Raw genomic sequence first — 111,049 nt, 5'->3', positions numbered from 1 at the left:
TCGTGAAACCGCAAATTAGTCGGTGTCCGTAAAAAATGCGGTTTTCTCCGATTGGGCAGTTTTGGTCCTAAATTTCAACATTTTACGTCTATTTAAATTGGGTTTTTTGGGTCAAAAAATATAATCTTTTCCATACTTTGTAGGCCTAATTTTTAAGCTTATTTTGAAACCTTTTGAGTCCAAACATTTTAACTTTACAAATTTAAGCAAATAAACTCACAACCCAAATAAGCAAATTTAAATCCGAGTAAATAAAGTTAAAATATAGTTACAACCCAAAAGAAAAATGCAATGCAAATTTAATTAAAGTTACAATCCAAACGAAAAATGCAATGCAAATTTAAAGTTACAACCCAAATGAAAAACGCAATGCAAATTTAATTAAAGTTACAATCCAAAAGAAAAATGCAATGCAAATTTAATTAAAGTTATAAAACATAGAGAACTCAAATGTTGGTGGTAAGTGGATTTGAAGGACTCGGTTGTATATGGCCACCATCTACAAATAAAACAACACAAGTTCAGTAAAAAAAATTCAAAAATTTGCATAAAAACCAGCTGACCTTTTAAGCATGTGCACAATTACCACCTGAACTTTTAATTTTTACTATTAACCACTCGAACTCTATAGAGTGTAGCGATGTACCACCTCTGTCTAACTCCATTTAACTTTACGTTAAATTTAAGGGCATTTTTGTCAATTCTATTTAACTAAAAACACATAAGAAAAATTAAAACTAACATAATTATATGTATATATATAACTTAACCTAATTATCCCACAACTTCCCCACCCTTCCAATTCTCCCCCAGTGCCCAGTAGATCCCTCCCCCACTCTCTCTCCATCGAATAAAAATAATAATTTAAAAAAAAAAAAGATTTGGAGATCCTAATGTTTGGAATTTGTTTTGGCAATTCCAGCTTATTACAATTAATTCTTGGCATTTTGGGATATCTAGTAAGACTAGTATATGGCAGCAGGAAGCCAACTAATTCATTCCCAAAGGCTCATAATAAAACTTAAAAGTTCATATGGTAATTCCGCACTGACCTAAAAGTTCAGGTGGTATTTATGAAATTTCCCAAAAAACATTATAAGAAGCATAAAGAACGTGAAAATAATAAACTAAAAGTTGTAACATGTTCCATTTCCTTGTAGAATTCAATCTCATCATCCGTGAGTTCCTTATAAAATGAAAATTCTTCCGCCCTAAACCAATCACAAGTACACACTAATGTCTCTACCATTTTAGGATGTGTAGGGGGACTTTTTCTTCCTGCAGCTAATGGGTGGCAATGCAAAGGCGTACTAAGAGATTGCCCCCTTTTTGTTTAGGTTGAAAATTAAGCCCCAAAATACCTCAGAAAGGCAGTAAAAACCTTAGGAGATATTTTGGATAATCTTCCTGCTTGAGGACAATGGTGACTTGCAGATAGTTTTGGCATAACTACAGGATGGTCTTTTAGGCTCGGCATGGTGGCATGGCATGGGAGCAAAACCAACATGAGTTTAGCATTAAGAGATTAGGCAGTTATGAGAAAGAAAGTGTTTAAGTAGGAATGAGGTGTTTTGTGAGGAATTTGACTAGGAAAGAGGAAAAAGAAAGCGAGTTCTTCAGCATTGAAGAAAAACAAATTAGAGAAGAAGATGCGGGTCACGAGTTTGTTGAGTTTTGCAAGTTAGAGAGAAGCTTGCTCTCTGGGGTTGTGGGTTGTCTCTGTTGGAGTAAGGAAGGCTGATTTATAGTGAAATCACCATTTTCAAAACCTGTAATGCTTCTACTTATTTTGGCTAAGTTTTTCTTCCTTTCTCTCCTCTTTCTCTGACTTCTCTTTCTTGGCAAGATTGTTCAATCTGTTACATGAATTGAAGTTTGGGGCTCAACATCCTCCTTTCACATGGTGTCACGATGGGAGCTTCCACTCTTGGTTTGCTGTTTTTCTTCTTTCCTTTCCTCTTCCTTGGCTGAATCGATGAAGGAAAAGAAGTGAAAATATATCTTTGTCAAGGGTGCTTTACAGAGTGCGAGCGACATTCCTTGGTTCTTTAGGCGTCTACGGCTTGGAACTTCCCGCTGACTTTGTGATGGAGTGCGCAACCTCTTCACATGTTCTCTTGTCTTTTCAAAAAGTGAAGCTCTTGTGGGTTATTAGGTTTTTAAGGGCCAAGATAGCTTTCTAAACAAATGGGCTTTTTGTGAAACATTGGGCCTCTTGATTGGGGTTTTTTTAGTTGGGTTATTTCTTGGTTATGTTATTTTGCTTGGGCCTTTGAGCCTTTTCTCTTGTGCTTACAGTATGTTTGGGCCTAGAAATGGGTTTGATCTACGAGGCTCCCAAACAACAGGATTTCCATTTACTTGTCGATGGCCTCATGTTGATTTATTCTAGTCCATACACAGCCCTCAAAGCAAGCCAGGGCAAGGGTGGCTTGGGCAGAAGCATGGCGCATGGTTGGGTGTGTAATAATGATTTCCTACGCGGCATGGCATGTGCGCGGCATGGCGCCATCGCTTCTGGCATGCTTTCAATTATTATGCTGGCGGAATAATTAGCATGGATTACAAGAATGTCATTTTATAATCTTAATCTCGATTCCTAACATGACGAATTATTTATTTGGCATGGCGTGTGGTGTGACTAGCATATGATGAGCCTTCGTGTACTCAGATATGTGACTTTTCTTAATATAGTATTATATTGAAAACTTATTTGGGCCAACCATTGACTTTTGGCCTCAACATTAGCCCCCTTGATTAGTGGGGCCATGAATGTGTATTGAAATGGTCCGAATAATCAATTTTCTGCCTAAAATAAATTGCAGTGGCATGGCATGGCATGAGTTGGGTGGCTCAAGGATGACTTGATTAGGGTCTACGAAATTCTGTGGGTCTTTTAGGGAAGGTTGGAGGTCATAATGGTCCGCTTAAACCAATCCTTCTTAAACACCAAGGGTGTTGCCTTGAAAGAACTTTCCTAGACACTGTAATTTTGGAGGTCATTTACTAGAGTTACCAAGAGTTGACCTATTTTGTGGCATGATATAGAAGAAAATGCTTGATGGATTAGCCCAAGATAACTACTTACCTTGCGTGATTTATTTGCTTGAGTGACTAGAGAGGCTTGATTTTGCATGATTGTGGTTTGCAAGAGTTGCATTGACTTGTGTATCTAATATTAGTTATGTATGCTTGATTTTGGGCTTGTATGCTTGGATGCTTGGCATTGGCATGTATTGGGAGGATATTTGAAATAAAGCAGTCTTGCTTAGAGTGTTTGAAATAGGGCATGTCTTTGGAAGGATGTTTGAAAACATGGCGGTGCCGGAAGATATTTGAAAGCAGGGACAGTCTGGAATGGGCGAATAACTTGACCCAAAAAATCAGATTTGTATTTGTAAAGAACTTCTTCTTCCTACAGGCAAAATGACGAGATTTGTCATAATTATTCTAGCGGTTATTTGCGTTTCCAATGCCAAACGCCTTCTTCCTTTCTTTTTATTTTCTTTCTTCTCTTCCCTTTCTTGCACTGATCCAACTTCTTCCTACTACTTTTTTTCTTTCGTTTCTTGTTCCCCCAGCACAAAACTGAGTGAGAGAGTAAGATCAAGTGGAAAACATCTGCCTCCAGCCGCTGGGAAAAGAGCCCAAGTCGATTTCAACCCCTTCAGCCCTTCTCCCTTCGAAGAAGCCCTTCTGCAGTTGCTAGAAGGGACCTTTTTGTGCGGGTTTTCCTCTATGATTCTCAATTTCGCTCCCTTCTTGGTATATTCAAAGTCACCTGTTGGATTTTAGCAAGGTATTTCTCTTGGATTTATTGAGGAATTTGTTGGATTCCCGTCATCCATGAATATTGCCCTTTGTTTTGGTTGTCAAGCATCAAACCCTCTTTTGACCTATTTTGTTATTGCAGCAACGTGAGTGCTTACAACGTGGGTGCTAGCAAGGAAGGGCTCGCACTAATCTTCTGGGATTCCATTTTCTTTGATTTGCTCGAGTTGCTGGAAGGGTGCCAATTTCCGTGTGAACAAAACTGTTGGTATGGGTTTCTACCTTTTCCTCTTCTTACTTTAATCTTGCTCTGACCTCTTTTTTGTATATAAAAAGGCTGAACTTGGCATGATTTGCTTTATTTTCTGATTTTCTCTAATTCTCTTCTTTCTTCTTCTTCTTCAAGACCCAAACCCGTGGGTATTGTGCATCAGTACATAAGTCGTATTTTGGAAGCTCGGATCAGAAAACTTCCTCTATCAAAGTTGTTCATCTGCTCGAGTACTATAGCCAGTAAAATTTGCAGAATTTTTTGAATTTTTCTGATACCTCAAAGCTGGTTTGCAACTTCTGAATTCATCCATGGCTGGTGAGTTTTTGCAGATTTTTCTTCTGCATGTGTATTTAACTTATGATAACTGTATGATTGCGCTTGTTTCACAAAATTTGCTTGAAATTATGTTGTCTATAACATATCCAAAATTGAGGATCATCCACCCATTCTAGTGCTCTACCTCCATTTTCTAAAGCATGTTCATGAGTTGATGTTGATGCCTTTGTTGCATGCTTGTCTTCTATGCTTGAATGCTTGAGTTCCTCTGTATTTTCCAGAATTTGTGAACTAGAAATCGAATTCTAAGGTTGAGCTTTTGATTTAGGATTCTAGCTTGGTGATAAACAAGAGTTATACAAGCTCACTTGGGTATGCATGCCAAGTGTTTGTCAAAATATCTCAAAGTAGCTTGCTGGCTGCTTTTTGAACTTTTGAAATGTTTCTTTTCGAATCTGAGTTGGAGCTTTTGAGACATAAAAATGGACTTCTCAATGGTTATGTTGGAATTGGTCTTGCATCACTTGAAGAAAAAATGAATTTTCGGTGGAATTTCAAAGTAAGGGTTAAGGTGCTGGAGCTGTACAGTTTCTGCTGTGTGGGCTGTCTTAGAAATCTGTTTGACATGCTTCCCTAGCTTGAAATGCAACGAAATTTTGGGAAAATGAAGCTTGATATGTCTAGTTCTAATCTGGAAAGTCTGGGATTTGTTGGTTGTAAGCTTGATTTATAGTGATTTTCTAAAGGTGGGATGTTCTAGCTAGGATGGTTGGAAAGCTTGTGTATAAGTTTTGCTTGGCATGCTGCTTTTTGTTGAGAATTTGGCATGTCCTTTTTGTTGGCATTGAGTGCTGATCTGAGTATTGCTAGAGCATGTTCTTGAGCAATATTGTTGTGACAGCATGATGTTGAAAGGTATTGTCATAAGAGCATGAGTTCTTCAATTTGCTTGAAATGCCCGAATTGCTTGGAATGCTTGAATGGAATGAAATTTCTTGGCATGTGGATTGGTTTCAAGCCTTGTGAATTTTGTTAAATGCTTGATACATGAGTTTGCTTGCATTATGAGAAAATTATGCTTCTGGCGCCTCCATTTGTGTATGAGTACCTTTCCGGCTTCTGATTTTGGCTAAAGTATTCTTTTGTTTAGAAACTCCAAAGCATGAGAAAGCATGAGAAATATAATTTTCTAGGATTTTGATAGCATGAAAGTGAGTTTTGGTCCCTTGTCACTTGTCTTTAAAAAAATATGTTTCAATAGCGATTATGCTTCCTGGTGTTCTCGCTTACAAGTTCCTTCCAAAGACTGATCCACCAACGACTCCTTATTTCTTTTCAAGCTTGATTGAGAGATTCCACAGCATGAGAAATGCCATCTTCTTACTAATTTGCAAGGAATTTGGTAGCATGAAGGTGAGTTTTGGTTGCTTGCACCTTGACTTGTGATATGAAGGCTTTGGAAGATTTGAACCGGGAATGTTTGAAATTAGGTATGTATGGAAGGATGTTTGAAATAGGTAGGTGATAAAAATTTTTGCTTATGGAGTAGGTGCTAGAAGAATGTAACTTGGCTTGTTTCAAAAAGGGGAAATAGAAAACTGTTTCTCACCATAATGCAAGATTATCTAGGCTTGTTGTAATCAAAGAGATGATTTATACTGTGTGGCAAAAAAGGTAGATGGGTTTGCTTGTTTGGATGGCATGGTGTACTTCCTTGAATTTGCTTGGCATGAAGCCCTCAAGTCAGCTTGTTGAGGTCAGCAATTGGTTGCAGAGTTGGGTTATATTCTCTTTGGCTTACTCAGGGTCGAGAAACAAAGTAGAGGCCTGCTTGTAAATTTTTTTTTAATTTTTTTTTTTAATTTTTTTGTAAACTTGCGCCAAAGAAGATCTTTGAAGAAGTAGATCAAGATGAGAAGGAAGAGGGCTAATAGTTGTCGGAAGAGATTCATACAAATTTGTTTTCCTCCAGATAAGTAACAATGCTTGCTTTCTCCAAGAGGAAAACTTAATTTTTCAATAAATTTTCTTGTCTCTCTCTTTGCTTAGCATGAAGCCCCCAAGCCATTTGGAGTTTGCATGTGCTATTTGCTATGATGGATTCTTTAAGCCCCATAAGCCTTTCGCAAGATGTTTTATCCGGTGCTTTAAATTTTCAGAGTGCAATTGCATGAATAAAGCTTGTGATTTTTCAGAGTTGTCGATAGCCATGAGAAGAAGTTCTTGCAAGTATTAGTTGCCGAAGTATCCATCTTCAGAAAGACCAATTCTTAAGTATGCCTGAAAATAATGATGGTGCCAAAGTTTGCGCAGAAAAACATGTGGATAATTGCAATGATGGGTCAGCTGGTTGCATAAATAATGAGATCAACAATGGTGCTGAAGGAGATGGTAACGTGAAATAGAAGATACGATATTCTTTTAGCACCAACTACCCTTCTCCCGGCACCAACTACCCTTCTTCCAGCACCAACCTCCTTCTTTCTTGGTGCATTTGAGGTCGCCCTTGAGGTGATTGACAAGGTATGCCCTTTCCTCTTGCAATTTTTGAATCTATCGAGGGGCTTGTTGGGTTCTTCATGCCCATGGGCTTTGCTCGCTCACTGGAATCTCAAGTCCTTCTTTTTAACTCTGTAGGAATATATATATAGACTGATATCTTGGCCTAGGCTTGTTTTTCGCATGCTTGAATAAATTTGGACTTTTCTCCCATGTTGTGGAAATAGAAATTGACAAAGTGCATGCTCTGCAATGCTTGAATCATTTTGCATTTTGAGGGAGAATTTGCTTGTCATGGGAATTGCTTGAAAATTTCGCTTGCCATGGATAAATTGTATGCTGCTTGGGTATTTGCTTAAGTGTTTTGGCTCGAGCTTGACTTGCCCGCATGATATTTTGCGGTGCAAGGTTTCTTGACCCGCTTTTTGTTGTTGAACTATATGCATCAGCGCATGCTTGTAATCGCATGATTAATGCATAGGATTAGAGGCTATTGAAAGCTTTGAGAAAAGCACCATTGGTTTCTTTTTTTTTATGAGCTTAGAATTTGGTCATGGGTAATCTGCTATTTTTTTGGCTTTATAGGATAGATATAAACATGTGTATGATGGAACCGTAAGGATGCGTGTAACTCGGGAGGTATTTGCTTGTGAAAAAGGTTACTATGAGGTAAATAGTGCTCACTGTAGCACTTACTTTGTGAAAAAGGGTCTGCTGGAATGATTGATTGAGCATGGAATGGGAAATTTGCTTATCATGAGCTCGAGTAATAGATTGCATGATGCTTCAAAAATATTTTTTTTGTTTATGCATTTCGCTTGGCATGAGATAGCTTGCTTTTCTTGGCTTGTAAAGTTCATATGGCTTGCATGCTAGTGTGAGATTGCTTGCTTTTAATACGTAGAACTAGCTTTATGCTTTGCCGTTTTTTCAGCGTATTCTTTGTTGGCAATTCTTGCAGGGATTCATCGCTTGTCAAGATCTGCCATGGCATCCACTAACCCGTCATCAATTATTAGTGGCCACCTTTATTCAACGGATGATAAATTGAAGAGGGGAAGGCCCCTCCATTGCTCAAGAATGCTTGTGAAGATGTTGCAGTAGGCGAAGAGCCAGTGTCGTCTTGCTGCGTTTGTATCATTATGGTTCGGGAAATTCCTCCTCTGTGACTTTTCCCAAGATTGTCTGCATGCGCAGGTGTTCCTCTTGGCTTTAGCAATAGCGCATGGCGGCATGATTCCCATAGCCCCTATGTTCTTGGGACATCCGATGCAGGGGTAGACAATGCCCTGGCCTCCCTTCTAGCAGTGGTCGCTCATACTCATCCTTCTTTCTCGGAACATCCAACATGGTCGCCAAGATCGCCCCACCTTCCAACAACAAGACGCTTCCTATTCATCCTCTTCTCGGATGCGATATACCACGGCTGCCGCTCTGCATCTTCCAACGTGCTACATTCTACTTCTCCTCTTCGAACATCCAACATAGCTGCCGCACTACTCGCACCTTCCGCAAGTACGCTTCTCTTACTCAACCTCCTTTCGAACATGCGACATAGCTGCCGGCCACGCTTGCATCTTCCAAATATGGTCGCCCCTTTATTTCATGGGTTGTTTTTTGGCTTGGGGTCACTTGGCCATGCACACCTTCCATCTTTCTTGATACCATAGGATGTACTAATCTAAAGATGTGTAACCTTGTTTTTGCGACATTGTACTTTTAGATAATCTAACGCTATGTCATTATGACTTTGTAATGTACTAACCATCCGAACTTGCATTAATTTCTGAATGCTTGAGGCATGTTGTAATTGCACATCTTATATGTATATTGCTTGGTTGGGAGAACTTGCTCTTGTGAACTTCTTGAAATTTTTCGACGAGTTGGCAAGCCTTAAAAACAAGGTATATGCTGCCCAAAATTTTGACAGGACCTTTAAGCTAAATCTTCGATGCATTGCTCTTTAAAACTTTTGCAAGGCTTGTCTACTCATTTGGCCTAAAATGCACCCTCTTTCCGTGCCTTAAAAAGGGTCAGGCCACCGTATGCATGATTTCCACGAAGGCTCCTGTAAGAATTGCCGGATGTTGTGAAGTTTTTTGAGCATTCCGATTGGGAGTCAACGGTTTCGTTATTCCAGCGCCTCAAAATACACTTTTACTGCTCGTTTCTTTGTAATAGCTTGACTTTGCATACCCCACATCGTTTTGCTTAGGCTTGATGCTTGTTTCAGCTCAGGACCCCATCTAAGTGGCTTTGCTTGGTATAGTCACTGCTAAGAGGCTTAGCCTTTTAATGAAAAGTTTGTTTGTCTATTTTTTTTTTTTTATCAAAGAACATGTTTTGTAAAACAGAATAAGGTAAAAGCAAGGAAGAATTCTAGAGGCTTTTCCTCTTCCAAAATACTCCATTCTTATTGCAAATATCGTCTTACACCTCGGCATGCTATAATGGTGGTGCATTTTAAAAAAGTTGTGAAAGCATAGGGTGAAAATACATAAGGAGTTCATTTTTGAAATAAATTTGAAAAGCCAAAAACAAAATGATAGGTGCAAAAGCAATTCAGCAATAATAAGACCTTAAGCCACTTTGCATTGATGAATACTCCAATCAAATCAAGCCCCCAAATATGAAAGGGCCCAAGGTTGTGCATGACTTGCAATAGCATGAAAGCTTGTGGCTTAGGTTGGTATGTATTTGGCATGTGTTGTACTAGGATGCCATGCTCTGTAGAGATATTTAATAGAGCCACAGTTGCTGCTTTGCTTGCCTGCAGCTCATAACCCAACTAATCAAAGAGTGATTTGCAGCTCCTAACCCATTGTACTTTCTTCAACCTCTGTGAAGTTATGAGAGGTTACAACAGCTGCTTCTTGATAATCTTGATGACCAAATGAAGCCTCCGAGTGGCTTTCTTCCAGCATGTCCAATGTGAATACTTCGCTGCTGGAACCATTCTCCCATCAATTAGCAAGTAGCCATGGGGTGTTATAGCTTTCAGATTTTGAATATTTGCCAGTTGGCCTTCCTCATATTTTCAAGGTTCCTACATAGCTCCGGTGGCTTTGGGTCATTCTTCACAGTGTGGCAATACGCCGTCGTCGAGCAAGTCATCAAAGCACGAATGACAGAGCTATCTACTTTCCCTTCGCTTGGCAAGGGTCCTTGTCAACTTGCCTCTTAGAGTTTTGTCATGTATCTCTGCGTAAGATCTTCCTTAGAGTATGGCAAGCAGTGGTGGATGTTGCAGGTAGAAGAATGGATGAATATAGGAAAATACGCTTCCAGCACCCCTTTTCTTGAAAGCTTGACATCGCTTCAAAAATTCTAATTACTTGGTAAAATAAACTTCATCTTGACAGCATTTAGGTTCTTCCAAAGCAGATTATCATAGCACTACCTTCACAATATTTTCCTTTCATTTGCCATGAATTGAGATGTTTTCCTTCTTGAGTAAAGCATAGTGCTTGGATTTCTTGACTAAGGCTCGGGGCTTGATGATGCTTGATTATGGAATTGTGGCAATTGAGACATCCCGATAGCCTTTTGGTTTTGACTCCTAAACTTGGTCATTGGAATGGTCAAGGCTTAGAAAGTGCTTGAGGCGTTGGAGCATATCAGTTATGGCAACTTAGGTATTGTTTGTTGCAGCTGTTGTGAACATGTTTTAGGAACCAAAAGCTTGGACTTGGCTATTGAAGCTTGAGCTTTGTATGTGGTCACTGCAGCAAATGTGTTGGGTTACAACAACAAGTGATGGCGAACTTGGAGGTCATAGTAACATAATTGGGATTTCAATGAGATTTTTGGTCTGGGAATAGTGGTTTTGGTAATAATGGATTTTTAAGCTCCTTTGGGGTTTTGGAATCACTGCCGTGGTGATTGCAATGAATTCCTTCCTCAGCCCCCAAGTGCACCATAATCATCAAAAAAGGATTTGATGGGCATAGGCTACAAAAACTCTTGCAACATGGCCTTCTTAGTATTTGTTTGGGTTATTGCATGGCATGATGAACTTGGGATATCCCTTTGTTGCAACGGTGACAGTTTGGCATGATTCGGTGGTAGCATGTGCTTCTGGCAGCGTGACTCTTCCAGCAGTGGTGTTTGGATTTTGACTGGCTCTGTTCTTCTTCCACCCTTCCAGCGGCTCTTTTAGTGGTGCTTGAACCTCTATAACTGGAAGTATAGAGAGAGATTTGTCTAAGGAATATATGATAATGGCAGTGTGTTGAGATGTTGGGTAGGAAACATGAGAGCATTTGTTTTCTTGTTTGTTGTTTGGAGGCTTGGGTCCCTTGCACATGACCGATATAATGCTGCATGACCAAAGCATAAAAATAATATAAGCATTGTAGCTTGCAAATGACTAACATAATTGACATAAGCATGCTGGGCAGGTATGATTTTAGTACTGAGCATGCATAGTTGGCATCTACATTGCAATGTGTAACTTGGATTGATTAACACAAAGGTGGATCGATACGAAATGATAAGAAGTAAGATAAGTGAATAAAGTGCGTGGAATAAGGCCCTGAGAAATTTTGTCTGGAGATGCAAAATTGAAAGGTGGTTTAATACATAACAAGAAAATGATGCAAGCTGGTGCACCATATGAATAACAACTAATCAATCAATCTTTTTTTTTTTGGACTTGAATGCACATGCTTTTGTCTATGCTTGAGATTGTTCAATGAAACATAAATTTTATGGATATCTTAAAACAACAAACAAATATATATACTATATTGAGATCAACAAGGCATGATAATAAAAATCTTATCTTGGTGAAGCCATTCGCAGAGATGAGGCTGAGAGCATTGAGCAAGTGTTCCTTCTCCCTCTCTCACCGTGTTTTCACAACTCTAGAGAGGTGAGGGCTGCTATGAAGGTGATTTACGGTGATGGCCAGACTTGCTAATGATGTATCATGGCGGAGAGGTGAACGCGCAGAGTTAGCCTCAACAATTGACTACGGTGGTCAGCGGCTTGCACGTTGGTCTGAAGCCCCCAGTCCTCTTACAAGATCTTGTTTTGCTTGAGAATGGAGATCTAAGACACAAGCAAAGGGAGCATGTGAGTAATCTATATTATGTTTGTTCTACAAAGTAGATAGCCAACGAAAGGAAAAAGAAAAAGAAAGAGGGAATGCTCTTATCTCTTTATTTCCTCCGGTTTATCGCTTCTGGTCTTCTTCTTTGGAGGCATTGGTGCAGATAGTGGCTTAATCCCCAGCAGAGTCGCCAATTTATGTAGGGGACTTTTTCTTCCTGCAGCTAATGGGCTGAGCGCTGCAAAAGGCAGACTAAGGAGATTGCCCCTTTGTTTAGGTTCGAAAATTAAGCCCCAAAATACCTCGAAAGGGCAGCAAAACCTTAGGAGATATTTTGGATAATCTTCACCAACGAGAATAATGGTGACTTGCAGATAGTTTTGGCATGCTTACAGATGGTCTTTTTAGCTCAGCATGAGTGGCATGTGGCATGGGAGCAAAACCAACATGAGTTTAGCATTAAGAGAGAGATTAGGCTTGGTTTATGAGAAAAGAAAGTGTTTAAGTAAGGAATGAGGTGTTTTGTGAGGAATTTGACTAGGGAAAGAGGAAAAAGAAAGGCAGAGTTCTTCTGGCAGCTGTAAAAACAAATTGGAGAAGAAGATGAACAAAGTGCACGAGTTTGTTAAGTTTTTGCAAGTTAGAGAGAAAGCTTGCTCTCTGCAGGTTGTGGGTTGTCTCTGTTGGGTAGGGGAAGGCTCAATTTATAGCTGCTGGAAATCACCATTTTTCAAGAAACCCTAATGGCTTCTACTTATTTTGGCTAAGTTTTTTCTTCCTTTCTCCTCCTCTTCTCTGACTTCTCTTTCTTGGCAAAGATTGCTTCTTCTATTTACATGAATTCAGGGGATTTAGGGGCTCAACATCCTCCTTTCCCGAAGCTGTGCAGTGGGAGCTTCCACTCTTGGTTTGCTGTTTTTTCTTCTTTCCTTTCCTCTTCCTTGGCTGAATCTGATGAAGGAAAAGAAGTGAAAATATATGCTGGTCCAAGGGGTGCTTTTGACAGTGCAGCCAAGCATTCCTTGGTTCTTTGGCGTCTCGCTTGGAACTTGTTCCCAGAGCTTTGCTTGATGAGTCTACCAACCTCTTCACATGTTCTCTGTCTTTTCAAAAAAGCTGAAGCTCTTGTGGGCTATTTTGGGTTTTTCTAAGGGCCAAGATGGCTTTCTAAGCAAATGGGCTTTTTGTGAAACATTGGGCCTCTTGATTGGGGTTTTTTTTTTGTTGGGTTATTTCTTGGTTATGTTATTTTGCTTGGGCCTTTGGGCTGCTTTTCTCTCTTGTGCTTACCCATATGTTTGGGCCTAAGAAATGGGTTTGAGTCTTGAGGCTCCCAAGCAACCCGAGACTTTCCATTTTTCTGGCCCATCAATGGGCCTCATGTTGATTTATTACCGTCCATACCACAACCCACTCAAGCAAGCCCCGGGCATTCGAGTGGCTTGGGCCCACTTAGGCTTGTAGCATGGTTAGGTGTGTAATAATGATTTCCTACTTGGTATGGCATGTCGCTTGGCATGGCATATCGCTTAGCATGCTTTCAATTATTATGCCTGACGGAATAATTAGCATGGATTTGCAAAGATAATGCATTTTATAATCTTAATCTCGATTCCTAACATGACGAATTATTTATTTGGTATGGCGCGTGGGGTGTGACTCGCATATGACGAGCCTTCGTGTACTCAGATATGTGACTTTTCTTAATATAGTAGTCTATTGGACCGAAAACTTATTTGGGCCCAACCGTTGACTTTTTTGGGCCTCAACAGGATGCAATTAGCTTCTAAAAGAATCCACAATCCTTTTGCCTAGGCTAAGAGCATCTCACTAGCAATCGTAGAACTTGGAATTCCAAAGATATCCTTGGCAACTTGTGAAATAATTGGATAACTTGTTTGGCTCCCTTTCCACCAATTCAAGATATTGAATTGTTTGTTCAAGGGGCTCTCAAAAGGATCTGCTAAGTACTTATCCACTTCATTGGATATCTCAACGGATTGCTCATCCTTCCTTCTTTGCACAAGTTGTTGCATTAGTTGAAATGTGGCATCAACATCCTCACCAATTTGTGCAAACTCATCCTCATCAATTTGGTTCACAACACCATCTCCAACCCCTTCATGCTCATTATACAAATCATTCAAACACTTTACAACCTCATTAACAATCTCATCTTGCTTTCTAGCATCCGCCCCAAGATTGCCAAAGCTTATTTGGAGCATTTGAAGCTTCGTCATTGGGTATAGCACATTGCCCAAAAATATAAGCTTATTCACAACCTCAAAGCTCCTCCAATATTTGTCAAATTTCAACTTCATTGAATATGCTACCCGTTGCATAGTAGGATTTCTAAGATCCTTCATTTTCGTTTCTATTAGAACTTGTAACCCAACCAATTCTAGGAAAATTATTATGGATGTACAAGTTTTGGTGCACTAAACTTCAATGTAACATCATAAAACTTTTTGAGAAAATGCACAAAAGCTAATGCCTTCTCCTAATCATCATTATTTGGAGGTCCCACTCTCTTAACCATCACTTTCTTAACCTTCTCTTCCTCTAGAAAGTAAGCTTGAAACTCTTCACAATCATAGGACATCCTCTTAAAGACTTTCCTTGAATGCACAGCTTCAAGCTCTTTGTAGATTGCATTCCACCTTGTAGGCACATTTGCCATCTTATCCATCCTACATGCAATGGCAAACCCTCTAAACTTTTCCAATCTCACCAAAGAAGAGTGAATAAACTTCACACAATTTCTTATACCCTCAATTGAGGCACTAAGCTCCTTCAACCCATTCTTAACAATTAAGTTAAGAATGTGGCAAGCACATCTCAAGTGAAAGTACTTCTCATCCAACATTAAGTATTCATTGCCTTTAGGCTTTGTGCCATGTACTCAACTACCCCATCATTGGCGGAAGCATTATCAATAGTAATTGTGAACACCTTGTGTATACCCCCAATCCGTCAAACATACATCTAGGATTTTCCCTATGTCAATGCCCTTGTGACTAGTGATCTTCGTGAAGCTAATTATTCTTTTATGCAAGTTTCAATCACTATCCATAAAGTGAACTATCACAACCATGTAATTTATGTTTTGGATCGATGTCCAAGTATCGGTTGTAATACTAACTCTTTGCTCATTATCTTTGCCTTTTCAAACATGTATAACTCCCACACCCCCTCGGCAACCTTCTTCTTACTTGGTACCTTCAACTGAAGTTGCACCTTATACATCATTTCCTTAAAACCCGAGCCCTCAACGACTCTAAAAGGATGCTCATCCTTAATGATGAACCTCACAATCTTTAACTCACTCTTTTTTTTTAATTAAATGTGTGAGGGACCAATCCACTACCCATTGTATCCGAAGTCAAGGTAGGTTGATTTGCATCACCTTGTTGATATAGAGGAGAGAGCTTGCATCTCCTCTCTCTGTGAGTTTTCAAACCCATTGTCCCATTTTTTCTAGGGTCCACGGGCATCTCCAATTTGCAATCATTGCAAACCCCTATAACTTCTCTACCTGATTACCATCATTCTTTATTTGTTTTGTGCAATGTAACCACACCTTCAATTTTTGGGTTTTCCTCCTATCTCCCACAATAATCCCCTTGTGTGTGGGATGTTGTGTTTGAGTTGGAGGTTGTGTTTCGGGTGTTTCGGTTTGTGTTTGGGGATTAGAGGTATTAGATGTGTTAGAGTGGCTAGACTCCATCTATTAAACACAACACAACAAGAACAACATAGAAGTATATTAATATATTAAAACATAATCAAATTAAAACACAAAACAACAAATTAAACTAAAAAAACAGAAACCAAATCAATTGAAAATCATAATTTCCAATTCGGAGCCCTAATCCCTCAAAATTAGCCTAAACAATGTAAACATAATCAAATTAAAGGTCGAAAGCAAAATCAATTCAATTGAACTATTTAATTAACCCTAAACAACCTAAATTCCGTCAAATTAAACTCAAAAATAGCCCAACGTAATCAAATTATACTTTATAAACAGAATCTATTCAATTCACATTTTAAAACATATCCAATCAAATCACATTAACCCTAAACCCTCAATACCGATCAATTCACAATTTTATTAACCCTAAAACATATCCTAAACATAATTAACAAATTATTTATTAACATAATGAACAAAACATAATTGCTAGATTAAACTCTAAGTCAAAGTTCAAAGTTTCAAAGTTCAATTTCAGAAATTGGGTAAAAAGTTTACCTGAAGAGGAGGAGATAACAATGCAGAGACGATGATGAGCAATAGAGAGAGGCGGTGAGGTTGATGAGTGTCCCTCCGAAAAGAAGAGACGACACATAGAAAGACTGAGATGAGAGACTAGAGAGAGACTGAGACGAGGCGGTGAGGTGGACTAAGAGACTGAGAGCGGCGACGATGATGAGTGATTGAGAGAGGCGGTGACGTTGCCTGAGAGAAAGAGAGAGGCGACATTAGTTGACTGAGAGAGAGGCGAGTCGTGGTGTTTTTGTGAAGGGTTTGAGAGAGATAAATGAGATCGACGAGTTGAGAGAGAGAGAGAGAGAGATGAGATGTGCGAGTGATTGATCTAACGGCTAGGATTGATCGAAACTAAGAAATCCTAGTTCTTAGATTCATCTAATAGCTGTTAGTGAATATAAAATATTTATAAATATTTAATTACACTATTTGCGGTATACCGCAAAATTGAGATTTTCATAATCTCATTGACACAGTACGGTCGGTTCAAAAAAACAAAAAATTGCGGTCGATTTTGCTGCAGTGACGGTTTGATTGCAGTGAATAGTCGGTCGATAATCTGCGGTTTTGCGGTATATCGGTCTAAAATGTCAGCCCTAGAGAGGAGAGGAGAGGAGAGGGAGAAGAACAATGGCTTCCTCCACGTCAAAGTGAAAACGGCGCTAAGAGTGTTTTCAGGAAGAGAGAGGGCTTAGGATTTTGTTTTCCTCTCCATTGGTAACAAGGTGAGATGTTTTCTAAAATAAAAAAAATAGGGAAGGTGAGACATGGAAGATGGGATGAGAGTGAATTACTTGAAACAATAAGAAAATTAAAGCACAAGTAATAATCAATTGAAAGTATATTATTTTTAGCTTTTAAGGTAAATATTAAAAAATTGTATTCATTTTTTTTACTCTTGATGCTGGTAAAATTTGTGCAAAATGTTCTGAATGAATTCCTATTTACCAAAGTTACTTTTGTGGATAATGTTTCTCAATTAGTAAATAAGATCCCAAAGAAAATGAAAAAGGACAAAAAATAAAATAGCGTAGGATACAGATTACATTCGAGAAGGTTACGGAAAGCGTGTAAGTGCTGGAGTGTTCGGTGAGAGCGTGGGAACAATTTTAAATACGTGTCCGATTCGGTAAATTCCCATCCCAAATCAAAATCAAAGCAAAGCGAAGCAACGCGGTGGTGGATTTTGATCCCTCTGCAGCGGAGGCAGACGAAGGAGGAGACAAAAACTGAGAAATTGAGAGAGAAGACAGAGATGGCTGCGAACCCTCAACTGTTCCCTAATGGCATGCCTGTTCCTTTTGTGAACGAGATGTTCGTTCTCGCCAGAGACGGCGTCGAGTTTGAGGTCGATAAGATTCCTGGGTTCGTTCTCACTTCTCATTTCCCTTCTCCTCAATCATCTTCATCATCATTCAATTTGCCATATTCTCTTAAAAGTTTGATTTAATTGATGCCTCTCTTTCTCTTTGAACCATGGCCTTGCGCTTTAATTTGATTTTGCCAACACTAATTCATTCATTCATTCATTCATTCATTCTGCTCTTTCAGTACCCAATTTGAATAAATAAAAATTATGGGGTATTGATTTGAAATTTGATTGAATGTATGCCCAAAATCGTAGCTTGATTGATTTGTGTTGGGAGGGTGCAAGAATAAAAATGAGTAAATTGTTAATTTAATCCCATTTCCTGTTCTATTGGAGTGGGAAGATAGCAGTGTAGCAATTGCATAATTTGGTGTTGAATTGTGTATTGCCTTCGACTTTCAGATCTGATGGTGGTCGACTTAAAGCAAAGGGGACAATCTACTTGTCAAATATACGCATGGTCTTTGTTTCAAACAAGCCTGTTGGAAACTTTATTGCTTTTGATATGCCCCTGGTATGTGATACTTAGTTGTACCTCAACATTGCTTTCCTTCCATCGTTATTTTGCTTTATCTTTGAGAGGTTCACTTGTAACTGAGTCAACTCGCAAAGTTTCTTTGCACCTAATGATTCTTCTGTAACCCTTTTTGTGTGATTGTGGGGTTTCCATGACTTGTGGTTTTGATTTCCTGCAAAGTGAATGTATCTTGACCAAAGCTTCTGACTTTTATTTTGACGCCAAAATATGTTAGCAAAGGAAGTTTTAACATTTATTGTTCTCTGGTGTAAGTCTCTGGACTTTTGTTCTTATTTTAATTGTGATTTTAACTGTGGAAGGTGGTCTCAAGAAGAGATTGGGATATTTTTCCTACGATAGATTTAGCATGTACACATGGGAAATGTTCAGGTTAAAAAAAAAATAGATTTTAGGTTAAGATTAGAGTATTGTGAGCTACATTCAGACTTTGTTTATGTCAAATACTTGTATTTGATGTTACTTCTGAGTTCTTCTTTCCCTTTTATTATAAGTGTGATTTAGATGAACTTTAATATATGTTACTTTGGGCTATTTCACATAGTTTGTAAAATCCTTGATACGATCTTATGATTGGATCTCAAGTGCTCTCTTGTGGATCTTAGGTAGGATCCTGATTTTGAAAACCCGGCATCTAACTTCCATTATCTAACAAAGAGTAATTCAAAATTATAATAAATTTAATCAACCTTTTATGTCACAATTTTGTCACAAACCTACAGCCAGCCATGATCCACCACTACAGCAATCCTAATTTTCCCAGTGAATCACTTTTATCCCACAGCAGTAATTTGCCACTATTTCTAACGACCGTTGGATATTATCCTATCCAACAGTTGCTGGGTTTCAGGTGCTCACTGGTTCCTAATTCTAGGGGCTCAGGTGAATGCTGTTATTATTATGTGTAAGGCTAAAAAGTGCCGTGTCTGTGATGATCGGCTTGCTTGTTTGAAGTTTGTAAGGATTCTTTTGTCTTGGTGCAGTTTTGGCACAAATTTGATGTCTTTTGCTGTCGCTCTTTTATATCCATTTATTTGCATCTCACTGACCTTTGTGTTGATTCATTCTTCAGCTTTATGTCCATGGTGAAAAGTTCAATCAACCAATTTTTTTCTGCAACAACATTTCTGGTCAAGTGGAGCCTGTAAGTATATCGGTTAGAGGATTTCAATTATTGTACATAAACCCATTTATGATTTTGGAGATCTTATTTTTCTTGATGACTAATTTAGGTAGTTCCAGAAAATCAGCATGGGGCTCTTTATTCCACTCACTCATTCAAGATTTTGTTCAAAGAAGGGGGTTGTGGAACGTTTGTTCCACTGTTTTTCAACTTGATCTCCTCAGTGAGACAATATAATCAACATCAACACCCCAATGCAGGACCACAGCCTCATGTTGATCCTTTACAGGCAGCGCAAACTCCTGTTGATGAGATGATGAGACATGCGTAAGTGACATATCTTGCACATAATTGCCATGTGTGCTTGTAGTCAAATGGATTTAGAGAAGGATCGCTGGTTAAACTATGATTTTTTATTTTGCAGGTATGTCGATCCTAATGATCCAACAAGGATCTTCTTGCAGCAGCCTACTCCAGAGTCTCAGCTGAGGCGGCGCACATACCAGTCACAGCCCGCAGGACAGTAAATGTAGTTTTAATTATAAATAAACGTAAATGTTATAAGAACCTCCAAAAGCGTGTGTAACTGAATTATAGAAGTCTGTTTCTACTTGTATATTCACTGAGATGTCTATTTACTCTTTTATTGTGAAGAAGAATCCGTTGAATCTTTCACTGTGGATGGATTACATTTTGGCCTTGAATATGTGATTCAGAATATGGTGCAAGCCATACATGGCATGGCACGATTTTATGCTTCACAAGTGTAAAATATACAATTTTCAAAGCCTCAACCATTCAATTAGGAAGACAGACGCAGGGAGCTCCTTTTGAGCCACAACTGGTATGCAGTCATGTAGAAAGAGTCGTAGCCCTTGGGAGTCTCATGCCAAACAAAATGCCTACGGACTTTACACAAATTATGGTACATGCTCATGTACTTTCGTCTTGTTATCGACAACAATGTCCTCTTCAACAAGGCAACATCGCCATTGTTGACAATAACTGAAAACTTGCTCCAGTCCAATACATTGGCAAATGGAAGCTCGTAGTGGTTGGAAATTATAACAGGAATGCACCCATAATGTATGGCATCGCTCACTCTGGCAGTGTTGACCTCATAGCCTTTAACATGGAGGCAATACTTGCTCCTCCTAAACCCCTCCTCATAAGGGTAAGATGGTTGACTTGGGAATATATCCATGTATGTGTCATTGCCCCATAAATCTACCAGCTGCTGCCGGATATTAGAGTTTTGAATTCGCCCTGCAAAGTACACAAGCTTATCCCTGCATCCGGAAAAATATCACACATTATGTTATGTTGTTAAACTGCGAATCTAGGCAATCCAAAAATAAAATATATCAACTAGAATGTTGGATTACAAATACAAATCTCAATTGAGGAAAGTGCGTGATTTAAGGGTTACCTGGCATGTGGGGGGTTGAGGGCATGCTGAGGAGGACGAGGCCAAACTTGGGGCAAGGCAACATCTTTGTGGGTAACATAGAATCTTTGGAAGTAGCTGGAGGAGCAAGTGAGCTGAATGGCATTGTTGCGCAACCCAAAATGTTTGGAGGAGGCCTCTCGACAAACAGAGTGACAGCAGGCATAGAAATGGTCAGAGCCTAGAGAGGCATTCCAGAAGGGCAAATCTTGGCTGATGCTGGTGGTGTATCGGGCAACAAAATCTGCAATGGACGGCTCAGAATGGACACGTGGGTCATTTCTGAGGAGATTGACTGAGAAGGGTAGGAAGAAGAGATGGGCTTTTTCTGGGTTGGTGGTGATGAGGGAGCTGCTAAGCAGAGACAGCTTGAACATGTGCTCGCTGAAGTAGTTTCCGAGTATTGGGTCGAATGGGTTTGGGTGGGGAAGGAAAATGGAAGCAGAGGAAGCAAAAGAAGAAGAAGCAGAATTGGTGGGATAAACATAAATCTTGAAGCTTTGGATCATGTCTTCAAAGTCAGCAGCAAAGAGCTGCCAGTTGTGGTAAGGACCTGAATCTACAGGAAGAGTGATGTGTGGTGTGGGAGGAGAAGCTGAGAGACGACCCAAATTGGAAGGGCTGCCTTGTTCTTCTGACGAATGGAGGAGAAAGATGGCCAACCATGAAGCTGAAGAGACTGCCAGCAGCAGCAGCACGGTCAGGAGCAGCCGGCGTTTGAGTTTAGGCATTTTGTTCAGAAATAAGCACACAGGCTTCATCTTTGGCTCTCGTCTGTCGATCCAGACTTTCTGCTAGCATAGAGAAGCTCGCTGACTGGTCACAAACCGACGATACATAATGCAAAGGATTATTAAAAAAACATAAAATCCACCTTTGTAAAATTACAAAGGGTAAACTACAATAAACCCTCAAGTCTATAGGTCATTTTTACGAGACATACTCGATTTTGGGGACATTTATGAAGACATATTCAACGTCACTAAAACCTATAATTTGCCCTTTCCGTTAATCAAATTAGTGAGTCTGTTAAATGATGATCTATCAAAAGTAGGACCCTTTTTTTTTATGACATGGACTTCCACGTGGTCTAAAAATTAATAAAAAAAATTATTTTACTGTTTAAATTATTTATTATTGTTAAATTAATTCAAATTTTAAACAGCAAAATTAAAATATAAAAATAAAAATTTGGCAAAAATCAAAAGAAAAAAAAATTTATCTTCGTCTGTTTCTCTTCCCAACCTCAACCCCCTCCCTCCGTGCACACCGCCTTCAAAGCCATCACCACCGACCTCGTTGTCGTTGTATAGAACCGAGGGCAAGATCTCCGTCTTCATCAACTGCCTCTCCCCTTCCCACCTCCCCTAACACCAAAACCCAGCAGCCCCCACCCCTTACCCACCACCTCACCTCTGGGTCCAAGTTCTGGGAAGGGTAGAGACGGAATCGAGACCTTGAGCTCCTTTCTCCTCCGTTGACATACAAAGATTCTTGAATTTTTGGCTAAAAAGAAGTTCATATGCAAGAGTACTAAACTGGCATACAAAGATTGTTTTCTCCAAACAGAAAGATCTTAAAATAAAAACAACAAACCAGCAACAATTTCACAAAAAGAGAGAGAGAGAGAGAGAGAGAGAGTGTACAGCCAATAATTTCACAAACGAGCAAATGTTTTCTCCAAACTAGCTAATAAAATACTTCAGCCATTATAAATTCATAAAAATTAAATATTTTATAAAGAAAAACTTAAGAACAGGAACAGAGAGAGAGAGAGAGAGAGAGAGAGAGATGGCCCTTGAACGTAGAGAGGGCTTCCAGAATCCTCCCAGGACCTGCAAAGTCGGTCTTGCACAGAATCTTCCTCGAAGAATCTGAAGATGATGAAGATGATGACTTACCAAGGCATCCTCCAAGGATCTCGTGAAGGGGTCTTTGTCTATTGAACAATCTTTCAGAATCTACAGATGAACCCATTTGATTCAGAGTCAAGAATCACAGCCTGCAATCCAGTTCAGATCTCTTAGACCCAAAAAGGATGTGGCTTTTAGTCTGAGAATTTAGGTTTGTGCTGGAAATGCATCACCGCCATTCTCAATTTCTCATCTTCCGATCTATGAGGGGCGAGACGGAAGCGAGAGGGCTGATCGATTTTGTACAAGGTCGTGGTGAGGTTGGCGCAGTTGATGAGGACGGAGATCTTACCCTTGGTTCTATACAACGACAATAAGGTCGGTGGCGATGGCTTTGAAGGCGGTGTGCACGAAGGAAGGGTGGGTTGGTGGGGTGTGGGAAGAGAAAAAGACGAAGATAAATTTTTTCTTTTCATTTTTGCCAAATTTTTATTTTTATTTTTAATTTTGCTTTTAAAAATTTGAATTAGTTTAACAACAATAAATAATTCAAACAATTAATTAATTTTTTATTAATTTTTGGTCCACGTGGAAGTCCACATCATCAAAAAAATGGGTCCCACTTTTGACAAATCATCATGTAACGGACTCACTAACATTTTAGCTAATAGAGGGGGCAAATTGTAGATTTTCTGCGATGTTGAGTATGTACTCATAAATGTCCCCAAAATCGGGTATGCACTCGTAAATGACCCTATAGGTTGAGGGGTTTACTGTAGTTTGTCCAATTACAAAACAGGGCATTCATTTGTTTTTAATTGACACCTTCAAAGATTTGGTTTACACATGAATTTATTAACTTAAATATGAATCTCTATTAACTGAAATCTACAATATTGAAATCCTAATAAATACATTTCTATGTGAAATTATTCAACCATTTTTTAGTATTTCGTTGAGCAACCCAAAGTTGGCATACAATATAGAGGAAAGAAAGCAAATTTTGATACACGAAAATAAGAATATACTACAATAAGAATTTTGGGCATGTTTACGTATCAATAATGGGTATGGGAGGAAAGGGAATGATTTCCATTCCTGACTTTCCCTGCGTTTACTTGCAATCAGGATTGAAAAAATAAGTGAGTCCTACCTCAAAATCCATAATCACATACCCTCAAAATTAGGTATCATATTAATAAGGGAGAAGTAGTCGATACGATTCCCATTCCTATTTTCTCTTATTAACTTCCAAAAATACTCTTACCACTTTACCATAATTACAAAACACCTCAAATCCTTAAAAAAAATAAAAACTCATACCAAGAAGTTCCAAGACGCTCCAACTTCTTTTTCACGTTAGCATTGCAAACACAACCTCCTAGAAGCAACAGCAACGCCTTATGCTATGAAAGTCATTCTATCTATCTATCTATCTATCTTCTTCTTCTTCTTCTTCTTCTTCTTTTATCTTCTGTCTTCACATTCATCACAAAACAAAGTACGGTCATGGATAAAGACTTTTGTGGAGATTATATATTACTTTTTTGGTAGTATGAAGATTATGTATTTAATTGTATGAAGATTATGTATGTTATTATTATTTGATTGTTTACTAGTTACGTAAGTGAAATATATATATTTATTGGAGTTTATTTTTTCGTTTGAAATTGGCTCCTATATTGGATATTATAGTGAATCTCCCTAAATATTATTATTAACCAATCATTAACATAAAATCATTACTCGAAAAGCTCCCAATAGGAATGAATATTGAATAATTTACCAAGAAGAACAAATCATGTAGAAAATAAAAATGTAATACCTCCTTATGACGACCAAACATGCTAAGTGAATTGTTAAATTGTAAAATGGAGAAAGATACCACGAAGTGAGAAAGGGAGATGGAAGAAGGAAAAGAAGACAAATGAGCAATAAACAAGCAAATTTCACACTCCATGCCAAAAAGAAGAAACATATCAGAAAAAGAAAAATATATATCAGTATTAAATTGCACCAAAATAATTGAGTTGTAATAGGAAATGCCTAATTTTCTTATTATTTACTAAATCTTGTTTATTTATATTGCCGTTTGACTTCAACATGATGAACCAATGAAAAGGGGCGTTTGGAGGGTGTGGGCCTTCAGGTTGGGCCACATCACCATATTTTCTGATTATTTATGTTGAAAGCTGAAGAAAGAAGATGAAACTAGCTTCCCCATTTTGAAGAAGAGTGACAGGAGAGTGGAATTTGCAGAGAAGATATAAGCTTTCGTTGTTGTTACAACAATTTGACGTCTTTCACAAGAAAAAAGCATGGCCAGTTGGGTAAGGAGCCCGCAGCCTCATCCCCATCTCCATCCTCATCAATCTTTCAACAAGCGGCTGCTAATTCAACCGCAAAGTCGTACTTTCAGGCTTTCAAATTCCCATCGCCATCTTCGGAGGAGAATTTACTGTAACTATGATGACGATGCCACCAAGAAACAATCACAACCGCAAGCTCCACAGCCGACTGGGATTAAGCTCTACTCTGAGATTGAGAGGTTATGTTTTGTTATGCCCCTTTCTTTCAGCTCTGTTATAATGGCTGATGCAATTGTTTGTTTGCCCTCGGGTTAAATCTACCCTCCAATTCAAAGCTTGTTCTTTTATCTACTTCCAGATTACTTACAGAGACTGTGAGGCAATCCCAAGGTCGCTGGCCTGGTTCAAGCGACTGGACTCAAGTGGAGGTGTAATTTCATTTCATTCTCTTATAGCTTTTCAGATGATCACACGTTTACATTTTTTTTTTTAATGCACAAAGCTTTTCTGGATAAGTTGACCAATAACAGGATTTCAAATTTTGTTCTTTTATGTTTATTTGCTGTGATGAATTATGTCTTGGGAATCATTTACAGGTTGTTTATTTAGTTAAAAGTAGATTATGCAGGTGAATTCTAGATGCAAATTGGCTTTAGGTTGAAACTTGATCGAATTGCATATTATTTTTGTTAAGTCACAAAAGCAAGATTTATAATATTCAAAACCATACAAACAAACAATATATGTCAAACACCCCACACAAATTATGCTGTCATTAGTAAGGACTGAAGCAGCCTGAGAATTAATCTTAGTGGACACTGAACATGAAAGACGACTAGACCAACCAGGTAGTGGCTGCAAGTGTTAATCCAAGAAACTTTCTTGAGCATTTCATAAAAGTCTGACTTGAAAGCCGGCTAACAATGTTTCAAGGAATAAGGAGTATATGTTGGACAGTGTCCATACAAAAGCAGCTCTCTCTCTCTCTCTCTCTCTCTCTGAGTGAAGGATTCGTAACCGCACTAAACCAATCTATCATTATCTATCTCAGGGGGCATGGGTTCTCAAACCAAAAACCTCAGAACCCAAGGCCGTTGTACATTTTATTGGTGGCATATTTGTTGGAGCTGCCCCTCAACTTACCTACCGCATGTTTCTTGAGCGCCTCTCAGAAAGGTGAGATTCAATTCAAACTTTGGTTGTCTAATAATGAGCTTGTATAGTCCATATCATGCTAGTATAGCTATATATGTATGTACACTTTGGATCCCTATGTTACATTATTCAACCTGATTTTTTTAAAGGTCCAGAGCAATGTGGTTGTTATAGAAAGTTGTGTTTGGTCCTAGTCTATCTACTATTGGTAGATTATGATGGAGTTTTCTGCTTTTAAGAAAGAAGAAAAATATGATTCAGCCTTTTCTGTGCTGTAGGGGTATTTTGGTGATTGCAACACCATATGCTAGTGGATTTGATCACTTCTTCATTGCAGATGAAGTCCAATTCAAATTCGATCGGTGTTATCGGTTTCTTAAAGAGACGGTGTGTGTATATTTATTATTTTCAGAATCTGTTTGTTTGTTGTTCTGCTTAATTTTCTTCCCTAGGTATACAAAACCTAAGATTCTTGATTATACAGGTTCAAGATCTTCCTACTTTCGGCATTGGCCATTCTTTGGGATCTGTCATCCACCTTCTGATCGGTATTGCCTTTTAGTTTTTCCCTAACAAACTGTTCTTACTGGTGCAAATGATTGGGGTTTTAGAAATTCACTACGTTAGTGACTCCGGTCAGGTTCAAGATATGCTGTTCAAAGAAATGGGAATGTGTTGATGGCATTCAATAACAAGGTATTTGACCTCCTGAATTCATTATTATAAATGTCAGAACTTGGTGAGAAGAGAAGAAATTGAGATGACTAGAGGTGGAATCTTCTCTTAAAAATTTAGAGGTGCAGCATTTCAGCTCATAATTCTATAGAAAGAAATTTAGCAGCACGTCCTTTATATTCCCCCTTGTTTTTGCCTAGTTTCTTTGTGTGACCAAGTGGATAGAAATTTTCAAGATTATTTCTTTTTTAACTTTTACATTTGTCTTCCAATTCTTTTTTTATTTAGGAAGAAATGAGTTGAATTGGACACATTCATTTCTTATCTCATGCCCTCAACACATGCATCATATTTACTTCATGGAAAAGGAACAAAAAATAAGAATTAAAACTTACATGCAGACATCCGCAGAATCACTCTACATATGGTTTGTCAAACTATTTCTGTAGAACATTTGAGATTTAAAATTTTTGTTCTTCCTTGATTTAACAGGAGGCAAGCTCAGCTGTTCCTCTGTTCTCACCTGTTCTTGTTCCAGTGGCTCAAGGCCTCGGACCAATTTTATCACAGATTGCATCATCACCAACAGTCCGCTTTGGGGTGGGAGTTCTATTATTAATGTCTCATATATGTGCGTGTCTATATATCTGTATATTTTAGTTTTTGAACCATGCCACATAAAGCTTGATTATATGATCATCTCATCAAGTAAGTGCATTTATTCATTTCTAGTGATTAATATGTTTGGTAACAACTGTCTCATCAGTTCTTATGAAAATGCTTGCAGGCAGAAATGACTTTGAAGCAATTTGAAAACCTTAGTCCTCCCATCATGAAGCAAGTTCTTCCTTTAGTTGAGCAGCTCCCTCCCTTGTATATGGACTTAGTTAAGGGAAGAGAAGATTTTGTTCCAAAACCTGAAGAAACTCGGCGACTTGTAAGCAAACCTATAACTATTTACAAGTTAATTCTATGCTTCCCTTAATCAAATCATTGTACTTTTTTTATTATAAGAATTCAAATTTTAGTTAAGGTTTACAACTTACATTTTCCATTTATTGACATTTTCTTCAGATAAAATCGTACTATGGTATTTCCAGGAATCTTCTGGTGAAGTTTCAGGATGATACAATTGATGAGACTTCAATATTAGCACAGTTGCTAAGTTCAGATTCAGCCATCAGTTCTATGCTAGACATGTCAATTCGCTTATTGCCTGGAGATCACGGGCTTCCTTTGCAACAGGTGATTTTTGTGCCAACCATTTAGTGGGGAATATATTTCCATAGCTTTTACTTATGGAAATGTATGCTTAGAATCCCTGAGTGCAGTTCCAATTTGTCCATCTCTGTCAAAGAGACAAGCAATTTAGATAATATTTCTATCGTGCAGGCTCTCCCAGACGTGCCTCCAGCAATGGCAGATGCAGTAAATCGTGGAAGTGAGATTTTGGCCAATCTCACCGTGGGGACGCCATGGGAGACAGTTGCTAAAGAAGTAGGCAACTCATTAGGCGTAGATTCAAAGATCCTTCGTGCAGAAATATCTAAAGACATAGGCCTGCTTGTGGATGTGGTTGTATCTTGGATAGCTTCCAATACAGGTCCAAAGCTTTTGAAGTCGTGAAGAAGTTGGACAAACAATAGCATACACATGAGAGACAGCAATTGTTATCTCACTTAGACAAGGATATGATATTTAAACAGGACAATGAAAGGAATTGATTTGGAAACATATCTTGTTCATATTCAGTTTTATCCTCATTTCATGTAATTTCAGAGACGCCCAATTATAGAAGTAATCAAACTTGTTTTTAGACACCAAAGCCTTTGTTTAAATGCAGATGTACATCATTTGTGGTTTGTAAGGTGTAACAGAAACAACAAGCATTTTGAAACAAGGAGAAGACTGTTCCATTTGATTCATAAATATCTAACGTTGCATCTAATGTCTACAGCATTAGACATGAATGGATCTGCAGTGTTCGCACCATTATTTGTTTCCCACAATCTGAACCATATAAATATGAGACCAGTTTATAAACTTTATATGACAGCTCATTTGTCAGATATTTACATCAACAGGCAGAACGTGCTATCTGACTTCACAACGAACTAAACAAAAAGATGCCACAGTGAGCAGGTCAACCCTCCTGCCGTCCTGTGTCTAATCTTCATGATACAGATAGAGGCCAAGGCCAAACCGAGCACATGCTCTGCAGAAAGCTATTTCCTCCGCTGCGGTAACTGGATCGGCATTGTGGCCATCACTGGGTGATACTGTTCCAGTTGACTCACGGTGTGCCTGAAATTGGTGTGTCAGAACATCTGTAAGAAATTAGGACTGTAATAAAACATCATTCATGTTCAACTCTATCATCCTAGGGTCAAGTCGCAAATAGCCAAAGTAACACTGGATTGACTTCTTTTTTCTTTAATTATGTCACTCGTGTCTTGTTAACTGAAAGATCAAACTTGGGGCACCTTAGAGCATATGAGATTTACAACTGAACTTGTAGAGATAAAGGATATGAAAAGAATCCATGGCAGTTAAATCACATTAAACATGGTCAAAACCCCACTTCCCAAAAAAAAGCATCCAAGGAGTAATTGAACACCAAGTTACCTCACTGCCTTTAGTTTTCAACTGGAAGAGACAGACAAATTCTAATTATTTACTTCAGTTCATTCAGTTGCCTTGTTTCAAAAGTGTATTGTCCAGGGTAAAAGGCTTGTGCCCCTTTAGATATCATCTACTCGCCTGCAAAAACATTTTCTATCCCACCCAAGTCTATCTTAGAAACCATTATGAAAATGCTATAGAGCACATCAGCAAACAAAATTGACTAGAGGAAAGAGGTTCTGTTAATAATCCTCTTTACACTATCATCATCTTCTATGTCTTACTATTCACAAATAAGATCCCCACAACTTGGATGGAAGCAAGAGTATCTAGTCAATTGGCTACTCTCAAGACTGCAATCACAACTTCCCATAAAGACATAATTCAGCGATTTCCAGCCCTTTGCATATCATACACCTAATGTAGTACAAAAGGCAATCACCACACCTAACTCCCAGAATACCAGGATCATCATCAGAATAACCTTAGGTTTCAATAGACTGTCTCCCTAACCAAAGGAGGTCCCTAGATGCTTTAGCACTTAAGGAAAATTCATGGAGATCCCTCAGAATTAAATACAGAATACTCTGAAAGAGATCAACAGATTCCCAAGTTCTTATGCCATCTATTTTTCATCATGCTTAGCATCTTTCATAACCTCGGATTCAACTGAAATCATTATTCAGACATGTGTACAAAATTAAAGTTTATAGATCATAACCTTCAAAACCAACACATTCCCCTCTTAGTGGAGTATAAAAGAACCAGCTAATACTAAGGGAACTTTTCATAAGATTAAACATAAGACCCAAAAGTGCTAGTCAACCACCACCAAAACCGCTCACAACAAGAGACAGAAAACAGATGTAATGAAGTAACAACTAAGGTGGAATGAGTATTGTTGAACAGCATTATTAGTTAATAGACATGATAAAGGGTAAAATAGAAATACACCACTCTAAATGGAAGAAGAGCAATACCTCTCCATCAGATCCACGTATAGTGACACGGTATACCACAGTCACACTTCCATTGTCAGAAAATATTACATCACGGATTTCTCCACACCATCCTGCCAAAAAGAGTGTTAACAAGTAATAACATATAGAGAATTATAAACATTCAAAGGGTGGAGGAAATTAAAATAAGTTTACTGTCGGAAATCCACTCTAAATGGCAAGAGAGTAGTTGGCGAAGTTCCTGCTAATATATTTGAAATGGGTTGGTAACCTTAAGACTCTGCCTCAAACTCATAACGCATTGGGGTTTGCAAACCAAACGAATTTGAATCGAGTACAATGCTGAATGCAATAACCATATAATGACTCACTAGTCACCGCTAGAGGGCCCAAGCATTTGTATGCGCACATAATATGACATGTCCTTGCCAAAATGCATGTGAAAAATGAAGATGCAGATATCTAATTGCTTGTTGAAAGCAGACATGGATGGATGCATAAGTTGATGAACAGGCTATGGTACTATAGAACACATAATAACAGTTGAAAAACACACGAACTACTATGCATTGGTTATAGAAGGGAGTAAATAGATTGCCTAATATTGTCTGAAAATAATAATAAAAAAAGGTTGGATTTTTTACAACAACAAAATTGAAATGATAATAACAAGAAGAAATTGTGATGGTCAAATTGAGAAGCTGAGGTGAAGAGAGGACACACCAGGAGCGTAGAAGCTCAACATCCGGTTCGCATGGTACCTACCCAATACAAAAATACACAAACTTTACATGAGATTTGATTGGGAACAGAGAAAATCAACAAAAACAGAAAATGAAAACTACCAGGGGATTAAGGTAGAGTGATGGTGAGGAGGTGCTTGGATGATGTTATCAGGGATTCTCTTGTTGAGGTCTCTGAGGATTTCAACGAGAGGGCGGGTGATGCAGGAAGAGTTGGAAGATGAAAACGACTTGTCTAACGGCACCACATAGTTGGAATTGGGCACTCCCCCTGCCTTCTTGCCACCATCGCTGCTGCTGCTGCTCTTGCATGCGATCATACAAACCCCTCCCGCTCTCCTCCGAGCCCAGATTCCAGCTCCAACCAGTCGGGTCCGGAGCCGGACCTCACCGGCCCGAGAGAAAACGGGTACGGACTTTGGGAGCAAGGCATTGGTGCTATTGGTCTGCAAAGCCATTAGAAAGTCCACGAGCAACAACAACAACAGCAACACAGAAAGTCTCTCTCTTTCAAAGATTCAAAGTCTGGGATGGACTGGTAGATGCAAAGATGATCGATCGATGGTTCAAATTCTAACAAAATTGCGAGACGTGTCTGCAAAGAGCACACCTTTTTTTTCTGAGTATTTTTCGTTGGTTTTGTGTTCTCATTTACTTACTAGTCTTCCTGTCTGAAACTCTCTGACAGTGACAAACCTACTACAATACCCGACCCGACCCGCAAATGGATCCAGATCCTAAACCCCTCTTAATCTCAAATTATTTTTTGGTTGTTGTGAAAGGACTAACAGCGTTAGTTTTTTTTTTAAAGGGAATAAACTTACTGCAGCCGTTGTGGCATATCTATAAGCATTGAATTAGTTAAATCGTCCATATTTTACCAAGAGTGCTGTTATTTTTATCCACATATTCTATTTTTCCATCAATTTTATTTTCCCACTCATTATCCCTTAAAATTGATGAAAAATTAGATGGTGTTAAAGTCAGATGACAAATTATGGATTTTGAAAAATTAAGATGACATTTCTCTTAAATTTTTCTTTAATGTGACAAATTGAAACTGGGATAAGTCTAGGTGACATTTGAACAAAAAAATCCCTTTAAAAAAACACAAACATATCTTTCCACCCACCATTATCCCTAAAACACCATTTACATATTTGCCATAATAATAATAATAATAATAATTTCTTCAACCCAGATTTGGTTTAGTTGGTTTGATTGGGCCCCAATTTTATAATATTTATAAACCATAATTGTTTTGTCCCTGCAAATGATATTTGCGATACCTTTAAAATATGAAGTGTTCTATACCTACCCCGAACTAAATAAGCAAGCAATTTAGTTGGACATTTATTTTCAATATAAAAATATGTTTTTGCGGAAAGAAAAAAAAAAATTGTTGATTGGACGAGGTTCAACTACTCTACTCGAAAGGGGATCAAGCATCAAATTGCTTCTTTTGTTTTTCAAGTCTGTACAGAAAATATAATTTCGATTAGGGATGACAAGACTAAATCTTTTTATTATTTTTACCAAATACTCAAATAAGCTTCAAATTTGCAGAAAGTAAATTTGAATGGTTCTTTAAAGACGGCCTCTTATTTGAGGATGCAAGAAAATTTTCTCTTTGTTCTGCGCTGGAGTAATTTTAATGGTAGTCCGTTAGAAACTTGTTCACGAATGCTCAGGGTCAGCCGCCCAAGTCAAGATGCTTTTTTCGCACGACAAACTGAAGTTAACGTGAGGTCGACAGCGCTTTTTTAATTGACACCAAAAGTCAGTCGACTAATGAGAGTGAAGATCCTTTGATCAGTTGATCAGGTCAAGTAGACTTTTGAGCAGCAATCTACAACAAAGAGGAACTGAATCTTCTTTCTTACCTCATCAATAAATACTTGTTCAATTTTATAGAAAAAAACATTGTTTTTTATCCAATCTCCAAACCCATATTTCCCCCCTATTTAACAGTTTATCAAGAATTCTCCCAAAAAGAACAGAAGACACATGCAAGAATACATACATAAATGTGGATATGTGAAAAATGAAAAAATGATATCACATCAAACCCGAACAGGTCGAGACGAAAGCACACTGCGGAAATGACCGAACGTATATAAGCAATGCACATGTGCGAAAACGGAACGAATCTGGAAGGACATGAATGTATCAGTATCAATTCATTTTCCAAAAAGATCAAGTCTAACATATAACATTTCTGCCCATGAAGTTTCATCTGTCAATCTATGACTACGAGTTACAACCAAAACCTAGCCCTTGTATTTCTTCAAGGGAAAGACTACATCAAAATGTTCGATATATACAGATCCATGGTCAAAAGCATCACATAAACACAAGAGTAACAGACGTCTCCAAGTAAGTAATGTTGGCAAAGGATAGCATTCCCATCATGTGGGAACTCACCGTGTTACCTGTCGTTCAAACAAAATTACAGGATGCTTGTTCAGATAAGACCAATCAAATAGACAATTAGTAAACAGATTACAATCCAAAACCACTTAGTCCAGTAGCCACCTTTTCCAGCTTTCTATCAAAAATCTGCTGCACTTCACTCCGGAGTCTTTCCACATCCATCACATAATCCCTGTGCTCTTCCTCTACCATTAAATCCTGCAGCCGCTGCCTCAATCTCTCCAATGCACCATCCAACCCACAAAAGTCCTTAAAAACCAGAGCTTCAGTTGTCTTGAGTTGCAGAAGATTCTTAAGTGCAACAAGCGCCTGCTTATTTGCAAATGAAGAAAAACTGATCATCATTACTGGCATTATAGAATCACCTACGTTCTAGTCTAACCAATCAGCAAAGCAAGTGCAGTAAGCACATCAAAATATAACTAGAATGACTCAGGCATGTCATAAAGATGATAATTGAAATTCAGCAACAACAACAAAATGCAATTACACTAATGCTTAAGAAAAGACCTTCTCTTGCAGATCAAGGTCAGTGGATGATGTTAGATCAACCACAGACTTCAAGAAAATGCGACTACTGAAAAAGGGTAGCTCATCCTTCTCCCTATTTTCCAATTGACACTCAGCAAGATCACCCAGAAGGAACACAGCTTTTCTACGAAGTCTGATATCAATGCTTGATTCACTCATAATGTTCTACAAACAGAAATGACCGGTTTAGAAAAATAGACCACTCATTATAATGCTTTGCTTTATTCATTTTAATTAGTCACCTGAAGGAGTAAATGCCCAGCTTCCTCATAGAACAACTCTTGGCCAGCTACATTGTTTCGGATCAAGGCCGAAACAGCATACAACGCTTTTGTGGCTTCTTCAGCAAAGTCAGATTTCACCATCTTCATTAGCTTGGACAGTGCCCCAAGTTCCAGAACCTGATGTGCTTGCAATTTAGTCAAACAAGTCTTCTTAACTCTAATACCCGAAAGTAAAACCTCTACGCACACAAAACATAAAAAAAAATTCAAAAAAGTTTATGCATATTGCAGAGCATACCTGCTTCTGAACAATTGGGTTATTTTGACTGGCCTTCCCAAGCACCCATGCAGCCATTTTCCATCTGCATCAGAATGATCATTTTAACCACAACAAGCCCCCCAAGTTTGTTCTTGTATCTGCATCAGCATTATCAATGATCAAGCTCTCGTATAACCACAACAAGCCCCCCAAGGGCGTTTGTTCAAATCTGTAGGAGACAATACCCACCTATGGCCCATCAAACCGAGGAGAATTTCAACTCTTACTCTCAAGCCTCCTCTTTACAGTGGACCAATATACCCCTCCCGACCAAGACACAAACGCGCTCCATCTCCTTCTTCTTCTTCTTCAGTGGACAAATCGCACGGTTCGGGTCGGGTCAAATTTTGGCTGACCCGCGGGCCGAACCGATGAGGAGCTCGGTTCTCGGTTCGGGTCGGGTTAGAGCAAAACCCGAAAATGGGCCGAACCGCATGGGCCTCGGTTCTCGGGTCGGTTCTCTTTTTTATCGGTTTGGGCTGAGCCCAATTTTACATTTTTTAAAAGTATCAGATTCACTTCCAGCTCCTTTTTTTGTTGTCCAGCTAAAAGCTCTTATGAACAAGGTGCCTTTTTTACAGATTTTTCCATCTTCTGTTTTTTTAAAGTTTCAGAGACAAAAGATCAAATTAGTTGGTTCTTACATCCCATGACAAAAAATACAAGCAAAGCACCAAATTATATTTTACATCCCATGACAAAAAATATAAGTAAAGCAGCAAATTATATTTTACATCATGACAAAAAATATAAGTAAAGCAGCAAATTATATTTTACAACCCATGACAAAAAATACAAATAAGGAGCTGCAGGTTTGAACAAATGATACTAATGGCATATTAATCACTTACCAAACAGATCACAGCAAAAAAATACACGTATCAATTAAAAATCACTCACCAGATCATAATCCAACTCGATGGTTAATTTCAAAAAAAGAAAGTGTTCGCAGTTTCTGTCTCAAATCATTTAAACGTCAAAACCGTTATGCACAAATCAGTTATCATTCAAAACATCTTATGACTGTTAGGACATAACAACAAATAAGCAGAGAGACCTTTATTGTAGCAACAAAAATCACAGGAATTAACAACTAAGCCAAACCCATCTCAATTCAAAAGCACCAAATTATATTTTACAACCCATGGTAAAACACCTAATTACAACCCACCGAAACAGCAGCAAGTCTATCTATAACCACACAAAAATGTCAGAACCAATATCTCATTAACATCAAACATATTTCAGAACCAATATATCATGAACATCAAGCAAGCAAATTTTTCACCACCGCTAGCCTCCATTGCAATAAAGAGGGTATTGTGGTTCTGGTGAGTGCAAGGAGCAGCCTCCATGCAATGGAATTCAAGTGCTCAGTTCAGTGGTCACCAAAAGTCTAGAGCTTTCGGACAAATAAACGGTTTTATTATCTTCTGATTTTTTTTTTTCTGTTTCTTTGTTAAATAAATTTTTTTCACCAAAAGGTGCGGTAAGACTGAACCAAGCCGGTATTGAAAACAAGAAAAAAAAGTGTCTCCAGAAACGGTTAGATAGAAGTTAATGAGTAAAAACCTGAGAAAGCATAAGCAGTACCAAAACCCAGACGACCAACAAAATTGCAAAAGCTAAAGAGAGACAACAATATGAACCGCAAAACACATCACTCAAACTCATCACCAGAAACAGCACCAGAACCCAGAACTCATCACTCCTAAAGTAAGATGAAGCAAGCAAAACCCAGAACTCATCTACCCTTGTTACAGCAGTTGATTATATTCCCCACAAATCCTGTATATAACCCCTACACAAATAGCCAAACCCCAAATTCGTCCCGAGCCATTTAATAGACAGTAGTATCTAGAGCTTCACCTAATTCCCAAAAGCAAACAACCGAGAAACTAGGAAAATTCAATAAAAGATGAACCTTTACAACAGCCCAAATCAAGGAAAAAAACAGAAGAAAGAAGATAATATTAGAAACAGACAGCTAGAGAGAGAGAGAGAGAAGAGATGATACCTGCCAAACGAGAGATATAGAGATCGATGAAGGAGCAACGCCGATGCTGTCGCCGAAAGATCTGAGGTCGGGAGAGACAAGATCTGAGGTTGGGAGAGAGAGGCGCCGCTTAGGTCAAAAACAGAAGAAAGAAATATATACCTGCCAGACAAGAGAGAGAGAGAGAGATCGACGAAGGAGCGACGCCGGTGCTGTCGCCGAAAGATCCAAGGTCTGGAGAGACGAACTCGGGACAGAGAGGCGCCTTAGGGTTTTGATTGTGAAGAAGAAAGAAGAAGACACGAAAAGAGAAGAGAAACTGACTGAGTGAGAGAGAATCGCGTGTGAGGAGATGGAGGTTAAGGGGAAAAAAAAAACAGCTGAGGATACGCTGCAAGCAAGTTCACTGAACCTTTTATTTTGGCCATCAAACGACGCCCGTGTAATAAATATATATAATTAAATATTTACCGGTTCGGTTCAGGAGCTGAAAATTTTTCACGGTTCGGTTCAGGTTCACAGTTGACTTTTTCTCCTCTCTTCTTCGGTTCGGTTTGGGTTGGTTTCGGTTTGATCGGTTTATCGGTTTTTATGCCCACCCCTAGTGAAACAGACCTTGCTCCTCTCTTACCGTTTTTATTCTAGAACAATAATTATACACATCATCGCGTACAACGTGCATCGTTGATCTTGGGTCGGACGGTTCTTAGAAGTTTGATTGCGTGGCAATTCTTTTGCACCTTTTAGCAAAACGGTGTGGATTGAAAACAAAACGACGCCGTAGCCGACTAAGAGCGCAATTAACCAACAAGTAGAGTGTGCCTGTGTGGCTTAGTTAGGTTTTCAACCTCCTCCGAGCTCCGACTAAAATACAGATAGAGGATAGGGAAAAGGTTTAGGGTTTAAGGCCAGGCAAATAGCGAAGTAGCGAAGAGCAGCGAACCAGAGAGAGAGAGAGAGAGAGAGAGAGATGGTGAGGCTCACTGCAGACTTGGTATGGAAAAGCCCTCATTTTTTCAATGCCCTTAAGGAGCGAGAGTTAGATCTTCGAGGTATTTTCTTTTCCCTCTTCCGCCATTCCCAATTCTCAATTCCTAACCCTAAATTGATTGTGTTAGGGTTTATAATTCAAAACTCTTTCCCTTCTTTGTTCTCAGGTAATAAGATAGCTGTAATCGAAAACTTGGGAGCTACAGAGGTAAGAAATTTACTCATCTGAATTTGTTATCGTCCCAAACCGTAGTTTATTTCATGTAGATGGTTGGTTATTTATGTGAAGCTGCTTCAAGTTTACTGAATCTAGTTAAGTGATATATGTTTGTTTTCCCTTTAATCTGAACAGGACCAATTTGACACCATTGATTTGTCTGACAATGAAATTGTCAAGCTGGAGAATTTACCCTATCTTAATCGCTTGGGTACTTTGATTATCAATAACAATCGAATTACCCGTATCAATCCCAACATTGGAGGTAACTGAAATACTTTTTTCACCTCACTCTCATGCCCAGAATGTTATCTTGTGTTAGTAATTTTATATGGTTTTTGTGTGTTAAATATTAAGTGTTGAGTGTTGAGTTGTATGTATTGCAGAGTTCTTGCCAAAGTTACACACCTTAGTACTTACCAACAACAGGCTGGTCAACTTGGTAGAGATTGATCCTCTTGCATCCCTTCCGAAGTTGCAGTTTCTTAGCCTGCTGGATAACAACATCACAAAGAAACCCAATTACAGGCTGTATGTGATCCACAAGTTAAAGTCGCTTCGGGTTCTAGATTTTAAGAAGGTGAAAAACAAGGTGAGTCATTTTTAAGTTGTCAAACTCATGTTTTTTCTTTTGTGGCATGATGCTTCTTTTCTCTATGTTGGTACCAATTATGAGCTGGCATAACATACTTATGGAACGCCCACTACTTTGTGTCTTAAAGGTGTTTATGGTTGATTATCTTTTGCAATTCCAACTATCATTTATCCTAAACCTTAAGATGTCAGCCAGACGCGTAGTTTAGGTTACTGAAAAATAAGTTTCTGTAATGTCTGCTCACCCAAACTTTGGATTACACACTATTATTCTTATTTTGTACCTTCAAAAAGCTTTGCTCCTTTCAAATGATTGATCTGTTGAATCAAAGGCTTCTGCTTATTTTCGACCTAGTTTCACTAAAAAAGTGGAAATATGGAATGCTCCCCCAGGAAAGGTCCTGGGTTTGAGTCCTTAAAAAAGGTGGAAATATGGAATTCTGTTCTGACTATAAGATTTAGCTAGTTCCTCTTGTATTTATTTACCTGGATTGATTATTCTTTGGTCCTGCTCCATCAATCATAGGAGAGATTGGAAGCACAAACTTTGTTCTCATCTAAAGAAGTTGAAGAAGAGACTAAAAAGGTATCCGCAAAAACTTTTGTGCCAACTGAGGTTCCAAATGTTTCAGATGTTGCCGAGGAACAACAGACACCAAAAGTAGTTGCCCCCACTCCCGAGCAAATTATGGCTATCAAGGTAATCATAGCTATCAAGTTTTTACCTAGTTGCATCAATCATTATATTCTGTGACCAGGTGCTGGAAAACCATGTCTTTCTCACCTTGTGACTGTTAATGAATGAATAAAAATCTTATTTAAATTTACAAAGGAGAGGCAAAGTTCACCATTCACTTACTTTTATAATCAAGCAGTGATGGTTTTACTTAAGAAACAACATTGTGTTGAATAGGCTTGGACTCAATGAAAATGAACAATTTGTTTTTCTTTTGATAGAACCAGATTTTGGTTTGGGATGAACTCCTGTAAAGTGGTACATTGCATGTCCCTACTAAATTTTCTGCTCTTCACTGATTAATCAAATCCTACTAGTAAATGTTGTTTGTATATTGGAGTGATATCTCGTGCACATTACATCAGTTGTCGCTTCAAGTAAAATTAGATATTTCAAGATATCCAATGGTGGAAATTCACAGAAAATTTTATTTCTTCTGGAAAAGTAGAAAATTTTATCCTTTGTGATATATTTATTGTTTTATATCTGGGGTTATTCCCCTATTTTATGGCTAATATGTGGGGTCATCTTAGGTTTTCTGTTGTTTCACGTATTGTTTCATCCTTGTCCAGGCTGCCATAGTGAATTCCCAGACTCTTGAAGAAGTTGCAAGACTTGAACAGGTGCTTTTCTTAACCAGAGAAATTACTCATTGTTTTCTTGAATGTTTATTTCTTATTGTTTGTACATTGACATTATACTTGTTTTGCATGAGCAGGCACTGAAATCAGGTCAGCTTCCTGCGGATTTGAAAATCTTGGATGATGATACCGAGACAAATAGTGTTAAAGTAAATGATGATAAAATGGACGTCAATAGTGAAAATGAGGCTAATGCACCAAAAGATGTGGATGAACAGAAGAAAGATGAAGCAGAACCCATGGAACAGGTACCAGTGTGCTTCCTATGACTTTTGAACTATCTTATCTTAACTTAATCTTTATTCTTTTCTTCATCTCAGTGATATTGTAGAAAGGTCTTGTTTTCTCTAGGTAAGAAGGTGCATGCAAGTTTGATGGTAGTAGTGTTAGTGATTCCAAATATTGCACCTGTAAAAAGAGAACCCTCATTTAGAAGCAAGAGGGACTGTGTTGGATTACAAAATTGTCATAAAGTAAGAGCATCGGGACTGGGTAGAAGTAAATAGGATACAGTTATTTTGAGCCTATATCTGCTTATTTCTTCAGTTGAATTCATTTCACCTTAAACATACAATTATAGCTCCAATTATAGCTCCCATCAGTTTTGTAGGCTTGGGTTGTGTGCTGATTCTGTGATACGTTAGATTGTGTTAAAGGTTACAGATGAATCCATTTCAAGATGGATCTTTGTTGTAAATTAGTAGTATATCAGCATTTGTTATGCAATAATCTATTGTCTGTATGATCCTAAATGCCGTCTGTCAAGGAAAAGTGTTTGCACCTCAATGACCCCCCACCCCTCCATTCATTGCAAGTAGGTTGGTTAGTTCATATTGGTTCTAGTATTGATATTTTTTCTTCTCCCTTGCAGGAGTAGAATTGGTTCATATTCCGGTAGCATAAAGCTTGTCCTATTCGAATCCGTTGGTGGTGACTGGTGCACTTTATGATTGGGAAATGCTGCTATTTCTGGAACTGTGTTCGATATATCAGGAACTTCTGCCTTTTAGACATGAGAACAACTCTTTTGCCGTAGTCAACTAATGCAAGTTTCTCCCTTTCTAACATTTGTCTGGGAGGAGAGTGGGAGCCCGAGTGTTTGATTCATATCTATGTATTCTATGATACAAGTTTTACTCCGAGATTCAAGTAGATTGCACCATTTTTAGTCCTGTTTGGGCCATTATATTTAATTATAAACTGTTTAATGTTATATATTCGTTTTTCTCTTATCTCATATTTTCTTTAATTATCAAAATACAAACAGAAAAATTAAAAACATCATCAACTGGGTAAACATTGGCCTTTTTCCGTTTAGATCCAAGAACCTTTTTCCTATTGATATAAAATAAAAAGCTTGATCAGATTAAGAAGGAAGGAAAAGGGTTGATTTTCTTGGTTTGGTGTGCCTTCATATTCTTTACTTGGAGGGGTTTGCTGTTGCTCTTAAATTGAACTCCTACAGATATCGTATTATGATAACAATGGAATAAATATCTTAAATTAGGGTGCCATCCTTGGGTGATGGGGGAAGATAATACATGTTCAACCTAGTGCTGCCCATATTATATTCGTCACTTACATTTCAAGTCATTTCCTCTTGCAATGATCCCTTTTTGTTTCCCTGGTCAGTTGTTTCTTCATCAAGCTGTCTTGGAAAGAAGTGAAAACAGGAAATTCTTTGCTCCAGTGCCACATTGTGTGGTCTTGTGGAGAATAAGATGCAAAAACCAGAGCAGCCAAACAAAAATATGTAAACAAATAAAGCTGTTGCTGCCCTTTCATCTTATAACTGTAATTATGATTGCCCAATTGGCATTGGCTCTACTATGTCTTGTTGCAGCATGGATGCCACTTGTGTGCTTGAGTCTTCTAAAGGGATGGTCTTGGTCACGGACCTTATGTTCATGGCGCCTAACATTTCCCACTCTTTCCTTCAGCAGCCACAGGCGCAGAGAGATATCATCCGAGTCTGTCAGCCGTCCTTGGCTCACAGCCACCACCTTCAGTGGCCAGTGCTGCACTGACCCACATCACGAACAAGAATGTTCTGAATTGAACGAGGATGATGTGAAGGTATTGGTTTCTCACATCCACGAGACCGATGGCGGTCCGCCATGGAAGCTCATGATGGAGCGCTCTACCCCTACCTTGACATACCAAGCTTGGTACAGGGATCCACCGGTAATATAAATCCAATTATCATGTCCATTATTCACCACGAATGTGTCTTTTCTTTGTAACATTGTTTTCAAATTTCAGTTGGGCCCTACGCAGTACCGTACAAGAACCGTATTCGAAAATGTATCACCTGAGTTGCTGAGGAACTTCTTCTGGGATGATGAATTTAGACCCCAGTGGGATAACACGCTCATTCACTTCCAAACTCTCAGAGTTTGCCCCAAAACTGGTTCCATGACTATCCACTGGATTAGAAAGGTACAACCACATCTGATTTTACACAGAATTTGCTAGAACTATTGTGTTTTTCTTCCAACCCAGATTTTTTTAATTGCAATTAGGGTTTTTCTCCCTAAATGCCACAGCTGCCATTGTTCTGCAGTGATCGAGAATATGTCATAACCCGTCGCATTTGGGAATCTGATTCTGGATATTACTGCCTAACAAAGGTTTGATTTTGTCTCAAATATTTCAAGCTCTCTTTCCATAGGTCCTGTCCTGTGACAAAATGCCATCTGCTGATTATATGTTTTCTTATATACAAGGGAACACCATATCCACCCCTACCAAGGTCTAAAAGACCAAGACGGGTAGATAATTATTATTCGAGTTGGCATATAAAATCAGGTACGTATTTTAGATTTTGGTATATTTCTGTTTACCCAGTAGAAATCTCTTTTTTGAGTGACAGACAGATACAGAAACAACTATTTCAGTGAAGCCTAGGAATGGAGAGCAGCATAAAGTGGCATCAGAAGTGCTTCTGTTTCATCATGAAGATATAGGGCTCCCGAGGGAGGTTGTGAAGATGGGTGTTAGGGCAGGAATGTGGAGCCTGGTAAAGAGACTGCATCTGGGCCTGCAGACTTACCAAATGGCAAAGGAAAATGATGGGTCTCCTTCGAATTATGCACTTATGGCAAACATAACCACAAAGATTAAAAATTAGATGATTTCTTCCCACCGTTGTTTTGAGTGGCAAAAGATCACAAGTGCAAAAAGTGAAGTAAAATAATAGAGAGCTCCCTCAGAACTTGTAAAATCTTCAACATGACATTGATTTAGACAAGGCTGAAACTTATATATATTTGGCGTTCAATCATTGGGAGCTGCATCAAATCAAAGACACTCTTTTTCAAACTTCCAGTAAAACATTTTCTTTGGTCAATCAACTTTTTAACTCAAACGTGATGCACAAAATGAAAAGAATGAATGAAAACGAAAGGGTACCAAAAAAACACATTGAATCAAATATATATGCACATACATGTCAGAATTTGTTCGCATAGGGGAAAAGGAAACGAAAGAATGGCTGAAAAGAAAAGGCAAGCCACGAAGAATATCAACGAACAGAGAAATCAACCAAACAAAGGGTGTTTGGAGAAGATGTCCCCTTCAAGTTCAGCCATTAGACGGCGGCTGCGGGATTGATTGTTATCGAATGAAAATGAAGGCCCCTTTTATAGCCTAAACATCGTAACCGTGATGAACTCTAGACCTAACCCGGGTTGTTTTGTTGTGTCATTTTTGTGGGCTTGTGGTTTTGTTGGGTCTATTTTCTTGTGGGCTTCTTCTTTGGTTCTTCTTTTCTGAGAAAATAAAATAAAATAAAAATGAAATGAAATGGTGTTTACTAATCAGGAATTTGAATTCTCATCAAGAAATAAATTCTACCTGTGGAGGATTCCTGCATTTACTTCACATCAAGGAATTAAAAATTAAGTATGACCCACACAAAATTAGGAATTGAATTATTGATTTTGAAGGAATTCAATTCTTGAGTGGGAGGTGGTATTCTAATTCTTGGGGAACTAACCCATTAGGAATTCATTTTTTTTTTACCAATTATATCATCACACAATTTTAAAAATTCTAAAATTTTCATCTACTTTAACCTAATAACGATGACATTTTAGTAATTATTATCACTCCTATCTCAATTCCATATGATTTAGTAAACAACTTCAATAGGAATCTAGAATCTTACTCATCTCAATCCATATGATTTAGTAAATAACTTCAATAGGAATCTGGAATCTAATTCTCCTCAATTCAATTCCTCCTAATCCAATTACGGATTAGTAAACATGCCAAGAAAGTATTAGTAATGATGTTGCTCACATCACACAAACTCATAAGATAATCTATTTCATGTTTAATCTACGGTTTGTTTGGCGAGTACATCTGAGTGAAAACTCAGAATATACTTCAATGAATTGTGATTAATTTATAACTTAATAGAGAATGATGAACTTGTTAATTTAATAGCCACAACCGCTCATAGAACAAACTGTAGGAAAATCTTTTATTTATTTATTTTATTTTATTTCTTCTTTCAATGTTTTTAAACTTTTATCGAGAAAAAAAAAAGGTGAATGCAATATAAAGGGAAGATAACCAAAATATATTATTCTTAAAAATAGGAGAAGATAGGGAACTTGGAAAACAAAAGGCAATATATTAACATTAAAGTAAGAAAAGTGATGTAGAAGCAAGGTCTAAAATATAGATGGTTTTGGAAATATAAGTGGTCCAAAAATACAAAAATTTAGATGAAAATATTGGGAAATTATCGATATCGATAAAAATTGAATAAAAACCATGAAAATTGTAAATTAAAAAAATTGAAAATCTTTATTGAAACATTGGATGATGTTTTATTTAGTCAATTATCTATTACTTCATTACAAAAAATTGAAAGGAAATGCATTTCATGATGTTAACTTATTTAAGTTGATTATATAGCGAGTTGACAAACACTACGAGTGTATATGTAGTAATTAATAAAAGAAGATTAAACTCACCATAATCATTTATTTGTAATTATTTACTACAATATTTTGCACTTTATACATTACATAGTAAGATACACGAGTGACTTAGTACCAAATAGAGTTCCTGTGAAGTTCAAATTTGAGTTATTTACACTAACACCCCCTAAGGTTTTTGGCTTTGTTCACAAAACTCATTTTCATTGATTTTTCATCCAAAGATTGATGATTTTATTTAAAAAGAATCTCCAAATGATCAAGTTGGCTTTGAGATTATATTGCACATACTTCATTGAGGTTAATTTTGTCATTTGTTGATTTGCATAAGTTTTTTCCCAATAAAATCATCAACTTTTGAACAAACAATCAACGAAAATGGGTTTTGTGAAAACACAAGAAACCTTAGGAAATGTTAGTGTAAATAACTCTTCAAAATTTTCACCATCTTCATCATATCAATATTATCGACATTATAACAATATTATCATGATATTTTAGCCAAATCTTGTTGAAACATGTAAGAAATTATTGACATCAATATTTTCTGATATTATCAATAATCATACAATATGTGTGAATATGTTCCGAAATATCCTAGACTCGAAAAAATGATAATATCGACAACATGTCGTCCATATTATTGATATTTTAATCCTTGCATAGAAGTATAGATTAATCAAGTTACAATCACCCAACTAGCTGTGAGATAGCACAATGAAACCTTCCTTCAAGTCCGCTTGGCAAATTTCCATGGCCACGTGGTATCATCCAATTGCATTATGTATTAACTCAATTTTGGCAGCTACCGAACCAAAAATGCATCCACTGAACAAAAATTACTTCAACAATTTGAATCCCCTTCATCTATATTGACCGTGGATAAATTGTCCCAGAGGGATTGATGGCAAATCCAAATTTATGCAAATATTCAATCCATACATACATTGCATATAAAAGCTCCAAAAGGGGTTCATAGCACAAAGAAAAAAGGGTTTATATGACAACAACCCTAGAACAGAATACTTCAGAAGATGACCACAAGTAGATAACGTAGTACTAGTTAAAACATGATTATTCAGCCCGGCTACATCTCACTGATGAGCCACAATGCTACTAGTAAATTGTTTTGACATGACACAACTGGAAGTCATAAGAAAACCACCAATAACAACTAACTTAACCAAAAGCACTACTCCAAAGACCAGAATCGTTCATGGGGTTCTCATAACATGGGTGCATAAGTTCGCAAGGTCTCGATCCAACGGAAGCAGCTCTTAGCATCATGTCCTCATTCTGGATGATCGATATGCCCAGCCTATTTTCCGATCCAGATGAAATCACCGGGTCAAGCTTTTCAGGATCAGATAACAATGTAATGTCCTTCAAGAGATAAAAGATGATAAGGGGACTGGTTATGGTAAAAGAATATAACGTTAAAAGATGAAAAGAGGAAATAGAAACCTGGATCAAGCCTGCGAAATTTCGTGAGCATTGCTCAGGAGCAGCGGCAGCAACGACGACTCCGAGCGCACTGGTGCAGGCTTTTCGCACCCCACCTTCCTGCACCAGTATTGGGGAAGAGTTGATTGATTGCTATTCAGAGTCATCATAAACTTCTCCATCATCAGAAAACTCGTCGAATGACCTCATATCAAGCTGGTAGCGAAGAATTCCTCCAATGCCACCAAAACCACGGCAGAACTGTGACCCCTCCTGTGATTTGTTGGTGACAAACTCAAGAGTACAACCAAACCGCCTGTATTCATTAGCAAACCACTCCAACAGTGCCATCTTGTCCTGAACCTCTAATTCAGCGTTGGCAGAATCCCGGAAGTTGCTCTGATTGTTTTCCTGGTCCTTGTTGAAATGTTTAATTATAATCTCACCAGTAGTGGTATTTTTTAGCACATACCTATTGATGTCCAAACTTTCCCACACAATAAGAATTTCAACAGCACCCATCTCCAGAGCTTTTAGTGTGTCATCCACACCAAAAACATACTTTCCTGTGTCCTGGCTAATCTCCTCAAAGTATTTGCCTATCAAGCGCTTTTCCTGTATAAACTTAACGTTGGACAGGATCTCGGATGACAGCTCAATAGCCTGGTTGAAACCATTCTCCCCTCCATAAGAAACATCCACCACATTCAGTATTTTGGCTTGCAGACGGGGATCAAACATATCTGACTGACTAAGCTCAGTCTTGAAGTCAGCTGACCCAGCCAATATTAATCCTGAAACATTGGGCTGGCTGGTGGCAGGATTAATATAGAACTGTGTGGCAAGCTCTGCTGTCTTCCTAACATAGTTGTGGCGCTTCTCCATTCGAAGACGAGCAAAACGTAGAGCTGACTGCCCTCCTCTTCCGTGTTTCTTTGGGAGGTCCACACTAAATTTATGAAGCACTTCCCTAGTGTTGCCACTTAATGTCCCAAAAAGTGTCCCATTACCATCCATGACAATGAAACCAAATTTGTCATCAGATTCTAAGAGTTCATTCAGAGCTTCAATATGAAACTTGTTGTCACAGAGGTAAAGAGACGCATTGATTGGCCTGAAAGGCTCAAAATCAATTGTGACCTTTTTTTCCTTCCCATCATCAGTTACAATTGTTCCCGTGTACAGCACCAGCCCATTAGGAGGAACCTTGTTGTAAAGCTTGAGCCTCTGCTGAGCAGATGTAATTGCACCAAGAACAGACTGACGATTCACCCTGCTCTTGATGTTTGAAGCAGTTCCAAATTCATCACCAAGCATCTTAGTAACACGAGAGATTTGATCCCGGGGAGGCATGATGAGAGAAATCATGCTGGTTCCATTACCCCTTGCAGCTTCAAGAGCCTTGATCAGTTTCTTAATCTTCCATATCTCGATGTTCTTATCAGTCTCATGACCATCTGCCATTCTGAGGAATCACAGCAACAGCTGAAACAACAATTAATGGCCTGCAAGATACCATACATTTAGCGCAAAGGTTTCGAAAACAATGAAACCAGAGGAAATAAAGCCAAAAAAAAAGACAGAAAAAGAAAAAAGAAAAAAGGGACACGCAATTCACATAGATTTGGAGAAGAAGATAGAGAACCATGCAATTCACATTAAAAGGAGAAAGGAAGCAGACTACATAAACATGTTACCAGTAATTCTGAGAGTCATACAATCTAACTCGTAACTTTATAACATATCAGAAGGCCTCCACACCTATAAACTTCATACAATTTATCCAAAACAAGCCGTAGCATTTATGTCAACAACAAAAGTGAAAGGGACAAATCAGATGATTTCATCTACGACTATTATGTGTATGATATGTATACACATGTCCAAAACCACACATCCCTCCACACTAATTAAGGACATCCAGCTAAAAAGGATATGTATGTGAAATCAAACAAAGAGAAAGAACAATTATATGGCAAAGCTAACATACAAATTCAACAGGAGACAAAATAATAGTAAAAAAACGCAATCAAATGTGTGGATCCGCAAGACTATCTCAACAATCATATATGTGAATCCGCAAGAACTATCTTATAAATAAATAAACGCCTATTGACTGCATAAATTTAAAGGAAATTGCCAATCAAGCCATGAATTCTCACACGAAATACATAAACGCAAATTCGCAGAATCAGGTAAATTCGACAGAAAACAATCAGCAGATCCAAAACAATTGAGAGAAGAAATCGCATAAGCCTGAAAACGAAAAACCAAAATAGAAGAAAAAATTGAAGATGAGAAAAAGGGGAAAGGAGCACCTGATGGGAAAGCACGCAGCCGTGAGAGTCGAGAGTCGAGAGAAGATATCAGCGGACGATATTTTTTTTATATTAAGGGAGAAGAGCGATGAAGGCGGCTCTCTTGATATATAGCAAGTCCCCTGGTGCTGGAGCCGATGGGCCTAACCCTAACCCAGGTTTTGAACCGTGGTTGGATTAAATCAACTCGTCCGGTCCACCACCCATTTGGAATTTTGGAATTTTAGAATTTTGGAATTCTATAACCGACGTTCCTTTCTCGCGGGGAATTTTCACTCGCTACACGACCAACTACTGGACTGGACTGGACTACACGCTACCCCAAGTAGTCGTATGTTCAACTTTCAACGCTTTGGGTGGGGGTGCTCTCCATGTAGACACGTCACCAGTTTTCAACCAGGACTTCTCTTGGGCTTCATTTGCCAACTAAACCCAGCTTGAGTTTAATGGGTTTTCTTTTTCGTTTTTTGTTGGATAATGGGGCTTTTATTTATTTATTTAGGCGTGATGGAAGTGGCAGAGGAAGAATGAGGGCCCATGAGCCCATGCGGTTTTCCTCGAATTCCATACGTGCATGATGAGACTAGAGTTTGATATTTCATTGTATAAATTTGTAGCAACATTGTATTCTTTTTCTGATAATTGAACGCCTTCTATACCAATATTGTACCCTTAAACGGAAGACTGTTCAAAAAGACAATCTTTAATTTTTATATATTTTATTATGATATAGATATATATATATATATATATTATATTTTATTATATATTAATAATATGATAATATTATTATGGGTCAGATATGTTCTGGGACGGAAGGATTTGAACCTCCGAATAGTAGGACCAAAACCCGTTGCCTTATCACTTGGCCATGCCCCGTTTCTAGTCGACACTAATAAACACTAATATTAGTGCCGTATTTTACTTGCTCAAGTACTAAGAGGTTTTTTGTTAGTAATCCAATCAATTCTTAGAAAATATATTATATTACCTTCATTGATAATAGCTAAAAATATAGTCCGTATACTATGATTTCAATTTCCTGAATGGTCTAAGGATTTAAAGGATTGGAATAGAGAAATGCATATTAAATGTACCTAAGAATTTGCAAATTGATAAAACTCGGGGGGCGGATTAAGTCATAATTCATTGGTTGATTGTATCATTAACTTTTTTTTTTTGTTTTTGTTTTGTTTTGGTGCAAGGAACTTAACATGAATCCACTGATTTCTGCCGCTTCCACAAACAAAGCAGTTCCCGTCTTTCTCCTTACCCTAATGTCTCTGCTGTGAGACTTGAGTAGCTGGAGATCTTGGTTGGCTCAGCAGCAGAGCAAGCCCAAGAATGGAGAAACTGCTCCCTGCAAAGTGCTCTCAAGAACTCTGGTTTGGCATTCTCATCTCCTTTGCTTTGTGCTTTATATTGCTTTCCTTTGATTATTCAACCTTTTTTAGTGTCAACAATTGAGTCAATCTTTTGGTCAACACACAGCAAGTTAACCCAATTGGTATTTTGAAGAACCAAACCCTTTCAATTATAGAGAACCAAATTGGTATTCAACCCACATCAGGTTCGAATTCATCTCTCGATAAATTATATTAATTTAGATTATCACTTGTATTTTAAAAAATTATTTTAGGTGGTACGTGTAGTGGCAATTAGTAACAAGACTTAACTAAGCCTATCTGTTTTTTTTTTGGGGGGTAAATTTCACTTTACTACTCACAAGTTTTTCGAATGTTATACTTTAATACCTAAAGTTTTTTTCGTGTCAACTTTGCACCCAAAATTTGATTTTCCTACCACTTTCATACATCCGTTAATTAAACAATCAAATCTTCTGTTAAACGATGACGTGGTAATTAATGGGTCCATGTGTACTCACCATATTGTGGCACATGGATTAAAAAAATCATTAATAAATTAAATAAAAAATTAAATCATGAATATGTATTTAATTAATTTATTAAATGGCATACGCCGTACAAACTCAAAGTGGGTACATTTTGGAAATTTGGGTTGTTGATTTGTAAAAGAACATCATAGCTGGATTTGATGGAGTTTGGAAATTTGTGGGTTGGAGTTCAAGTCGAAGCTGAACTGGTGTTGAGACCCAAAAATCCAAGGGTTAGGGCCCGGGTTTATTCTCAGCCTAGCACAAATAATTGATCACAAAAAGAGCCCAGTTGGGACATAAGAAAATTTGTAGGATGCACCTGTGCAAGCCATGGGCCACGCGTCGTGCCAAGCAAGCATGCGCAAAAGGGCCAAAAAGCCATTGGCTCTATAAATTCCCGCTTACTAATCTATTCAACGTTATGCGGCCCGATCATAGCTTATAGTAACACGATAAAATTCAAGCACAAACATGCTAAATAAACAAGCAATGTCATGTGAAGAATTGTTATTTTAATACCAAGTCATGCTACAGGCTGAAGTGAGCCCAAGCCACGTAATTACCCAGGGCTTGCTGAGAAGGTTGTGGTATGGACGGGTACAAGCACTCACAAGGCCCATTGAGGGATCAAGGAATGAGAGTTTTGGGCTGCTTGGGAACGCTAAAACTTAAGCTCATTTCTTCAGCCCAAGCACATGGGCTAGCATGAGAGAGAGAAAATGATCCAATGCCTTAGAAGAATATAATGGTCTGCTTAGAAAACCCCATGTTAGTTAAAGCACTCAAACACTTTGTTAAAAAAACGAAGCAGATAAACTACTTCCAGCAGCCTGATGAAAAACAAACTCACAGGCCGCTGGAAAATAGAATACCAATAGCCCAATACCTTAGGAAAAGCCCAGCCCAGCGCTTTATAAAATATCTAGCATCGTGTTCAACCTTTGCCCAAAGCTCTATGACAGAGTCAATGAGAAGCCACTGTAAAAACCAAAAGAATCTCGTTGGGCAAACGCTCTGCCCATTCTCCCTTTCCTCTGCTAGCTCCAATAGGAAAACTAGGGAAGAAAATGGGTGGCGCCTCACCCCTATGGAGAGGTCCAGCTGCATAAAACTCTTGGAACCCCAAAGGGCTCATTACCCATGCGCCTTGGTTAGGAAAATTTCACCAAATATGATTGAATGAGAAGAAGCAAAGGAAAAGGAAGAAGAAGGTTAGATAAAATTAGGGGCTCTAAGTGCCTATAAAAGGGAGCTTCCTCTACCCAGCAAAACCATCATCCAGAGTGTGACCAAGCTTTGTCAAGCACCTGAAAATTTACTCAAGACACCCCATCTTTCCTCCCATTATTTTCTTGAGATAAAAATCTTCCTAATTTTTCTCTTCCCCATTTTAAACCTTTGCTCTTTGTAAGAAATTCATGCCTCTCTCTCTCTCTCTCTCTCTCTCTCTCTCTCTCTCAAATTGCTGAACTTGTGAAAGCTTAGCTCCCATGCCACAAGCTCCTCAAACCAAGTCACTCATCAATTTGTTATGTTCATTTGGTTATTGGTGAAAAGAACCTAAAAGTGTTTTTCTAAAGTTTCAACAAACTTTTCAAAAACTCATTTTGGAGCTTGGTTCTTGAACTCAGGTACTGGGGGAATTTTGTTATCTTCTTATTACAGAGCCTGTGCTCATTTGTCAGTCTTGGAATAAAAAGACCCCTCCAACTGGATTGGATGGGTTTGGTGGATGTCTTTGTGGGGTTGAGGTGGAGGTGGTTGTTGAAGAAAGAGAGGAGGGAAGATAGAAGGAGGGAGAGAGAATATGAGGGGGTGCGGGTTGAGTTTGCGGTTGTTGAAAAGAGAGAGAGATGGGCAGGTGAGTGTTTTTTTTTCCTTAATTATATATTCTTTCAATCCACATGGCATAATATGGGTGAGGCCACGTGGACCCATTAATTTTCATGTTAAATTATTAATAGAAGAATTGACGGTCAGACTAACGGATGTATCACAGTAGTAGGAAAATCAAATTTTGGGTACGAAGTTGACCAAAAAAAAATAAAAAATTTTAGATATTAAAGTCTAAATTTCGATAAACTTGCGAGTAGTAAAGTAAAATTTACCCTTTTTTCTTGGGAAAACATAATTCAAATTGAAAGAAGCACGATTTCAAGTATTCATCCACAACCCAAACTTCAAAATCATTTGACTTGGCCATGGTCCACAAGAGGTATTAGTCATACATTTTTTATCTTAATCGAGTAGTCGATTATTAGTGGCGTTGATATTTAAGAAACAAAATATAAGTTTTCAATGGCTCAATGGATTATTAGTGACTTTGATATTTAAGTAAAGTATTTGCTTTTGCTTGAGCATATTTCTTAGGTTTTTACAAAATAATTTCATACAAAATTTTGGATTAACTGGGTCGACAAAAAACAATAGACAATTTTATTTGTAATTAAAGTAGAGTGCTGGTAGACGAACCCTAAAATTAACTGAGTACACCCTATAATCTAAGTACACCATAATATTTTAATCAAAATGTAAAATTAACTAGTACACCCTATTTAACTACAAAAAATATCCCTGATTTTTCTTAATGCACCCTATTTAGACTTTCGTACGACTTTTTGTTGGAAGTTAAACCAAGCCCACTTTAATATTTTTAATTATTGTAACCTATAGACCTTTTTTTTTGGGCAAAGAGATTATCATTAAGATAAAGGCAACCAAACAGTACATACATGAATCCATTGGGAAGGCAGGAACACGTACTTCAAACAAACAGCTAGGAGAAGAGAAAACAACTTCAACCAAACAACCAGGAGAAGAGAAAACAAACAGACTAGTGAAAAAAAAGAAAGCAAAGAAGCTCAGTTAAACGGCCAGCCACTAGGACGCCACCGAAGGGTGCACGTCAACCTCTAACTGGCAACAACCTACAATCTTGTAGGACAAGGTAATCCATCCACCTGCAGAACAAAAACCAGGGAAGATAGGGGTATGCGAATCTAGACTTCCTCGCGCATCCTCCTCTATGCATTCGCCGCAATTGAATCAACTATTCCATTTAATCGACAAGGGATTCACCACCAATTATAGAAGTTGAATTGGTTACAGCATCTTCTAACAGTAGAAATGATAAGATAAATAGACCACACGCTCATACCAATTCCGCCTTTGATATTTTGAACCAGCTCCTTTGAGTTTGTCTTAATGATGATGTGGGTGGCACCCAAATCAGAAACCAAAGAAATTCCTTTTAACTCAAAATGAGCCTCAACCTCAAGAATAGAGGCTGACAGTAACCTCTCAAAAAAATTTCATCTTCATCTTGAATCACACCACCCAAACTAGATTTCATGCAGACTTTATCCCAACTTGCATCAACGTTAAACTTGCACCATCCATGGGTAAAAGGAGACCAAGTATTCTCAGATGTTACACTAGAGGGAGCAGGTACTATTGATAGAGTAGTCACAGGGCTTGATGCAAAGTGGAATTCCCCAAGCATTTGTCTAATTCTCACTACAAATTGATTTGGGCATACACGCTTACCTTTAAAAACTGCATCACACCGGTTGCACCAGATAATCCAACATGTATACGCAATTAGAGCAAGAGTCCCCATCATTTCTTACTTATTTTGATTTTGATTCCCCAACACACTGAGTAGCCACTCTTCCATAGAGGTTATGCTCTAACGGTCAACTCTGTAATTTAATGCCACCAAACCAAACATATTTCACCCAATTCCACAATAAGAACATATGCTCCTTTGATTCCGACCACTCGTGACACGAAGGGCTGGCTCCCAAGTGCCTCTTAAATAAGCCCTCTTTCGTCGACAAACAGCCTCTAACAATCCTCTATAGAAAATTCTTGAGTTTGGGAATCAAGTTGGACTTCCATATAATCTTCCATAGCTCTGGACAATTTTCCCTTGAGCTAGATGGCCGATCATGATATTGGGAAGGTGGAGCATCTGTCATAATATTATATCCAGACTTTACTGAGTATATCTCATTCTGGTTAAGAGGCCAACTAAGTCTATCTCCTTCATCACCATTTCCAAGTGGAAAAGAAAGAATCATTCTACCATCATGTTCATATATCATGTCTTATGCTTTCAATGTTCCAATCCTTGGCAATTGGATTAACAATTGTGGGTCCTGATTGCAAGGTAACCATTTATCAACCCAAAGCCTGACTCGGTTGCCATCAGAATCTGCCATGAGCTGTAATACTTCAAAAAATTAAAGGTGGACTTTCGTATTTCAGTGAAAATAGTATTATAGTGAAGAATGATTATGGGTATTTTATCAAGTGATTTTGGATTAAGACTATTGGATTAAGTGTGTTTAATTTCAAGTTGCACAAAAATGCCCTTAGGTAACATTTTGTGAATTTTTCAAATGACATTTAAGACATTGAAGTGAGACCATTATGATTCTTAGGTAGTACGATAGTGGTCGACTCAACGAATGCTTAGGAAATCGTTTCTGAATTTTGGGCTAAAATGACCAAAATACCCCCTATGTGTAAAAAAAAAAAAACCAAAATACCCCCTATGTGTTAAAATTACCAAAAATACCCTTGTAGGCCAAAAAAATAAAAAAATATTCTAAAATGTGCAGGGCATCAACCCACCATTCTCTCATTCTTTCCCCCTTGCCTCAAGTTTTCAAATCCACAATCATGTTGGAGATGAGTTGGTATAGGTGAGTCATTGGCCTAAGGGTGAGTTGTCCACCTATTAGGAGTGAATCACCTAGTCTAAGCTAAAGATAATGATGATTACTCTAGGATATTATTTTAAGGGAGAAGGAGATGGAACTTGGGTGTGGAAGAGAAGGAAGCATAGGAGGAAGAAAGGAAAAATCTTCTAAGGAATTGGATCGAAAGTGTAGATTCAATGAATCCGAGAACTTCTGAATGGTAAAGTGGTACTTTAGCTAGCTGGACATGAGGTAGGGTTTCTTGATTTCCCGATGATTGGGCTATGTCACTTTTAATCTTGGTGCTTATATATAGTACTATAAATATGAATATTATTGTTGTTTTGCTCGGTGAATATTATTTGATGTTCGATGAAATTGTAATTAATGTTATGTGAATATTATTATTGATGTTTCTCTGTGGAAATTATTTGGTGTTGGGTAAATATTATTATTCATTTGATTAAGCTTGAAATATTATTGTTATTATCTGTATAATTATTTCGCAGAGATAAATAATGTTGAGCTGCATTACATATGCACCATAAATACGGTTGTGTTTTGGATTTGTGTTTGGGTCGATGTATATCTAAGGGTGGGAGAATGCCTTAGATATATCTGGAAAAAAAAATGCAGAATATATTCTGGTGACGAGAGCAAGGTTTGAATATATTGAGGTGATGGGAGAACGGCCTCTAATGAAAAGTGAAAGTTGAAACATTCGTAAACAAAAGAATAATTGGGTAAGGGAGGAATGGGCACTAGTTTATATTTTAGGGTATTCCGAGCCACATTAGTAAAATGTATGGTATGAGACATGCAAGCTTGGTGCCCTAAAGTATGAATTAGTGAGATTATAAGGGAGTGACTTCTTGGCATCACCGCATATGCAAATTTATTTATCTGGTATGGTTGCATAACTTATGTATCTTGTGTTGTTTGATACATGACACTCTGATTAACTGTGATAGCTGACCTTGAGGTGTTTGATGGTACTCTACTGGGCATTAGAATGCTCATACCCTAATAAATTGTGCAGGATTCAAGTCAAAGTTTAAGGAAGTGAGTTTCAACCAAGCTACTAGGCCTTTATTGTTGAATTGTGTAAGTATTTATAAGTAGTCAACCGTTTGTTAAGGATCTTAGTGTGTATTTAACTACCAGTTACTGTGACTTTGATTCTGTGTTGTTAAATAAATTTGTATTATTTGTGACTCTATTTTCCATCATATCATGGTTGTAGGATTTTATTCTTATGACTATGGTATGACTCACACCCTGATTCAGGAATATTCCTTATTCTCAAATATGGTCGTGACACGAGCACCCTTCAAAATAACTTCCTCCCCTCCAAGATGCTCGACCAGGCCCAAGCTCCTTCCAACTTATCTAGTGTACCTTCTTTGAATCACCCGTTTGCCCCCACCAGGAGTTAGCGAGAACACTATCAATTCCTTTGCATAGACCCCCAGGGAAAAGGAACACTGCCATCAGACACATAGGGATAACATGCGCCACAGACTAAATTAACACTTCTCTGCTAGCCTAACAAAGGAGTCTATAATTCCACCCTTGCACTTTGCTCAGAATTCTATCTTTCACAAAACATAGGACATCTTTTTTTGATCTACCCCTCATGGTTGGGAGACCTTAATACTTCCCTAGGTCCATCGTAATGTTGACTCCCAAAATGGCTTGCAACTGGGCACGTATAGGCATAGGAGTGTTAGGACTAAAGAACATGTTCAACTTCTCAAAATTCACCAATTGTCCAGAGGCTTGACAATAACATTGAAGAATTCTCTCCATTACTCTACAATTTTGATATAAAGCCTTGAGGAAGAAAAGGGAATCATCAGCAAAGAAAAGATGTGATAAGGTTGGACCCTCCCTATTGAATTTTATTCCTTGAAGAAGTCCTATGCTCAACACAGTTTATCATTATTGACAGCATATCAGTTATAATAATAAATAGATATGGGGAAATGAGATCCCTCTGTCTCAGGCCTCTTAAGGGTTTAAAACTATTACTCGTGTTGCAATTGATAAGAACCACAAATTCTCCTGAAGCGATGCAGCTCATAACCATTTGGATCCAAGCACTAGCAAAACCTATCTTTTCCAGGACAGTTCTCAGAAAATCCCACTTGATTATGTCATACGCCTTATTCATATCCACCTTCAACCCCATTTCAAATATTTTTGTCCTCCTTCGATCTTCAAAGAATGGAAAGCTTCGTGGGCAGTCACAATGTTGTCCTGGACTTGACAGTTTTGAATAAACGCGTATTGTTGTGGAGAGATAATGTCAAGCAAAAGCGACCGCAACTGATTCGCAAGAAGCTTGGAGATGATTTTGTAAGAGAAATTGCATAATGTAATGGGTTTGAAGTGGGTCACCAACTTCGGCTGTAGTGTAACATCCCGTCCCGAAATTTAATTTAATTTTCAAAATTCTGAAGTGAAAGGATGACTTTAGCCTTACGGTTCCTTTGTGGTTTAGAGTTGATTTTTTGCTCGGGGCTAATTTTGCAAATTTTCTTGGTTCTGTTGCACAGTGCTCGAGCTTACGAGTTGTTATACAAACGACATGCCCAATTCCGAGTTGTAACAAAGGAGGAAAGGTCTAGAAACAAAAGGACATAATGGGAATTTTCAAATTTATTACTGCTACAATATCTGCTACAGAAACCGGGCCTACTTTTTATTTCCTCCTTCTTTCTTCCCCGAGACATTTCTTCTTCCTTTTTCTCTCGCGATAGTCACTATAGCAACATGGCTGTTCGACTTGCCACCAATCGACACCGTCCTTACACGAAAAATGTTCAACACACCCATATAAGGGACAACGATTTTGGCCTTTTTTCACCCATCTCTGGCCACTTTTTGGCCGGGGTCTAAGACCAAAAGTTGCTCCTTTTGTTAGTCTGAATGAGTTGGTTTAGGTATTGGCATGTGGTTTGGAGATTTTCTGTCGTCGGATTTAACGAAAAATCTCTCAAGCCAACTGTTGTCGATGGCGCATGGGACATTGTGTTCTAAAATGTTCCCCACGTCGTCCCCAGCATGAGGTATGCTCAGATTTGAAGTTGGTCACTGTTTGACTATCAAACGGATATTGCACATATTATGCGATATCAAGGTTCGATAGGTTCGGACCATTCAATCAGTTCCAATTTCAATTATGTTGTTCGATGTACCTCTAGGAACGTATAGGAACTTATGGATTGATAATCGGAGTCTTGGATACCTCGAGTCAATGATTCTAGGGTTAGGCGAACCAATCGTCATCCGGTCCAGTTTTTTAAAACAGGCATCCTGATGTTATAATTTAGCATCAAAGCCAAGTAAATTTACAAAACCTACCACTGACTCAACACGGCTTCAACCTTTGTCACTCTTGATCATTGAACTACCAATAATTTTTTCCTTAGAGACTGTGAGTGGAGCAAAGCTAACCAAACTCCCCCCCCCCCCCCAAAGCCAAGCACTAGCAACTCCTTTCACTAAGAAAATGCCAATTTCTTCTCACCTTACTCTCTCAAATTTCAGAAAGGCAACGAATGATTCGTTGGTTACTGAGGAAAATTTCAATGAAGCAATGAACACTGCTATCTCATACAACAAATTTTTCATCAAATCTGAAAAGGACACTTAATATGAAAGAGATGGACACTATTAGTGTGAGAGAATCGTTCCTTTAAATCATTCCATATGAAAGAGATGGACACTATTAGTGTGAGACAACGTGTCCACTGTTGGAGAGTTGTGGAAGAATCACGCATAGGCTTCTTGAGGGTGTCATCGACGGAACCTTCTTTGTTCTTGGTGTTGAGCGCCATGAGCATAGAGCAACTCCAGGTTGGATAATTTTCATCATTCAAGAGTTGTGTAACAAGGACAACCCCTGGTTGATCAGAGTGATGAAGGTAGAGAGGATCATTAGGATCATCATACTTGGGTTACTCAGGCTTGGTTGAGGCTTGAAAATCATATTTGGGTTGCTCAGGCTTGGCTGAGACTTGAGGTGATTCACTGTTGTTGATCGCCATGGAGATTAGCGAAAGGACAGGCTAGGGTTTTAGTTTGTGTAGGATTATTGGTAACCTTAGGCTGACGATAGCATGATAGAATTGGTAATTCGTATATGCTCATATATTTCATAATGAGGTACATAACCTTTATACAAATACAATAACCAATTAAGATACTGAAAACTAGCCTAAATATCTATACATATCAATGATCAATATTCAGAATCAATCACGTTGATTTAGTTGGGATTTTATGCTCCTCAACATACTATGTTTTTAAAATTACATTTCCTTTTATTCAATAATGAATAAAATCCACATTTTTCATTCTTCTTTTTTTTAAGAGAAAAAACAAAGTCAGATATCGAGCGAACTTTCATGGAAACTTTTTCCGCCAAAGAAAACATAGTCAAAACAAAATCAATTCAATTCTAACAAGAAATTGTCACCGTCTGAATTGCAAAAACATTAACATTCATCCAAAACTATACTAAAATCAACAAATCCGCAGCAATTGGACATTTCTGCAAAATAATAATAATAATCAGAATCAAATAAACAAACACTACCTACTTGTTGTAAATATTAAAGTAGATGTTGAATAGGTACCAGAGGCCAAACAACGCCCCAAGCTCAAGCTTTTTAAATGTGCTGTTAGACTCAGAGCTCTCCTCACTACCTACATTTTAAAGGCACGGAAGTGTATGGCATGAGCTTGAAATTAGAAGAAGATGAAGAGAGAGACCAGGATCGGCGAGGTAGAGAAGTAGAGAGGGTACCATTCGTAAGAGGCATGAGATTGTTAGGCTTCGAAGAGGCTGATGCACGTACAGGATCTAATCTAGGATTTAAAGTTGCACTCGATTGTCTCCGAGGCTTCGAAAATGAAGAGTAGAAAGACAAAACGAAACAGGGAGATCGAGATAAACAAAAGAATTTTCATTTCATTTAAATATAAGCCCTTACACTTCCTTTTTCTTTCTTCCTTTGGACAGTGATTCTTCTTTAGAATGGGAGACCAGCTACAACAACCAAGAACTGCCCCAACCTAAGCCTTAAGCGGCTATTACAATGACCCAGCTACAACAAATTGAATCTGCTCTAACCTAAGCCTTAAGCGGCGCCTACAATATACTTTTATTTCTATTTTTGTCTTCTCTTCTCCTTCATCCTCCTCTTATTTTTGGTACTCAGTTGCATTCATAGCCACCATCTTGAGTTTCATTTTCTTTACTTTGTCCTTCATGTGGCTTGGCTCCAAAGCATCCTCGATCTTCTTGTTTTTTGTGTCAAAACAAACTGTGCGACTCACAGAACTTGTGTCCCATTTTGCTTTCTTGGCAAGTTCAGGACTAATTGGTTGGGAAGTGTTTGTGGCTTGGTTATTTAATTTTAAATTGATATTTTGCTTCAAGATTTTTATTAATTGTTTATGGAACTATTATTCTATTGCCTTTACTTTCCCAGTACATATATTTATGTTTTATTGTGTGGATTTGGGCAAAAATTTCATAAACAAATTAGTGCTTCCAAGTGTGCTTGTATTTTATATTGAAACACAACGTCTGTAGAACCAGCGGAATGAAACAAAGATTGGAAAAACTTGTTGAATTCACCCCAAATCTCATTCTCACCAGTTAACTACTCCCAACTGCTCCTCCAAGGTAGCAATCTTCAATTTGTTGTTGTTTTGATTCCTCTGTTTATTCCACTAAATGATTCCAGGCAAAGTTAGTTAAAATGACCTCTTTTCGTTGTTTATCCGTACACACATCACACACACATGCATGTTGGCACAAATTGTATAAGATTGCATGTTTAAATAAAGTTAAATTGTAGCAATCGTCCCTCAACTACATATTGCAGTCATTATAATTTGATTGTATTTTATTAGTTCTTGTAACATCTTAGCTTTCCATTGCTTACATGTATGTATATATGTTGCTCAAGTTCAGGCCCATTTTTAGCTAACAGACTCAATCGGCGGGCTCATGAACTACCAACATCTAGCAATCCATCACTCATGAATGGAAAACAAAATTATGAAACTCTTTGTTTTTCTTTTTCACATTTCTTACCCATTTTCATTCTAGTTAGAGTAGTTAATGATATAGACTTTTCCTTGTAATTATATTTTAGACCTTAGATTTTAGGATAGGCGATTTTATTATGTTCAATTGCCAACTTATTTCGATGATTGCATGCATTGCTATATATACAGTTCATAGTTATATATGTTAATTCTAAGAATGCCTAGGACTTTTTATTTTATTATTTTATTAGAATGCCTAGCACTTGCCTTGACCAATTTTTCAGGTTTTTAAAATCCATATCATGTTAATTTAGTTTTATGTATGCCTATAAGTATGCATATATTTTCAGCAATTAGACCCTCTTTTTCCAACAATCTTAAGACAATTTAATTGGTGTATATATTGATCCAAAAGTTAGAGCATGGTTGGCTTGTTTTTAAATGATTTTTAGTTTGCTTCTAATTGCACGTGTGTTGGCACATGCGTGTTTCTCATGTGGTTTAGAGCATACGTGTATATCAATGTATCAAATAACTTGAATCCTTTACATATGCATACTTATATGTTTGACTAAAAGGAAGTAATGTAATGAAACATAAAAGTTTGTACCATGGTAAGATCAATTACTTAAAGTATGAAGAAAGTTTATTTCGTGAGTTGTAACAATGAAAAGTGGAGTTGAAAAGATAGATCAAGAGTATCTTCGTGAGTTCCTACTTCTTAGAGTATGAAGAAAGTTTATTCAAAATATAATAGCAACCGCAATATTAACGAGAGAATTGTGGGGTGGCTTAGTTATTGATCGTTTTAATTTCATATATACTTGAGAAGAATGGAAAAGTGAATTTGCTTATGCAAAAAGATAATAATCAATTATTACCAAAGTTAAGGAGAGATGGTTCAGTATTTCGAAGATTAATTTATCTCTTAAAATTTTAAGGTACAGAAAGGATAGTGACTTTACAAATACCTTAAATGTGGGGAGTTGACCCAAAGAATTAGCAAATTACTTAGAAAGTCCCAATAAACGTATAGAGGTGTTCCTTCTTTTCGCCAAGGGCGGTGACGGAAGGAACTTTTGGTCCTTCTTCTTTTGGATGCGGGGCGTGCCACCACCAAGCCCCGAAATTGGGCTTGAATGGAATGAGAATAGATGGATGTGTTGCGCTTCTAACTTCTGACCAAACGATTGATCGGCCAAGCAAAGAACCTCTTCTTGGCCTAGATTCTTTCACTTTCTCGGGCTCGAGAATGGTTAGGTTTTGTACGGATGTTTTTGTGATTTTTATGGTTTAAGTAAAAATAATGCAATTAAACTAAATATGCGTATAAACGTAAAGACAAGAATTGAAATGCGATAAAATAAATCAAAGCGATAGATAAAGCAAGAATGAAATAAAAGCGATAAGAACGAAAAGGAAATAAACTTGAAATTAAATTTAATCGAAGTGCGATAACAATTAAATGTAAAGGAATCGAAATAAACTTGAATTGATATGATAAGAAATATAAATCAAACAAGAATTTAAATGACAGGGAAAATATAAACTTACACTAGAAATATAAAGAACTCACTACACTAGGTGCTTGAAAAATAAAATCTTAAGTCTAGGAAAAGAAAAGTGCGAGACGAAAGATAGGTTTGTTTGTCTGATGTTGTGTGTCTGATGTCTTCATGGAGCAAGGTTTATATAGGGCACTCGTCAGCCCATGGGCTGGCCATTGAATGGCCAAATGTCAACTCTTCTTTAAAATCTTTCCTTTCGAAGCCCTCCTAAATCAGTGGGATTGCGTTGATATTCTGACATGCTTGATTTCCTTGTTTTGGAACACTCGGAGTTACTATAAAATCTCCCTTGATTTCTTTCCTTGTGAGGCCCTCCGTCACGGGCATGTAATCCTCCAAAAATCTTGGCTTTGAAATTGATGGCTTGAACTAAAACCTTTAATCTCTTGGCATAATATGAGGGTGCATTTCATGATCTTTAAATTTCTGAAACTCTAAAATTAGTATGCTGAGGAACTTGATTCAATTTTCATTTTCATTTATGTGTATATATATATATATATTATACAAATCAACAATCCAAACTGCTGGCCCAGCCACTATGCATAAAAACATGCATGCCAGAATTCATTCTTGTTGACTTCAATAATCAAAGGGCCCATATGTGTAATATATATATATATATATATAAAATTTTAACTCTCAAACCCTACAGATTGAAGGCAATAATTCTAACATTTAAGCCAAACACAAGTCGGCTGCCACTCCCCCAAACTTTCGGCCGCACGTGTGATATTCACTCACACATATATCATATATTATATATATGTACCAACCAAATTTTTGACTTGCAAAGACCTCCACCATTTTGCAAACCATCACAAAGGACTTCCAGCTGCATATTTATATATTATATATATATATTATAAGGCAAGGAAGTTACAATTCGTAGAGCCCAGTCACCTTTGTGCGCCTAAAAACTCCCATAGCTCCAATGCACACGAAACCCTAAGGCCCAACCTACCATATCTTGATTTTCATTGCGGCGCATCTTGGCTTCCCATGCTTCGCCGCAATCCACCTCACTTTGACATAGGGCCCGACCGATATTTCCAACACCCAACATTCTCGCTGCCACGAGGTTCCTTGGAGACCCGGCCGAGATTCCCAATTTCTCCAGCATCTCCTACCGCATCATCTCAACAGCCCAGCCAAGATATTCATCACGCCCGCTGCGAACTTCTCCAATCCTGCCGCTATTTCCAACTCCATTCGAGCTGTCCGGCCGCATCCCGTATGCCCAGCTTTTTCGGTCGTGCCCAGCGAAAAAGCCTTGGCCGCAACCTCTTTGAGCACTTCCGTAACAAACTCCAAGCCTGACCGTATCTCCTTGGGCACCCAATATTCAGCCACAACTCGGGCTCCCAATCTCAGCCGCAATTTTGAGAGGCCCGGACTGCATTTTTCTAAACCTGCCTCTGCACCTTCAGCTCTAGCTTGACCAACTCTTATGCCCGGTGGATTTCTACCACCCCTAAACATTGCCCCCCGAGTCGCTTAGCTCGGGAATTGGTGTAGAGGTAAGCAAATTGAAACCCAAAACCTTCAATTTCTGAAATTTGAGATTTTTCTTTTTTGCTTGCCTTGCACGTTATTAAATTTTGAATCGAGTAGGAATTTAGGGAGACACCAGTTAAATTGGAGGGACTTTTGAACTTCCTATCCATTAAAAACCCTAGATATTACAAATATCCAAGAGGTCTCTTTCATTTTCACATAAGCACTTCCACCATAGCTATATGCTTTTAGAAGGTTTTCTCAAAACCCATATCCTTTTCATCTTTACATTCATCATTTCACACACCAAATCCACCCAAATCAATGTCAAACTTGAAATTTGCAAGTTTCTAGGTACGTTGTACTAATTCTTGGTTGATTTTGGTATGATTTTGATGCATCTATAGCCTTCAAAAGTTTAGACTTGAAACTTTGAATATGTGAATAGTGCCATGATGTTCTTCGTGTTCTTGATTCGAATCTTGTTTGCTTCACTATATTTTTCTTTGATTCGATTTTACACCATGTTTGTAGGATGGAATCTATTCCAAGTGATAGTGGTCAATTTTTTGAAGATATGAAAGTGGCCATGGAAAAAGACTTGGGCAAGCAAGTATTTGCCTATTTTCTCAATGCCTTTCCCAACTCCGCCCAATATATTCTTGGCCCATTTTTCTCTGCCTATCCGGAGAAGGTGGCTAAAGTGTGGGTGACGCAACCAAGAAGTGGCCCAACTTATTTTTCAAACTTCACATGGGCATCCGTTTGGGAGAGCACCAAGCCATTTAAAGGTTGGCCGACGGGAACCCCTCTCAAATCGGATCCCACTGCAACAAAAGAGGCCCTATCAAAGAAAGTATCATCCGCCGCCGGGAAGCCCGACCACTCAAGCTTGGCGGATGGCAAGTTTGATTGGTATCATTGGTTCAAGGCTTTGGAACCAAAATTGAAGGGCCATTGGAAGAAAATTGGGATTTATGATACATTGCTCCTATGTGCATGAAGCCCATTTCCTTGCGACCGAACTCTCATCATTGCGGCCCTATGCTTTTGGTCTTCCTCCACCAATTGTATAAGGCTCCGTTTTGGGATGATGACGCAACTTGGTAGACTTGGCTGCTATCTCCGGCCTCTGCCCTCATGGAGAGGATTTCTCTGCCACCAACCTTCCGGATGGCAAAGGGGCTTAGATTTTCACAAGTCAAATAAGACCTCCGAGAGCTGGGTGAAGACATATCTTGGCCATGGCGGAGATCTCACTGACCCTCCTTCCATCAATGGCGTATCCTACACTGAGCATGTGGCTTTCCTTGTGATGTGGTTGTGCAAGTTCTTGGCATGCCCAAAATCCGGCGGGATCACAAAGGAATTTCAAGCCTTGGCAGAGGTACTTATGGATGGCCATCAAGTGGCCATGGGCCCAATCTTTCTTGCCTATCTTTATAGAGGGCTCCGTGAGGTAACCACTAAACCCAAGGATTATCACGCTTCTGGCCCTATAAGGATTTTTCAATTGTGGCTCCAGCTATATTTTCCGGAATTAAGTCCCACCACCGTTTGCCCAAACGATAAAGCGCTTTTGGGTCCACCTCTGCTCAACGCCCCACGCCGGAAGCATTATGTTGAGGATTGCTTCCAATTTTTCTATGAGTGTTAGGAGAGGACTAGGGAGCATCTCTCCATTTGCCTAGATCACCGTTTCCCGGATTATCTAGCCCTGGATCTTTCCTTATATCCCACGGCGGAGACGAAAGATGAGAGACATAATATGTGGGCAAACATCCTCATCAGGTGAGATCTTCCATACGGCCTAATGGTGAACAAAGGTAGCAACTATCATTGTGGTGGTGAGCTTTATTATCCCGCCGCCGCTGGCTATCAGCTTGGTTTTATTCAGAGTAGAATTTAAAGATGCAAAAGAAGTCACCACCTTGACGGATTTCAACCAAGACTTGGTGAAATCCTTCAGTATTCCGATTAGAGATCATCGGTTTGGTGACTCTAACATCTTTATCCATTGGTGGAAAGAAATGTCGGCCGGTTGGTTTTCTCAACCATGCTCAGAGATTGAGGATAGGATCTTCAGGCATTGCCCATGCTCATTGGTCTTTCAGCAAGAGAAAGAGAAGAAGAAGGCCCAAGCAAAAGGTAAAATATTTGCACTTTCTTCCTATTTTAATTTTTGGTTATCTTTCTTTTTCCTAACCCTTCAAATCTCATAGCTGACATTGTCGAGAAGGAAAATCCTCCCGCCGACATTATTGAGAGAGAGAGCTCGGCCAAATCTGCTAGTGCAAATTCTAGGCGGGGCGAGAAAAGGCCCAACGCCCCCATCCAAGATAAGCTATCCTCCATGATTATTTTTACCCTATTAAATATTTGCACTTCTAGCTTTCTGAATTCTTGATGGGCACATTTAAAAGCTTAAAACTCCAACTTTTTAGGAGATAGCCCCGCCGGGATATATTTTGCCTTCTCAAACATTCCTTCGGCCCAGAAAAGTTCCGCGGAACCTCTCACCTCAAGGTTTGGCCGTGCGCTTTTTGTTTTTTGTTTTTAAAAAAAAAACTTTAAGAATGTGACTAAAATAAGCTTGTTGCAGGTTCCCCAAGGCCGACGGATCATCCTTCCTCCTCTCATTTGGTCGGGGCCGTGCAATCGGCCACCACTTCATCCGCCGCTCCGGTAAGCTTATATCTCTACATTCTTTCATTCATTTAATTTTGAAGGGCAAAAACTCACCCTTATGCCTAAAAATGTAGGAAACTCAACCTCCCACACTTGAGAAGGGAATTAGGGCGCAAGTCATGACTTCGATGGGCGAGGATGAGGTAAATCCATCTCCTTAGTCATTTGAATTTTCTCTTACTTCTTTTGTGCTTACTAAATTTTCAAACTTAGTCGGCCGAGATTACCACCATGGAGCACCCGGAGGATGTTTCCACGGGGTCACACGAGATTACTCCCATGCCCGATGATCATGCCCATGAGCACGTGGCCGAGCTAACCAAGGAAGACTTCCCACATATTCCGAATTCTCAGGTTCATTGAAATTCCATACTTTTAAAATTTCTTTTACACTTGCCCCCAATTTCTTATTTTCAATGTTTGCATATGTTAGAGGGCCATTTTTGGCCCCAACCTTCCTTCAGCTGATGCCACGGCCATTGAGGCCGAATTTCAGCCCCTCTTTGCCATAAGTTCGGGCTCTCTCTGACCCGCCCTCTCGAGGCTCAACAAAGTGGGCCAACTTTTCAGGTGATCTTACTTTCCCTTAATGTTTTTTCAAAGCTTTATATTTGTTAGAAAGCTCACATCCTCTTTTTTTAGGCGGATGTGGTGGAGTCTACTGCCATTACTGTTGACCATGCGATCGTCACCAATGGTGTGCCTTCCACTATTCCCACCGACGAAAGTGCACCACTTGAGCCCGTCCTTATGTTGACCTCGGGAGCTCCTACCTTGGTTGTCGATGCTATTCCGTCCGAACTCCAACTTGAGGTATGCCCCAAATTTTCTTGTTTATTTCAAATAAATGGGCCATTATTGTAATCCTTATACCCTTTTGCTAGATTGGCGAGTCTTCATCCTTTGTGCCCGCCGAGATTACCATGGATCCATCGACGGAGGATGGAGGAAACTTGGCCACGCAGTACCTATGAAGAGGCCTTCTACCATCCCCTGATCAGGTATGAAGCAAGAAATACATACATATGCACATATGCAATTTATTTCCCTTACTTGAAATATAATGCCCATTTTTCTTGCAGCCATCTGGTGATGTTTTTGACTTCCTAGATCAGTGGGATGCATCTATATCCTCCGGACGCTTCCACTCACCTTCCTACTTCTTCCACATCGACCGGGGCCCTACTAGATTCCGAGGCTGAGGCCATACTTCGGTCATACAGAGATGGAGACCTCATGTCCTTGGAGGACAAAGATGAGAGAAGCAAGCTTAAGGCTGCCATTGAGACTTTGGCGAGTTCTGGCTTTTTCCCTGATCCACGCTCGCGACTATGATTACTCATCTCTTTGGTCAGGTGGAGAGATTTGCCCCCGCCATCCTTTTCTGGAGGAGCAAAGGATAGGCCAAGACTTGGAGCAGCGGATTACCTCATGTAGTGCCACCATGAGGAGGGAGATCGAGATCGCCCGCCAAATGCAACAGGAGGCTGCGGATATCGATGAGCAGGTGAGGCAGCTTCAAGAAAGGAAGGCTGGCATTGTTGCCAAAGTCTCCGAGATTGTCCGGAGCAATAGGCCTCTCGAGGCTCAACTCCGACAGGATGCAGCGGCGAGCGTATCGAGAGAAGAAGTTGATGATTCAATCTACCTTGTCCGCCGGAGATACCGCGATGGAGAGCTTTAGGACTGCCCTCCGCACCCTTTTCCCCGATGTTTAGGTTCATACTTGGCCCCTGCTTGGCCCATTTTGTACTTAGCTAGTTTCCTTTTATTTGGTCACCATATGTGGTAGAACTAGCTTAGTTATTATTTCTTGAACCTTTGGTGGATGCTTAGGCCATTACTTGGCCCCATTTTGTAGTAGACTTTTGCCCACCTATATATATATGTGATATCTTTTGGAAAAGATCCTTTTATGATGCCCACTCTTCCAATCAAAAATCATTATTTTATTATGACATATTTCTTCATGGCGGATTATCTCTCCGCCATTTCCCAAACCGTTGGGCAATATTTTTTCAAAAATCGACCATTGATCGGCGCATCATGGACCCGACCATTTTGGTCACTTAACTTGTACGCCCCCTTTCCTCACACTTAGTGGACTAGAAATGGGCCTTCCCAAGTTGGAGACCATTTGCCATATTTTGGATCCTTTGATCCCACTGGAAGAATGGTCTTCCATAAAAGATCTCCGACCCCAAAACTCTTGGCCTTGGTCTTCTTATCGCACGCCGAGCCACGGCCTCTTTTTGGGCCTTCAATCTATCTAAAGCGCCAATCGACCTCGTCAAGGTCATCTAACTCTTGTGCCATGGCTTGCCCGTATTCGTCCTCACTCCACGGCATGGCTGACCACCCTTAGGGACTTAACCGAAATCTCCAGTGGCAAGACGACATCATGGCCATAGGTGAGGGCGAATGGCGTTGTTTGCGTGGCAGACCTCTTCGAGGTTCTATACGCCCATAGAGAGTTAGAAAGAAGAAAGTGTCATTCCTTGGGATTTTTATCAATCATTTTTTTCCAAAATCCCTTTTATCACCTTATTACTAGCCTCAGCTTGGCCATTTGATTAGGGATTGTATGGGGTGGATTGAACCATCCTAATTCCCCAATTTCTCGCAGCGGCTTGAATAGCCTCGCCCATGAACGCCGTTCCTCGGTCAGTCATGATGGACTTGGGCAAGCCAAATCGTTGGATGATATTCTTCTCAATGAATTTTATCACCTCGACTTGAGTAACTTGCTTGAGTGGGACGGCCTCCACCCACTTTGTGTTGAAAGGCCAAGCCTTGACAATGGGATTCATTGGTCTGGCAGGAACATGTTGGATCGGCCCATGTCTTTGACAATCTTTGCAACCCTTAGCATATTCAATGCAATCTTTGAGGATGGTCAGCCAATAATAGCCGTGCCTCCTTAAAAGCCACCTCATCTTGATGCTGCGCTTGATGGGCACCTGATATCCTCGTGGACTCCTCGGTCATTGCTACGAGTTGTTCCTTTGCCCAAACATTTCATGAGCAAGTCATCGGAACCTATGCGAAACAAGACTTCATCCCTTATCACATAATATTGGGCCCTCTACCAAATTTGTTGGCTCTGTGACCCATTTGGATTTTTCAAATACGCACGATGTCGTGCCTCCAATCCTCCGTGCTATGGTTAACACCATAACTTTCACGAACCCCTCTTTCAAAGACGGAGGAGAGATCACTTCAACTTTAAAGCTCCTCGTAGAGCCCTCGTGATTTCACTGATGCTAATGGGCCATGGCATTGGCCTGAGTGTTATGTTCTCTCGCAAGTGGGCGAGTCTCACATCATCGAAATCTTCCATCAATTGGCTGGCCAACGCATGATATCCAAGCAAAGCTTGGCTAGTCACCTTGTAGTCGCCAGACAATTGTTTTAAGACCAACATTGAGTCTCCCATGACCGCCACACTTTTTACCCCAAGCTCTTTCAAAATTTCCAACCCTATGATCAGGGCCTCGTATTCGGCCTGATTGTTGGTACAATCAAAGTCCAATTGAAAAGAATAACGAGTTCGGAATCCTTTGGGCGTCTCAATGATGACACCTGCCCCGCCCATGTTAAATGTTCGAGACTCGTCAAAATAAAGGCGCCATGGAAATAAACTCAATGTGCCCACCTCGAGGAAATCCATCTCCTCTATTTCAACACAAGGGTGGGCCGCCAAGAAATCGGCCAAAGCTTCCCTAACGGCCCATCAAGTACATATCGGAAAGTGAATTTCACCAATGCCATTGTCCATTTTTCCTATTCGCTCTAATGATTGGGCGAGGAGCATATATTTTATCAAATCACTTATGCATTATATGCACCATGTAGGCAACATGTAATGCCTTAACTTGGTCAGCAGAAAATACAAATTAAGCAAAGTTTCTCCACCGGAGAATATTTCTCTGGCCGTTAGAATTCGCCGAGTGTTGTTAAATGCTAACTCAGAATTGTACGGCCAATTAGTAATACAAGAAGACAAGTACGAGGTCTACTTAACGAGGGCGTAGAAGTTAAAATTAGTTATGTACTTAGATTATCAAATTCAAGAAAGTAGGAGGTTAAGTCTAAAATAGAATTTAAAGCAAGAGTGATTGTAATTGTTGAACAAATGAGGCAAAATGAAATTTCAAACAAAAAGCAAAGTGAGCAAATGTAACAAAGAGTGTTTTTGTGGACTGAAAACAGATTGGGAGACTAGGCATCTGATTCACCAAATAATTCAATCTAGGTTATAAGGAGTCAAGTGACAAGTCTAATTCGGATTCAAAGATTGATTCTAGCTAAAGTATGATTAGGCCATGGTGTCTGGTCCTAACCTTGTGTTCCTAATTCTAACTTGATAATTTGTTGTCTAACCTAAATTAAGCATTAGGAACTCATTAAGCATAGAAGAACAATTTAAATAACCAAGCATGTATCTAATCCATGTTGTCGAATGTCCATACATACTTTTCTTATTCATAGTTCAATTCAAATCAAAGCATGGTGTCTACTCTTGATTCAAACCAAGATAGCTAATATACAAGTTCTAATGGTGATCAATCATCCAAACAAGCATATTAACTGATAAGCATAATGAATAAGAACATGAATCATGAATCAAACTTGAAACTCAAAACTTCAACTTATAAACCCAGAATATTCATGTTAGGTTACATCGAAGTCCTAGTTATGAATTTAGCTACTCATAATGGAAATGAAACTTAAACAGAAATGAGAAAACATAATAAATGTAATAAGAGTGGAAAAACCCATTTATGAAGTTACTTGTGGTGTCCAAGGCTTCTCCAAGTGCTTCTCCACACCTAATGCTGCTCCAAGAGCTTCCTCACATCTAGAGTATGGCAATTAAAGAGGTGATTTGGGATGAGTTTGGGTGAGTGATGATGGCAGAGAAAGAGGAAATTCGTAGGGAAATGGAAGGAAGGCTTGTTGGAGTTGTTTTGGTGATTTGGGACTGAATGAAGTGTTTGGAGAAGGATGGGAGTGTTTGTTTGGGCCAAAATTGATACATCCAAATTGGCATCCATCAATAAAACAGTCGGTTTGGGCCTCATGTGCTCAACATAATAGGAAGAGGGAGTCCGCACTGTAGAGGGAATACAGCACATGGCAGCCTTGATGTGCCGCATGGCGAAGTCACAGGATGAAAAGTCAAAGAAGGCAGCTCTGGGATGAAAAAGTCGCAATAGCAATCGCCATAGAAGAAGTGGATCAAGGGTTCAGACATCAAGAAGAATCAAGATTAAATCCCCCTTATATATGTATATACAGAGATTTTTTCCTGTCTTTACAGAGGAGGTAATTCTCCCAAGATAGATAAGCAGGTTACAATCCCAGAGAGGATACAGGAAAGCGTGAGTCAGCCCACAAGCGGCACTTGAAAACAAGGAAGTGATCACCTATCCGAGAACCTATCTGCCAGAATTGAAGAAGAAGAGGAAAAGGGGGGAAAATATCTTTGCCGCCCAATAAAAAACACAATCACCCTACTCCAGAGAAGAAATAGTTTTTCTATAAATACAAGAAGGAGGAACAGGGTAGAGGACACTCAAAAACCAAAAATCAATCAAAAACAAAAACTCAAAATGACTTCAAAACACTGAAGCAACCAAAGCTCATTGAGCCAAGACACAAACAAACAACTCAACCAGAAGCTCACTTGAATTCCAAGTGAAAACTAGCTTTAGATTAGAATTCTCAAGGTTCAGACTTAGAAAATAAGTCATTCAAATTTCACAGTGCAGCCTCTAGCCCACTGAAGTCCTCGAGAACAGCCACTTCTGCCCAAGAAGCCTAGTCATTTAATTCTAAGCTTCACAAAAGCTTAGTACATTGAAGCTCTTAATCAACCTTTTGTATCGATTTAGTTGAAACTTAGCAATCGTGAGTTGTCAATATTCCACCCAAATTGACATTTCAAATTCAAATTAGAATAGAGCCTCCCATCCAAAGTAAATGGAGTTCCAATTGTATCTTCATCTCTAGCATGAGTATTTATTGTTATAGTTTTGTAAAAGGCGCTCGCTTAAAAATGCTTTAAATTCCATGGCTCATCAAACTTTAATTCCATTAGTTCTCTCAAATGCTTTAAATTCCATCAACCATTTTGGCCAATAACCTGCTTATACCGAGATAAATTGTTAAAGTCCTCACCTGCCTCGAGGCAAGAAAAGAACTTACTTGGGAGATATTCTCACCCAAATTACAATCGCTTGTTTGCGTAATCAAGAATTGGGGCAGTTATCTACTCCAAACTAAGTCCGCTAGAATTTTATTGCAGCAAAGGGCACGCCAAGACACCAAAGAAAGCTGACTTGTCGCACCGGGCTTATGGTTCTCAAGGCGTTGGGGAACTTTGCCTTCCATCACAGAGGAACGCAAACGGCAAACAATTTGGCACGCCCAAGGACTTCTCAAGATACATTGTTCTTTACCACCATGAATACCGAAGTTCTAGCCGTAACTCCACACCACGACATGGAAATAAACCAAGTGGTCTCGTGAAGGATTGAATCGGAGGAAAGTGATGCCTGCATTCAAAGACATGGAAAGACAGAAGCAGAGGTCCAGACTGGCCTGTAAGGATGAACTCGACATAGACTCGTGTTACGGCTGGTCACAACACAAAGGAGCCAAGAGACCTTAGATAATATGACAGCCATGATGCAATGGCAGGTCAACAGCAATTCAGAAGGATCGGAGGTCGCCATGGCTGCACTCCCAATCCTAATGAGGTGGTCCAAAGAATTCAGACCTTCCCTATGGTCCTCACCAGATTGGTATGGCTATGTCAAGAGAATCTCTCGCGCATGTGTAGCCGTGATGCCGTAACGCAGGAGAAATCCAGCCGGACACAAGGAGTGGTTGTTCCGCCAAGAACGATGGCCCCACACGCCGGTTCTCGCGCCAGACAAGTCCCGCAGAATCAGCCGTAACTACGCCTGTTCGCAACAAGCGCCCCCACAAGATCTCCCTATGGCAATTCTGCCTCGAACAAGCAAAGCAATATTACCTTACAGCCCGTATGATGGACTCTAATCCATTCCTCTCCACCGCAAGAGGAAGGAGAGGCAGATGGGAAAATTATCCTATGCCAATAACCATGTAATAGGGTGGGGCAAATCGGAGGAACCACCAAGGACCGAAGAGCCTAAGAGACATGTGGAAGAAGTTCTCGCTTAGACCATATAGGGCAGTAATCCACGATTTGCTCACCAATGGATTTGCTCAAATGTAATGTGGATTTGCTCACTGTAATCAGGACAAAACCTCTCCTGCTAATGCTCTAAATGACGTGGGGCATTGCAGCAGGATGATCGTGAAATGATGGAGCTCGGCTGAGGGGGAAAGGCCCACCCATAGGAAGCCATATCCACCTTTATATCGACTGATAACCTTGTCCCTGTGTTTAAAGTACCAAACTTCACTTTATTCAATGGAGAGGATCCTCATGCTTCATCAGTTGAGCATGTAGGCAGATTTTCCACCCAATGCATAGCCATAGAGAATAACCCACCTAAAGCTTAAGACTTTTGGGAACTCTCTCCCTGGACAAGCTTTCACTTGGTACACTAACCTGCCAGCAAATTCTATTCAGACTTGGGAGCAAATGGAGAGTGTCTTCCATGACTACTATTACAGATCGCCTGTAAGTCACCATCACACCTTGTCGCCTGCAGAGTGAAGATGAACCTGCCCAAGATTTTATAAACAGGTTCAGGAAGCTCAAAATGAAGTGCCGCATCCCCATCGAAGAAAGACACTTCATCCAAATGGCTCAGGCGGCCCTCAAAATTTCTTTGAGGAAAAGATTTGATGGGATGTTGTTTGAGATTCAGAATCGGGCATAAAGCACTAAGTACGAGGAATTGCTCAGGGAGGAAAAGCAGAAGAGGAACTCTTCCAAAGGCACGAATTACAAATCCCCTTCTTCCTCAATACATATGATTGAAGTGGAGCCGGAAGATGCAGAGGAATCGAGGAGAGAGAGGTTGCTGTTACGGAAATGGCAAGATTAAAGCACCCCATCAGTTGTAAAACCCTTACAAAGCCTCCAAGGGATCAAAAGCCACCATTCACAAGTGAGGGTTCTGCCCAAACAAACTCATGCGTATCAAGGTGTATTCTTTCGATCTGACCAAAGTAGATGCTTTGTTTGATGAAATGTTGCTACAGAAAGCAATAGAGATGCCTCACGCACGCCCAAACCAAGAACTCAAGGGCGCAAGTTACATGATGGCACAATTCTTGGAATCATTCTACCAATAGTTGTGTTGTTTTCGTGAGATGTTATACAGAAGGAATAACGCAGAAGGTCGGTTAGCGTAAAAGCTCCATCCGTCACCACGCATCCTTTCCCCGCCACAAGTTAATATGGTCAACCTAAATTGGCAGTAACTAAAGAGGGACATAATAAACATAGTAGGTCGACTCCACAAGGCAATAGTTTCAAAAGAGACTATGGAAAGACCAAAAGCAACCATTTCACCGAATAGTGCTCGCAAGAAAAAGTGTGAGGCCGAGCTGGAGGTAACCTCGAAAACAGGATCCTCCACTCCAAGTGTTTTTGACCGATGGAACCACGCCCCAGATAAGGCGCACAGGAAACTACCCAGGCCTGTCCAATCCAGCAAGAATGACTAGCACCCAAGGAAGAAAAATCAATAAGGTGCCTATAGTGATAAACCTTGGCACGCCATCATTGAAGGCGTGTGGTATTCGCTTCGAAAAGTGGCGATCAACAATGGAGCCGACTGTAACCCAAAGGAGGAGGGTTCGAGACAAGATCGCATACATTCTCAATAACGAAACGCATACCGCTTTCCAGAGGTCAATTCCGCCCAAAAGGGAAAGATCCGAATATTTCCCGCATGCAAGCGCCTCAACCACGAAGTTGGAAAGAGCAGAATCCTCAAGAAACCTTCTATCCATTCCTCGCCTCGCCGTAAATCTACTTAAAACTCCCCACCGCAGGAAAACCGATCCTATTCCGTATAGAAGGGCAAGTAGACTGGTTGAGAGAATATGAAGAGGAGCACCGATTATGAACCATCCGCAGATGACTGAGAATGCGCTCCTCGGAATGTAAGAACTAGGAGAATGGACGGAGGAGTATGAGGGAGAACAGATGGATTATGACGGAGAATTGGATGCGGAAACTGAGGCCTTCGGTGCAGAATTGGAGGACTTGTTGAAGTCACCTAGGCATTCAATATGGTGGTTCATTCCGCGCAAAAGTTCGGTAGAAGGATAGAGAGCACTGGATGGAGACGATTTTCCCAAGAAAGTTTTGAATGCAGGTGGCGTGAAAAGGGCCGTAATAAAGAAGCATAACCCTGTGACAATGAACAACCCACAAGTTGGCTACAGATCGCTTTGCTTCTCCAAACCAACCAAAGAAATGGCAAACCACCTCGCACTTTGTTTATAATAAAGAAACTTTGGAGGTGTTCCTATTCCCAAAACTATGGTAGATGGAGGTGCAGCCATCAACCTTCCTCCTCGTAGCACGTCGAGCAAAATGGGCGTAATGTAAAGGGACTTAATTCCAACCTACTGACCACCACTTCGCAGGAGGCATCACCAAAACCCTTGGGATCCTAGATGTGGATATTTTAGTAGGAAGCAAGAAGTCAAGGTTGCATTCTTTGTGGTAGAAACTACCTCTACCACTTACAATGCATTACTTGGCAGAGACTGGATTCACCAGAGTCTATGTGTTCCTTCCATTCTTCATCAAGCAGTTAGCTTTATGGAATGAAGAAGGCTACATGGAGATAATAGAGGCCGATCCACGGCCATTTCTACCTTCTGCCATGTGTTGTGAGGCAAGGTATTATCATGATGACCTTGGTCCTTTCACCTTCTTTGGAGTCAACCAGAACGGCCGCCTCCCATGGTGTCACGGCCCGAGGCTCATTGAAGAAGGCTCTAACCAATTCCTTGGAGGATTGGAAATGACCTTTTGTTCTAAATTTCCATAGCACTAATGTCTAGTCCCAATCCACAAGAAAAGGATCGAGCTGCAACAATCCGTCCATTACAAAAAGATTGTTGATATGTCAGAGGAAAGAAAGTTTGCACGCGTAATTCAGCCATCAATATGGCGTATTCACCTCATGAAAGCACTGCGAAAGCCGGAGGAAAAGGAACTACGAGATGAAGTGCTAGATTTTGCACCACCAGACCGGATGACTCTGCCGAGGTAGAAGATCCTTGCGGTGAAATAAACTTAGGAATGAGGAGGATCCAAGGCCTACCTTATCGCAGACCATTGAAAGAGCTACTTAAGAATGAACTCGCTGCACTTCGCAAGAGTTCAAAGATTGTTTTGCTTGGCATTATCATGAGATGCCAGGATTAGACAGGGAATTGGTAGAACACAAGCTGCCAATCAAAGAGGGATACCTACTACCAAGCAGCCGTAAGAAGGATGTCCATGGACACAGAATCAAAGTCAAAGAAAATAGAAAGGTCGCCAAGGCAGATTCATCGCGCCATCTATGCCGATTGGCTAGCTAACATTGTACCGCCTAAAAAGGAAAACTGCGCAAATGGGACCGCGTGGATTACGTAAACCTAAATGAAGCCTCTCCCAAGGATGAGTACCTATGCCAATGGCGTATATGCTAGTAGATGGAGCGCCCACAACTGTGATGCTATCTTTTATGGATGGCAACGCAGTTACAATCAGATCATGATGGCGTAAGAAGATATCCACAAGACAGCCTTCATGTGTCCAGGCATATAGGTGCTTTTGAATACACCAGAATGCCTTTGGCTTGAGAAAATGCACACTCTATGGCTATTTGTTTCCACGATATGATTGGACATTCCCTGGAAGTTTATATTGATGATGTTATGATTAAATCACCAGAGGAGGGCACATGAGATTGCTTCCTTGGACAAATATGAGGCATTGGACATCCATCCTTACACCTAGGAACAAGAAGGAATTGCCTCATCCAAAGATCCAGCCTTCTTCTTTGTTAAGATTAAAACAGAACAAACCTTTCAAGTGGGAAGAATAAAGACTAACAAGCTTTTGAGGAAATCAAGCATTACCTCTCAAACCCACCAGCTCTGCCCCACCAAGGAGAGGCACTACCCAAGCTCTATATATCCAGTATCCATTGGAAGTTTATTGGTTCAGATAACAAGGAAGGAAAGGAACAAAGTGTTTATTACCTAAGCAACTCTGATGTATGGAAAGAAAATATTCGCAATTGAAAGACTTTGCCTAGCCTTGTACTTCATCACAGAAGCTCAAACATTACATGCTGCCATACACCATCTATATCATTGCCAAACAGATCTGATCAAATACATGCTAACAAGACCAATGCGAGAGGCATTGGAAAATGGACCTTGGCCTTGACAGAATTTGCATTCTGGGATATGTTCCTGTAAAGCCGCCAAAGGACAAGTCATGGCATTTCTAGCATCATCCCGGAGAGGAGATTGAAAATATGGACTCTTTAGACATAGCAAATGCAGATCTATTGACCAGAGCTCACACCTGCCTCAACAATCCTATCTACTCAGTTCATCTTGCACCTTGGAAGTTATACTTTGATGGATCAAAAACTGATATAACTTCAGGGGCAGGAATTGTCTTGGAAGAACCACTTGGAATCGACACTGCTATTCTTTCCAATTGGATTTCCAATGCACCAACAACAGTAAGGTAATATGAGGCCTTAATCATTGGCTTGGAAATACTGGTAGAACTAGGAATCCAATCTGTGGAAATTCTGGGAGATTCCATGCTAGTTTTAAAACAAATTGCTGGAGAATACAAGTGCCTAAGCCCTTCTTTGGTCGTCCTACTTGGTGGCAGCTAGGAATCTTCTGACAGAATTCAGAGAAGCCACTTGGGAACATATCCCAAGGGAAGAAAATTTTGCAGCCAATGAATTGGCCCAGTGGGTGGCCAGTGTACAAATGCCCCAAGACTGTACAAAGAATCATCAGTAGGAAGAAAAGCCTACCATCTGCTCCGCCAGAGGATGGAGATAGATGTCAATTCTGCCACAATCACTGAAGATGATTGGAGAAATCCTATCATGACCTATCTACGATATCCAACTTTGCCCTCTGAGAAGAGAGTCAGAATCATGGCTTTAAACTACCTTATGTGGAATGAAGATTTGGTCCGAAAGAGCAAGGATGAGGTGCTTTTAAGGTGCCTCGAAAGAAAGAATACATGAAAGTTATGGGGGAAACCCATGAAGGAAGTCTGTGGAGCACATCAAGGTGGGAGAAAAATGTGCTTTGTTAATTAGGAGATATGGCTACTCGCCAACCATGATGAAAGATTGCATTAACTATTCCAAGGGTGTGAATCTTGTCAAAGACACGGTCCACCCAACGAGCTCCATCGGCTCCTATGAACCCTAAAGTGGTAAAACCATGGCCCTTTAGAGGATGGGCAATGGATCTCATTGGTAAGATATATCCAAAGAGCCACCACAGAGATCGCTTATCATTGTTGCATGCATATTTCACTAAGTAGGTGGAAGCCAAGGTCGTTAAATCTACTACATCTCAAGAGATCATCACTTTCATAGAAGAGCGATTATCCAAAGATTTGGCATCCTGTAATCAATCACAATCGATAGAGATCCTCCTTCATATCCGAGAAATGCCGACATGGCAGAGGCATTCAAATTGATCGCTCCAATCCACTCCTTATTATGCCCAAGCCAATGGACAAAGGAATCAAGCAACAAAGTGATCATCAACATTATCGAAAATGCTTGAGAAGAATCAAACAATGGCATGAGAAGTCACGAAACTCAGCATATAGAACTTCAAAAGAGAAGCGACGCATGACTTCATGCGTTAACCTACGGTGATGCAACTGCTATGGAGATAGCCGTTCGTCACCCTCGTAATTGCTCACCAACATGACTTAGTAGGAGAAACCACTCCCGTGCTATGTCGAACTGAAGGATTGATGCAGCGAATAGACACTCTCAACAAACTCCTAGGAAAACAGTTGTATCAAGGGCCTACAACAAGAGAGAGGGACAAGAGTTTTGAAGAAGGGGAGATAGTCTGAAGCGTCGCCTTCTCGGAACCCATGTGGCTGGTTATGGAAAATGGTCGCCTACATGGGAAGGCCCTTTCATAATCAATGATCCTCTAATGGGGGCATACAGGTTGCAGGATAGGGATGGAGAAGTTCATACGGCCCCAATCAATGGCAAATGGTTAAAAAGTTTTATCCAACCATGTGGGATTCGCAGGTCATACAAACAGACCTGGGATAGACACAAGATTGCACTAAATCTTTTGATTCCTTTCAAATTTACCCTTTGTTTCTACTCTGTCTTTAAGTTTACCCTTTGTTTCCATGCCTTTAAATTTGTACTTTGTTTCCACTGTTTTTGAGTTTGTTCCTTTGTTGTACTTCTACTTGCTCGTTAAACGGGAATTTAACCGTGGCGCCCAATTTAATGGCTATGTTATTTAAGTCTCAAACTGCTCCAAAACGATTCAAACTTATGGGGCATTGTTTGGGCCTAAAATTGACACATCCAGCCCAAATAAAAGAAGGAAGCCTAAAAACTGGAGAGTCCAAACCAAGGCTCATCAGAGCAAACAAGCCGATTTGGGCCTCACAGGCCCAAACATACTAGGAAAAGGGAGTCCAGAAGAAGGAACAATCCCACATGGCAACTTCGGGATTAAAAAGTCAGCAATGGTGAAGTCAGAAGAAGATTAAAAGTCGAGAATGGCAACTTCGGGATAAAAGTCAGCAATGACAATCGCCATGGAAGAAGTGATTGAAGGGTTCATGACATCAAGTTGATTCTCAAGAACTGATCAAGATCAAATCCCTCTTATTATATATATGTATATTCGAGATTTTTTCTTCCTCATTCTTTCAGAAGGCAATTCTCCAAGGAGATAAGCAAGTTACAATCTCATAGAGGATAGGTGAAAGCGGTCACCCGTAAAAGGAATCAAACTAACCATCACTTAAAATATCACAAGGCAAGGTGAAAACAGAAGTGATCACCTATCCGAGCCTATCTCACAAATCAAGAAGAAGAGGAAAAGGGGGAAAATATCTTTGCCGCCCAATAAAAAAACACAATCACCCTACTCAGAGAAGAAATAGTTTTACTATAAATACAAGAAAGGGTGGATACAGGGTAAAGGACACTCAAAAAACCAAAAAATCAATCAAAAGACAAAAACTCAAAATGATCACTTGATCTCAAAAAACCTTCAAAACACTGAAGCAACCAAAGCTCATTGAGCCAAGACACCAACACAAACAACTCAAAATCAACTAGAAGCTCACTTGAATTCCAAGTGAAAACCAGCTTTAGATTAGAATTCCCAAGGTTCAGACTTAGAAAATAAGTCATTCAAAACGAAGTTTCTCTCGTTACAAGCTTGAGCTTTTCCCAAACGTGAAAACCTCAACAAATTTCACAATACAGCCACTTCGCCCTTACAGCCTCGAGAACACCACTTCCGCCTCTTACACGAAGAAGCCGCAGCTCTGGCCCACTCGTTTCACACAAGCTTAAAGTACATTGAAGCTCGCCGAATCAACCTTTGGTATCGATTTAAAGTTGAAGCTTAGCAATCAGAGTTGTCAACATTCCCGGTCCAGCCCAAGCATTTCCAGTCCAAATTGATACCTGGGCGGTCCAGTCCCTGGATAGCTTCGATCAAATCAAAATTTCTATAGCAAATTACTTTGACATTCCTGGAAATTCCAATTTTAACAGAGCCTCCCATCCAGCAGAATGGAGTTCCAAGCTCAGATCTTCATCACTCTAGCATGAGTATTTATTGTTATAGTTTTGTAAAGCGCTCGCTCTAAAAACAATTTAAATTCCATCACTCACTTAAAAGCATTAATAAATTCCATCATACGCTTAAAACAGTTTAAATTCCATCAACCATTCTGGCCAGAACAACCTCTTTATACTGAGATAAATTGTTAAAGTCCTCACCAGTCTGAGGCAAGAAAAGAACTTACTTGGGAGATATTCCTCACCCAAATTCACAATCGTTTGTTTGCAGAAATCGGTAACTTGGGGCGCAAGTTATCTACTCCAAACTAAGTCTGCTAGAATTTTTATTACTAGCAGTGGCACGCTCGCACACCAAAGAAAGCTGACTTGTTGACCAGTCTATGGTTCTCAAGGCAGTGGTTGGAACTTTGCCCTTCCATCACAGGAGTAAACGCAAAACGGGCAAACAATCTTGTTTAGCATTCTCAATCACAGCTACATCACCTTCTTCTTCAAAAATAAAATCTTCATTCCTAGTGGCATTCTCCTCATGCTCTATAAACTTTGCACAACCAATCTCAACAATTCGGATACCATAATTTGGACAATAAAATCTAAAACTCTTTGACCTTATGGGATAACCTATAAAATGACAAAGCTTATCATTTTAGGATCAAGCTTCTTCTCTTAAGGGTTATAGATTCTAGCTTCAGCCTTGCAATCCCATAGATGAAGATGTCTTAGGCTAGGTTTTCTGGTAGTCCAAATTTCGAAAGGTGTCTTAGGTACGGAAGTTACTAGGCACTCTATAGTTTGTTGTTTTGATTGCCTCTCTCAAAATCGTAGGCAAATCAGTTCTAGAAATCTTGCTAAGAATCATGTCCTTCAAAGTTCAATCCATTTTCTCAGCCACACCATTCTATTGCGGAATTCATGGCGTTGTGTACTGAGCAACTATTCCATTATCTTGTAGATAACTAGCAAAAAATCCAGCACGTCGTCCTCCTTCATCAAAACGTCCATAATATTCACCCCTCCTGTCTCCGACCTCACAATTTGATCCTTTTCAAGCGCTTTCTACTTCAGTTTCGAAAATCTTAAACATTCCAAGAGCTTGAGACTTTTTTTGCTATGAGATACAGATAACCAAAATGAGAATGGTCATCTATAAAGGTGATGAAAAAGTGATTTCCAACAATTGTTTGATGAGGGAAAGGTCCACAAAAACTTTGTGGATGATCTCTAAAAGGATCACTACCGTGAGTTGCACCTTTCTTCTTAGTCTTAGTGAGTTTTCCTTTGACACACTCAATACAAATTTTGTTATCACTGAAAGTCAATGATGGCAAGATTTATTCCTTAACTAGAATTTTCATTCTTTCTTTTGAAATGTGCCCTAAACGCCTATGCCATAACCTAGTGGATGTTCCTTCATTTCTAATTCGTTTCTCACTCAATTCAGCCATTAAAACATCACCTTCTTCATTGTAATTGAGACAATATAATCCATTTGAGAGAAAACCAGTAGCAAGAACATTTGAATTCTGAGATAATGCAAACCCATCTTTATTGAATTGAAAAACATAACCAAGTCTTGATAATCTTGAAACAAAAATCAAATTCCTCTTCATTGAGAGTACTAAAACTACATCATCCAACTCTAAAATAAAACCAGAATCCAACTTAAAACAACTACTCCAATAATATTTAAGGAAAAACAGCAAGTAGCTATCTAATCCTCCTTGTCACAAACTTACTGCCATGAAAGTGTTGCTCTGATACCAACTGTTAGATTCTTTATACACATGTTATAGATCTTACACACAATCTGTAATACTTGTAAAGACATGAAAACATATTACTTTTCTAGAAACCGATTCTCAATTTATTAAGAGAAAAAAGTTTAACTTTATTCACAAAACTAACAAATAATATATGCAAGCATCCTTAATTAAGTATCACACCTTTGTGGCAAGAGATTACTTATAGCTTACACAAATTACATGTTATCTTGTGCCATCACAAATAAATTACATGACAGATTCTATTTGTTAAAGAAACTTATCAAGCAATTTAGGTATGATGCAATTTTCGGTTATTTCTTTAGGGTTTGAGTATTTAGGTTTGGTTTTGTTATGAAAGGTTTGTTGATTCTCAGAACAAAGACAAACATCTATCTGGCTAAAAAAAAAAACCAAACAAAACATAGTTCAAGAAGGAAAACCCTAAAATTGCGGTGAATAGTGTTTCTGCCGTGAACAGTGTTTTAGGGGTTCTTAGTGTCCGTTTTTAACCCAAATACCTTTTTGAATAGGGAATGACCTAATTAACACAACTCATAAAAAAGTTGTGACATATGGGCATTTTTAGGGTTTTAAGGTGATTTGTTAGGTCAAAAACGTGTTTAAAGTTTTTGAAAATATGAAAACCAAATCAAAACATGCTTTTCTAGATTCTTGATATTTTCATAAACATGTTTAAACCATCTTCAAAAATTAAACATAACCAAAATAACTGAGCATGGCATAAACAGATATGAAATCATGATAGACATGATTGAACAACGACTACAGATATGCGTGAACAACCTTAAGCTCAATACCAATCATAGATTTCTTAATACAAAAAGATCTTTCACACAAACTGTAACACGTATAAAGACATGAAAACATACCTGGAGCCATCTTCCTTGAGTACACAACTTCTGAATTCATCTAATTCGTTGCAGCAGCAATCCTAGCAAAGACAGGAACGGCTCAAGACTTATGCTCTCTCTTAGAATCTATTTTAGCTCTTTTTTTTATGATGATAGGTTTAGAGAACGTGACTGATGAGAGTAGGGCCTTTAGCTTATATAGGGCTAGGTCAAGTCGTCTCTACTCATTACCGAGGGCCCGACTTGACTTATCTTTCAAGCCCACTTAATCGGTTCACGCAAAAAGGAAACAAAATAGGACTCCTTAATTAGGCTCCAAAACCCTTCCTTATTTCACAAGATTTTGGGCCTCAAGGCATAACTTAATTAAACTCGTATTAAACATAATATGACTTAGTATCTAGTGCACCGATCTAAATAGGAAAACATAACAGTTTGATCATAACGTCAGCAAGTTTAGGAGACAATAATTTTTTACAGGTTTTAATATTCACTTCAGATTTACAGTCTTTATGAGGGCATTGTGCCACAATCCCGCTTTGCAAATTTACTTCCACATGACGTTTCATACAAGACAAGCAATATTTGTGATGGCAAGTACCAATTGAAAACATTCGAGCAATAGGAGTGTCTTCGAAGCAAATCAAACAAGTCTCCTTCACACTCATGGTTTTGCTAGTTCCTGCAGGGTAGGTGCTCTGAGAAGCTGTAGCCCCCATTAAACACAAGAGTTACTTGATTGACTCGCTGCTTCCAGGAAGTGTGTTTGTAACTTGAAGGCTGGGAATCATCACAGAAAAGAATGACCCTTTTCAACTTCAAAGTGAGAGCTTCTTGAAGCCGTCAATGAGAGCCAAAAGCAGCTGTTTTCCTGCTCAGTAATATTTAAGTATCCTTTATTTTTCTGAAGTTAATCTCATAGCTAGGTTATCTTTAATAAATTTTTCAAGTCTTGTTAATCTATCTCCTTGATCTGTTTGGTGGCTGAGGTTTTCCAAATTCTTCTCCGCATTTCTTTGATTAATGTTAACTTTCAGTTTCATTTCTGACCAAACCAACAAAAAGAAAAACTTTCAGTTTCATTGTGTTGATAATTAGTTCCACTCTTAAACTTTTGATTATCATGTTGGAATATGCACCTTGGATATTGAAAGTTTATTTATTATATTGTATTTGTTGTCCACAAGATTTATTCCAGGCAATTTATGACATGTTTATTAATCGTAATCAGGATGCAAAGGAATTGAATTGAGGAGGAGTTCATTACAATTACGGATTAGTAAACATGTCATTATAGAGGATTCTCATTAATCTGTAGCTGCGACTAGTGTATATACATTGGATAGTTTTCTTGAATCCAATACTTTATTTTTTAGCCCTATCAAGTAAAATATATATTAGCCCTATTAGTTATTCTCTCATCCGGATATCCACACGTTATTATCGTGCGGATGTCATTGTAAACATGGAAGAAAACGGGGAGAAGTAGTAGAAAATACGCGGCGTCTGCACAATAATAAGATCCGAATAGGAAAATTTCTATATATACATATTATATTCTTACTCATTACAAATTTTCGAATTATATTTGTAAGAAAATAAATTTTTGAATTATACTTTTGTTTGATTAATTTAGCGACTACTTACACTTTGGCTATGAGGTATCTTGGACCAAACTTTTGGAAACAAAAAGAAAAAGCTTACACATAACGTTGTAACTGGAAATTTGCTGGATGCGATTTAATTTGGTTTGGAGTTTAAGTATGAGTTTTCGTGGGCGTTTTCATATGAAATAATAATAAATATCTTCTCCCTTCTTCCCCTCAGTCAGTCGGGCATTTTCTTTGCTTTCCAATTTGTGCTTAAAATATGTTTCACTAAATAAAGGTTAGATGTGATCAATGTGAGGAAGCTTCCTGATTTCTGTGCCATTTCCAGAAGGAATGTAAGGAAGCTTCCTTCTTTATTTCTTGGTTGGCATATTGGTCTTTATTTTCTGTTTTTGGGCTGTGAGAACGTGACAGTACATTTGTTAGTTGTCTCCAAAGAACAATATAACATGGAACTAATCGAAGATTAAATAGACTTTGACCAAATAACGAAAGATTAAATAAACATTATCTTTGGTTTAGCTAAATCACAAGTGCTTGCATTCGAAGAATCAGTCCATGTAACTTATATTTCATGTGGAGGAGTGTGTGTTTTGTTAAGAATAATATGACAGAAAATCCAGCAATCCAATGTCCCAAATAATCTCTGATAACCCATCCAGCACCAATGCTTCCCGTGCTGCCTCTATGAGACCCATCCACGTTTAGCTTAAGAACCCCAATATCAGGAGGAGTCCAAGCTAACATAATCTGAACCTTACCAATTCAAGTATGAATATTAGTAGTAGCCTTTACCCAATCTTAGACGCATACATGATCAATTCACGAGAGTTAAAAGGCAAGGCTGCTTCATCATTAAAGATAAAATCATTCCCCCACTTCCAAATGTACCAAAAGATGAAAACAAACATCAATCTCCAAGGGATCTGAGCAAACTGTTGCGACGGTTTTGATGGAGATGGTGACCGGAAATTCTCTATTTAGGAAACTAAAGGGGGAGAGGAGATAGAGGAAGAGAGGGACAAAGAGAGAGAGAGGTTTGGTGGGCTATTTTTTTTTCTTTTTTTGTTACTTTTTTTTGGGTTACTGACACCCCTATCTATCAAAATTAAAAAGAGACTACACATGAAGGGAGCGTGCCAAATATGTCAATTAGAACTATAATTTTGCTCTAGCATCTGAAACAAAGTTAGCATATCTAAAGATATGTTGACATTGAATTAGTAAATGTTTTTGAATCTCAAGGCTATCCAGCTAGACAGACGACCAAGCTCATATGTGTAGAGACACTCGCGTAATCCTCGGCAACATAGCCAGCTCGATTTTTGTAACTTATTGCTTATCCTCATATCAATAGAATACTATTGCTATTTACTCCCAAAAAAAATAAAAATAAAAATAAAAATAAAAATAAAAATAAAAAATAATGTATTTATGTACGTTTAAAAAAACTATTTGATTAATCTACTAAATTTTAATCAGTCGACATTAACTCCAACTTTACAACTTATCATTATCACTTCTTCATATAATTGATACCACCAAGCTGCTCACATAGTAGCTTCTTTTGTTTCTAGATTTAGAGGCGTGCACTTATGAGTAGCTCTTTAATTGGTCAAGGGAAGATGTAAACATTAATATTCACATTCAACAACAAAAAAATATATTATCCCATGATTAGTTTTTTTTTTTTTTTTTGTATAGAAAATTTATTCTTTATAAAATAATTTATATGTCTTATCATTTAAAATAATAGAAAATAGAAAATCTCTTTTTGAAAATAATTGAGATGTCTCATAATTTTTATTTTATTTTTCCTTTTAGGTGAAGTCTTTGACTCGGATATTGGTTTGAAGTCATGTTGCGGTACGTGGCAATTTGCAGTTTCTGTTCCTGATGCGGCTGCGACGTTGCCAAGTTGCCGACCAAAGAAAATTGTCCAAGTGTCTCACTGCTGATAAAGCAGAAAAGTCGTAAGAGTGTTTCAACTCTAAATTACTTTCTTCATCTGACCTCATTCAATCGATTCAATTGAAAACAATGTTTTTTAATCTATTTTTTCAAAATTATATTTCTTATTTAATTGTGAATTTATCAGGAATTCTTATTTTTTTTTTCATACAAGTATTATTTTACTTAAATTTAATCTCAATTACGAGAAGGGAAATTCAGATTCATATAAAGTAAGGGACTTATCTAAGTTGACTATTTTTACTTTTATGGTTGTGAAAGTGTATGAATCCACTAAAAAATATTCCAATCTAAACTATATTGGATTGTAAAGTATATAATTCAATTTTAATTAAATCTAATAATCATCTAATAATCAACTAATCCTTACCAATAATTAAAAAAAGTATTGGAAAAACAGAATTGGATGGCTTTCAAATTAAGAAAAATGAAGAAAGCAATACCCCTTACCAAAAAGTATATGGGGGTAAATTAGTCATTTGGAAAAAGGTTAACCTGATTTGCTTTAAACAAGTATATAATAAAAGAGAGACTGCTAAACGTGGACTACTTTAGCTTTGAAAACCGACCATGTAAAGGAAAATGTGAAATAATTGTGCATTTCTTTTAGCAGAAAAGAAGAAATAATTGTGCATTGGTTTCTGCTAAAGTTGAATTCAAAGATAGGGGCTATATGGGCATTTAGAAAAGATAGTTGAATTGGAAGATTTCGGCTCTTTTGGAGGCAAATAGTAGGCATTGGGCCCTCTTCTTCAACCACAGAGGAGGGATGTCCCAAGAAAGGTTGAAGAAAATGAAATCGTACGGTCAGCAAAAAAAGTCAATTTATTAAGTAATTTATTTATTTTCATTTTCATGGTTTGTACTCCTTGTACTCCTTGTTCTCAATAATGCATTGATTCAAAACAAAGTCACACAAACTCATTGGAATTAAATTAATTCAAAACATAGTGGTGGAGTGACAAAATGGAAAAGTGCAGATAAAAATGGCTTCATCATTATAGTATTTGGAGTTGTTGTTGCCTCCGAACTTATTATTTTCCCACCAACTAAAATCTTGTTGCAATGTTTCCTCTATGATTGAACTCATCTCTTTTTGCATCTGAAAAATTGCATGTGTTTCGCTTCTGATTCTTCAAACAAAATGTGTATCGATATTTTAGATGTTAAAACACAACTCAAATGGGTCGCATACGTATCACCGTACGTTATCTTTGTGGATGAAAAATAGACAAAACAACCTAAATAGATAAAGAGAAATTTCCCTTGAGTGATATAAAGAGTGATCGAGACCACATCGCACGCAGACTTTTCTGCCATTACAACAAAATATTCATTAAGATGACAAATGAAAACAAGCATATATAGTTTAGGTGGCATTGCTGATATCACTAACTTGATCATCTTCTTCCATAACAATCAGCATCCACAAAACTCAGGCTGAATTAAGAAAGAAAGACAAAGGGCGTACGGCTTACGCGCATGATTTTGTAGCTCACCAAACAGGAAACCGCATCGAAGATCCCACTTGTCACAGCGCATACCCAAAAATTTGTACTTTCAGAAGTGAAAGAATAAAGAATGATGAAAGTTAAATAATAAAAATAATAAAGCGAAAGTAAAAAAGATAAACAAATTAAATTAATAATATAAAGGAAGGTAACGTAATCCATTGCCGCAATTTTGAAACTTATTGTTGCAGGCTTTCCTCAATTCCCATCTCTCTCTCTCTCCTCTGAAGAAGAAGAAGAAGAAGACTCTTGTCTTTCCTTATTCTTCAAAACCCACAACAGAGGTACTTGCCTCAATCTACATTAGTGTTTAAGAAAACAACACAAGCCTTGCCTGCGAATGGAAGCTCTGAGCTTTTGAATCTTTTGTTGTTATTTCCATAATTGTTGACATTGGTTTTTTGGTCTGATTCTGACCCAGACCCGCGAAAATGGGCTTTCCCTTCGGAATTCTAATCGCCGGCTCAATTCTGATGTCGGCGGCTGTGGTGCTGTGTAGTTTCCCGGCCGCCCTCAGCCTCGAGAGAGCTTTTCCTAATAGCCTCCGAGTGGAGTTGAGTCAACTCAGAGCTCGGGACAGAGCCAGGCATGGAAGAATGCTTCAGTCCACTAATGGTATCGTTGATTTACCTGTTCGGGGAACCTTCGATCCGTTCCGCGTTGGGTAATTTGACACCTTCTGTGCTTCTTTTTTTATGGTTTTGTGAGAAGGATTTTCATTTATTTGTGTGTTTCTGGCTTCTTTTCATTTAATTGTCTTGTTTGGTTGTGAAGGATATATGGGTTTTGATTTGGTTTTGTGGATACTGGTTTCCGTTTTTATATTGGGTTCCTTGCTTGTAATTAGTTCCCTTCTGTGAATGATTGTTAAGTATCTCTTCTTTCTTCATTTGTTTCTTTAAAATTTCTACAAGTTTTATGCTCATTTTCTGCAAGTTCTAGCTTTGGATTTGCTTTGGCTTCTGTTCAGTTTCAAGTTTACTGCTGCAGGTAGTGGGTATCTATCATTTTAACGTTTGGAGGATTCTTACTAATTCTGTTGCCTTTCCTGGGATTTGTTCCTCTTTTACAGGCTCTATTATACAAAACTGCAACTGGGATCTCCTCCGAAAGATTATTATGTGCAGATTGATACCGGAAGTGATGTTCTGTGGGTCAGTTGTGGTTCCTGCAACGGTTGCCCCGAAACAAGTGGACTCCAGGTAAAATTACATTTGCTTGCTCTCAAAACTCCATTTATAGTTTCAGTCTCTCTCAGTTTGTGAAAGCTTAGGAGCCATGTGTTGCTACAATTTTCAAAAGGGTTGCTTGTAATTCTTACAGATTGAGCTCAATTTGTTTGATCCTCAAAGCTCATCAACATCACAATTCATTTCTTGTTCGGATCGAAGATGCAGTCTTGGCATTCAATCATCAGATTCGGATTGTTCCACTCAGAGTAACCAGTGTTCGTACACATTCCAGTATGGAGATGGCAGTGGGACATCAGGCTATTATGTATCAGACTTGTTGCACCTTGAGACGATTCTTGAGGGTTCTGTAACACAAAATGCTTCAGCTTCCATTGTCTTTGGGTGAGTTATAACTAATCTTTCCAAGTTAAATAATTGATTTATACTCTTTGTACATTTTGCTTGAATCTTGAAAGTCATTCTCTAGGATGGTAAAAACAGGTGTAGCACCTTGCAGACTGGTGATTTGACAAAGTCAGATAGAGCAGTTGATGGGATCTTTGGGTTTGGCCAACAGGGTATGTCTGTCATCTCTCAGTTGGCTTCACAAGGAGTAGCACCAAACGTCTTCTCCCACTGCTTGAGGGGAGATGATGGTGGTGGAGGTATATTGGTTATCGGCGAGATTGTGGAACCAAATATAGTCTATAGCCCGCTCGTCCCATCACAGTACGTTCCTTTATATTATGATTACACTGCACATCTTGCAATGTTACCCTGAACCCAATACTAGTTTCTGGCCTTCTGTTATTTTCACTATCGTCAAGGAATCAAATGTAAATCCCCCTGTTATAGTAAATTATAGTTCAACTGAAACCTAACAATTATGAAAAGAAACACGAAGAAACTACCTTCAGAAGATTGTTTTGGTATGAAAAGAAAGAGCCTTGAGTATGACATTAAAATGGAAGGTCACTTGACCATTTGGAATCCTTGACAAGTTAACTAGTCATTGGACATAATACTTCTCTACAAACTTATTAACTTGTAGTTCAATTCAAATAGGTTCAATGTTAGGAAATTTTTATTTTGTTTTTGTTTTCTACTAGAATCCATGAGATTTAGATCATATAAACCTCACTGCTCTGTTTTGACTAATCATTTGGACATTAAATATTTCAGGCCTCATTATAATTTGAATCTGCAGAGCATTTCTGTCAATGGGCAAATATTACAAATTGATCCATCAGTGTTTGCAACATCAAGTAATCGAGGAACCATAGTTGATTCTGGTACAACTTTGGCATACCTTGCATCTGAAGCTTATGATCCTTTTATCAGTGCTGTAAGTCTTAGTTATGACTTGTGTGATTTCCTAGTCATAATTAGTCTGTTTAGACCATAATTCTGATGCTTCAAGTGAAATAAATGAAAAGTTCATGCCCTTTGACATGTTTATCTAGTCAACCTTTCTGGTGATGTGACTGAGTTTTAAATTTCAGAAAATTTGGGTAAGCATAAGTTAGAGTATCTTGAATTATATATATTTTTCTTATCGTGCAGATTACTGCTTCTGTTTCACAATCCGTGCACCCTGTTGTTTCAAACGGAAACCAGTGTTATTTAATTACCTCCAGGTTAACTTTCTGGATTTGTTTTCTCCATTCTTTCTTCCTTCAGTGCTTTCTCTTTTGCAGTGATTTTACTCTAAAATGTATGCTTATTTGTTGTTCAGTGTCAGTGATATATTTCCTCAAGTTAGTTTAAACTTTGCTGGTGGCGCATCCATGATTCTGAGACCTCAGGACTACCTTATACAGCAGGGATCTATTGTAAGTTTTCTGTGTAGTTATTTTCATTTTCTAAGCACTTGCTTGGACATTTTGTTTTCACACAAAATGCTGTTGAGTTGGAGTGAAATGCATCTGCGTCTTCTATTGATGAGGCCTTATGATTGATTCTACAATTGCATATATGTCTGCCTTGACTATTCCTTAGTATTCATCCTGCAAATTTTTCTTTACTACTTGCTGCATTAATGGTTGCTCCCACTCGTAGCATTTAGCACTGGTATTTATTGGAAAGGGGAAATGGTTTTCTAATTATACATGCTTATTCTTTCTTTATCACCTTGTACAACTGTAGTCTTGCTGTCTGAATCTTTAGCTGAGATGGCTAATTTTATTATTACAGAGTGGTGCTGCAAGGTGGTGCATTGGCCTTCAGAAACTTCAAGGTTCAGGAATAACGATTTTAGGAGGTATAGTCGCCAAATTGGAAACTTTGTATTGACTAATTAGTTTTGTAGGCTCTAGACAGTTCCTTTCAAGGTTGATATTCCATTATCTCATGAGCTTTGTCAGTGGACATACATTAGAGTAGAAATCATTGTGCATGAGAATTTTTAATACATTCTTTTCACCTACGCTATCATCATATTTGGTACAACTCTCTCTTTTTCTCCCGCTTTCTCCACCCTAAAATCCTTGCCCTTATTTATGCATAAACGTTAACATTATTTCAATTTTCCTTTTGCCAGACCTTGTGCTAAAAGACAAAATCATTGTTTATGATTTGGGTGGTCAACGAATTGGATGGGCTAACTATGACTGTAAGTTTCAGTAATCCTGCCGGAAAGGAATTTTATGCAATCATTGGTTGTCTGCTATCCACTGTCCAAGCTTTTAGATTATGCTAACACTAAACTTTGATACGGTGCATTATTGTTTTAGGTTCAATGTCCGTTAACGTCTCTGCAACAAGTAGAACCGGAAAAAGTGAATATGTCAATGCAGGACAGATAAGTGACAGCAGTTCGTTGCATCTCAATCCCTATGATCTGATACCAGCAAGCATAGTGGCTTTTCTTATGCTCATCATATCTCTGCAAGGAAACTTCCTGTTTTTATAGCATACACTCGAAGATATATGGGGCTACCATTCTTTCTTTCTTTTTTTTCCATTGTATATGTAGTCTCTTGCTGGTTTATATTTATAGCAACCGGCAAGACCTAATGCTATAATTTTCATAACCCCCTTTGGCTGTTCAGTTGCAATAGGTTTGCGGGTTCTCTCTTTCTGAGTGTTCCTAGTTCGAGTAGAAATACACATTGCCCTGTTAACACGTTGTAAATTACATTTACATGTAATTGGTTTAATGGGATATTAGTTTATACAAAACTTGCTTTGTGTCGTGTATTAATTGGGCTGTAACTTCAACATGGAATTTGACGGACTTTAAAATCCTAAGAGAGTAGCCGGCTTGGCAAATTGGAAATGGAAACTTCCAAAATTTGATGGGACTTAAAGTGGTTCAGTGGTTCGCCTGGACTGGATTTATTTGGATTGATATTGAGTCAAAACCAGTCTTTACGAATCTCTCTCTTCTAAATGGGGATTTGTAAGACAATATACGCCCAAGGCACAAAGTAAGGCATAATTCTAAGGTAGACTTTGGGAAAACACAAAGAAGGGAGAAAATTTGTAAAAGAAGCCAAAATGGACAAAATTGCCCTTATTTATTTTTGAATTTCCTAAGAAATTCTTTACATTTGCATGTCTTTAATTTGAAAGTTGAGAGGTTTTTCTGTCTTTTTTTAAAAAACTTTGGCTTTTTCCAAAAGTGAATTTTTTTTTTTTGCTAAAACCTAAATTTACTTAATTTTCTAAACTCCATAATAAGATCAAAGGAAGGAGAGAGAGAGAGCGAGAGAGAGAAAGAGAGAGAGAGAGCGCCAAAAAAAGACATGTATAGAAAATGTGGGATAATAATTTGGGTTAATTACAAGTTTAGTATCTTGTAGTTATACCCTTAAGAGTAGTTCCAGTAGAGGGCTAAGCCTAAGGTCGGGAAAAAATTGATGTTCCAATGACACCTGCCTGGGAGGAGTGGGTCCCACGGTCGAGGTGGCCTAAAGGCCGCCTCAGCCCGAGGTTGAGCTCGGCTTTGGGTGACGTTATGCGCGACGCCATCACGCGTTTAATTTTTTATTGTTAGCGCATGCAATGCACGCGCCAACCACGGTAAAAAAATTTAATCAATGCGGCGCCGACGCCCACGACGCCACCCAACGGGCATAAGCCACATGTCAAGCCCCCAACGCCGACCGCTTCTCCGAATCCAATCCAACGGTTGGCCTTTTTTTAGCAATAAAATTATGAAAAAAAAAATCAAAATTTAAAAAAAATACTAAAAAATTATTATTATTTTTCTATAAATACCTATCAATACCCTTCACTTTCAACACCAATCCTTATACATTTTATTCTAATTATACTATTATTCACTCTTTTTGGCCTACATTTTCTTCTCTTTCACCTTGTATTTTTATTGAAATATTTTTATGGCTTTTTCTATCGAAACCGGAGGGGCGTAGAGTACTATGGAAGATGTTTCCCTGTGTGAGGCTTGGCTCCAAATTTGTCATTATACCGTGTCAGGCAATGAGATGAAATTTTTTCATATGTGGAAAAAAAATTCATGCCGAATTTTGTGAAAAAATTCCGGGGTCGACTAGTACTCAAATGGCATTGTCTAGTAGGTGGAAAATTCTCAATAAAGAGTTGGGAAAATGGAGAGATACCTTGTCAAAAGCGATGCACAACTATAGAAGCAGGGAAAATCGTACTAATGAGGTAAGTATTTTGTAATTTTCGTTTTATTAAGTTTAATCTCCTAATATTTTGTTAATGTGTATTGCATTTTAAATATTTTGTTAATATTTCTTGCATTTTAAATATTTTGTTAATATTTCTTGTATTTTTAATATTTTGTTAATATTTCTTGCATTTTCAATATTTTGTTAATATTTCTTGCATTTCTAATTGTTTCTTAATATTTCTTGCACTTCCAATTTATTTGTAAGGTTAATTGCATTTCCATTATATTTTTTTTTGTTACTTGCATATCCAATATATTTTAAATATTTCTTACATTTTCATTATATTTTTTTTGTTACTTGCATATCCAATATATTTTAAATATTTCTTGCATTTCCTTTTTTTTGTTAAATAGATTATTCAAGCACATATGTGGTTTGGTGCAACCGGGGGTGGCAAAAAAAGTTTCACCCATCATGAATGTTGGGAGGTGGTGAAATATTGCGAACGCTTCATAATTATTCCCCCGGGTCCCGAGGCTATGTTAAATGAGACGTCACTCCGTAATTCAATGCCATCGGATTCACCTATCGATTCCCCTATGAGTCAAGACTCACCCATCGAAAAGGAGCCGAGACCCATTGGCCATAAGGCTGCAAAGGCAAAGAAAGCGGTGGGTAATTCAAGCAATAATAATTCAAAATTTTTGGAGGAAATTGCAAGGCAGAATGCCGTAAGAATTGAAATGGAGCAGAAACGCCAAGAGAACGAGATGGCAATTCAAGCTGAGTATGCACGAGAAAAGGGAGTATTTGCGCAAAAAAGATATGGACAAGACGGATCGGGAAACCATGGCGATGGATACAAGCCATATGTCCCCTGAAACAAAATAATTTTGGAAGCTAGAACGAAGGGATGTTATGAGAAGAATACTTTTCGGATGATGGGCCTTGCAACACGGATTGGTTAAATGGTGAAAACCATTAAATTAGTTGGCATACCTTTTATGTATTTGTATTTTTCATGTTTTCTATTAAAGTTGTTGTAATTCTTAATGACTTGTATTGGATTTCTTTATTTAATAAACAAAGCATTCAATAAAATACATTTTTATTCAACATATTCCATACATCAAACAAAACATAATTAAAATTTAAAAAAAAACTACAAACAAGGCACAATAATAATAACAAACCACAACCAAACCATAATAAATAAAAAACAACACAACTAAACCATAAACTAAATAAAACATAACCAAAGCATCTATGCTCCATCATTCATCTTCATTGCCTTTCACCGTCCATAGATGCTCTATCAAGCAAACTTGACGCCTGTTATGAATATACGAAGATTACATTTCTGTATATCTATCTATCATCCGGCTCATGAAACGACCATCCCTCACCAACGGTTCCAGCTCAAACGGTTCTCCACTTAGGCCCATGGGCCTTTCATAAATCCGTGTCAAGGCCGTGTTCATTGGATCCGGTTTGTAGACCTCAAAAGCATCATAATCGTACTCATCCTCCACAATCATATTATGGAGGATGATGCAAGTCATCATAATGCTTCTGAGGATCTCCTCATCAAATATACGGGCCGCACCTCGAATAATCAACCACTAAGCTTGAAGGATGCCAAACACCTTTCACATCTTTCCTCGTATCATTTTGATAGGTAGCAAATAATTTTTGCTTCTGGGATCGGGGATTCGGAATGGATTTGACAAAAGTGGTCCACCTTGGGTAGATGTCGTCAGCTAGATAATACCCTATCTAGTAGATTATATTGTTGACTTGATAGGTGATATTGGGGCCTTAGCCTCTTAAAACATCGTTGAAGACCGGGAATTGACCCAGCACGTTGAGGTCATTTTGGGATCCGGCAACTCCAAAAAAGGCATGCCAAACCCATGTGTCGGCCAAAGGAACCTTCAAGGATGATAACTTTTTGCCTTTTCTATTTCAGTAATCACTTTGCAAGGCAGTTGGGCAATTCATCCATTGCCAGTGCATGCATTCGATGCTACCAATCATTCATGGAAATCCTCGAGCTTCGGCTCTTTGTAGAAGCCGTTGGAGGTCCTCTGGGAGTAGGTCTACGCAGCAGTAGTCCCTAGTGTACAGATTTTCAACCGCATCACAAAATCTTACCAAAGCCTCCAACGTAGTGGACTTCCCCATCCGGCAATCTCATCCACTGATCAAGATGCTCCATACGCCAACATTCATATAACAGCTGTAAGCTTTTGCTCTGGAAGACACCCCAAAACCCCAGTAGCATCACACTTTTGAACAAAATATGCATCATAATTGTAAATATCATATGACTTTATTGAACAAATGGGGTTGCATTCTAAATCGCCTTCGAAAATCAACATCAGAGTACAAAGAAGTTGGGATAAAATAATCTTCCAAAAGATTCTTACCCCAAGAATGCCTATGTCTGTCCACATTCCAGCGACGACCGAGTTGTGAACCACGACGGCAACCTTGGTTCTCTTCATCTTGCAAAGCCACTGCTATGAGAACTTGTTTATCGACTTGTCTCTGAAACTCATTTATTTCATCTGCTCTACGGTTTCTCTCATTTCTTTCTCGTTCTTGCCTCTCCAACCATCTTCTATATTCTTCCATTGAGAATGAATGGAGTATGAATTTTAAACTCTAAGAAATGAAAATATAGAAAGATGTGGTGTGAGAGGGATGAAATGCCTCCTGCTTTATAGAAAATTTTGGCAAGATAAAATGCTACGTGGCTTGATTTGATTGGATGAAAATCTTATCTGAAATTTGAAATTCATCCGAAATTTGAACCCAAATTTATCTAAATTTTGAATTTTAAAATTCATCCGAAATTTAAACCCAAATTTATCCGAAATTTGAATTTTGAAATTTATCCGAAATTTGAACCCAAAACTTTATCTGAAATTTGAATTTTGAAATTCATCCGAAATTTGAACCCAAAAATCTTATCCATAAATTTTATTCGATTATGAATAGTCTTGACACGTAGGAACCCAGAAATCTTATCCGAAAATATTATCTAATTATTGAGGTAAAAAAATTTGTGAAAAAAACAAAAAAATGAATAGTAACTACCCTTAGCCATAGCAACGGGTGGAAACACAAAATACTATTTGCAATGACAACTACTATTCAAGTAAATAGTTGCTGCCCTAGCTTCCCCCTTGCCACGGTTAAGAGCAAATGGGTGGAGTTACTCTAAGACATGTTAGTCCCTATCTTTTTAATTTTTACAATCAAGGATTGAAATATCGGCCGATATACCGATATATCGGCCGATATATCGATATTTTGAATTGTCGATAATCGATATTGGGGGTAAGGTAATATTTTCCCGATATCGATTTATATATCTCGATAAGTGCGATATCCCCGATATTTTGCCGATATTCCCGATATTTTCCGATACCCATAACAAAACCCAAAAAAATTCAAAAGTTTTGAAGCAAATTGAAACTGAAAAGATTTTTTGAGGTATATGTGCAGTCATTAGATATATGTGTGAAGGCTTTTGGCAATATTCAATTCAAAAGATGTTTTGGAGTATGCATGTTTTAGAGTATGCATCAAAAGAATATAGACTATGCATCAAAAGAATATAGACTATGCATCAAAAGAATATAGACCTAGTACTAACTCAAATGAATCTTATGATGGCTATGGTTATGTCATGTCTGATTATAGTGGAACTAGATATGGAGCTCAAGATGATGAAACAGAGATTATAGACCTCCTAGTTGGGTTAATCCTAACTATCCCATATATGGGATGACAGTAGGGAGCTCAAGAGAGACATATGTGCACCATGTTCAAACATGGCTTACAAACTACTTAGGTTACATGACTTGGTATGATTATAGTACGAATCTAGATAGTTGTTCCACATTGTATGAACCTCATAGGAGCTCTTCATTTATGTAGTTGGACACTCATCTAAATTGTAATCTAATGTTCAAATAAACTATGGATTTATGCATGGTTTATTCATTATAATCAACTTTTTATTTTCAAACTTTTCATTAACGCGTATTACATACCACTTATATTTCATCATATATATATATATATATATATATATATCTTATTATTAGTAAATTTTGAGTTTTATTTGTTCAATACATTCATTGACAATGTACATAACATCTAGTTTTACACCAAAATTATGTGTTTCAATGCCTATGTCTGTCATTTTTATTGATTTTTTCCCGATACCCAAAACGATAACGATATATCCTCGAAATATCTCAAATCGGGCCCGATATTATCTGCACGGCCGATATTTTAATCGTTGTTTACAATAACATACCCTAGTCTTTTAAATTTGTTACAATGTAGTTCCAAGCCCACCGTAGGTTTCACAAATCTCTCCATATGCCTACGTAGATTATGGGTCCCACTTTTTATAATTTTAAAATGATTAAAATATGAATAAAATATTTTAAAAACCAATAAAAAAACAAAGATTTTTTTCTTCTCTCTCTCTCTCTCTCTCTCTTCCCGTTTCTTCTTCCCCATTCCCCCATGATAACCGCCTACAAGCTCCAACCCCAAACCAAACCCATCTCACAGCCATTCTCCACCCCAACCCCCGCAACGACATTCCCCACAAACCCACTAGCCCCGATTTCTCCTCTCTCTCTTACTCATGATTTTCCCCCCCCATTATTCCCTAGAAACCCAGCCCTGATTTCCTCCTCTTTTTCTTCCTCCCACTTCTTCTCTCCCCTCCCTGCAAGCGATTTCTTCCCCTTCTCCCCAGGCTCGATTTCTTCCCCCCTCCCCCCAAGAGATTTCTTCTCACCCTCCACCCCAGCCCTAATTTCTTCCCCTTTCTTCCTCCCCATATTTTTTTTGTAAATAACTTGAGTTGGGTTTATGAAGATCGGGCTTTTGAGCTGGGTTTTGGGTCATGTTGGGTTGACAAGGCTGTTAATGGCATCTGGGTTTTGGCGGTGAAAACTAAGGATAAAATTTAGGTGAAAAGGAGGTTTTTTTTGTTGAAGGTCTGAGGACTTCTGGACTGAAAAATGCAAAACCAAGAAAGAAATGGAAATGAGTGTCGAGAGAGAGAGAGGCTGATTGTTGTTGTCCATGGATTTTCTGAAGAAACTGAGAAAAATGCAAAACCAAGAAAGAAATGGATTTGAGGTGCCGAGAGAGAGAGAGAGAGAGAGAGAAGAAAAAAAAATTCTTTTGTTTTTTATTGGTTTTTAAAAATATTTTATTCATATTTTAATCATTTTAAAATTTAAAAATTTAAAAAAAGTGGGACCCACACACACGTAAACAACTAACTGAGAGATTCGATTGATAAACCTAATGCTAACCACATCAGAATAAATTTAAAAGACCATATATGTTATTGTAAAATTAAAAAGATAGGGACTGAGAGTATCCAGATAAATACAAAAGAAAGCAGATGTTAAATATACACCGAGAAACATCTGGAATCGCCTCAATAGGTGAGATGAAATGAATATACATCACCACCATGTAGATGTAAAATAAAATGTACATTTACATCTATTTTTACATCTGTAGGCGGACCCACCAGAGAAAAGAAGAGTTAAAAACGAAGAAAGAACATAAAAAATAAGACCTGTGGCTATGTAATTGCTGGAAAAAAAAAATCACATGTTGTTTGCTCATTTGTGGTTTTCATGCTCCCTCCCCAATGTTTTTGGATGAAATCATATCTTCTCCGAATTTAAATATTTTTAGGTCTATTTTTTTGAAAAATTAAAATTAACCTAATATAAAAAAAAATTATAAAGTAAACATAAAATACAAATTTAAAACAAAAACGAATTAAGACAAACAAAACAACTACACATCTTGGATTTACATCTTTTCTCATTGGAGCAAAAAAGGTATTCACACTTCTAGGTGTAAAGGAGATGTAAAAGCTTTACACTCCCGAATTTATACCCCCCACCATGGATGCTCTAACAAGTCTGAATAGTGTGACCACAAAATAATAAACAGTAATTAACCCTAAACCATTTAAAATCTATATAAAAGAAAACGAATGATTAGCCAAATGTTTCTTTATTCTATAAAAAATAAATAAAGGACCATTTAGTTTCCATGCAGAAGACTAATGGATGCTGTCCTCCATGACATGTTGAAAAAGAAATTTTTTTTTTTAAAGAGTCAGGGTGAGGTGGAGTCTTGGACTCATCTTCTCCACTTGTCGATTAAATTGATTAAAATGTGGAGCTTTTGGAGCTGCTTTGCATGCAAGTCTTCATAAAAACAGCGAATACTTTGTAGAACTTCTGTTGTCTTTGAATTGATGAATCGCGGTCCAGTGACTAGGGTTTATACCACGTAAGCTTTATTTGACCCATAAATAGTTGGGAAATTACAAGTACTGCCAGAAGGGTTCATAAGTTTTACAAAGTCCCGACTCCCATTCACTATCACGCGAAAAACTCCACAGTTTATTTATTGTAAACGTTACTCTTCCACAACAGTTTATTATAAAAATTATAATAGGAAGAGGGAGAGAATGATATCCTTTCAAATTATAAAAATTGTAACTTAACATTTGATTAAGGCAAAACCTTCACGAGCCAATTCCCCAGATTTTTTTATTGGAAAAACTAAAAAAAAAAAATTTGAAATTCAAATAATTTAACGAGGTTGGTTAATAATGTCAAAGGTTGATAGGGTGAACGTCTCTCTACCCCATTCACTGTCAAGGCACGAGCTTTTCCCAAAGCAAACAGCCTACCCCATTCATTCTTTTCCATTTTCATAATTATGGTGATTTGGAGATAAGGAATCTCCACCCAAATCCTTATTTTTTTTATTCGAACAGAAAAACATACCTATCAATCACACAAAAAAATAAGTATTTTATTACAAAGGCGAAGGGTGTTCATTAAAATAAGCAATAATCTTGTTTTCCATCATATCTAGCTTTGCTATCTTGCATTGAATTCTGATGAAAGCAAATCAATTTTCCATGATTCTATCTAATGGTTTTTTCTTTCACTCATCACTAGCTAGTAGGATGAAATTCAATCTGTTAATGGATCATTTTTCTTAAACTTCTTCTATGCCTTATCAACGCCAATTGTCGCCCACCCTCTTCATTTACATCATACTTCATATTGGTCTTTTTATCTTCCAATTACATGTCAATTTTCTTAGAAGATGCTAATAAACAATCCTTAAAAAGTAGCAGGACTCATCAACTCAAACTCTGCAGGCCCAGATTCCAAACCTATAAATTATTTTGTGGAATGTTAGGTGGATATAGGTTGCATGTTTTTTGTTGGTGGCAGCTGCCCTTCTAACATCTGGGACAACAGTGATCCCATGCACATGCAAAAGGTGAAGCATTATATGCTATGACATTATGACATAAACCTTATATAACCACATTGCACCCCTCACTTCATTTAAACCCTAAGCCTAGTCCTTCAACATCCAAACAAGAAGAGGGGGGACCGAAAAAAAATATACACAAAAGTGATGGAGGTGGAGAGAGTGCAGGCCTTGGCCACCAGCGGGCTGAACGAGCTTCCAGTGAAGTTCGTTCGACCGCCCACGAGCAGCCCGAGAATAGCAAGGCCCTAGAGGGAGTCACGGTGCCTGTGATCTCCCTCGCTCAGCCTCATGATGTTGTGGTCAAGGAGGTGGCAGCGGCAGCCACTGCATGGGGCTTCTTTCTCATTACTGACCACGGCATACCGTCACCTTTGATCCAGCAATTGCAGAAGGTAGGGCATGAGTTCTTTTTGCTCCCACAGAAGGAGAAAGAGGCCTATGCAAATGACCCAGCCAATGGGAGGTTTGATGGGTATGGGACTAAGATGACCAAGAACCATGACGAGAAGGTCGAGTGGATCGACTATTTTTTCCATCTGACTGCCCCTCCATCTAAGGTCAACTATGAAATCTGGCCTAAGAACCCTCCATCTTACAGGTACCTTTTCTGTTTTTATTTATTTATTGAGTTTTCAGTTTTTTTTAATTGCTTTGATGTTTCAGCAGTTGCTACTTGGGTTCTTTATTGCTCTTCTAGGATGATACTTGCCCTAACTTTTTAATATTCCTTTTTGCATGTAAGGCCAACTGTAGGAGGGTTATAAAGTCTTTTCCTCTTCTTTTTTTTTCTTTCTGAAATTAAGAGGGTTATTGAAAAAGTTTTTAAAATTTGTGTGACACAGGGAAGTGAATGACCAATACAACAAGGAGATGCTAAGAGTAACAGACAAGTTACTGGAGGTGCTTTCAGAGGGTCTAGGGCTGGAAGCAAAGGTTCTGAAATCTCATCTGGGAAATGAAGAAGTAGAATTGGAAATGAAAATCAACATGTACCCTCCATGCCCACAACCCCAACTGGCCCTAGGAGTTGAGCCCCACACTGACATGTCAGCCCTAACCCTGCTAGTCTCCAATGATGTTCCAGGCCTTCAGCTGTGGAAAGATGACAACTGGGTTGCTGTCAATTACTTGCCAAATGCAGTTTTTGTTCACATTGGTGATCAGATGGAGGTCTTGAGCAATGGCAAGTACAAGAGTGTTCTTCACAGAAGCTTGGTGAACAAGGAACGTATGCGCATGTCGTGGGCTGTTTTTGTTGCTCCTCCGCACGAGGCTGTGATTGGGCCTCTGCCGGAGCTTCTGGAAGAGAAAAACCCTGCCAAATACTCAACCAAGACATATGCTGAATACCGACACCGGAAATTCAACAAGCTCCCACAATAGGAGTGATTTATTCCATTTGTGCCTTGTATCAACCATCACAATAAAATTTCTTCAATGGTCCCAATGGTTCATGTGTTTTGCTGTTTGTTAGAATTTGTGCGTAGTACTTGCATTCTATGAGGGCCTTCACAAAGTCATGTCAGTTCATCTTCATCATCATCAATCTGTATTGTATCATTTGCTCAAATTGTACCATTTCGTCACAATCTGTTGTAAAAATGTTCCATGAATAAAATTTGAATTGTTTCAAACTTTGAATGCCATTATACTTTCTGTAGCTGTTAAATCCAACAATGACCATCAATAATTGTTTTTTTTTTTAAGGACTTCTTAGATCTAGGTCCAAAACGATTAGTTGTCATTAAGCTAAGTCCTCGTCGTTTTGGTTTTAGATGCAAGTCCTTTGTCTTTTATTACTTTTATTACTTTTTTTTTAGCACATATTTTCTTTATAAATAAAAATAATTGACGTTAGAAAAAAAATTAATAAGATAGTAAGAAAGCTGTGAAATTTTTTTGGATAAATTGAATACATTTAATAAGAGTAAACTTGGAAAGCGAAAGTTAGCTTGTATAATATATTAATGACATTATTTTAAGAATAAAGAGAATGACACATGTCAAGCAAAAAAGAGAGAAGGTCCAAAGAGAAGGTTAGAGAGAAGGTTGCTAGCATTCCCCTATCTCTTCAAGCTTTCTTTCGAGGATCATCATTTAAAAGACCAGTCCAAGTGTAATAATTTTTTTGGGTTGCAAGTGTGAATTATTTAACCACTTGTTTTCAGCCCATCATCATTCTAGTTTTACTGAACGCATTGTTCTTTTCAATTTATGTTATGATGATTAGATGATCAAAGTAAAACACGCAATATAATCAATCGATACTTGGTCAGCATGTGAAGTGAAACTGAACATTCTTATCAGATGATAATTCTTGTTTTGAACTTCCCAGATGTTAAACTAATTTGTCTAGGTAAAAGCAGGTTTGTTCAACAAGAAAGCGAGAGATAGGAAGGGGAAGAAGGGCAGAGGTTGGTTATCATGAAGGGGAACCTACCCTTTGAGCAAATCATAATCTATTGCCCCATCTACCCACCCTTCGACTTAAATCACTAGCACGTAAAGGGTGGTATATAAAATTCTTACAGATAATCAAGTCCAAAAAGGGAAAAAAAATCAATTTTTATATACAAATTTCAACGTTACCAATGTAATATAAAGATTTGTCCCAAAAAAAAATGTAATATATACACTGTTTGCAAATACAAAAATAACTCATTCAAATCATAAAAGGAAAAGTTTATATACGTATGTCATATTGTATAATTTGTCTGCTAAATTTTTTATAGAGGAATACGTATGTCATATTTCATTTTTTTTTCCAATATTGTATAAAATTATACAATATTGTAATATGATATACGTATGTCATCTTGTATAAAATTAGACAATATTGTATAACTTGGTCATATTTTTCCTTTTCATTTTTTTCATTCCTCTAATTATTTTTATGTAGTGTACCTTTTCTCTTCCAAGTTAAAAAACATGAAAAGGAAAAATATGTATGTTTTATTATTATTATTATTATTAAAATAGTTTAAAAAAGACTTATTTGTTGACATGCATGCCAACTGTGGTTTCCAAATCAATTCGCCTGCCCTGATGTTTTAAATGACTCAATTTCTCCCCTGAACTTCTATTACGTGACCAAGGTTGCCCCATTCCATTAGTTTTTAGATAAAACCGTTAAATCACCTAACTTGGCATGGGTATTTTGATAAATTTAACTATTCAAAATTCAAAATAAATATAAATATAAAAAATGCTTGAAATTATTTAAAATAGAGTTAAGATAAAAATATCTCCTTTTTTTCTCCCTCAATTGTTAACCCCCACCACTTTCTCCCTAATCTCAACCAACCCAAGCAACCACCTTTCCCATCCCCATTCTGACAGGACTCACCCCGAATTTTTCAAACCCGAGATTTAATCTCAGGGAAATCACGCATCACATCAATGCCGAGCTCACTAACTAAAATTGTAACCTCCTTTTCAAAAAAAAGGGTAAGGGCCGTGACTTTCTCACTGAAATTTCGTAGAGTCTCCCTCGTAAATTGAACATTCCCCAAAAATTCCACTTGCATAAAACACATTTAATATCCCAACTAGCAGCATGCACAATATAATTTCATGCAATCCAAATAATCAGCCTCCGGCCTTCACATAACATAAATTAACTTCCCAAATTTTAAGCATGCAACCACTATCATCTAACTTTCCAAACTATCCAACATTCGAGATTTTAACCTCCTAACACAAACACATCTCGTTCTCACTCGAGTAGCAGGACCAACGACAAAGTCCGCATTATACTCAATAAAACCACCTAAGTGAAGTTTAGCTCGCGGCTGCACCTAGGCGCTATCCTAGGCTGCCTACGTACCCTTACTAAAGGATCAAGCCACACGTAGTTCTCTCATACAAAATTTCCAAAACCATCAACGTGCAATTAATTACAAAAATCCCAAACAAACTCTTTTTCAAACATTGTTCGTTCCCAACTTAGGATAATAATCCTTAATTCATCTCTCTAAAAATCACATAATCTCCCTATACTCCGGAACTACCAAAGTCACGTATGGGGCATGTCCGCACGCCGGATAATCTCACAAGCATAACACAATATCCCCCCATATGCCGGTAATACCAACGCCACATATGGGGTCTGACAACACGTCACCATTTTACGACACGCGGCGACCTCAAGCATAACACAATATCCCCCATATATGGTACTACAAACGCCATATATGGGTTCACAACACGCCGATAATCCTACAACACGGACCTCAACATCATGTCACATAATTTCCCCACACGCCGGTATTACCAACGCCACATATGGGATCTGTCATCACGCAGAAAAATCCTACGACACGTGTGATCCCATCATCATATCACAATCTCTCCCCATACGCCGGTACTACCAATGCCACATATGAGGTCCTGTCCGAAGGAAAATCCTACGACACGTGGGACCTCACAATCCTAGGGTGGTACTTACACAGTAAAATCAAACAACTTTCTCTCTTGATAATATATTTATATATACTTTCCAATATTGCATAAAGCTCAACCCTAATGTAGCATCCGATAAACTCCCAACTTAAAACCATAAACTAATATCCTAATCCCACATAACCAACATACAATCAAAACCTGTCACTACGGTCATTTTAATCTTCCTAGGAAGGTAACACTACCTAGGAAGTCTCACGGTCAACCCAGGGTCAAACTACCCAACCTTGGTCAAACTGGCCCACGGGGTCCACGACCTCCAAATTCCTATTTCAAAGTTCCTATAGGTTCTACAAGGTCTAGGACACACGTCCTGTAAGTTTGGTCCAGATCGGACGGTCGGATCGCTCACGATCGGACGGTCACTATAACCCTAGCCCTAGGGTTGGCATTTCTGGAGTATCCGGGACTCCGTTTTACAATCCGTCGAATCCTACACGATTCTAAAGATGTCCAGGTTAACATATATTAAATGGGAGTCAATCCAAAGGTCAGAACCTATTGAACCCGGATAACGCATAATAGGCGATATCCGTTCGAGACTCAAACGGTAACCAAATAGAAATCCGAGCACACCTACATGCTCGTGAAAACCAGGAGATCATTTTAGAACCTGAAGCATGTCCATTTTCCTAGCCCATGCCCTGCCACACGCGCCGGTAGCGCGTGGGTGCCTTGAGTAATTTCTGGCCGCCAAAAAAACTCCAAACCACTGGCCAAGCTCCCTATCCTATGTGTAAAACCCCATTTGGAGTCACTTTTGTTCTTGGGCCTACTCCAAAAAATGGCCGGAAGTAGCCGGAATCACTATCTCTAAATCGGCTGAACCCTAAATCGAAAATCAAACAATCTACGCACAAAATTAATGAAATCCTACTCAACCATCTGCTAGAGCTCGAGGAATAGATGGATTTCCATACTTGAAGGGTAAGGAAATGACTAAGGATAAGGAAATGACTAAATTACCCCTACCCGAAGGGTAAATTCGTAATTTCAATTAAATAATTGAAATGAGTAATTAAATTTGGGGTCGGGGTGTTACACATTCTCTGTCAAAATAAAGGTACCCAAAAAATTTAGCAATCTCTCTCTCTCTCTCTCTCTCTCTCTCTCTCTCCTCTCTCAACGCCAAAAAATCCGCTCACCACTCTCTTTGACATCAACAAACCCTAACTAACAATTCACTCTATGTCTCTCTCCTCTCAATTCTGTCTCTTTCTTTGGAAGCCACCAAGGGAGATATGGACTGCCACATATGCGAAATCTGAAGTCAATTTAGTGATTTTATTTGTGATTTTTGAGCCTTTTGACAATTGAGCGGAGAGGGTTGATGACACAAAGAGAGAGAGAGAGAGAGAGAGAGAGAGAGAGAGAGAGAGAGAGAGAGAGAGAGAGAGAGAAGGGAGAAGGTGGGGTTGGTTGGTTGGGCAGTGGGGCTGGTTGAGATGAGGGAGATGGTAGTGGGAGTTGGATTAATAGATAAAAAAAAAAGAAATTTTTTATATATTTTTTTTAAAACCTATTTTAAATTTCAAGCATTTTTTATATTCAATTTGAATCTTTTAATTTTTTATAGTTAAATTTACCAAAATACCCATTCCACTTCAACTGATTTAACGATTTTTATTTGAAAACTAATAGAACGGGGCAACCTGGTCACATAACAGACGTTCAAAGGGGAGATTGAGTCATTTGAAATATTAGAGGGCAAACTGAGACTATTTGTAACAACCCGATCCTTAAGTAATTTTTAATTATTAATTTATTCTAAGAACAGACCATTATACCCCTACAATATTTTATTAGGTTTAAAGTTGACTTTTTGACCATGAAAGAATTTGGAAATTTTGATTGTATCGCTAAGGAGAATACAAAACGAGTCCGTAGACACGTAATGGGCTCGAATCAGAGTTATAACGACGAAAATACGGTCAAAATACATTGAGGGGCAAAATGGTAATTTGTCAGATCAGATTTTTAAAACCTCTTTTCTCTCTCTTCCTTTCACTCTCTCCCCTCGATACCCTCTCTCGACTTCTACCTCCAGCCACCCTTCTTTTCCCTAGCTATCACACACCACCCCGACCCATCGACCGACCAAGGAATCGCCAGTCACGCCTGCCGCAATGACCTCCCTCCGCTGCATGCAGTCACGATTTTGTCGAAAACCACGAAGCCGACCAGCCAATGAATTTCACAAGGCCAGACGTGACTTTGGCCACTAATCTTGACGGTGAGGTATGCTTTTTGACTATTTTTCATGCTCTAGCCAATGGTTGCAGGATTTGAGAAATTTCTAGGTTTGTAGGTTAATTTTCGAGTTAGAGTTTGGCCGCTTTTGAATGGCACCGCCACTTCCGCCAATTTTCGTGGTGTGTCCAAGAACAAAAGTGGTTCCAAATAGGTGTTACACCTAGGATAGAGTTTGGGGCTACTGCTTGAGAATTTTCACCACGGTTACTTCACTCTACCAAGGCCCGGATTCACCTTTGTGTGATTTTGGTCTCACGAAAGGTAAGTCCTCATAGATTTCAATTCGAACAACGTTTGAACCCCAAACGGATCTCGCCAATTGTGTGATTTTCGGGTTCGATACATGTGAACCGTTGTATCGCAGTCAATTTAATATATGTTGGTCTAGGTAATTCTAGGATCCTGTAGGATTCGATGGATTGTAAAACGGAGTCCCAGATACTCCAAAAATGCCAACCCTAGGGCTAAGGTTATAGAAATCGTCCGTCTGTGTGATCGTGATCAATCCGACCATCTGATCAAGACCAAACCCTTGAAACATGTGTCCTAGGTATATTGGAACCTCTAGGAGCTTCCGGATCAGAATTTAGAGGTCGCAGACCCCACAAGGTCTCGAGTTGACTTTTTGGGACTTTATCGCTTTTTGAGTCCGGGGTCTTTGATTAGACCGTTCTATACATGAGAAAAGTTGATGTGGGCGTAGGAATGACCTTAAAGTTATTACACACACTTCTAGGAGTCGGGGGTCAGGATTTTAATTAAGGATTGTATTGAGAACTTTTATTAATAAAATATTGTGAGTGTTTAATCAGTCTCTCGGGCATAGGCAGACTCGCATGAGGGACCTTCGAAAGGTCCAACTAGCACGGACCAGCAGTGAGTTGACTTTTGTTTTCTAAATGATTTTATGCAAATAATTTTTGTTATTTGATCTTGAATAAGTTATATCGAGTATTGCTCTCCAAGCTTAGTATTTAAATTCAAATATTAAAGGTTATATTGGTTTATGCTTTACATGAGAATGGCTTGTGAAGTAGGAAGATTATTGGCAACAGGATTTAAGGAGTAAATGAGGAAAAGTTTATACATATTTTAGGAAGTTTATTTTTAAACCACCATAGGTACCTAGAGATAATACATGTTGCCTCAAAATTAATGTTGTCTTTGGTATTTTAGTTGCCTTCAGATAAATTGGTTGTCTTCAGTTAGGTCAGCATACTTGACAGTTGCCCCCACGAGTTCTATGGGTACCCGGACCGCAATGGAGGAGGAATGCGGATTAGGCCGACTAATGTCCCCGAATCCTCGAGGAATGCGCTCTGGTCGACTTTATGTTTTCGAGACCTGCGAGGACGTGTCACCAATGGTGATACAAGGAATTGACGGTTAATTGTGAGATTAAAACGGAAACCAGGAATTGACGGAAATAAAATGGGTAAACCTAGGTGGTAAGCTAAAGTTGTTTTCAATGTTTTCAGTGAACTCATGCTTTGAATAAGAGTGTGATTGACTATATAGATATACATATGCATGCTTGATTTCAATACGAGTATATGTGAATAACTTGGTTAAGTTTTTTTATAACTGTTTTTACAGTGGGGTTAGTACGTTCTTATGTACTTTCAAAACTTTATTTTTGGTCCACTCACGCCAATGTTTTGCACCCTTGGCGTAGACGTGCCCTGCTGAGCCACCACAGTAAGCGCTCCGCTTCCCGCACTTCCCCTTCTTGATGTAGGATTTCAGAACAAGTTGTAATTTCCTTGAAATTCGAGTTAGTTGCTCGATAAATTGCCCTAGGATTAAATTTAGGGTTAATAAAATTTGGTACTCGTTTGGGCACACCCTTGACTAGGGTGGGCATCTGGTCCTGATTGGTTCGGTTTTACTCTCTAAAACCACAATTGAACCAAT

The 111,049-nt window shown here is 38.5% G+C and overlaps 9 protein-coding genes, 1 long non-coding RNA gene and 1 pseudogene across 15 annotated transcripts; 6 read left to right on the top strand and 5 right to left on the bottom strand.

Moving 5' to 3' along the window:
* The first annotated feature begins 17,187 nt into the window (after positions 1-17,187).
* On the top strand, positions 17,188-19,845 carry LOC103322196 (classical AGP protein). Its single transcript, XM_008224086.2, has 5 exons — positions 17,188-17,508; positions 17,915-18,026; positions 19,120-19,191; positions 19,280-19,497; positions 19,595-19,845. The coding sequence occupies exons 1-5, from the start codon at positions 17,399-17,401 to the stop codon at positions 19,695-19,697; spliced, it is 615 nt and encodes a 204-aa protein (XP_008222308.1). The 5' UTR covers positions 17,188-17,398; the 3' UTR covers positions 19,698-19,845.
* Positions 19,846-19,890: 45 nt separating this feature from the next.
* LOC103322195 (putative glycosyltransferase At5g03795) lies at positions 19,891-21,503 on the bottom strand. Its single transcript, XM_008224085.2, has 2 exons — positions 20,600-21,503; positions 19,891-20,459 (listed from the first exon to the last, which is right to left on the bottom strand). The coding sequence occupies exons 1-2, from the start codon at positions 21,376-21,378 to the stop codon at positions 19,973-19,975; spliced, it is 1,266 nt and encodes a 421-aa protein (XP_008222307.1). The 5' UTR covers positions 21,379-21,503; the 3' UTR covers positions 19,891-19,972.
* A 3,165-nt stretch (positions 21,504-24,668) lies between these two features.
* Positions 24,669-28,538, top strand: LOC103322193 (Gut esterase (DUF1350)). The gene is made up of 10 exons (XM_008224082.2): positions 24,669-25,018; positions 25,138-25,207; positions 25,831-25,955; positions 26,213-26,321; positions 26,419-26,482; positions 26,575-26,630; positions 27,102-27,209; positions 27,397-27,546; positions 27,684-27,854; positions 28,002-28,538. The coding sequence occupies exons 1-10, from the start codon at positions 24,789-24,791 to the stop codon at positions 28,233-28,235; spliced, it is 1,317 nt and encodes a 438-aa protein (XP_008222304.1). The 5' UTR covers positions 24,669-24,788; the 3' UTR covers positions 28,236-28,538.
* On the bottom strand, positions 28,499-31,578 carry RAD52-2 (cobalt ion-binding protein). The gene is made up of 4 exons (XM_008224084.2): positions 31,036-31,578; positions 30,914-30,951; positions 30,212-30,303; positions 28,499-28,913 (listed from the first exon to the last, which is right to left on the bottom strand). Exons 1-4 carry the CDS (start codon positions 31,389-31,391, stop codon positions 28,776-28,778), a joined length of 624 nt encoding a protein of 207 aa, XP_008222306.1. The 5' UTR covers positions 31,392-31,578; the 3' UTR covers positions 28,499-28,775.
* Positions 31,579-33,090: 1,512 nt separating this feature from the next.
* On the bottom strand, positions 33,091-34,594 carry LOC103322192 (ARM repeat superfamily protein). 2 transcript variants are annotated; one of them, XM_089047228.1, is made up of 6 exons: positions 34,563-34,594; positions 34,420-34,500; positions 34,140-34,298; positions 33,877-34,062; positions 33,469-33,675; positions 33,091-33,365 (listed from the first exon to the last, which is right to left on the bottom strand). In XM_089047228.1, the coding sequence occupies exons 2-6, from the start codon at positions 34,474-34,476 to the stop codon at positions 33,354-33,356; spliced, it is 621 nt and encodes a 206-aa protein (XP_088903354.1). In that variant the 5' UTR covers positions 34,477-34,500; positions 34,563-34,594; the 3' UTR covers positions 33,091-33,353. The 2 variants fall into 2 exon arrangements, with proteins under 2 accessions (XP_088903354.1, XP_088903353.1); XM_089047227.1 differs by having other exon boundaries at positions 33,091-33,675.
* A 1,200-nt stretch (positions 34,595-35,794) lies between these two features.
* On the bottom strand, positions 35,795-36,748 carry LOC148920528 (uncharacterized). Its single transcript, XR_016124456.1, has 3 exons — positions 36,599-36,748; positions 36,458-36,518; positions 35,795-35,842 (listed from the first exon to the last, which is right to left on the bottom strand). It is a non-coding gene; the product is annotated as an uncharacterized LOC148920528 (long non-coding RNA).
* Positions 36,749-37,272: 524 nt separating this feature from the next.
* On the top strand, positions 37,273-40,846 carry U2A' (U2 small nuclear ribonucleoprotein A). The gene is made up of 8 exons (XM_008224079.3): positions 37,273-37,488; positions 37,594-37,634; positions 37,779-37,908; positions 38,030-38,235; positions 38,764-38,937; positions 39,546-39,596; positions 39,692-39,862; positions 40,486-40,846. The coding sequence occupies exons 1-8, from the start codon at positions 37,407-37,409 to the stop codon at positions 40,489-40,491; spliced, it is 861 nt and encodes a 286-aa protein (XP_008222301.1). The 5' UTR covers positions 37,273-37,406; the 3' UTR covers positions 40,492-40,846.
* A 133-nt stretch (positions 40,847-40,979) lies between these two features.
* LOC103322189 (uncharacterized) lies at positions 40,980-42,894 on the top strand. 4 transcript variants are annotated; one of them, XM_089046916.1, is made up of 6 exons: positions 40,980-41,367; positions 41,558-41,798; positions 41,877-42,053; positions 42,161-42,244; positions 42,341-42,422; positions 42,497-42,894. In XM_089046916.1, the coding sequence occupies exons 1-6, from the start codon at positions 41,336-41,338 to the stop codon at positions 42,742-42,744; spliced, it is 864 nt and encodes a 287-aa protein (XP_088903042.1). In that variant the 5' UTR covers positions 40,980-41,335; the 3' UTR covers positions 42,745-42,894. The 4 variants fall into 4 exon arrangements, with proteins under 4 accessions (XP_088903042.1, XP_088903040.1, XP_016647053.2 ...); XM_089046914.1 differs by having other exon boundaries at positions 41,555-41,798; XM_016791567.2 differs by having other exon boundaries at positions 40,980-41,798; positions 42,512-42,894.
* A 2,587-nt stretch (positions 42,895-45,481) lies between these two features.
* Positions 45,482-48,463, bottom strand: ERF1-1 (eukaryotic release factor 1-1). The gene is made up of 3 exons (XM_008224077.3): positions 48,325-48,463; positions 46,028-47,511; positions 45,482-45,946 (listed from the first exon to the last, which is right to left on the bottom strand). The coding sequence occupies exon 2, from the start codon at positions 47,468-47,470 to the stop codon at positions 46,160-46,162; it is 1,311 nt and encodes a 436-aa protein (XP_008222299.2). The 5' UTR covers positions 47,471-47,511; positions 48,325-48,463; the 3' UTR covers positions 45,482-45,946; positions 46,028-46,159.
* Positions 48,464-89,438: 40,975 nt separating this feature from the next.
* LOC103326453 (aspartic proteinase 36) lies at positions 89,439-93,635 on the top strand. The gene is made up of 10 exons (XM_089046906.1): positions 89,439-89,947; positions 90,356-90,485; positions 90,607-90,857; positions 90,957-91,184; positions 91,638-91,800; positions 92,019-92,092; positions 92,191-92,287; positions 92,649-92,715; positions 92,995-93,066; positions 93,188-93,635. The coding sequence occupies exons 1-10, from the start codon at positions 89,715-89,717 to the stop codon at positions 93,364-93,366; spliced, it is 1,494 nt and encodes a 497-aa protein (XP_088903032.1). The 5' UTR covers positions 89,439-89,714; the 3' UTR covers positions 93,367-93,635.
* Positions 93,636-102,550: 8,915 nt separating this feature from the next.
* Positions 102,551-104,055, top strand: LOC103326444 (flavonol synthase/flavanone 3-hydroxylase-like; annotated as a pseudogene). Its single transcript, XR_016124737.1, has 2 exons — positions 102,551-103,019; positions 103,264-104,055. The product of XR_016124737.1 is annotated as a flavonol synthase/flavanone 3-hydroxylase-like (transcript).
* The last annotated feature ends 6,994 nt before the right edge of the window (positions 104,056-111,049 follow it).

This window comes from Prunus mume, linkage group LG2, assembly GCF_029339155.1.
Source record: "Prunus mume cultivar Tortuosa linkage group LG2, ASM2933915v1, whole genome shotgun sequence".
Lineage (NCBI taxonomy): Eukaryota > Viridiplantae > Streptophyta > Magnoliopsida > Rosales > Rosaceae > Prunus > Prunus mume.
This window is presented reverse-complemented; position numbering and strand designations above follow the sequence as displayed.

Coding starts and splice junctions, on each gene's coding strand:
- LOC103326453 (XM_089046906.1), top strand. CDS start 89,715: ATGGGCTTTCCCTTCGGAATTCTAATCGCCGGCTCAATTCTGATGTCG. Junction 92,093..92,190: donor TGTTATTTAATTACCTCCAG/GTTAACTTTCTG, acceptor TTTGTTGTTCAG/TGTCAGTGATATATTTCCTC. Junction 93,067..93,187: donor TGGATGGGCTAACTATGACT/GTAAGTTTCAGT, acceptor TTATTGTTTTAG/GTTCAATGTCCGTTAACGTC.
- LOC103322193 (XM_008224082.2), top strand. CDS start 24,789: ATGGCCAGTTGGGTAAGGAGCCCGCAGCCTCATCCCCATCTCCATCCT. Junction 26,483..26,574: donor TGTCATCCACCTTCTGATCG/GTATTGCCTTTT, acceptor GACTCCGGTCAG/GTTCAAGATATGCTGTTCAA. Junction 26,631..27,101: donor TGATGGCATTCAATAACAAG/GTATTTGACCTC, acceptor TTGATTTAACAG/GAGGCAAGCTCAGCTGTTCC.
- ERF1-1 (XM_008224077.3), bottom strand. CDS start 47,470: ATGGCAGATGGTCATGAGACTGATAAGAACATCGAGATATGGAAGATT.
- U2A' (XM_008224079.3), top strand. CDS start 37,407: ATGGTGAGGCTCACTGCAGACTTGGTATGGAAAAGCCCTCATTTTTTC. Junction 37,489..37,593: donor GCGAGAGTTAGATCTTCGAG/GTATTTTCTTTT, acceptor CTTTGTTCTCAG/GTAATAAGATAGCTGTAATC. Junction 39,597..39,691: donor AAGTTGCAAGACTTGAACAG/GTGCTTTTCTTA, acceptor TTGCATGAGCAG/GCACTGAAATCAGGTCAGCT.
- LOC103322189 (XM_089046913.1), top strand. CDS start 41,220: ATGATCCCTTTTTGTTTCCCTGGTCAGTTGTTTCTTCATCAAGCTGTC. Junction 42,054..42,160: donor CTATCCACTGGATTAGAAAG/GTACAACCACAT, acceptor TAAATGCCACAG/CTGCCATTGTTCTGCAGTGA. Junction 42,245..42,340: donor GATATTACTGCCTAACAAAG/GTTTGATTTTGT, acceptor CTTATATACAAG/GGAACACCATATCCACCCCT.
- RAD52-2 (XM_008224084.2), bottom strand. CDS start 31,391: ATGGCTTTGCAGACCAATAGCACCAATGCCTTGCTCCCAAAGTCCGTA. Junction 30,304..30,913: donor GTTGAGCTTCTACGCTCCTG/GTGTGTCCTCTC, acceptor TCTTTTTGGCAG/GATGGTGTGGAGAAATCCGT. Junction 28,914..30,211: donor TACGTGGATCTGATGGAGAG/GTATTGCTCTTC, acceptor CACCAATTTCAG/GCACACCGTGAGTCAACTGG.
- LOC103322196 (XM_008224086.2), top strand. CDS start 17,399: ATGGCTGCGAACCCTCAACTGTTCCCTAATGGCATGCCTGTTCCTTTT. Junction 17,509..17,914: donor GAGGTCGATAAGATTCCTGG/GTTCGTTCTCAC, acceptor TTCGACTTTCAG/ATCTGATGGTGGTCGACTTA. Junction 18,027..19,119: donor TTGCTTTTGATATGCCCCTG/GTATGTGATACT, acceptor TTCATTCTTCAG/CTTTATGTCCATGGTGAAAA.
- LOC103322195 (XM_008224085.2), bottom strand. CDS start 21,378: ATGAAGCCTGTGTGCTTATTTCTGAACAAAATGCCTAAACTCAAACGC. Junction 20,460..20,599: donor CTCAACCCCCCACATGCCAG/GTAACCCTTAAA, acceptor TTCCGGATGCAG/GGATAAGCTTGTGTACTTTG.
- LOC103322192 (XM_089047227.1), bottom strand. CDS start 34,476: ATGGCTGCATGGGTGCTTGGGAAGGCCAGTCAAAATAACCCAATTGTT. Junction 34,063..34,139: donor CTGGGCATTTACTCCTTCAG/GTGACTAATTAA, acceptor TTCTGTTTGTAG/AACATTATGAGTGAATCAAG. Junction 33,676..33,876: donor ACCTTGATCTGCAAGAGAAG/GTCTTTTCTTAA, acceptor GCAAATAAGCAG/GCGCTTGTTGCACTTAAGAA.